At 35.4% G+C, this 144,179-nt stretch overlaps 1 protein-coding gene across 1 annotated transcript; it reads right to left on the bottom strand.

Moving 5' to 3' along the window:
* Nucleotides 1-30,459: 30,459 nt before the first annotated feature.
* On the bottom strand, nt 30,460-136,808 carry LOC149780122 (uncharacterized). Its single transcript, XM_089936892.1, has 12 exons — nt 136,548-136,808; nt 126,434-126,970; nt 124,943-125,049; nt 121,053-121,263; nt 109,104-109,321; nt 93,082-93,333; nt 87,320-87,438; nt 65,044-65,207; nt 62,586-62,713; nt 40,336-40,905; nt 36,528-37,026; nt 30,460-32,756 (listed from the first exon to the last, which is right to left on the bottom strand). The coding sequence occupies exons 1-12, from the start codon at nt 136,783-136,785 to the stop codon at nt 32,746-32,748; spliced, it is 3,054 nt and encodes a 1,017-aa protein (XP_089793018.1). The 5' UTR covers nt 136,786-136,808; the 3' UTR covers nt 30,460-32,745.
* Between the last annotated feature and the right edge of the window lie 7,371 nt (nt 136,809-144,179).

The raw sequence follows: 144,179 nt of genomic DNA, 5'->3' as shown, positions 1-144,179 counted from the left end.
GAAGATTACAAATATAAATATAAATGAACGAGGAAAACGTAAATAACATCATCAAAGCCATCGAGGATCTGAAAAATAAAAATGTAAATTTATCTTCTGATTTGGACGCAGGTAAAATCCGGTCCGAATTTGAAACGATCGTCCAAGGAAAGCTCGAATACAGGTACACACTACCATCTGAATACAAGTTCATAAAGAAAATCCAGATTGCGATGTACCAATCGCTTGCGTCTGTCAGCGATGATCAAATTGAGGATTTCGTTAAATTATCGACGCTGGTAGAAAAAGTAAGGTCGAGTTTATCAGACGAGTACGAGTCGAGAAAAATTACAAGTTCGCGCGTCAGGCAGCTAAAAAAGCTGGTTGATGAGAGTAAAATTAGAATCGAAGATTCCTGATTCTTGCCACAAAAAAAACAAAATTTTAAGAATCTTCGATTCTAATTTTTATTATTTTTTTTATTTATTTTACTGAAATTGTGCAATTTTCTTGTTTCTGACTACCATTTACCCCAACAAATTTACGAAATTATATAAATTACTCAATTTGACGGGTATTTACCCCAGCAGATTTACGAAATTATATAAATTTCTTAATTTGACGGGTATTTACCCCATCAAAAACATAAAATTACACAAATTTCTTAATTTCTCTGATTTTTATTATTTTTTTTTATTATTTACTAAATTAATTTATTTACTTAAATTGTACAATTTTCTCGTTTCTGACTACCATTTACCCCAACAAAAACATAAAATTACATAAATTGCACAATCTGACGGGTATTTACCCCAGCAGATTTACTAAATTATATAAATTGCACAATCTGACGGGTATTTACCCCATCAAAATTAAAAATTTTTACTAATTTTGACAAATTTCCTGGTTTTTATTTATTTTTTTTGGCCATTTTTTCTGCGGGGTAGAACTTGAAGAATCTTAGATTATTTCACGATCTCACCAGCAAGTTGATACTTAGTGTTTCCCCGCGTATATCAAGCAAATTTCCATTCTGGTCCGTCAGTTTGAAATTTATCTTCGATAATAATCGATTGTGGCATCGCAGATAAAACGGATTTACTGGCTCTTTTATTATCAAAAAACCCGGAGATGCGCTAGGTGAAAACGAATATAAGATAAATCCCTGCTGCACCTGCTCTGACACAGACGCATCTGCGTTGTAGCTACCTTCAACGACATCCGCGTGAAGATAAATCGCGATAACCTCCGTTATGTTAACGATACCTGGCGAGATATGCCGCCCTTGCCCGGCAGGATCATTATTATGTTTGAGAATCGATTCTGATTGTATTTTTTTAGTCCACGCGGCATGTAATTTCGGAAATAAATCATCGATGGTATCAACGACGGATTTTCTCATTTTATCAACGTCATAATCAGGAAATTTGAAATTTGGTAGCGTTTCCTCGGTTAATCCGAATACTGTCATAAATTTTTGTTTTTCTCCTGAATTTTTGATCAACTTGAATTTGCTAATAGGAAGAACATAATCGGCAATTGATATATCATCAATTATCGCCCGAATGAACATATTGTGATAATATTCAACATCATTCGCGAGTTGATTTAAAAACTTCACCTGATAGATAATTTCGCTGCATGAGCCTGATTTATTTAAGATACATTCATGAAAGAATCCCCGCAATAAATTTAAATGTATTTTATGTTCTTGATTAAAATCGTCGATGGTTCTTCTTAGCAAGATACCGTCTATGGGGGCTATTATCCTGTTAATGTTGGTAGCGTCGAAGATTTCCACGCCGGGGGGAATTTTAGGAAGAGGCAACCATGAGAGAATTTTGTTGTCCCTGAAAGTAAAAGCGAACGTTACCAGATTAAATTTGTGGTTATTCATGAGGTTGATGGCATTGTGGATCGTAATCCTGTGTCCAACATCTCCGTACCATCCTTCGTCGGTGGTAAAATCTGATTTTTTTGGCTCCGGTAGCTCTGGAGGAGCTTCTTCGTGCCAACCTGGAATAAAAATATCTGGTTTTTCTGGTTTTACCGGAGGTGCGATTTCGGGCCAACCTAGAACTGTCCTAATCGATGATTGGTAAATATCAACGACATATGGCGATTTTACTTCGATTATCGATGACAGCGTTGGTTCGTGTGCTAATATTTTTATTCCTGGCGTAGCATCGCCGGTTATATTCGATATTCTACTGGTTATTTCCTTATCGATTTGCTCAATTTCGTAGCTGCCTGTTGGTATACTAACGACGATCCAATCGGGAGTTCCATCGGGACGGTTTTTATTGGCAAAAACAAGCGAACTGTTCGATGATAATCTACCAAATGATTTCGATCTAATATTGGGCCAGCTGTTATAGACGCGTAACTGTGACAGCGCAATTTCTTTAACGCTAATTGGTGTTGGAAAATCGATACTAAATTCTGGCCTGGTTGAGCTTGCCGAAATCAGTGTTGTTATCGGCGGTGTCGTGTTTGTCACGATTTGAGCTAGTTCCGACATTATTGATATTCATTTGTTCAATCTCAGAGTAGATATTTACCATCATGGAAAATTCGAGATCGGATATAACTCCGTCGTTGAGACTCTCAGAAAGCAGCGATGATAATTTCGAATACGCCTCGTTGACCTGGGATAGTTTGCTCGTGTACAGGGACAATTTCTCATTTGTGCATGAAGATATCTTTTTTGCGATAATATTAAGAACACCAGCGATTGTCGTTGTCGATGAGATTATTATCGTTGCTACGATTGGTGCGATTGTTGTCACCGCGGATAAGATTATACCTGCGCCGGCGATAATTGCGCTTACCGCGTACACAGCAACATCGATGGCAATTAATCTGCGTTGATATTTTTTTATTTTTATCTGATATTCGTCGAGGAGCTTTTTTAACGAATCCTGCCATGAACGCGCCTGATTGTATCGGTAGTCCGATGCAGTCATTTATTAGTTAATTCTTCCAATCAATTGCAGTCTATATGGATAAATACTCGACAATCATACATTGAGGTGTTGGTTCTGTCGTGGTTCTATCTGGTGGTTCTGATGTAAATATTTCCCTGGCATTTTTCTCCATGGAAATAATAAAAAATCCAGGATAATATTCATGAATTTCATGAAATCTGGTTGTTACCTTGAATTTTATCTTGGAAATAAAATATACTCGATATATGCCAGTAAATGGCGCGACAAAAGTACTAAGATTTCCTTCGGGCGTCCATGTGAATTTTTGTGTTTGTACCACAAGTGGTATATAATAACTAATATCTTCTGTTTCTAACTCCACTGGTGTCAAAATACTCGCTAATCTCCCAAGATTCACTGATATTTTTGTGTTAATATCGCTAATTTTTGTGGTTGCGTCGAGAAGTTTCGCGTTCAAATCTCGAATTTCTCCGTCGTACACAGATGTATCGACTTTTTGACGCGCCAATTCACGCACCACGTTAATTTCATCGTTAATTTTGGCAATATCCTCGTTGATTTTTTTCGTTTTCTCGCTGAGATCATCGTATGATGTTTTATCGCTTTTCTGACTCATTACGATATTTATTTCGGTAATATCGGCGAGAATATTAGTAATATCCTCGTTGATTTTTCTTACTCTCTCGTTGAGATCATTGTGCGATGCTTGATCGGCTTTTTTCTTTGCAAGCTCGTTTGCGGTGGTGAAGATATTATCAATAGATGTTTTTATGTCCTCGTCAATTTTTTTGCTAAATTTAGTTAGGGTATCGTCGAGTTTTTTAAGATCGTTATTTAGCCTGTTAAGTCTCTTTGTCAATCTGTCCTGAAGATCGTCGTATAATGTTTTATCGGCCTTCAGAAGCAACGTTGCTGATAGCTCGTTGTCTTTTTTTTCCACATCCGCGATATTAGCCTTCAGTGGCAACTTCGCTACAATATCGGCGATATCAGCGATGGATTTTGATACCGATTCTGATAGGCGAGTAAATTGATCAATGCGATCGTTATATTCGTCCCGCTTGATTATATCAGTTATTTTCACGTTGCTTGTTTGTAATCTTCCTTCGCTGTTCTGAAAAATAGCAACTTCGCCAGGATCTACTTCTGACAACGACAGAAGATTATTAATATCCTCCCTCGTGGCGAACTTTGATAGATCGACGTCGGCTACTTCCTTCTTCCTGTAGAGGAATCTTCCGTAAATATCAACCATGATATTTATCTACGGCGTATTTAAATACGATCCTATGATACGGGTTGGATGATTTTGAAATTGCATCAAGGACGTTAATTGATTCAGGACCGCATATCGGTGGATCCATTAATGTCTGCGTCGGAAGTGTCGAATACCAAATCGGAATATTTAACTTTGAAACGTAATTGATAAATTCTTTTGGTGGCGCTAGTCCGTACGAGTCAAAATAAACAACTTCGCGAGGATTAATCGCGTAGGCGACCCAGTGTGTGCCAGGGCCAGTATTTGAATCGAGATTTATTATTCCTGTCTCGGTGGGGTTTGGTTTTTCTGGTAGTTGATCCCGCATAAATACGCCTCTGAAATTTTTTTTTTTTTTTTCTTTGCTTCGTTGAATAAATCTAAATTTGAATAGGGCGTGCTAATCTTAGGCCGGATCCGTACGGAGGGCGTCATAGATAAAGGCCGCTTCCCTTTTTTTTACCGTACCGCCCTCCCATTACTTTGTGTACTAGTTTGTCGCCTACAGCTCCGGCCGCACCTAATCCTATCGCTTTTGCAATTGCCGGAAGAGCCCCGGATAATAATCCAGGAATAGCAGCTAGGAAAGGGAAAATTCCGCCCGTTTTGACCATGTCTCTGATATCACCTATACTAAGATTCACATGAACGCCGGAATTCGCTGATTTGGCTTTGGTGAAACGTTCACGTTGACTCTTAGTTAGCGACAGTTTGTTAGGCCCACCCTGAATTTAATCGTTTTTCAGGGTTAATTTCACACCGCATCGCTTTGCTGTTGCTGTTTGGAGTTTTTTCATCTGGCCCGGCGTCAGAGTTACGCTGACGTGTTCGTATGGCATATTAATAATCGTTTAATCTAAATTTAGAAAATCTAGATTTTTGTTACATTTTCTCGACAGGAGCGTCGATGATTCTCATTCTGCCACTAATTCCTTCTAGAATCATTGTTCTATCGCTGAGAATAACCGCGATCGCTCTTGCTACTGCTCCACCTGTGTTAATTGTGGCTTTGAAATGAATATCGACAACGGATTGTTTTACCAAATCAAGATGCTCCAGGGAAAAGTAATAGATAGGATAGCGAGTATTAAAATCTAGCTGTGATATTTGCAATCCGGTGTCGATATTTTGATCACAACCCATGAAACTTAGCAAGCGATGATATGCGCGGGCCGTCGAATAGTTGGCAAAATTAATTGATATATCCTCGGATGGTTCTTGTTGCCCGTTTATCCTTAATGACACGTTTGTTGCTTCGAAATTATCGAATATCATGTGACTGTGTTCTTGATCATATCTATCTGCAGCTTGAAGAGCAACAAAGATGTGTCTAGGTGCCGAGACACCTTGTTGTGACGCAATTCGCCAAGTAAACATTCCGTTAATATTAACGTCGGTAGAGTCAGTCGTAGTTGTTAGCCAGGACGTAACAGACTTACCACCTTGATTCATGAATGACAATAATTTTTCTTCCGCAATTATCGATGGAACTATCGCTGGCATCCACAATGTAAATTTAGATAGGACCACCTTACCTTGATCACCTGCGCCCACACCTGCTTCTCGCCAGATGGCTCTGTTATTGCCTATGTCGTCTCGAACAAAAGAAATCGTGTGTTTTGCTCCGTAAATAACTTTCCTGAAATGTCTGCAAAATCCAAAAATGTGAGATAACGGAATTGCACAGGAGAAATTTCGCTCAGCGCCAATTAACATAGCTCTCCGCGTGGCAAATCCAAGGTTGTAATTTTCATTGGTGTCAATTATCATGTCTTCGACGGCAGCAGGAACAGGGGGATTAGCGCGATTATTCGGTTGTCTAACAACATACTGGCTATGATCAGCGTTATCAGAATTATCTTTGGCGAACATCATACTAGGACCGGCTGACCTGATAAAATCATCCGAGTATCTGGCCAGACCTATTATCGTCGTTGCAACATCAGTGTTGCCTGTGATTGATTCGATTTCTCTTCCGTCGATCATATAAGTGGCGCTCTTGAATAATGCCATGATGCCATTGTTGACAAATCCGATTTTAAAATCTGCTCCGCAGTTGACATTAGTATCTCTTGTAAGTGTACCAACAAATTCAATATACGCCTCAGATGGAAGAAAATATCTTGTTGTATCATGAACTTGAATTTCAACGCGATTAGGTGCATTTGGTATCACTGCGTCGTACGAGAAATACTGGAAATCACGCACGGATGTGTCTCTACCTACAGGCTCGTCCATGTCGAACACTTCGTTTGACACTTGTGCGAACATTTATTATTAAGAATATCATCTAAAACGAAGACCGCTGCCTGATATAAAACTTGTGTTCGCTACTTCCTTTGCGAAATTTGTGTTAGCAACTTCCTGTGCTAGGTCATTTATTTTTTTATTTGCTGCGTCGTTTATAGCTTTACTGACCTCGGCGGGCATTTCACTGGTGCTAGGTAATTTGACGGGTTGCTTTTTTTTTACGCATCAAATTTGATATTTTACCTTTGACAAAATCGAAGCCTTTGCTGGCCAAATTACCAATACCAGAGATGACAGTCTCGCCAATTTTTCCTATTGCTTTTGATGCAATTTGCTTAGCTGCGGGTCCGATTTTAGGGACTACTCGCGTAACAAGGCTTCCAACAATATCGCCGAATCCATTGCCGTGAATATATTTGTATACGGGCAATCGAGAGTTAACTATGCGGACCTGTCTAGATCTGCGTTGATGTTTGTGAACAATCATGTTATTTCAATTGCGTTGTTTTAATCGATGAGTTCGTCAACAAGTTCTTTGTAAATGTGGGAGTTAATAACACCGCCGCGGAATAATCGCTGGCAAATATCTGAGGCCTCGTTGATTATTTCAGAAGAATTATTTCCGGCTCGTTTTCCTCCTAATAATATTTCAAGGCGAGATACATCGTTGACGACGCTGTCAGGGCAAATGGTATATCCACTTCCTATTTTAGGTTCGTCATCGTCTTCGGGGACATATTCAGGATATTTTTCTATCCGCTCCGTCAATTTTATTTCTTTCATGAATTTTTTATAATCGGGATCGTCAAGATCAGCAATTTGTCTTTTTGAAGCAAAATATACCGCGGGAGCCCATTTATTTTTTGTTACTTTGTCTTGAAATCTTGGTTTTAGATATTTTCCCTTTCATCAAATCCGAATCTAATGATTTCAATTAATTTATCCTTGTCATCGAATTTTTCGAGAGCATCATCGGTAAAGTACAATTCTGGTTTGAAATCGAGTCCAAATGTAGGTCTCTCTGGTTTGGATTTAGTTTCTTCTACTTTTATTTTTGTAGGAGAAAATACCGAAGATGTATCAACGGATTTTGTTTTTGGTCTTACCCCTAATTCCAAAGGTTGTGGCTCCTCCGAGGATTTAGATTTTCCTCTTGCCGGGGGTTTTCTCCTATTATACAAGTATCTTCCACGTACAAGTTCCAAAAATCTAGGATAAATTGGGTCAGTCTTCTTCGCCTGGAATAAATTAAATCTAGCTCGAAATAGCATATTATACCAAGTTTCTCGATTATTAATTTTTTTTAATCCTTCCTTTGTTAAATAAGCTTGCTTATTACTGAAAGAATCTTCCACGAATGTGGCAAATATAAAAATATCATCATCACCAGCTTTTCTAAATTTTTCAAATTGTTCAAATTGTTCCATCAATGAATTCCAACCGCTATCAGTAAATTTTCTCATTATTTTATCGCGAGGACTTTCCTCTTGGACTTCTTCTTCTTCTTTTTCTTCTTCTTCATCTTCTTCTATTTGCAGTTGTTCTTGTTGCTCTTGTGCTTGTTTTTGTTCCCTTGCCTGCCGTAATTCTTCTTGAAACTTCTCCCGCCGCGCTTGTGCTCGTGCTCGTTCTTGTGCTTGTTCTTGGCGAATTTGACCAAGCTGATCTGGCACTAATCGAGTATGTTCCTCAATACCTCTCAACACAGGAAGAATTCCGCGTTTCTTGATATCCGGATCTTTTACGTCACCAAATACGACTCGCTCGGTTGTTTCGGTAACTGGCTTTAACCATTTCGACGATATCTCGGTAATTCCAAATTCTGTGTCTTCGTGTGCTCGGACCTTTTTCTTGAATAATTCTTTTGCCGGAATAAGTTTCCTTACTGCCGCTAATTGTTCTCGCACTAATCTAGCAGAATGAGGCTCTCCAACTGTGCTAGTTTTCCGACTCATATTATTTTCAAGTATATTATTTCAATGCGACGTAAAATGGACCAAAGCAGCCCAACCATGCAACAAAAAATATAACACAAAAAATTATTCCCTGATTATTTATTTTCCTGTCCTTAATGCTATATTTACTAACACACACGGCGCGACCAACCGATGCACTCGGTCTGAAATGCATGAAAATTAGCTTCCGTAGAAGGCTTTATTTCTGCTTTCTGAGGCTTCTACGGAGAAAGTTCTCGTAGGAAGGTTTATTTGGCTGGAAACGCTGGTCTGTTCAACTTCCCTGCTGCTTACTGGTCTCTTGTCTCAAGCTAGGAAACGTAGTGTCTATCAATGGCCTAATGACTTCCAACAGTGGAAATCACAATTTCATTCACAACGTTGTCAGCCCTGTCCAAAATAATGTGTTAACTGAAAAATAATGTTTGGTATTTGAAAAAAATGTTGGATGTTATATTGTTAGATTATTGTTAAAAATATTATTGTTGTTTGTTAGTGTTAAGTGATTTTGAATAAAAAAAATGTTGTGTTTTGAAAAAAATGCCTTTGTCTTTTGTTTGGCTATAGGAATCTTGATTCATGCTCTTTGACTTCTTACTATCCCTCTCATGACACTCACTGAACGTTCCGAGTCGAAAACCGTGTAGGGATGTTTTCCTTCACGTCCGCGCTTTGACTTTAAGAACCGGGGTAGTTTCCAGTCTAACCATCCATTGTCGACTCATCCTCCTACGAAGATGTGCTCCAGACTAGCTAAGCTAAACGAAGCCTACGTGAATTTGCCTAGGGTCAGACACAGTCTGATACCGAAGCCTGAAGAGATAGAGAATGTGAGAATAGTAAAAGTCACTGAAGACCTGATAGAAGAGCTCTTCGGAGAAGAAATTAACAGGGAGAAAGAAGAATGGACAGAGAAGTACAGACTTCAAAAGCAGCAGAGAGAGCAGCAACAGCAGCAACAACAACAACAACAGCAGCAGCAGCGACCTGAACCTGACAGAGGCTTTGTCGACTGTTGTATCGATACCAAAGAGTTCTTCTTCTCTTTCCGAAGAAGCAGACCTATCGTCAGAAGTCCTATCGTAAGAGCACGTCTCATTCTTAGAATATAAAAGATCGCCCTAGCTTCAACTTCATGCAAGCAAAAAAAACAGCCCATTTCAGGGCTACCCCAATCTCTAGAAAGAAATAACAATCGATTAGCCAATGTGTGTATGTGGAGTAGTGTGAACATAAACACTCACTCTTTTCTGGTGTGATTGTATATGTTTATGTGTGTGTGTGTGTGTGTGTGATTGTAAGAACTCAAGTAAGTTAGTGCGGATAGTAGATATGATAATGTTTATTTTGCTGTTTGACATGTGGGAATAGTAGATTTGGGTTTGATTTGACTGATTTGAGTATGTGGATAGTATATTATTTGTTTAATGAAATTTTTTAGAATAGTGATGGGTAGTATAAAAAAGTCAGTGAGTGTTTCTTTTAGGTCCGCGCGTTGTTTGGTCATGATCTAGGTAATATAAATTTTGTTTGAGGGGATGTTTTCCTTCACGTCCGCGCTTTAACTATAAATTGAAAATAGCTAGGCAGTCTAGCTACCCTTGTTGATTGATCAACAGTAAAATGAGTAGCAGACTTGAAAAACTGTTTGAACTCCAGATGCACCTGGAATATGCCAGATGCCTCCTGAACGAGCTGGCCGCGGAGGCCCTTGTGGAAGAAGCCAGGATAGAACAGGAGGAGGAAGAGAGAAAAATGAAAGAAGAGGAGGAAAGAAAGAGAGAGATCAGGTGTCACCCTATGATGAACCCTGTGTGCAAGGTGACACCTGAGGCAAGGACATCTCCCCAGCCTGTAGCTGCACCACAGTCACAACGTGAACAACAAGAACCAGGACAGGACCCACAGGAGGCAAGGAGGCCAGTTGTTCATCCTCGAGTGTGGAATAGAAGACAAAGAAGACAGAGGGAACAAGAAGTGTTCACTATTCCGCAAACGGAGGAGTGGGATAGTGAAGCCACTCAACCCCCGTCTGCCCTTCCAACGACTCAAGTGAATTGGACCAATGATTGGAGTAGACGTTGTATCTGTGGTGCCAGACCCGGAAGGTGCCAACATTAACTAGGTGCATCTGGAGTTGAAAAAAAAAGCCCTTTTCAGGGCTACCCAGACCTTTAGAAAAGAAATAACAATCAATTTGTCAAGGTGTGTATGATGAGTAGTGTGAATATAAACACTGACTGTTTTTTTCCTAGTGTGAGCGTAGGTATTTGTGTTTGTAAGTGATCAAGTAAGTTTGTGTGAATGGTAGATTTTGGGTTTAATTTTGCTGCTTAGCGTGTGTGGATAGTATAGTTTGGGTTTTGTAAGCGCTCAAGTACGTTTGTGATGATAATAGATTATGTGTTTGTTTATTGCTGCTTCGCGTATGTGAATAGTAGATAATATGAGATGGGAAAAGTAGGGGATGTTTTCCTTCACGTACGCGCGTTGTTTGGATATGATCTAGGTTATATAAGTTTTGTGTCTTAGGGGGATGTTTTCCTTCACGTCCGCACTTTAACTATAAGAACCCTCAGTGTTCGTTATTCGCACTATTCCACGGAATAAACAAAACGAAGATGGAAGTGTCCCAATTGTTCAACAATTTAAGGAATATTTACTTTTGGATGGTGGATGGGGAATATGGAGTTGAAAGGATTGAAAGAGATTGGAGGTTAAGAACAAGTCTGCACTACGTGAAGGAACTAAAATTAGCCAGAGAGATGATAGAGGGATTAATTGAAGAAGAAGTGAAGAGATTGAGAGGGCTGATAAATCCCCCCATGTCAGAGTGGGGACAATAAAAGAGGCTATGGAGAAGGTAACAGAAGTAAGAAGGTTTTTGGAAGAGATAGAACAACGGTCAGAGTGGCCCTTTGTCAAAAGGAGTGTTAAACAATTGAAAAAATTGGAAGAACAGATGAGAAAGGTGATAGATGAAGAAGCGCAGAAAATCAAGGACAGGTGGGCAAAAGATAGGAAAGAAGAAGAAAATAGAAAGAAAAAGGAAGAACTAGAGAAACTGAACGCTAACTGGATGAAAATCCAACAGATGTTCCGAGCCATGGGCCACCCGGACTGGATACCGGAAAATGAAAAGAGAAAGAAGAAGGGAATTTTGGCAAAGATAAGGGGATGGATAAAGAAGTTAAGGAGTTAGAAGAAGAAGAAGAAAACCAAAGGCCCTTTTCAGGGCCACTCCAATCTCTAGAAAAGAGATAGACTTTCAATTGCCTACTCCTTTTTTTATTTTTTTTTATTTAAAAAAAAATAGAGACCCTCCCTGTTTCAATTTTACATAGACCTTATACAGTCCCAGGGTTTTTTGTCCATGTTAAATTTACATAGACCCTATACAGTCCCAGGGGGTGGTTAATGTTAAATTTACATAGACCCTATACAGTCCCAGGGTTTTTGTCCATATTAATTCCCATAGACCCTATATCGTCCCAGAGGTTTTGTCCATATTAAATTTACATAGACCCTATATCGTCCCAGGGGTGTTTTTAATGCTAATTCCCATAGACCCTATATCGTCCCTATTCACTACTTCCGAGTAGCTGTGTTTTGAACTTTTTGACGTTTCTGGAGTAATGCATCTCTCTACCCTTTGGATGGTAGCATCAACTTCAGTTGGGTGGCTAGATTTGTATAGTTGTGTGTCATCAGCGTACAATTGGTGAGACACTGGATGATGAACTATGACACTTGAGAGCGAGTGAGTGTACAGAATGAAGAGAACAGGTCCAAGAACAGACTCCTGTGGAACACCACAACATAGATCAACTGGGCTGGAGTGTATTCCATTTGCAGATACAATTTGTGTCCTGTTGACCAAGTGGGACTTAAGCCACAGTAAGGCTGTATCATAAACGCCAAATACATGCTGGAGACGGTGAAGTAATATATCATGGTCTATTGTGTCAAATGATGCAGACATATCAAGGAGAGTGAGGACTGTAATCTTTCCTCTATCCAACGCAGAGAGAATGTCATTTACTACTTTTAGAAAAGTAGTTTCATTACTGTGGCAAGGGCGATATGCAGATTGTATATTACTAAAAAGACTGTTTGAATTTAGATGAGATACAAGCTGGGATAGAACAACCTTTTCTAAGATTTTTATATGAATGGGAGATTAGAAACTGGGCGGTAGTTCTTTAAATCGTTATGGTCTAGTGTTGGTTTCTTCAGCAGAGGCTTTACAATGGCAGTTTTGAAAAATGATGGGAATTCCCCTGATGAGAGAGAGGTATTAATAACATCAGTTAGTGAAGGCAATACTGGATCTAAGCACTCAAGCAGCAGTGATGTTGGAATTGGATCAAGTTCACATGACTTTGGTGCACTCTTCATCACGATTGTACGTACGAAATCCATAGAGACAGGTTCAAATGCTGCTAATGGTTGCCGCTCAAGTTCTGTATCCCAACTGTATGGTGACGATGAGTCAATTGAAATTGTGGTGTCAAGATTATCTCTAATGGTTTGTACTTTGTCATGGAAGAAATTTGCAAACATGTCCAGAAGGTCGACTGGAGAGAAGGTAGTTAGAAGTGGTGTTGATTTGTTCCTTGACATTAGCTTGTTAGTAATCTCGAAGAGCTTTTGCAGCTGGAACTTTCCATGATCTTAGTAGTATAGTGGGCTGATTTCGCTGCATGGACTATATTTGTGACATTCTTCTTGGCGACTTCATAGATTTGCTTATGAATAGTGAGTCTGGTGGAAAGCCAGAGCCTCTCAGCTTTACGGCGGTCTCTTTTAGCAGTGCGAAGCTGGTCCCTAACACTGATATACCATGGATAACACTTTTGAATTGATAATCTGCACTAGGTAGCTGGGGCATGTTTGTCAAGTAATGAAGCAGACAGTTATAGAGTTGTTCTGCGTAGAAGGTAAGAAAGTTGTTAGGTTAGCTTGGATGTCGTGCATTAGTTTGGTTCTATTTATCATAGGGAGGATTCTCTTAGTAGTACATAAAGGTGGAGGGTTAGGGACTAATACGTCAAGATGGCATATAATGCAGAGGTGATCTGATGCAAGGTTATGGGATACCAGGGAGGACCGTATAATGTTATCATCAAGTCTATGAAGAATCCAGTCTAAAATGTGACCATGTTTATGGATGGGTTGGTTAACTGACTGTTTGAGGTTGAAAACATTAATGTAATCTATGAGTTTTGATGTATTTGAGTTTCCAGGACAGTCAAAGTGAAAGTTGAAATCTCCAAGAATAATCAGGTTGCCACCTATCGAATTTCCGGAGTCCAGGAGATTCGGAAACTACTCAAAAAAGAGAGAGTCAGTCAGCTTGTTTTTTATACTAGGAGGAGGGCGGTATAGGCAGACAAAATGGACTGTCCTTTGCTCATAAATTTGCTGATACAAAATATGGTTTGGCTGAAAAACGCTCATTACAGTCTATTACTGCGGGTCTTGCACACACTTACTATACATAACTTTCACACAAAATTACGATATCTATCTTTCACATAAAATTCCAATCCGCTATTAATAATTCGCTGAGATTTGTAGGTGTGTTAGAGATTTTACAAAACAACCGATTTACACACACGCTCTGATCAGTGTTTGCCCTATGTAGTTATGTATCAAAATTTTATCTGCAAATATGTAAGAGCTCGGTAACCGTGTGGTTGAGGCGTACAGACAAGCGTTATATCAACTAGTGGAAACTACTTCATGGGTTCATGAAAAACGTGATAGACTTATTATCATGCTTTTCGCGACAGAAGTTAATATAACTGGGGGCGATGCATTGAAAAGACGTGATATACTTATACGGGTGAAATTGTAAAAAAATATTAAAAACAAAAAATGGCATCTCCGAACCTTAAAACGCTTGGGTGGGCGTAATTTATTACCAACTCTCTCGCGCTTAACGATCCAACAATTGCAAAATTGAAAATCAGCCTGGACAGCCCTTTGAATCTCTAAAATTTCGTTTCGGACTCAACGATTCAACAGGGGGTATGTTCAAGCACAATGAAAACAATATAACATTTACCCAAGATAGGAGATATCCAACGTCATTCAACCTAGTCGTCAGATACTATTTTTTTTACAGTATGGTGGCTCGTACTGTCATTTATATTTCAAAAACAATTTGTACTATACCTACCATTGTTCTAAAATTTACACGAAATCGCTACAGATTTGCTGTAATAACCAATCTAGAAAATCCTCCTTGCTAAAATCAACATTATCAGACTTTATAACCCAACGCAAATGTATTAATTCCATCAGAACATTATCTTTTATCATCAAAATTACAAAGACCAGATTTTATGATAGCATCAGTTTTAATTTTATGATAATTTCATCTTATTGTCATCATGCCAACATAACTAGAAAATCCGTCTAGCGCAGCTTTATCAAATCCTATCACCTTTCTGACTACATTTATTTTAATTCCCTTAGCTCGTTTTTGAATTTTATTATCTGCTAGTTTTAGACAGTACAATTTACTATGCAATCCAACGAACTCTACGATATGAACAAAGTTTGTCTCATCTTTAAATTTTCCTATTACTTCTTCATTATCTTCACAGTGGAGTCTGCTGCTTTTTGATAATCTGAAAGATCAAACATCTCTCTGTTATCATAAAACTCTTGATAAATATGATCAGATTTGATTTTGTACATAATCTATTCAGTATCTGAAAATAACAGCTCTGCATCAGGCCACTTAACCTTAACAAAATCGTAATGACACTGGTACATTGATATCTCAAGTACTGCCATATCAACATAAACTGACTTATTCAACTTTAGATTTGTCATTCTTCGTTGAGTGGCTACTAAATTTTCATAAACTATTTTCGTGCTGACAAAGTCGTCAGATGCTACAAGATTATTACGCCGTTCCACGTTATTGACTATCTCAATATTGTCTCTTTTTATATTTTTTATGGTCTTGCCCAAAACGCTGTTTTTTTTTATTCTTCAAATTCTGTTTTGGCAGCTGCTCATCGTGCTGTGTTTGAGTCTACATAACTTTTCGTCCACGGTGGTTGATTAAATTTTACCACACGATGAACTTTTCTTAGAACAAGTTTTTGATCACCTGCTTGCTTATGATTTTTGTAGTGTAAAATGTATCTCCATTTGTCAAACAGATTAGGAACTAATTTTTCTAGTGCTAGAACTAGAAGAACAATTTCTCTGCTCATCAGATAATAAACTGTAATCCATCAGCATCGACTTTGGGCAGAATGGGTAGTCATTATGCGCATCGTGCAGCTCAGCATGATAGTACATATCAGCTTCTGTGAAATGACTAACATCATCCGGGATAGTTTTATCAGTTTCATCAACAAATTTGTTTTTCACTAATCCAACTAAACCGGACATGCGACATAGATTCCGATAGGCCGTATCCATACAAATTATTGACATCTAGATAGGCTGTAAATCTTGATGGTTCTGTTCTATCATAGTCGGGTAGATATTTATTATTAGCCCTGGCATATTTTTTGTAATGACATTTATTCCGCCTCGGAATTCACCTTCTATAAATTTGAACATATCAGGGGTTGTTAGCAGCTCCAGTTTTATTTTAATGTGTTTCAGTAATGTATCCCAACTTAATCCGGGTGCCGAATAGTACCACGCGGGGCCTCGTCCGTAGTTATCAGCACTTACATCTCTGAAATTTTCGAATACGTCTGCGAGCAACAGTACATCTGTAATAAGGTACAGGCCATGATAATCTACCAAGTTGTTGCAGCCGAACGAATCCTATATCGATCTCGCATAGGCATAATCACCATTGCTATCACTTTCAAGATTTAACATAGAATAAACCTTCTCTTTATCAGGTAGACACGTTTCATCAAATATGCTTAAATCGTTTAGATATTCGTAGCGAAAACTTCTTTTTCGTGTCAATAAACTGAGCAGTTTCACCAAAATTTTCAATCAAATTATAAAATTGACTAAAGCCTCGCACAAGCTCGTCTAGCGATGCTGCCATAAACTGCAGACTATCAATAAATCTCAACTTGCCTAGTATCGCTGACATATTTTTCAGTGTTATTGGGGATGCACTTTATTTTATTGTTCTTATTAATTTTCAGGTGGTTGATTATATCCTTATTATAGAAGGCTTCAGCTATAATATGAGCATCATATCCCCGGAAATTATGAAATACAATAGTAAAGAAATCCGGTGCCATAAGCTTTAAGTTACATTTGTCATGTGGCAACAGAAACACATCCTCGTCTCTTGCATTAAAAGTTCAAATGTCAATTTTGTTGGGTTCGTTTGAATTTTCATTGAGATATTCAACATGCTCAAATTCTATTGTTGAGTCACCTGTAGGTATTTCCTGATCAGGTCAAGGCAATTTTTGACAGATATTATTTATCTGTTATTGTTAGATGAAAATTAGAACGGTGCAATATCTAGCTGAGTTGGTCTAGTTTTAGTTACTAATTTTCTAATAATCTCTTAACCGAACAGAGATAGCAGATTTTTTGTCGTTTTTATCAGCGTCTTAGTAGTTTCTTATTTTGGTGATATTTCTGAAATTGCTTGTTATATATCCCTGTAGCTTAGTAGACCACTTTGTGGTCCACCCTTAATTTTATCTATAATATTCTATCCAAAAGCTGAACCTACCGCAGAAGACGATACCTGGCAAAAGCTTTAGATGCATCTAACGCAATAGATGCTGTTTTTTCTTTTCTTGTTGCAATAACAGCTATATTTTCAATTATTTGAATGAATATATTTCAAAAGAAACCTCCTACAATATTTTTGTGATACATATTTCGTTGGTTCATTTTGTTATACAAAACTGTCTTATAAAATTGACTGTGGTCAGTTAACTCTGATGAGCAAAGCGCACGGACCTCAAGTGTAGATACAATTTTGTTATTGAGATTCATCTGTCAGCAAGATTGATCAATCAGTATCATCGTGATAGGAGACATTCTATTTTCAACACTAACATGATAGTAAATTTTTTGTCGTGGATTTCCTTGCATTAGCGATCCAGGTGGTACGTCAGTAGAACAACTGTAGATTGTTTGATCTTTACCACCACGTGCTGTATATGACCCGCTGGCAATGGAGCAGTTTATTAAAATCGAATTTACTTCAGTTATGTCCATGGGTGACTCGCCATCATATGAAATTGAAGCACTCTGCGGTTGTTTTCTAGAAAATTCTAACAATGGCCTGATGCTATTTGTGGTACCGAAATCAACAATAAATCTTTTTTTTCTCAAAGTGATTCTGGCACGCAGTGTGTTATAGTTTGGAATGAGCTCACAATTATCTGATGCAGATTGAACCTTAGTTGTAATTAATAACTTTATTGCATTATTTAGATCTGTAACGTTATAAGCGCCTTGCTGCATCTCGACAGAAGTCCAAATCCGGACAGCTGGCTGAATTGACTGAAATATGAAATCATCTTTCGTATTAGTTCTAACATTTTCCATAGCGTGACAAGCAGTATCTGATGCTAGTCCTATTTCATATTGTTTATCACTGTCAAATTTGATGAAATATAAATAACAAAGAAGTTTGCACTGTCCGCTATAGTCTGTGATGAGTCAAGCAGTAGTGTAGTTGATAATATTCCTATTTTCTCTGATAGATAAAACTGAACTGCTCTGAGATTGTGCTTTGCAGTTAGCGAATTAAATCACTATACAAAATATAATAATCGTCGAATGTTAAATAACCGTTTGATCTGAGATTTTCTACAATTTCAACAATTGCGTAGTCAGTTTCTGCGCTCATATTTCAGGCTTCCATTGATGCTATTAATAACTTTAATCGGTCTAATATCTCAGCGGTCGAGTTAAAGATCTTCAGACCATGATATTTTTTAAAATTTTTCTTCATCAATATGTTTAGCTAAGTTTTCTAATAACCCTGCTTTGCAATTAAATCCTTTCTATTGTTTTTTTATGGCATCAAGTACAATACTGTAAATATCATCAATAATATATTCTGTGTATATTAAAATATTTTGTCTCATTTTAATTAGTAGATTCTCTGATCTTATTAAAAGCCACTCTATTTTTTTGTATTATAATTTATTGTTTTTTTAAATGTAATTATCTATCTCATCGACAATCATTGTTGTTATGTTATTGACGCTTCATTTTTTGCGCCAAAACAATCTGCTCAAATCTACTGGATATAAAGTATTTTTCATTAATTTATTGATCGTTTCCAGAAAAACATACTTATATTCTTCCCTATCTCTAGCCTGCTCTTCAATTTTTTTTAAATACTGCAGCTTGTCGTACAGCTGGATAGCCTATTCGCCCTGAATCATTTTTTGTTGTTGTTGTTCCTTTTCAAGAGTACATCGCAGAAATGTCTGGCTGTTTGCCAAGTACAGATTGGTTACTGGTCAAAAAAGTCTAGCAGTTTCTTCTGCTGTCTACTGTAAACCTCGACTTTCCTGCTCAACCTTCTTTTGGAAAGCTGCTCTAGTTGCAACAAATTTCTTTAGAACCTCTATTTGTTTTTTGTCCATTTTCCGTTTTATTTATTTTGTTAGACAAATTTTAGATGTTTACTGTAAGACCAGTTTACTGTTAGATTAGTTTTTTGCAGTCTAAAAGCCTGTCTATTCCACATCTGAACATACGATTTTGATCTCTTGCTACCTTATCAAATAAAAAGAAACTGTGTCCACCTTCATTAGTAGGCCAACCAGATGCAGGAGGTCATGAGTTCGATCCCTAGCCGAGTCGTACCAAATACATATAAAATTGGTTCTAACAATTACCTCGCTTGGTGCTCTCCTGATGTTGTGTTAGGACTGGTCAGCCTGGTGTCAGGATAATGTGACTGGATGGGACACCATGCTACATGTCTGTGGCATGATGCACCAGTGTTAGACATCACTATAAACTGTCACACTGCAGACATCGTAGCGATAGGACTGAAAGATTGTTAAAGCTACGTTTAAAATCTAAATCATCCAAACACCTTCACCTGCACGATTACAGAGTATAATACTCTAATATGAGGCTACCTTCTGATCACTGCCATCTCACTTTTATCTGTATGGGTTCGAGTCTCAGGCTCGGCCAATGTGGGTATGTGAGAACGCTTGCCAGTAGCTTCCCCTGGGTTGGGTGGTTTCTACAGGATTTTCTGGGTTCTTCCTCCACCAATTATACCAGCCGCCATGTATCAATGTCAGAGAGCAAATAATGAAATGTGGTCACATCAGTTTCAGAGAATGAATGATGAAATGTGGTTATATCGATGTCAGATAGCTAATGAATAATAAAATGTGGTTACATCAATGTCACACAGCTAATGAATAATGAAATGTAATATCAACGTCAGATGATGAATGATGAAATGTGTTTATATAAATGTTCTTTGCATTGTTATTTTTCAAAATTCATTATATGCTAGGATAACTGTATTTTGAATTCGACCTTGTCTAAAATCAAGTTGATTTTCTACCTGATGAAATCACTGATTTTGGTTTCCTAAACAGGTTTATCTCAAACTAAGTCTATGAAATACTGGGTCTGGTTGTTATTTACTACATTTTATATTATACTTTTAGAAACAGACCTTCTAATTATAGCTAAGATTTAAAACATTTGGAACCTTCAATAATGCGATTTTCCATCAGATAAGATTTTTTTAAAATAGAAAATATTAGCTGTGACCGGAGGTCAAGTAGAGAACTATATAATCTTTTCTAAATTTATCTATTTGTGCTTTGCGATCTGAGCAGAAATCAGCTGTATTATTGTTGTCTCCGGTCTTTCATTTGGTCTGGAATTTATTCAGATTATTTAACTCAAGTTATCCTTCTCTGGAAATAAGTAAAAAATACTCAAAAATACCATTCTTGGAAATAGTGACTTGGATTTAAAGTGAAATTTCAAATAAGGATATATTCATGGATTGTATTAGTCTGAGTCAGCAAAAGACTTTTGGCAAAACAATATGGCACAAGCCACTACTGGTCCATCAACACTTCCAGCATTGGATATAGTTTGGAATACCACTAAAGTTTATGCAGAACTTCAATCATTAGGACATATGTTAGAAATTCTAAGATTATCTGGCATTTAACTTGCAATACCATAAGTTCTTTTAACGTTTTTCACTTCATACATTAGGGAAATACATTATTTTGTTTAATTTTACAAGCTTGTTGCTTCTTATTCTTTTTTCTTACTTATTTTAAGACACTGAAGCCATAATAGTTACATCAATGTCAGCTAATGCATAATGAAATGTATTTTGACAATTTAAATCATATAAATAATTTTCAAAGTATTTATAATGATAAGCAAGCCATTATCCCCAGCGCACATTTTCTGGGAGCAGTATTGGCCTGTCTCATCTAATAATCATAGAACAACAATATTGTTTTTGAAAATATTTGAGCATAAATACATTTATTTTAAGATATCAACATTTACAAGGATGGCAACAACAACAAAAATGAATGGTGTCTGAACACACATTTCTATAAAATAATGAGAAATATTGCATATGGCATAAGATCACTGGTTATGTATTATTATTATTATCATGTGCATGTAATCTTTATATATTATTTTAACAAAGAGCAATAATAATATGTGTAATATTTATACATTATTTTAACTAAGTCCAATTTTAAAAAAATTAAATTTCAAACAGTAAACAGTCATATGACAAGCACTACCACAAGCCCATACCAAGTAAACAGTTCAATGGCAAGTACTACCGCAAGCCCATACCAAGTAAACAGTTCAGTGACAAGTACATCCATGATCCCATACCAAGTAAAAAGTTCAATGACAAGTACTACCACAAGCCCCATAACAACTAAACAGTTCAGTGACAAGTACTACCACAAGCCCATGCCAAGTAAACAGTTCAATGACAAGTACTACCACATGCCCATACCAAGTAAACAGTTCAGTGACAAGTACATCCATGATCCCATACCAAGTAAACAGTTCAATGACAAGTACTATCACAAGCCCCATAACAACTAAACAGGTCAGTGACAAGTACTACCACAAGCCCATACCAAGTAAACAGTTCAGTGACAAGTACTACCGCAAGCCCATACCAAGCAAACAGTTCAATGACAAGTACTACCACAAGCCCATACCAAGTAAACAGTTCAATGACAAGTACTACCACAAGCCCATAACAATTAAACAGTTCAATGACAAGTACTACTGCAAGCCCATACCAAGTAAACAGTTCAGTGACAAGTACTACCACAAGCCCTTACCAAGTAAATGGTTCAATGACAAGTACTACCGCAAGCCCATACCAAGCAAACAGTTCAATGACAAGTACTACCACAAGCCCATACCAAGTAAACAGTTCAATGACAAGTACTACCACAAGCCCATAACAATTAAACAGTTCAATGACAAGTACTACTGCAAGCCCATACCAAGTAAACAGTTCAGTGACAAGTACTACCACAAGCCCTTACCAAGTAAACGGTTCAATGACAAGTACTATCACAAGCCCATACCTTGTTTAAAGCAAGTTTTGACAAATAAGAAATAAATATTTACATTTTAATGTATCAGCTACATTTTAATCATGCTACTTGTGTTTATCCAGGTATTGCTGACTTTTGAGTCCCTAGTCAGCATTACACAATGTATCAGATTGCTGACTTTCGAGTCCAGTCTTATGCAATGCAGTAGATTGCTGATTTTCATGTCCCAGTTAGCCTTATGCAATGTTTTAGATTGCTGACTTTTGAGTCCCAATTTAGGCTTAAAGCAAATGCTGACTTTTGAGTCCCAGTTAGCCTTATGCAAAGTATTAGATTGTGGACGTTCAAGTCCCAATTAGCCTTGTGAAATATATCAGATTGCTGACTTTTGAGTCCCAAGTTAGGCTTATGCAATGTCTTAGATTGCTGACTTTCAAGCCCCAAGTTAGCTTTATACAATGCATCAGATTGCTGACTCTAAAACAATCAGCTTCCCAAAATTGTTTTGATCCATTTCCCCAATTTTATAGTGAATTGCTTAATTATTCATAAGACTCCTCATGAGGTTTCCTTGACTCTTCTACAATTTTGTAAATCCAACATTTTTTCACCTATAAAAGAGCAAAACATTAAGAAAATTTGTCCATGAACCTTAAGGAATGAATGAACAGCTATTTTTTTATGCCCACTCAGCAGTACATTATGAATCAGTGGATGGTCTATCAGTAATACAATTAAATCATTTTATACTCCATTACAACAAACAGAAGGATTTCTACTAAGAAAACTGATGCCTATTAATGAAAAATGCCTCTCTTTGTGGTTGCCATTTGATGGTAAAGGGCAAATGTAGTGATGCAAAGAAAGAAAGTTTTTGATATTTGAATGAGGTTTTATGAAATAAATTGTCACATTCTGTATTACTGTGTGGAAATCAAACTGATAAGATACAGTACATGAATCATGTTTGACAGATTGCCCACTGAATCCGGTAAACATGGCTGGTCCAATGGTAGGATTTAAGCTTGCACCCTTATGGTTGCAAGTCCAGCAAACTAACCACAGAGAAATCAGCTCCATGGCATCTCATAATTCATTCCAAAGGTTATTTAATTTTTCATAACTTTTACTTGTTCATTTGGTATTATTACATGTAACCTCATCAGATGATCAAACCAGCAATACTAGGTATATTGTTAAGCTGTTGGTCATAAAATGGATGATCAAACCAGCAATACTAGGTATATTGTTAAGATGCTCTTTATAAAATGCAGCATCACAAGCTTTGTAGAGTCTGCTTAAAATCAGTAGGCCTACATTAAAAGTAAACATGTGTCTACTTCCTGAGAAAATGTATTGCATGGACATGTATATTTGGGTCCCAAGTACTAAACAGGATGGACCAGTAGCAGTTGCATATTGGAAAATGCTGTGTACATTTCAGTGTGCAAAAATATGCTCAGACAACAATTTAAAACTGACTGGGAGAATGAATAAATAAATCACAGCACAAGAGAATAAAATCCAATAATGTTAACATGTGTAAATACCCACCCCATGTTTAATAATCCTCTAATTAAATAACTGAAAGCTTTGGGCAGAAATCATTTTTCTTCAGCGTGGTCTATTTTTGTTCTTTTAGCCAATGACCCAAATATTAATAAGCTTCTTCCTTAACCCTTAATATCAATAGGAATTTTCCTTTACCAGAGAACAAGCCATCTACTTAAGGGCAATTGGTGGTCAAGTAGTCTACCTTTACCAACCATTGACATCTCACCTCTGCCCATGTGGTTTTGAGATTTTGGCTCTGCCAACATGGGCATGTGAGGCAGCTTCCCCTGGGTTTTTTCTGGATTCTTCCTCCACCAGATATAGTGGCTGCCATGTATAGCCTATAGCTGAAAAATGTTCTTAAACCTACAAAGCCATTCACAGAAAAATTGCTGACAGAGTGGTGAACATATCAACACACTAGATGATGCCATATGGTGGGTGTATAAAATATACTTTCACTTCAAAATACCTGGTTGTCCAGTTAAAAATCTTTATTACCATTCTAATTTTAAAATTTGATTAATCAACTTTTCTAAACATAGCACTGTATGTCTTGCAAATTTTGTGAAAGGGAAGTCCCAAGTTTAAATTTTGACAGTAAAGTTTGTGTAGACTCACTTTAAACCCTTAACAGTGTAACATAGTTGTCCAGCCGAGTTTTGACTTTGAGATACTTGGGTGAGCTGTGCTAATGTTTAGTTGTCCCAGCCTAATGGCAGTACATTTTTATAACCGTGCCATTATAATCTAATTAAATTTACATTATAACAATGTTTCTTACAATGATTTTATTAATGTTTCTATAACAATAATGATGCAAATTATAAATAATCAAAATTCATTGAAATTCAAAACTACTTCATGAGAATGTTTCTAAAATGTACAAGCAAGGTAAACGAGACATAAATTTTTAACACATTATTATAAGTAAAATATGATACTGAAACCTGCCTCAAAGTGCACCTTACCTGTTTTTATGTCATCACCTTCTACATCATATTATGTCATAATAAAATACAAGTAAAACTCTATTGCAAAGAATTTAGTTCTTGAAAAATATAACAGAAAGAAGGAAAACCAACAATTTAAGTAAAATTCAACACAAAAAAAAATATTTCCCTAAAATACAAAATGAAAATTAAAAAGACAGTATTATAAATTAAATAAATAATCTCAAATGTCCAATCACAATGTCCAAGACTACAGAATGCTCCAAATGAATGATCACAAATGTAGTGATTTACCAGTAGGCTTGAATATCCTAATGAATCATTAGGTAATCTAAAATGTCTTTAAACACATTCATAAAAATCCCATGTAATGTATTAGTCCCAAAGTAAATGTGCACTTCAGGAATTCCAATGAAGAATCTGAACATATAATTCCTCACAAAATATTTCTCATTTCCATAACACAACTGTAAGCCTAAGAGATTTTCAGAAACTGATCTTTTACCAAACTTTTTTCTATACAAATCCCCATTTGACCTATGATGCAATAGAACCTGATAAAAATAAAAAAAATTTCCAATCACAAAAATAGTTTAATTGTAAACATGGCTAGGCCTTGTACTAAAATTCTAGTAAACATTATAACAAAATTCAGGTAGGTAAAATTTCCATGGTCATAGGTGGTAATACATTCATTTGCAACTTACGAACATGACAATAATCAGGTATACAATATGAACCAAATATATATAACACTCTAAAACAGTTTTCATGGGCAACAGAGATTTCCCTTTTCTTGAGACAGATCTGACCATGAATTAATCGCATAAAGGCCCTTAAAATGCTTCTCCAAATATTGAAAACTATTGCACATCATTGCATAAACGTTATATTTCACCACCCCATTCTATGCACATTATACTTTGCACCATTATATAAATATTATATTTCACCACACTATTGTGTAAATATAATATATAACCATCCCATTGTATAACTATTATATTTCACAATGCCATTGCATTGCTTTGCTAGTTCAGAGGGATAAGCAGCTGAAACTTTATTTCCTAGAAGGAATCTGGAAAGTTGCAGACAAGTTTTATTTATTTTAGGATAGCTGAACTACAATGTTTTCTGAAGGTTTTCAAATGCCAAATGGTATTTATTTTTTCTCTGATATTTCATTCAATGTTTGAAAACAAGCAAATGAATGTAGAAAAGATCATGTTCAGGTCTTGTAAGTCTGAGATGGTTTTGGGTACACTGACACTGGTGATTTTGGACACATTGTATCTTGCACTGATGCTTTTGAACACATTGTAGTTGACACTGATATAACAAAAAAGACATTTGTTTCTAATTAAATTACTCACCTGTAGATATATATATCTCAGTCATAAATAGAGAAGAAAATTTCACCCTTCTTTCAAAGTGAGAACTGTTCAAGTAAATGTCTTCATTCGACTTTTGTTAACCCTTTATCTCATAGAGCATAGTGACAAAGTGTTGTGCGCTATAAATAGAACACCTGTTACCTAGTCAACAGCATATGCATAGGCCAGCCTGTGAACTGTTAAGCAATGTAGTGTATGTTATGTTTAACAGCAATTTTCACCATTTTACATTTTTGGTACATATCTATTATATGTGGAAAAATTTAAGAGTAAAGACCGATTGTTATACCCGTGTAATTATTTTTCACAGAAGAATTTTTTTATGTGCTTTAAAATCTTGAGAGAACTCATTCACCGTCATGTCAGTGAGGCTGCGTGACCAACCATAACTGCCATTTCCCATACTCAAAATTTTACATATTTTTCGTCTCTGTCTTCATCACTGTGTCATCTGAATTTGATAATTTATAAAAACTAATTGCTACCTGCATCAATATCAGAGCCATTACCTAAGTTATTGAATCTTTCATAGTTGTGATTCTAATCGTGAAAACTTCGTAAGTACTGAATGAACTCCTGCCTGTGAACTGTTAAGCAATGTAGTGTATGTAACGTTTAACAGCAATTTTAACCATTTTACATTTTTGGTACAAATCTATTACATGTGGAAAAATTTAAGAGTGAAGTCCGATTGTTATAGCTGTGTAATTATTTTTCATGGAAGAATTTTTTATGTGCTTTAAAATCTTGAGAGAACTCATTCACCGTCATGTCAGTGAAGCCGTGTGACCAACCGTAGCTGCCATTTCCCATGCTAGCAATTTACATGTTTTTCGTCTGCATCTACATCACTAAGTCATCTGAATTTGATAATTTATAAAAACTGATTGCTGTCTACATCAATATCAGAGACTTTACCCAAAGATGGCGCTACGAAAACCAACTCAAAATGGCTGATGTTTACAACAGGTATCAAAAGGCGCTTCCATGCGAATGGAGTAGAGGTGTCAAAAGATGCTTGCATGAGGTAAAGGGTTAACAAAATTCCAGTATGGGTAATACTAGTTAGCAGATTGAAAGGGGGAGATGTAGAGCCAATACACACTCCCAAATCAGTATAAAATGTAACATATCATAGTTTTTGTTTTAAATTTGATGGTTACAGGTAAAATGCAAGAGATACTGGGGAATTTGTCTTTTAATTCCAACTAGTTGTTCTTTCAATTGTATAATGATGCCTATTTGTGTCACACATATTAGCCCTTCCACCACAACCTAATGACCACCAAACAGACATATCAGGTGTGTGATATTCCAAGATATGCAATAGTTAACCTGACCTGGAGCAGTTTTTAGCATTATCCATCATGGCGGCCTTAAGCAAATGTTATAAATGTTGATTATTACATTGATGATAATATAGCGTGATGTATTCTTCTGTTTTGGTTTTCAGATTTTCTAATCTATATGTGATTATTGTAGTTTTAAACAAAAATGTTTTTTGTTGTATAAATGTCAGATAGCTAATGAGCAATGAAATGTGGTTACATCAATGACAGATAGCAAATGAACAATTAAATGTGGTTACATCAATGTCAGATAGCTAATGAACAATGAAATGTGGTCATATCAATGTCAGATAGCTAATGAGCAATGAAATGTGGTTACATCAATGTCAGATAGCTAATGAGCAATGAAATGTGGTTACATCAATGTCAGATAATGAACAATGAAATGTGGTTACATCAGTGTCAGATAGCTAATGAACAATGAAACATGGTTATATCAATGTCAGATAGCTAATAAACAATGAAACGTGGTTATATCAATGTCAGATAATGAACAATGAAATGTGGTTACATCAGTGTCAGATAGCTAATGAACAATGAAACGTGGTTATATCAATGTCAGATAGCTAATGAACAATGAAATGTGGTTACATCAATGTCAGATAATGAATAATTAAATGTGGTCATATCAATGTCAGATAATTAATAATGAAATGTGGTTACATCAAAGATAATGAATAATGAAATGTGGTTACATCAGTGTCAGATAATGAATAATGAAATGTGGTTACATCAGTGTCAGATAATGAATAATGAAATGTGGTTACATCAGTGTCAGATAATGAATAATGAAATGTGGTTACATCAGTGTCAGATAATGAATAATGAAATGTGGTTACATCAGTGTCAGATAATGAATAATGAAATGTGGTTACATCAGTATCAGATAATGAATAATGAAATGTGGTTACATCAGTGTCAGATAATGAATAATGAAATGTGGTTACATCAGTGTCAGATAATGAATGAAATGTGGTTACATCAAAGATAATAAATAATGAAATGTGGTTACATCAGTGTCAGATAATGAATAATGAAATGTGGTTATATCGGTGTCTGATAATGAATAATGAAATGTGGTCATATCAATGTCAGATAGCTAATAAATAATGAAATGTGTTTATATCAATGTCAGATAATGAATAATGAAATGTGGTTACATCAATGTCAGATAATGACTAATGAAATATGTTTATATCAATGTCAGATAGCTAATAAATAATGAAATTTGGTTATATTAGTGTCAGATAATGAATAATGAAATGTGGTTACATCAATGTCAGATAATAAATAATGAAATGTGGTTACATCAAAGATAATGAATAATGAAATGTGGTTATATCAGTGTTAGATAATGAATAATGAAATGTGGTTACATCAGTGTCAGATAATGAATAATGAAATGTGGTTATATCATTGTCAGATAATGAATAATGAAATGTGGTTACATCAATGTCAGATAATGAATAATGAAATGTGGTCATACCAATGTCAGATAATGAATAATGAAATGTGGTCATATCAATGTCAGATAGCTAAAAAATAATGAAATGTGTTTATATCAATGTCAGATAATGAAAAATGAAATGTGTTTAAATCAATGTCAGATGATGAATAATAAAATGTAGTTCCCTAAGTTTTTGACAATTTAAATCATACACATAATCTCTGAGAGCTATTCATAATGATGAGCAGGCCATTCTTCCACACACACACACACACTTTTTGAAGCAGTAGTAGTCTGTCCGTATCATCTTTTAATCGCAAAACGTTATGAAAACGTGAGTGTATAAATAGGTATTGTAAACTGTCATGAAATTATAAGACATGAAAATATTTTCGACAACAACATAAAATGGTGTCCATGAATACATATTGATATTTGGTTTTCATAGTAATGACAATGATATTTGGTTTTCATAGTAATGACAATGATATTTGGTTTTCTTAGTAATGACAATGATATTTGGTTTTCTTAGTAATGACGATGATATTTGGTTTTCTTAGTAATGACGATGATATTTGGTTTTCTTAGTAATGACGATGATATTTGGTTTTCTTAGTAATGACGATGATATTTGGTTTTCTTAGTAATGACGATGATATTTGGTTTTCTTAGTAATGACAATGATATTTGGTTTTCTTAGTAATGACGATGATATTTGGTTTTCTTAGTAATGACAATGATATTTGGTTTTCTTAGTAATGACGATGATATTTGGTTTTCTTAGTAATGACAATGATATTTGGTTTTCTTAGTAATGACGATGATATTTGGTTTTCTTAGTAATGACAATGATATTTGGTTTTCTTAGTAATGACGATGATATTTGGTTTTCACACCTAATATTTAACTTTTAAGAAAAAATAAATTTGATCGATTTATCAAAATACTGTTAGGAAATATTTCTTGTTTAACATATTCTTAAAGAATGTATAAAATTATCTATATATCTACAGTCAGACAGACCGACAGACAGATAGATGGAAAGACAGTGTATGAACCACTCTACCTTTGTACTTAATTGACAACAAAGTATGACACTGATCACAAAAACGTAACATCCATTAAGAAGAGTTTTCCAACTGGCTAAGCTAGCTATGTATATGTCCCTTCAGACAGCAGATTGTGAAAGAAAATCACATCACAGATTAATGCTTATACATGTATAAAGAAGAGTGTCAAAATATATTGATGATTAACAAAAATTTATAGACGAAGATCTTTCTAAAAGTTATTTTTAAATATAGTTAAGAGATTAAACAAAAGTTTATATATGCAGTTGATTTTTCTTCTGTTCCCAATGTATTTTACTGTGTATTTACAGATGTGCTTCTTTGCAAATACTTACTTTGAAAAGAGGGGGAGAAGGATACAAAACTTGCATTAATACAGCTGATAATTATATATATATATATATATATATATATATATATATATATATATATATATATATATATATATATATATGCATGCACAGGACAGCTCTTTCAAACATTAGTTTTGGCCAATCATCACTTATGTAAGAGTTAGCTCCCTTTATTCATACCCTCTACAATTCCTATACAATATACCCTCCATTGAAGAATAAAATCCTGGCATCAATATTGTGTAGCTATCTAAAATTTTGCAATAACGTTATTCAGCCTGAAAGGTTTTGCTACCTTTAAAAATTACAAATTAATCATAGCTACTTTTGGTTTTGTTAATCATTAAAATGCACTGCAATGCTAATGACATTTGTCATATTATATTATATTATATTATATTCCATTATATAAAAAACTGACACATCTCATAAATGATTGCGTATATTATTGAAAATTGATGTTACATATATTTGTACTTTAAAACTTTCTTACAGAATGCAGGAAGTTGTGACTTTACAACATTTATTTCCCAATCAAATACTTGAAAAGACCACAATTAACATTCAGCAAAAAGCAGATTTGGGCCCAACACAAATATATTTTTGATAATGTCCACTTTGCAAACATTAAGATTTTAATTAAAAGGTAATCAATAATAAAGTACATAAAATTCACCAAATAGATAGAAAATTAAAGCAAATCATCTTTCTTGAGCTGTCATTTATTGCATATGAATATTAGACCTATGCTATCTGATGCATGAGATTTCATTTATTGCATATGAATATCAGACCTATGCTATCTGATGCATGAGATTTCATTTATTCCATATGAATATTAGACCTATGCTATCTGATGCATGAGATGTCATTTATTGCATATGAATATTAGACCTATGCTATCTGATGCATGAGATTTCATTTATTGCATATGAATATTAGACCTATGCTATCTGATGCATGAGATTTCATTTATTGCATATGAATATTAGACCTATGCTATCTGATGCATGAGATTTCATTTATTGCATATGAATATTAGACCTATGCTATCTGATGCATGAGATTTCATTTATTGCATATGAATATTAGACCTATGCTATCTGATGCATGAGATTTCATTTATTGCATATGAATATTAGACCTATGCTATCTGATGCATGAGATTTCATTTATTCCATATGAATATTAGACCAATGCTATCTGATGCATGAGATTTCATCATTCAACAAAGATATCAGCCTATGTAAAAACTACATCTCAATAAGAAACAACAATTACATGTGTTATGACTCGAAGGTCATAAACTAAGTAAGGAAAAGAAGCAAAACTTAACAAATAATTTAATAAACAGTGAATCCAAAATAATCCTGAAAAAGTTCTATTAAAGTCTAGAAGAATGAAAAGTTCCAATTAATCCTCCGAACTAGAAATGTCCTGGTTTGCCAAGAATCATGACATTGTCAATGTGGCGTTGTGCAGAATGAACTTTAATCATTCATAATAGTTCCAGAATAATATTTAGTTGAATAAACACTTTGTTTCCAATGAATAATCCAAACAAATAAGTAAATATGAAAGTAGAACATAAAATACATCTGCAGCCTTGATGTTACATCAAGAACACACAAAATAAAGATGACTCCAAAATAAGAATGAATCTGATTGCTCAGGAATGAATCTGACTTCTTCTTATCTCTTTATACCTTCACGAGACTATTACGATGATATGTCACAATATAACCTATGTGACAGATCTTAACCTAATATTTCAAAATATTTATTCATGTGACCAAACTTATCCAACAGGAACTAACTTCTTTATTCTAAGATACCACCTGATCGACTTGTCCAATGGGAAAAAGGCCAACATTTTTCAACATATTTACTAATACTTCTATTATTAGTAATTTTCAACATGTAGATAAGCATCTATTTATACATCATATGCAATTTTATGTTCTCTAACACCTTAAAATAGAACCTGTGCACATACATCAAATACAGCTATACATAATCATTACAATGTACATTCATGAAATTTAAAAACAAATCTTTAGACAAAATCATGCACCAGAGTTATAAAATATAAAGATTTACATAACATATGTCTACAGCAGAAAATGCATTTGAGCATTATTTATTTTAAGGACAGAAATGAATTAAATCCGCTTGTATTGTGACAGTCTTGATCCACCCTTCCATAATGACTGTATGAAAAAGAATATTTCTGAAAATAAATTGTATCTCAGTTGATGATAAATTACACCTATACTACTGCTTCATTTTCAAAGTCTTTTAACTTAATTTGTAGGCTATCATCACGGTTGATGTGCAGTCAATTGGTGTGGCAAGCCCAGTTTCATCAATAAGATTTCAAAAAGAAAGACCTATACAGATAAGATGATTATTGTTTTCATCATCAACTAGGAAAACACCAGCACCTGAATCTCCAAAGGTACAAAATAGAATTTTGGTACAAGTGGCAGGTGATATTTCCATTAATCCATACATAATATTTGGCGATTGCTTTAGATTATCATTGGCTCATTGTAGAATTCCAGTTCTTGATGAATATCTGACCATGTCTTTTGTCAACCGAAGTAGACCTCGTGTCATTCCTGTGTCACTGACAACGTTTATAACAGTTCTTTGAATCTTTTGAGTGATAGGGTATGCCATCATTTTACCATCATCAAACTTTGGAGGCTGATCTCAGCTGAAACCTGAAATATAAATAATGGCTTTTAATATGCCAACAAATTAACAGGCATAAATAATAATTGTCCAATTCTATTTTAAATAGCATGAAATGAAAACCTGTTGAAACACCTGCTTTATCCAGAATAGGTTTGAGGCTGATTTATTTGACAGTTTCTGTCACACTTGCATGAGCAGAAAAAATGTTTCATTGTTGTAAACAATTTTAAAGTTTTGTATTAAATTTCTTTTACATAACAACTGCAATATGTATTCAGCTGAAACCTTATGATAATATTGATCTATGTATAAATTAGCTGAAATGCATCGAGTTCCTGTCCTGCCCATCTAACCTATTCCTCTCTTGACTCTATGAAAAGTCAAATACATGATTTGTACCAATGAGCATACACACACAGAAATGAGACTTTGCGTTCCATAAAAGACTTGTTTGAAAATAACTTTTATTTAGCTAAGGCTATATTATCAAAACTCAATGCCAAACAGTAACTTTTCACTTTTTCAGTCTTACTGGAAACTACAATGGAAATCCTGTGTTCATAATGAGCAATCTACCTTTTATCAGTGTATTGTCCCAGTCAAAGTGTATTGTCCCATTCACAGTGTATTGTCCCATTCACAGTGTACTGTCCCATTCTAATACAGTCACATGATAGTAAGTATTTTATCAGAAAGATGAGTTTGTATATGCCTTGTACTGCTCAAATATGTCATTTACTGATTCTGTCTTGTATTGTTTAAAAATTGCATCTATCTGGGCCTGAAAATTTAACTTTTGACTCACTGGTCAAGGGCCAGTCCAACAGCAAAGTCTGACATGTGAATATTTACTACAGTGCATTAAGATTAATGAATGACTGAAAAAATAAAAATAAATTAATACACACTCAAAATTCAAAGAACTACTTTTTTTTGCAAATTCAATCATCTAAATGGTTTATATGCCTTCACATTTTAGAATCTTCAAATCACATGATCATGCCTTCAATTGGTGGAATATCTTTTAATCTCAGTAAGTTAGATAACTAAAACTTCAAGTCTAAATTTTTTCTCCCAAAAAAGATATCAAATGCCCAATGAAAAAAATATATTCAAAACCCAGTCAGTGAAATAGATGTGGACAAAAGCAAAGTCAATTTATATATAGTAAGTAGCTATTCACTTTACAAATAGTCCAAGTTTCCTTTGACCTTTCCAATCACGTTTTAGATATTTGGACATTTTTGTTGTCAAAATATCTAAAAATGTGGGAAAGGTAAGTAAAAACTCAGACTACTTGAGAGATTGCTCAACCACAGATGAACTTTGCCTTGGATACCAGGTGCTAACTTTCTCAGAAGAAAATGGTCATGGGGAAATGGTCTCATCAGGGCAGAAAAAAGCCAGTTCTGGTCCCTCAGATATGATGAATAACTGGTTGTGCACTCAACTTTGTAAATGTTCAGGGAATCAGGGTTTTGATGATTGAGAGCAGTATGTTTATTTACTAACAATAACCTTTGTGGTGCAAGTAATATGTTCATTGCTTGTTTCACATGCAATCGGTGGGTCAATTATAAATTTGAATAAGGAATTTAAACTACTGGTGGACTATTGGTATGCTGTAAATGCTGAAAAAACCATAAACAACCTCCTGATAAACAACCTGTCATCATGTTCAATCAATGGCCATCCCTTTTTCCAAACATCATGGAAAGTCTGATTACACTGATTGTTATCATAATTTCCATCCTTTACAGACCTGGGATGTTTGAAACCATGCAGTGCAACATGCATTGTATCAAATGAATTCCCTGTGGTTGATTCTTGCCTGCCACCAGTAAATCCATACATAAACACTCTAACTCAGTGATAGCATGTAAAACATGCAAAGAGCGGAACATACACTTATTCAATATTATTGATGTTTAGCTTTATCAATGGTTGGAAAACAGAAAAACAATTGAAGAAGAACAAGTTTAGACTGGTTTTAAAGTACTGCATGCTACATTTGCAAATTTTCAGTAATATTTGTACACAACCAGTCTATCACTACCACTTGTATAAGTGCATTCTTATGACTCTATTCAGATGCTTTAAGGATTAAAAAGCAAATTTTCTGCAATGTATCAGAACAAATAAAAAATATCAAAGGTCCGATGGGCTAATGCTACTTAAATATAGTCATTCCCAGGCTAAATAAAATCAGTCCTGGACCTCGAACCACCATAATTTTCAGCCCCTGCCTGGCATGCCGTGTGCAATTGTTGCAGACAGTTAAGTCCACAACACATGAATACACACTTTTATACACACTAGCATTATCACACAACAAGCTAGTTATGGATAGTTGAAGGTGGCATTTAGTCATCATATCAAATCTGATGCATGAATAATCAACTGTTCCATCAATATCAAGGTATGAATCAGATTGACTCCAAAATGGTTGTTTAGGTCATGTGATTCATAAAGCATATGTGGCTCTATCACCTGACTGTCACATAATAAATATGCAACATTTAAGGGTCAACAAGGCATTAAATTACAAATTGGCTTTAAAATATGTAACAATAAAACTAAAATTGTTCTCAATACTTAAGCAGGTGAGAAAGAAAAGACATAACTCCTACCACACCACAACATAAACATTAAACCCATAATGATATTGTAAAAGAGTTTCACTTGAATGCAGCAACAAATGTGACTTTCAAATCTTCAAAGCAAATCATTAACATTACTGATTCAGCTGGAAAAGTGACTATTGTACTATCTTGCCATGCTTAAGCAGGCTAGACAAAAATGACTTCCTAAAGAATATTAAATGGAAAAGTATTATCAAGCTTTATTCCTTTTCATAAAGACTGACACAACGTTCCAACAGTCTTCATCTCAAGAGAGTGAGAGTGTGTAGGTGTGTGTGTTTAGGATTTTTAACGTAGCTTTAACAATTTTTCACTCATATCGCTACAATGTCTGCAGTGTGATATTTATAGTGATGCCTAGCACAGGGGCATCATGCTGCATACATGGGAATAATTCTGATCTGAATGTCATTGTTGCACAATGTGTGCACAAATGGCAGAATGCCCAGACCAGAATGAAGAGTTGGGGTGATTTGGTATTGCCATGTTTGAGGTAAGGCACCACCAATGACCTGTCTGACAAGATGAGCACTAGGGGTGAAATGAGACACCTGTGCCAAGTATCATACTGGTTACTGATACACAGCCAAGAATACAGTATATTACACATATACAACAAGATGGTCTTTCCATCTTTGTAAGGTCTGTCAGTGGTAGATGGTGCCCTGTTATATGTATTGACATACTCATATTTCCAGCATGCAGATTACAGACAGACATAGTATGCCATTCTCCTCAATGAAAATATAACAAAACTACTTTCAGACTACCTGTTAATTTTCAGTGATTTAAATGCATGGAAATTTCAATTCATACGAGTGACCTAGCTTTTTCCATACAGATAAACGTGCTATAAAATTAAAAACTTTTTCAAAGGAAGTGGTGGTAACATAACTGGAAATGACTTAGCTATTCGAGCCATATATCAAATGAGGTGATGGCGTGACATCATATGTCAATGCAACTAAAAGCCCAATAACTCTACTGAAATTATTTGTTTTATTACAAGTATAGCATTGTTCTCTCCAGGAATTGAAAATTAAATGTCGAAATTTAGAAATTAGAGTGAAACTGCACTTATAACTATGCATAAAATGCTAAATTGTCCATGTGACAAGTATTAAAATGATTATAAATAATACAATATTTACTCACCTTGAGGTTCCAGCTCCATTAGCAACTTGGGCCACCAGGTTTCTCTCCTCTTGGAATCTCGCGCATCAACATAGTCCAGTACACTCAGGTATCCAGGAACTTCACAGTCCTCCAGTAATACTGGGACAACACAATTTCTACTTTCATTAAAACCCTGAAGCATGGCCATTTGAATTTCATGTAAAACAAAATTGCTCTGAAATGCTTCCCTGGTCATAACTACAACAGTTTTGTAGGCACTTCTGATGTTATTGTCAACAAATGTCAATAATGGTGTTCCTGGAGTGTTGTCTCGATCATACTCACAGCAAAGAAATCCATCTTTTTCCAGGTCTTCTACAGTTTTCTTTACCCACTGTAAGTCTGAGCTAGAGAAACTGAAAAAGGCATGGTATTTCTTTCCTGGTGGCAAAGCTCTTCCAGGTAGTGATGTTTGGTATTCAAGTGTAGTCAGATCTGATACCCTTGGACATATTTTCTCAGCTGAATCCATCCATTGCTATAATGAAAATTAAAACTAATATTAACATTGGTTCATTTCATTAAAAATATCATTTTGATTCATACTGCTTCCAAAATGTAAAACAATTATGCAGCAACATCCTGGGACTGACCAGTTAATTTCCAGGACATGGGTCTTCGATATGTTTTTTCTCTTCTGGTCCCCAAATAGCTTCAAAATATTAATCTTGATCTAATTAATAGAAAGTGTTAATTACATCAAGTGTGTTGGATGAAATCAAAGCAAACTGTGGTGAAAAATTCTGGATCTAAAGAAAACCCGAGTTGAGCTGCTCAAAACTGCACAGTTAGTACCTTAAGTTAATCAAGGATGGTTCTTCAAAAATGCAGTTTTTATTCTGTACGACATGACTGCATTATGGACAAAAATTTATTACCTGTTACGATGTTTACAAAATATATTATTCATTCAAAGTTATGGTTTAGTAAATTCCATATTAATTAGTGATCATGAACATAATATCCATAACACAAAGTCCCCAGATGTGATAGATAAAATCTCAGTAAATAGTTATATGGAATGTACTATCTATAATAAAAATCCCTGGATGTGATTGAGTAAAATCTTATATTAAAGAGTGATATGTAATGGAATGTCCATAACACAAAGTCCCCAGATGTGAGTGAGTAAAATCTTATATTAAAGGGTGATATATAATGGAATATCCATAACACAAAGTCCCCAGATGTGACTGAGTAAAATCTTATATTAAATAGTTATATGGAATGTACTATCTATAATAAAAATCCCTGGATGTGATTGAGTAAAATCTTATATTAAAGAGTGATATGTAATGGAATGTCCACAAAAACAAAGTCCCCAGATGTGATTGAGTAAAATCTTATATTAAAGAGTGATATGTAATGGAATATCCATAACACAAAGTCCCCAGATGTGACTTAGTAAAATCTTATATTAAAGAGTGATATGTAATGGAATATCCATAACACAAAGTCCCCAGATGTGATTGAGAAAAATCTTATATTAAATAATGTTGTTACCTTGGAATGGGGTATCCATAAACTCCCGATGTGACTGATTAAAATCTCACATTAAATAATGATATGCAATGAAATATCCATGATAAAAATCCACAGATGTGATTGAGTAAATCTTATTTAATAGAAAAATGGAATGGTGTATCCATATGAAATGTCTCCAGATATGATTGAGTAAAATCCTATGTTTAATTAGTGATTTGGAAAGGAATATCCGTAACAAAAATCCCCAGATGTGATTCAGTAAAATCTCATATTAAATAGTGGCATAAAATGGAATATCCATAGGAAAAGTCCCCAGATATTGAATAGTGATATGGAATGAAATGTCTATAACAAACGTCCCCCAAACAGCCTGATATCACTTGCCTGACATAGAATAAAAAGGTTAAACAACAAGGTGTTTGATTATTATTTTCCATAGTCCGGTACAACAGATTTCTCTTTTAAAGTTAGACTTTGTGTTTAGACAAAATCTTAAACGAAAAGCATAATGTTGAAAAATAACTTCATGTTAATGTTGACTTTAGTTATTTAGTAAAATCAAGAACCAACAACTTCCTGGTAATGTAGCCTTTTGTCGTTCAGTGCAAACAAAGGACTCCGCTTTCTGTTATGTAAACATTTGCTGTTTACTGCAAACCAAAGACCCAACAATGTCCTGTTAATGTAACCTTTTCTTGTTTAGTACAAAACAAGTAATGGGGCATACAAGGACATAATAACTTTAGGTTAATTTAACCTTTTGCTGCTTAGTGCAAACCAAAGACCAAACAGCTTTCTGTTAATGTTAACTTTTGCTTTTGAGTGCAAATCAAAGACCCAACAACTTTCTGTTAAATGTAACTTTCAGTTGTTAGATCACCCCAGTATATACTTGCCAACCCTAACAAGACTTTCTAAGTAAAATAGTTGCTTTTTATGCAAGCTGAACCTGTTTCATTAAGATGTACCAAAATATCATGCTCCGCTATTATCAAGCTGGAAAACATGCATTGAAAAGTCCAAATGTGCGATTCAGGACTGAAGCAACTTAACTAAAAAGTTCGTAAAGTTTACTTAATCACCTAAAGTACAGTTGCACAAAATGCAGTTTAAAGCACTATGGAGCTCAATGGCTTCCTGATCTCTCTCAACTTGACATAATCTTAAAAAATTAAATCTGTTCATTTTTCCCACTATGTGACATACTCAAAAAACAATGATGTCCACCACAAGTAATTGTTCCTTTCCCTTTTTCGCCCAAGAATCTAAATATTCCATTTCAATCGTCTGTACTATTAAAACTTTTTAAGAGGTGTACTGTTTCTTTCTTCCTGACCTGTCTCTGTTGGATGCCATTTGCAAAAGAGGAAAAAATATGCAATGTTTTAATCACAAAATTTGTGCAGTTTAAGACATCTGAGTTACTATGATAAAGTTACACTGACTAATTCCATTGACTCGAATATGAAACTCCGATCCAAATTAAACATGGACATGCTATTATCCGAATATTACTGCAAACGTATATCTGTAATTTGTCCTTTTATTGTGTAAGTCTGTGTTTGAGCATCATTTCCATAAGACTTATGGCAAACCATAAGGGTTGGAAGGTCTGCCAATATCCAATAACATTGCAGACAAAAAAAGTGCCAGTAAAAATGCTCAGCTCTATGGATTACAAGTAACTTAACTAACACCCGGCAAGAAAAAATTAAATTACAGTGTCCATTAAAGAAACTAAGGAAAAAATCTTAAACCAATTAAAATGCATAACTGATAGATTATCATACACCATTCTCTGTTCTTTAAATTTCATCTGCTGCACATCATTAGTAGCTGTAAGCAGCCGCTTTATCAAGGAAAATATCATTCTAGAAGTTAATATAATCCCTATATATTAATTTCAGCACTAAATTTTATATATTCAATGAAGTAAAACTCAATTTTTTCATGAACAATATTCAGTCCACAAAATTCATGAAACATTATTCATGACAAAATTTCTGCACATGTAACCAAAAGGAGTTGCAGTCATTCTTACTCTAAGAACAATCATATATGTATCTCTACATGTTTTAAGTACATAAATCTGTATTATGTATGCATCTGGAGTATATAAAATTTAATGAAATTCAAATGCTTATTCTGTATGCATCCATAGTAAATAACATTTAGTTTAGCATAAAAGATGTGCTTCATGCAAGCATAACACAGTTCAAATCTATTGACAGAATTCTTATAGCTAACACATTTCCGTACTGAATGAACAAAAACTCCAAATAATGTATTTGCTTTTACTCACCTTTTCATGAAACCAGAACTTTAGTACATCATGGGACCTAATCACATGACTGTTGTCATGGAAATGGCAGGGAACTTCTGCATTGCCCTGAAAGTCGGTAACAGGAATGAGGCACTCTACACTGAATCCATCTGAATTCGGGCATTGTATAGACAGTTCAAATTGCAGACTCTGTCCAAGGTATCCAATCACATTGGAGAGAGTCATGGTTATGAACTCTCGAACTTTGATACATAGTTTGGAAGATGGGGTCTTCTCTGTGGTCCCTATTCTTGTGACTCGTGCAAATATGATATATCCCTTGAAAAACACTGTCAATCTGTGGTAACTATCAATGTCAAAAACACAACAACCACAGAAGATAAGATTTTCAGACTTCTTCTTGGCAATGGGCCAATGAGACACACAGGAAGCAAGAAGGCGATGGAAGATGGGAGGTGGTAGAAACTTTCCAACGAAGATGTAACAGAGGACTGAAGAGCTCTCCATATCCACATGTGGCACAGGGGAGATAACCTCTCTTGGTGTTGTTTCCTTCAACATGCATGGTGCAAGGAAGTAATTCTCAACCTTAAAAAAAAATAGAAGTCACTTTAACAGACTGGCTCAGTTCTGAATAAAAAGAATTTCAAGGAATCCAAAATAGGAACATTTCTGCTGTACAAGTGCTGAATTTTTGGAACCATCTCTGGTATTCTTGGATTACAATACTGATACGACCATTCATTCAGGATGTGTAGCAATGACAAGATTTTCAGTACTACTTTGATTTAGGACCAACTGGATAAGATAAAAGTATTTTGGTGAAAACCCCATGTCAATGTGTTCAATGGATGTCATGCTGATACCATTTTCCTTTAGGACTAACTGGACATATTGGAAGTCAGAGTGGTACCATTTTTCTTTAGGACTAATTAGACATACAGGATGTCATGTTGATAACATTTTCCTTTAGGACTAACTGGACATATCAGACGTCAGGTTTGTACCATTATTCTTTAGGACTAACTGGACATATCAGATGTCAGGTTTGTACCATTATTCTTTAGGACTAACTGGACATATCAGACGTCAGGTTTGTACCGTTATTCTTTAGGACTAACTGGACATATCAGACGTCAGCTTTGTACCGTTATTCTTTAGGACTAACTGGACATATCAGACGTCAGGTTTGTACCATTATTCTTTAGGACTAACTGGACATATCAGATGTCAGGTTTGTACCATTATTCTTTAGGACTAACTGGACATATCAGACGTCAGGTTTGTACCAGATGTCAGGACTAACTAGACATTAGAGAACGCCATAAGTAATGACAAGAATTTCATTATGGCAGACACAATGGATAGCAGAAAAGCAAATTTAATTATTTCTCATAAAGGTGATGTGATTTAACACGTGTTGCAATGAAGTTTTTCATAATTCTTATAATGTGCAATAATCTGATGAAAATTAAAAATGGTAAATATGATTATACTACATTATGTCTGTTACCTTTTTGTGGCTGTTTTTATTGTGCAGTCTCATTAAGACCACTATTTTAAAAGACCACAGTCTAAGAAAATGTTGTTTTGTGGGGAGTAATAAAAACAATTATAATTATGTAACAGTGACCTATCACAACTGCTTATCTTTCCTTTTCCCACAAAGGAAAAACCAACATATATGCTAGAAGTACTATCATCATCTTCTGGAAATAATCTTTCCTTTTCCCACAAAGGGAAAACCAACATATATGCTAGAAGTACCATCATCCTATTCTGGAAATAATCTTTCCTTTTCCCACAAAGGAAAAACCAACATATATGCTAGAAGTACCATCATCCTATTCTGAAATAATCAGAACATGTGCACTGATCCAGTCTGACTTGTCGAGCAGCAGAGAGGGTGAACAGACCACTTAAGGGAGTGGTCACCCTTGTGTTTTACCCAAAAAAATAGTGACCACTCATAGAGGTCAATTACCACGTCTACGATTATTGTTTGTCCCAAACAGAATTGTAGACGAGCCCTCTCTGCTGCTATCAGTCTTGGGAATCATCATCTGAATCATGGGAATCTTCATCTGTTTCATCTTCATCTATTTCATCTTTATTTGTTCTATGTTTCAAGTAATATTCAAGTTCTGATGGTGGTTTTTCTATTTTTGGATTTATGTTCTTTCTTTTTCTGTAATAGTTCATCAAACTTCTGTATCGATCTCCACCGCAATTTTTGCAAATCTGATATAATCCTCTAACGCCGTTGTTACATCCAACACATCTTCGTGGACCAGCATGAGGGTTTTTCTTTATAAGATAATTATGTTTCTTGCAATATTCTCCACGGCATTTTTTGTTGCATTTATCTGTTGTTCCTTGACGCAGCCACGCACAGTTGTTCATTATATTAATGATATCTATTTAATTCAATTTAATTTTATCATCACCCCTGTTACCCAAATATTTTATCAATACCCACACGATATCTTGTTCTTGGATCATGTAAATTTATTGTTATAAATCCATGTGGGGTAGCTTGCGCTCGTGAGAAGAAATTTTTGAATTTAATTATATCCATGTCACCACCACACCAAGTTTGATGAATATTTCGCAACGTGTGTGTATCTACGCCATTAAACACAACTAAAATGTTGCAGTTGTCTCTGATCACCTTCGGAATTTGTGTATATCGTTGAGTAACATAGATCATGTCTGTATTTTTATGTCTCCCTCGGGAAAATATTCTGGCTGGATTTGATTGTTTATCTAGCATCACATCGTCGTATACAACTAAATTATTGATAAATCCGTCTATGGAATCTACGGATGGTGCTTCATCAATATCGGTTATAAACTCTATAACATCATTATCCTCATCCAGTAATCGTGCGTTTTCATTGAAATCTTTAAGTACATCATAACATCGTTGATCATCAACGGATGGTGCTACTAAATATAATTTATCCCATTTCAACCATCTCATTATCATATTAAATAATAACTGCGTCTTACCCGATCCAGATGGTCCCATGATAATCATTCTGATGGAGTTTGGTAGCGCAGGATGATGCTTAACTGGCTCTCGTTGCCGAGTTGCCGAGAAATCAATTATATCCATATATATTATAACATGAATTTATATTGTTTACGCTGTAGAGTTAAAACTCCAACTGTTGATTTAGCTACGGTTACAACAAAAAACAAAAAAATAGCATACGGTGGAAAATGTTCTATATGCGGTAGAAAGAAATTTTCGTTTTTACCCAATAAGCGCGGTGGTGATATTGCTAATTTGATGTCAAAGTTTCCAGGTGCTCCATGGGCTAAATACAGTGGGGAAAAACATCTACCAGGATATAATTATTGCGGTCCTGGTACTCGACTCGATATCAGGCTCGATGATCAAGATCAACCAAAACCAGGCGAGGAACCAGTAAACGCTATTGATCGAGCTTGTCATGCTCATGATGTAGCTTATAAAAGTCAAAATCTACAACATAGGCATATTGCAGATGTAAAATTAATTCATTCATTAAATTCTATAAAAAATAAAAACATCAGAGAATCATTAGCTAAATGGTTAGTAAGATCCTCGATGAAAGGTAAATTAGCGATTGGGGCTGGTAATTAATAATGGAATCAATTTATTATTCACCGAGAGGATACTGGAGAGGCAAAGCAGCAATTGGTAAACTCGCTGATGCAGCGGCGGTTAAACATTCTACTGCTAAAACGTGGTTGTCCAGGCAGGCAATATGGCAAATTTATCTACCACGTCCTAAACAAATTCAGCACGCGTATTTCGATGTCAGTGTTCCTAATGAAGTTCATCAAGCTGATATTCTGTTTTTACCGCATGATACTGTGCGTGGAAAAACGTACAAGTACGCGTTAACCGTAGTTGATGTTGCAAGTAGATATAAAGAAGCAGAGCCGCTATCAGCGAAAACATCATCTGAAGTAGCCGATGCGTTTGAACGAATTTATCAACGAGGACTCGGACCACAAGGTGGTCTACGATGGCCACAGCTACTACAGGTTGATCCTGGCAAGGAATTTCTTGGTCCAGTATCATCGCTGATGAAACAACATAATACCAAAATACGACGAGGGCATACTGCAATTCACCGTGATCAGGCAATTGTTGAGCGATTTAATCGAACACTCGCTGAGCGGTTATTTGGATATCAATACGCGAGGGAATTTATTCAGAATAAAAGATCTCGCGAATGGGTTGCAAGATTACCAAACGTGATAGCTGCATTAAATAATGAGATCACACGAACAACCAACATGAAACCCATTAGCGCGGTCACAAAAATAAATATACCAACACAACGAAAAGATGTTGGAAAACAAAAAATATTAGGTGATGTCACAGTCAGATATTTATATGAGCCTGGTGAACTTGAAGGTGATAAACGAAGAGCGACTGATCCTATTTGGAGTGTTACCACACACAAAATATCTACCGTGACAAGATCCACTGGGAGAAACGCAGGTGTTTCCAGACCTGCAATCTACAGATTAGATTCGGCCGCTCCTCAACGTGGATTTACACGTGAACAACTACAAATAATTCCCGCGGATACACAACTACCACCAAAATCACTCCGGTGATTTCGATCACTTAACTAGCGCCTCTACGTCGATTACACTCAAGACAGGTTAACATGGTATTTTCTCGTGTATGACCGCGACTATTATCTTTTCTATCTACGGTAAATTGTCTTGAATCATTACTCGAATATCGCCATAACATTATACAATTACAACTGGTGCAATGATTGTTCTGCTGCTGTTTTAACTCAATAATAAATTCAACATCAAGATCAAAGTCACGTTTATTTTTTTTATCAGATTGTTTGTATCCGATTAATTTTTTTCTTATTATATCATCATCGATGATGTTAAATTTATCAACGATTTCAGGAATTATGATTCTACGTAATTGAGATATATTTCTGACCCTCGATACCGCTAAATAAACTAAATTTGACCACTCGATGCGATCGTCTACAATCCAAACTCGTGTATCAGAAATAGTTAATCCCTGAGACGAGTGGATTGTCATAGCGTATCCCAACACCCATGGAGATTTGTCAGCGTGTAGTGCATCTTCGACCACACTGATATCAACGGCGACAATATCATTTAATACGAGATTCTGTTTCCTTGACTCTGTCTGTCCTGGAATATCAACATTAATATTCTGTTTTCGTGTATCTGATGGTCCATAACACAACGGTACGGGTAGTTCTGAATATTTTTCTTTATGTAGTTGAAATAACTGCTGTTGTAAAGCGTCTCTGATTATTTTTCTACTTGCTACGATCAAATCGGTGGGTCTCCATGAGTTCAAAAAATCACTCATTGAGGTCTCTGAGATCACTCCACGTATTATTTCACACTGAATTTTGTTTGATTGTAATCTGATTAATTTTTTAAACTCCTTCAAATTTGCATCAAGAGCTCTATGATCATCATCTATTTCTTCGTAATAATCAACGAAATTTTTTAACCAATCATGTGGAGATGGTCCAACAAAAGGCGGAGGTTGACCATGATCGCCACACATTATTATAGCGGTATTTTTCGTCAACAACCAATCAAGAAACATTTTTAATGTATCCAATGAGACCATACATATCTCATCCCAAATAATTATTTTAGGTATATATTTTTCTCCCATCCGTTCAGGAGTCCATGTATCTCCGCGCCACCGAAAGAAACTATGATACGTACACGATTGTACTTGCCGCTGTTTCATCTCACGTGCGAGTCTATGTGTGGGTGTCAGCACGATTATATCTGAATTTCTAAAAACATTAATCGTTCGAGTTGTTTTGCCGCATCCACCAGGTCCATTGAGATATACTGTCTTATATCTAGTTATTGGATCACTCAACGATGGTGCTTTCGATATTTCTGATATTTTATTACCCTCACGATAAAAATCTCTCACTGGAACATCTGCTGATTCTACATAATTGTGTAATAGTTCCTTTTTTATTCTCCACGAACCCCATCGTTCATCATTACTTGTAAATTTCATAACAGGTTCTAAATATTTACTTGAAATATAAAATGAGTCTGTTGCGACTCTGACTGCGGTCTCAGGAAATCTATTAATCATCGATAATAAATTTATAGAAACATAAGCCAACATGGAAGATCTTAGATGAGTATATTGCGGGGATACGTCATTTATGTAACTAACGATCGTACCTAATTTTGTTCCGTCGGATAAATAAACACTCTCTCGATTTACAAATGTATTTTTCGCCGTTGTATCAGCGATTATAAAATCGTACTCGGCATCATCCAGAATTAATCGTGCGTGATGTCTTTTATAATCATATGCACCACCTTGAGTAAATTTACCTATAATTTTTCTACCGAGATCTTTTGCGGTTTTGAGTTTATTAGGAATATCATCCTTAAACTCGCTAATAACTTCAGAATCTGACATGGGCAACCAAACTTTGGTCTGTGCATGATATGATATAATTGCCTCACTGACCACCAACGATGTCAGTATCATACAATCTAGCATATATCGCAACAAAACTATAGGTGCCCAACGTTTTTCACAAAAATGTCTACCAAACCAAACATAACAAATCTTGTGAAGATTTTCGTTAAACTCGAACGACTCAATACAGGCGAATCCGGTCAGATCAAAATCAGGTAATGGTCCATTAATTGCCACTCGCGTCATCTCGTTTGTAGGGTGACCAAATCTTTCAAAGTACACAGAACAATCTCCGTATCCCAGAAAACTTCCTGGATAACATGCAACCATATCAACCGAAATAACATCATTGTAATTATATTTGGTATTCCATAATCCGCCATGTCCATATTCGACGCAACTTGCGCGTACGTCCTCGAGTAAATCAAATCGTGTTGGTTTCCATGAATTTCTCTCTCTGGCGAAATGAGCCACAACAGATGGAACTGTAAAACAATTAGTTAGTAATTTGTCAGTATTTTCCGCGTGCTTGCACTGTAAAAACGTCGCAAGATTTTTCATCTCGTCATGGAGGGATTCTGTTCGATATATTTCACCGTTCGGTTTGACAAACTGATCAAATTCACCCTCCTCACTACTTTTAAATAACCATACCGATACAGGATCGGTTTTACTTATTTCGTTGATAAAATCAAACATATCTGCCCCCATATCTGTGGGATAAAATCTAACAGTTCGATCACGTGGAAATATTGTTACCGCGTTAGTCCATGCGTGCGCGTTATGATCGATAATATTTATTGGAGCTCCCTTCGATTTATATTTCGACTGGTACAGTACTTCTCCCGTTATTGTCGCTACGGTTATTGGAAATTTTAATATTTTTCCTAACTCAGCAACATCTTTTATTGTAGCACCGGTATCCTTAACCGAATCAGCCCACGAGTTTATTTTTTCACGCCTTAAATCAGTTAATCCATTTCCACGCATCGCGTTTGTAAAGTGTTCTATTACTCGCTCGGCTACACAATTTAACCTTGAAAATTTCATCGGCGCTAGTTTATCAACGTTGGGTTTTTTATTTATCTCATAGATTCCATAAATAACCGCCGTTACAGGATATGCTCGCTCATAATACGGTTTGTCAATACCCGTCAGTAGACCCGGTCTGGAATTTTTACTTAATATGATAGTTTTATTATTGCCAAGGACAGGATCATATTTGTCACGGATAATCCAACTACCTGTTTCTGTTAATACAATAAATTTTACTCTGAAGAAATATTTTTGATTGCCCTCGTATTCAGCGATGTAGTTAATGATAGTTGCAGCTCGCTTGTCGTTCATTGTGGCGTCCGTGACAGCGTCCTTGACTCCGTCAGGGCGTATAATCTTGAACGTTGACCATGTATGAGATGCACCATCCGTGTAAAATTCTTTCTTAGCGTCGTGAATTTTCGAGATCAAACTTTTATTTTTCGGATCAACCAGATCTCGTACTGGCAAGTCAGAAGATAATCTGTCAAGGTTGAATTTATATTTAACAGGCCTAGTTTGGGATAATCTCTCAAACTCGTTCATATAATTAAAACAAATATTTAAATAAAGAAAATTATATATATATACAATGTCTCAATGTAGATGGTTGATGATCGGCTCAGTAAATCGATGCAACAAATCCTGTAGAAAGGAATTTTGTTGGATGCACTCACAAAACATACGACGAGGAAGTCTAGGACCAATACCATGTCTACGGTGTGGTATTGGAGTGCGAGGAAAAACAGAATTATGTGGGAAGTGCGGCGGGAAACGGTTCAGAGAACTTAAAAGATATTATGACAAAAAAAATAATAGCGGTGAAAACGCTATAAAATCCGTGAGGGATTATATATCAAGATTTCAGACAAACAATGATTTAAACGTATAATATTATTATAATGGAGCAAAATATATTTGTCCCACATCCTGTCATAACAAACTATGAATCAAATATTAATGGTATCATCAGACACTGCAAGTTGAAGAGACCAGTTGGTTGTATTAATAATGTTGGTTATCTTAGATTTACAGTTGGAAAGAAACATTATCTATGTCATAGATTTATGTATGAATGTCATAATGGGATGATCAATGACGGTCTTGTTATTGATCATATTGACGGGGACATTCAAAATAACTCCCTACACAACCTTCGAGTTGTCACTCGAAGCGTGAACTCTGCATGTGGTAATACAGGAAGATGTAAGACAATCGGAAAGAGGGCGGTAATTTCCACAAACATAGAAACTGGCAAAGTAATTATATTTCAGTCTATGAACGCGGCTGCGACATATTTTGATATTGACTCGCGTGTGGTAAAATACGTCGCAGATAATATAACCAGATCTGCTTTCTCGAAAAAATATAAACAGAAAATCATCTTTCAGTATCAATAACTATCATCACCACATTATTAACTATCATCACCACATTGAATTAATTTTTTTAATTTATGTCACAGTACGTCCTCCATACACTACTGAATTTTTGATTATATAAGGGGAGATTACTTTGTAATATATAGTTTCTTCGTAGATTTTTGATTTTTTATGATCTTAATTAGTCAGTTTAACTAATTACATCGTAATTAATTACATCGTAGAAGTATTATTTATGTTTTTTAAATATTTCCCCATCATACAACATTACGAGAGATCATGATAATGTTATTGATCCGTAGGAAGCTGTGTGTAGAACAGAAACTGTTGTCATGGTAATCGACCTGCAGGTGTGTGTTCATGCCACTGTTATTATTGATTCTCAGTCTGCTTAGGAAAAATGCTGTTATAAATAAAGAAACTGTTGTTATTGATTCTCAGTCTGCTTAGGAAAAACGCTGTTATAAATACAGAAACTGCTATTATTCAGAAACTGTTATTATTCAGAAACTGTTATAAATACAGAAACTGTTATTATTCAGAAACCGCTGTTATAAATACAGAAACTGTTATTATTCAGAAACTGATATTATTCAGAAACCGCTGTTATAAATACAGAAACTGTTATTATTCAGAAACTGTTATAAATACAGAAACTGTTATTATTCAGAAACTGTTGTTTTATAAATATTGGTTCCTCAGCTATATAGCTTAACTATATATTAACTTCCAAAACATATGTTCGTAACAAGGTTTGATAGCTCAATCAGTATGGTATTGGACTGTGACGCTCGCGGTCCAGGATCAAACCCCCATGGCTGACAATTTGTCGGTGGTGTACGCATAATTGCGATTTTTATAATAGTGGGGGGAACCGCAAAAACCCCCCCGCTCAGCAAAATTCCCAACCACAATACTGACTTGTGGTTGATACATATTTTCGTATCACCCACTGGATTAATTATTATGGGTGGGTTTTTGCTGAGCGTACATGTTTGTACTGTCCTTCATTCATTGTATATATCCATTTCATTGTATATATCCATCATTGTATGTATCCATTTCTTTAGTTAGTTATATGTTTGTACTTCATTCATAATCTGAGCTTGCTAATACACTCGATAGGGGCTCTTCATTCATTGTATATAACCATTTCATTGTATATATGTTATGTGTATATCCTCTAAACTTGGTAGACTGCGGTGGCAAGCTACGAGTTTAATGAGGACTGTGCTGTCCTTGTGCCATCCTTAGTTAGTTATATGTTTGTACTTCATTCATAATCTGAGCTCGCTAATACACTCGATAGGGGCTCTTCATTCATAATCTGAGCTCGCTAATACACTCGATAGGAGCTCTTCATTCATTGTATATGTTGTGCTGTCCTTGAAACATCCCGACGAACTCGCTAATACACTCGATAGGTGTTCTAGGGATATTTTTTTTTATTTTAAAGATTTATATATTATATAATGAACCATGAAAATATCAATGATGTAATTGTTGCTATTAAAAAATTGAAAAAAGATGGAATTAATATATCTGATGAACTTAATCCTGAAAAAATAGTTTCTGACTTTGAGATTTTACAAGAACGTAAAACCCAGGGGACACACACACTATCATCTGAATACAGGCTCATGAAACGGATTCAATCGGCAATGTTTCAGTCGCTAGCTACCATAGAAGATGATCATGTGAAGGAGTTCATTCCTCTCTCTGCCGCCATAGAAAGAATTAAGTCGTTATTATCCCACGAGTATGAGGCAAAGAAAACAATTAGTACCCGTATAAGACTATTAAGAAAAATTATGTTAGAAAGTAACCTCGTTACTGGTGAAACGATCCAAAGTAACTTCGTTACTGGTGAAACGATCCAGAGTAACTTCATTACTGGTGAAACGATCCAGAGTAACACCGTCCAAAGTAGTAATTTTGAAGATGACTGAGATCTTTGATCAGAAATATTATTCTGAATTTGATGGGTTAGTAATTTGTTTTTTTTTTACTGAAATTTAACAAAATTGTACAAATTTCTTAATTTTGACTACCATTTACCCCATCAAAAACATAAAATTGTACAAATTTCTTAATTTTGACTACCATTTACCCCATCAAAGCATAAAATTGTACAAATTTCTTAATTTTGACTACCATTTACCCCATCAAAAACATAAAATTGTACAAATTTCTTAATTTTACAAATTATTTATTTCTGAATTATTATTTTATTTCTGAATTATTATTTATTTATAACTCTGATGGGTGAGTTGGTAAACCCTCCATTACATAAAGATCTACGATAAAAGTCTTACGACAAAAGTCTTACGACTTTACATACAGATTTATTACAAGTTCTTCTTCACGTATGTCAATTAAGCGATTAAGGTGGTCTGTGAGTTTAAAATTGATTCGTGTTAACATATTATTGTGACACCGTAAATACACAGGATTAGTTGGTTCTTGCACGATTAAACTTCCAGGGGGAACTTGTGGTGTGAACGTGTACAGGATGTATCCTTGTTGAGCTTGATTTGATCTTCCGAGATCTATTTGATAGCTGCCATCGATTACGTCACAAACCAGATTGACCGCGACCGTCGGTGTTATATTAACGATCCCCGGAGATACGTGTCTTCCGCCGCCATGTGGATCATTATCATATCTAAGAACAGTTGCTGGTGGAATTAATTTTCTCCATGCATGGAGTATTTTAGGAAAAAACTCATCAATGACATCACTGACAGATTTTCTTAACTCGGTTACACTATACCCGGGAAATTTAAAATTTGGTACATCGGCTTTTGTTAATTTATATTTTTCTAACCATCTATATAAATTAGATCCTTCACCAAATTCTAAACTAAGCATCGCCTGAACTATTCGGTTATTAATATATTCCATATCTGATATAAGCTGATTTAATATTTCCACACGCGTGATGATTTTTTCACGCGATGACGCTGATATGTCAAAAATATGTTCGTTAAAATATTGATTTAGTTGATCTAGTTGTTTTTTACATTCTTGATTGATTTCCTGAAAATATTTAATAATATCACTCCGATGAAAACCACTAGCAGTTCTTTCCTCGGGAGTGTTTTTAAAAGCCCATGCCTCATCACTATCAAAAAGTAGAAAAAAGCTAAACATCGATTTACTTTTTACATTACGTAGTCTCCCCTCGTATGATGGATTAATTTCATGATATGATTGCCTGTCCGTGACATAATCAGACTTTTTCGGTTCTGGTGGTATCGGTGTTATCGGTGGTGATATTTCAGGCCATCCTAGCACGGATCTTATCGTGGATTGATAAATATCAACGGCATAATCAGGCGAGTTTATTTCAATCGTCGAGGACAGGGTGGGTTCATGAACATTAATTGATATTTTTGATTCTTTTCCTGTTATTGATTTTATTCTACGCGCAAATTCCTCACTGATCTCTTCAATCTTGTAACTGCCGGTTGGTATTCCAACAACAACCCAGTCAGGTGTTCCATCGGGTTTGTTCTTGTTAGCAAATACGAGCGAATTATTTGCTGGTGTACCATTAAATGATTTTGATCTGATATTTGGCCAGCTGTAATATACTCGTAATTGTGCTAGTGCTATTTCTTTTACTGGAATTGCAGTAGGAAAATTAACACTAAATTCAGGATTAATTGAACTTACCAAGATCATCGTTATCTTTGGCGGAGTTGTGTTGGTCACGATCTGCTAGAGTAATTCTGTCATTATTGATACTTGTATCTTTAATACCGATACCTTCGTCGTATATTTTGGTTATCATTGAAAATTCGAAATCAGATATAATTCCATCACTGAGACTCGCTGATAACAACGAGGATAATTTCGAATACGCTACCGTCGCTGTATGTAATTTTATTGTGTAATCGGATAATTTTTCGTTCGTGCAAGTACATATTTTTTTTGTGATGATATTAAGCACACCTGCAATAGTTGTTGCTGCTGAAATACAAATAGTTACAGCTACTGGTGCCATCGTTGTCAACGCTGATAATATTACACCGGTTCCAGCAACAACAGCGGATACTGAATAAACAATCACATCAACGATAACCAATCGTCGTCGATATTTTTTTACTTTTACTGTATATTGATCAACTTGATCTTTTAACGATGCCTGCCATTCACGCGCTTGATTGTATCTGTATTGTGCACCGTCCATATATATTTTTATACAGTAACCAATTGAGGTGTTTCAGCTACAAATTCCAAACACCACCAGAAGGATGTTGCGGTTAATTTCTTATCAGCTGCTTCCAGAATAAATATTTCCTCGGCTCCGATATTTAATATAACAGATACAACCCCGGAAAACCTGTCAGTGGAATGACGCCATGGAAACGTTGTAAATATTTCAAATTTTGCAGCACTAAACACAGACAGCCTGTACACGCCAGTGACTGTTGCGGTATATTTGATGGTATTACTTTGTTTTGACCATGTTGCAAATCCCGATGATACCGTGAATACGATGTTTGTGATATGCCCGGGAGTTATTCCAGCTGGAATTTTAATCAAATTGGTTTTACTGACAATCTCAGGAATTCCCGCTACGATGTCTAGCTGTGTTTGTTTGATCGTGTCTAGGTTACTTTTGATATCAACGAGTTTCATGTCAATGACGGAAGGAGTTCCAAAGAACTTATTTATGGCATCATCGGTTTTTTGAAAATTTCTTCGAAGCCTTGTAAACGCGCCCGTGTGAACATCATATTCGGCCCGCAACGTGGATAGTTTTCCATCCACGTCGTCGACGTATAGTTTGTTTGCGACGTCGTTGTCAGATTTTGGAGCTGTTACAGCTACTATTTTGTTCCCGTTCATGCTAAGTTCACCTGTCATTGTGTCACCGGTGTTTCTCACGCGATTAGCAACACTTTTTGCAATTTCATCTCTGACGGTTTTAAGTGACATACTTGAATCTCTGATTCTACCACCGTCAGTAAACACGGGAATATTATCCGTAACTGCACCAAGTACTCGCCGGACTATATCATTCCATTTGATATTGCTGGTTTTTAGTTTACCATATCGATCTTGAAAAATAACAACTTCATCTGGGTCAACTCCAGCCAGGTTCATGATATCAGCGAGGTCATCCTTAGTTGCATACTTTGACAGATCAACGTCGGATTTTATTTTCTTACTAGTAGAAGATCTTCCGTAGATGTCAACCATTATAATAAGATCCGTTGTTTAAAACGCCTTACGCGCAACAAATGGGTTGCTTGTATAATCGTGCACGACTTTATGTGGTGGCCTGGATGATTTTGATATAGCGTCGAGTACATTAATTACTTCACGGCCGCATATTGGCGGATCTGTCATTGTTTGTGTGGGTAGCGTTGAATACCAAACTTTATAACCAGAGGTTGTTGCGTGGAGTGGTGCAACATACTTGATAAATTCAACAGGTGGAGATAACCCGTACGAATCAAAATAAACAATTCCACGCGGGTCAACCGCGTATGATACCCAATGAGTACCGGGTCCGGAACGTTTGTCAAGATTAATAATACCTGTTTCTAGTTTGTTTGGTTGTTTCGGTAATTGATCTCGCATAAAAACACCTCTAAAGGCGGATATTTTTAATTTTTTAGCAGCATCAAGTAAATCAAAATTTGATGCTGGAACGTCTAACGAAGTGACCCTGGAAGCCTTAGGCCTCTCCCCCAACGAGATCCTGGCAATCTTAAGCCGCGCCCCTTTTTTTTGTATCCTTGCCCTTTTGCTTTCTTTAGTGCCATTCCAGCGGCTGTTCCAACAGCACCTAACGTGGCCGCTTTTGCTACGGCTGGAGCAGCTGCAGCTATTAATGCCGGAATGGCCGCAAGTAGTGGAAATATACCACCGGTAACCATGTCTTTGATGGCACTCGGGGAGAGATGGAATTGAACTCCAGTTTTTGATTCTAGGGCTTTATTGAAATGTTTAATCTGATTATTTGTCAACGATAATTTGTTTGGACCACCACTAATCTGATCTCGTTTTAGTGATATTTTAGTTCCGCATTTGTTGGCGGTTTTTGATTGAAGCTTTTTTACCTGACCTGGGGTCAGAGTAACATTAACATGACCATACGGCATTTTTATATAAATAATATTTTCCTAAATAACACGATTAAATATTTTCCACCGGTGCATCAACGACCCTCATTCGACCACTACCACCTTCAAGTAACATGGCTTTGTCGCTAAGTATGACCGCGATCGCTCTGTAAAAGGCACCAGCACCTGGCAGGGCAGTAACATGAGCTCGAAAGTGTATATCAACAACAGATTGTTTGGATAAATCAAGATGTTCTAGTGAAAAATAATAAATCGGATATAGACCTGTAAAATCTAGTTGTGATATTTGCAAACCGGTATCTATATTTTGATCACGTCCCATGAATGACATTAAACGATGATATGCGCGCGCTACATGATTTTGATCAAAATTTAGTTGTATATTTTCTGTTGGTTCTTGATGTCCATTTATACGTAAGGAAACTTCATTAACTCCAAGGTTATCAAATATCATATGTGAACATTCTTGATCATTTATCTGGTCAATATTTTGCAGTGCAATAAAAATATGTCATGGTGCAGAAACACCCTGTTGTGATGCTATATGCCATGTAAATAAACCATTAATATTGCTTTGAGCAGCATCTGTGGTTACTGTTAACCATGATAGCAATGATTTACCGCCTTGATCCATAAAAGATAGTAATTTTTGTTCCTCAGTAATAGATGGAGTTATTACTGGCATCCACAATGAAAGTTTTGATATATTTACTTTACCATCAGCAACACCAGCACCTCGCCAGATTGCATCATTATCATCACCTTTTCTTACAAGCACAATTGTGTGTTTAGCTCCAAAGATGACTTTTCTAACATTTCTGCAAAATCCAAAGATGTGAGATAATGGAATTGCACACGAAAAATTTCTATTATCTCCCGACAGCGCTGCTCGGCGTGTTGCAAATCCCAGGTTGTAAGTCGCACTAACACTTTTTATAATATCAAAAGCAGCACCCGGTCTGTCTTCGTGTTCAAAATCAACCGGTTGTGGATTAACTGAAGTAACTTGAGGTGTCTGTAACTTAATATACTGAACATGATCAGCGTTGTCAGTAATATCCTTGGCAAACATCATTGTTGGACCAGCTGATCTTGTAAAGTCGTCAGAATATCTCGCCAGACCAATTATTGTTGTAGCAACGTCGACATCATTCTGAATTGATTCAATATTTATTCCATCAATCATGTATGTGGCGCCACTAAATAATGCCATGATCCCGTTGTTGACAAAACCAACACGCAAATTAGCAGCATATGGCGTATTAGCTACAACATTCGTTACAAGTCTACCTTCTACTTCAATAAACGCTTCAGCGGGCAAGAAATATCTACTTGTATCATGAACCTGTAATTCGATTCTCCCCCGCTGATTTGGTAGTCTTGCGTCATAAGAATAAAATTGATAATCACGTACCGACTCGTACTTAAGGACAGGTGCCTCCATATGAAATGCTGGGTCTGATTCGCGCCTGAACATTTTTATTATAGTTACCATTTTTCCAAATGATGATCATCGTCGACGAAGACCGCTTCCTGCTATTAAATTTGCTGTTATATTTTTTTCTGCTTCTTCAGATATCGCCGCTAGTTTTTGATTTGCAGCCTGATTTATTATTTTACTTACGTCTGCGGGCATCACCTCAGTACTTGGTAATTTTACTAGTGGTTGTTGTTTTCGTCGCAATAATCGTGCTAATCTTTCTTTGATCGCCGAGAACGCCTTACCAGCAACATTGACAATTGCACCAGGAGCTTTATCACGAACAATATCAATAGCCTTCATCGATAATTGTTTTGCAACAGGTGCTACTTTTGGAGCTATCCTCGTGAATAATCCCCGAATGACATCACCAAGTCCATTTCCGTAAATAACACTATAGATTGGTAATCAGGAGTTTACCGCTCTAACCTGTGTGGGTTTACGATGATTATCATGCACAATCATCTTATTTTATTTACCATTTATCTAACAACTAGTCATCAACGAGCTCATCAATAAGTTCTTGGTAAACGCCAATATCCATGATGCCACCTTGAAATAGTCGCCGACAAATATCAGCTGCTTCATTGGTTATTTCTGGTGAATTATTTCCGGCACGTTTTCCTCCTATGAGAACTTCTAACCGTGACACGTCATTGATGATATTATCAGGACATAAACCAGATCCTGTTTTAGGTTCATCTTGAGGTGTTTTAAATACTGGTGGTTGCATTACCGGAGTAAGTACTTCAGTGGTGGCCGGGGGTGAGTCACCTTCTCGAAATCCATGTGGTGAATCTGTCGGTGAAAATGTTGTTTCCGGTGCAGAAATTTTACATAACGGTGAAGGAATTTTCTTCGAGGGGGGTGATTTTTTAAGTGACTCTTTAGTCCTTTTAATTTCCGACCTCAACTTTTGCTGCGGCGAAGAAGATTGCTGTTGTTCTATTTGTTGCAGAGGTGGAGGAAGCTGATACTGGGAGGACTCTCCTTGTTTTGGTTGTTCCCGTCTCCCTCTAAGTTTATTTACTTCTTCATTAAATCTTTTAAATTCTTGACCTCTAGCTTGTTTTTTATTGTAATATACGCGATATATCCATTTAATGAAATCATCATCAGTTGTTTTTCCATAAAAGGGTTTTAAAAAATTAGATTTATTAGATATATTTTTTGATATCATCTCAGGTAATTTCTCTCTTTCAGTTTTTCTAATTTCCTCAACAACTCCTTCGTTAAATCTTGCAATTAATTTTAAGCTCTCTCCTGCTGGTTTGGATTTAGATGCAAGTTTTTCTCTCACATCGGCGACTTCAGTAAGAAGTTCTTCAATGCCTTCAAGTATTTCCTCACCAACAGGTGGAGGTTGAGCTGCAGCTATGTCAGTTGGAAGGTCTCGTAAAATCCTCTTTGCCTGTTTAGTTCTTCTTGCTATTTTTTCTGATACCGGAAGAAGATCTTCTTTGATGACAGTTGCAACTTTCTCAGTAGCTGCAGTGACGGGTTTAAACAGTTTTTTAGTGTCTTCTTCATACTCAACTTTTGCTTCTTGCTGCGCTTGTAGATTTTTTCTAAATGAGTCTTTGACAGGAAGAAATTTTTTAATTGCTTCTAATCGTTCTCGAGCTGTTCTTGCAGTATGAGATTCTGGATGTATCATTTTTATTATAACATAATAATTTAATTAATATCAGCAGAGGAGGAGCAGCAGAGAGGGGTGATGATAAAATTAAATTTAATTAAACAGATATCATTAATATAATGAACAACTGTGCGTGGCTGCGTCAAGGAACAACAGATAAATGCAACAAAAAATGCCGTGGAGAATATTGCAAGAAACATAATTATCTTATAAAGAAAAACCCTCATGCTGGTCCACGAAGATGTGTTGGATGTAACAACGGCGTTAGAGGATTATATCAGATTTGCAAAAATTGCGGTGGAGATCGATACAGAAGTTTGATGAACTATTACAGAAAAAGAAAGAACATAAATCCAAAAATAGAAAAACCACCATCAGAACTTGAATATTACTTGAAACATAGAACAAATAAAGATGAAATAGATGAAGATGAAACAGATGAAGATTCCCATGATTCAGATGATGATTCCCAAGACTGATAGCAGCAGAGAGGGCTCGTCTACAATTCTGTTTGGGACAAACAATAATCGTAGACGTGGTAATTGACCTCTATGAGTGGTCACTATTTTTTTTGGTAAAACACAAGGGTGACCACTCCCTTAAGTGGTCTGTTCACCCTCTCTGCTGCTTGTCGTCATTGGCCCATCAACTTATAAAAATTAATTTCCACCCTCCCTGAAATCTACCTTTTAATATCAGTAATATATTACATACACTATTGTTTAGCTGAACTGGTCTATATATTACAGTTGGACTGTAAGAGAGTAAAAAATTAAAAAAAATATGTTGTAGCAAATCCACTCAACTGCTGTTGTAACCAGCAATCGGAGTACTGTTTGTGCAACTTAGTTTTACCTGGACCCCCCAAATCTACTTTTTAATATCAGTAATATACTACATGCCACTAACTTCATGCCTTTTATTCTCAAGAATGAGAGGTCTCTCTCAGTATCAGTTGGTGGATACTGAAACAAGATGAGATTTGATAAGAGAAAATCTTTTCCTACCTTTCCATCTCCCTTGGCAACTGCTAAGTAACTTAAGTACTCTAAACGTGCAATGGAGTTTATCTTGTTCATAGGTTCATCCCTAGCAAAGATGCAGCTGAAACTGTGGATCTTTATTAGGGATGGAATTAAGTACTGATGGAGGCAAGTTTCTGCAAAGAAACCTGGCTGACACAACCAGTGAAATAGAATCCTAATTAAAATTGAACCGTAACAACCCTCATCTATTTCTCAAACCACCTAAATGCAGGAAGAAGATTTAATCTTGGCACCAACAAGTGAGACACCAGGCTCTGAATCTCTAAGTACTTACTTAATAAGGTCTGTCAATGGAAGTTCTGTACCAATGGACTGACCTTTGGAGACATTATGACTGTTTGAATGGTGGCCCTACAACCTTTGATTGTGAAGATTAAACAAGATATCACCTTGAAAGTGAATAGAAACTGAGCTACTGAAGCAAGTGAGAAGGATCTATGATTAATATGTTCCTTGTTTACTAATCACAAAAGATTCTCTATTTTGCATCAGCGGCAACCTTTGCTTGAAACCTTCACCTGACAGACACATATGACAAGCATGAAGATGGAGACTGCGAGAATGTGTTGTAAAGACAAAATGAGGTAATACCATGTGTTCGTTGATTAAAAGGTTTGAGAGATTGCTGAACTAGATGTTGTTTTCAGGCAACAAAAGTTACATAATGATTATCTGAGCTGTGGATTTCCTGACCTTGTGAAGTACTTCTGTGGAACCAACCTGGTGGGACGGAATGCATAAGCAAACAGTCAGTACAACTTCAGCCATCCACAGCCCATGCTTTTTGGTTTGGAACATGGAGTATGTAAACTGAAGATTTTTGTAGAGTTCATTTCAAACAAGTGAACAAAAGGATTCTCTCACAAACTGAACAGGGTCCCTGAAACTATCCTGAAACTACCTTTCTGCTAAGACTACCTTGCCTATACTTGACAAAATGTCTTCATTTCCATTTTCTTTCCTGAAATATCATAAAAGCAGAGAATAATCCCATTCAACTCTGTTCAGCACAGAAGATTCAAGACTTCCATGTAGAGAGAAGGATGATGACTACCTCTGAAGACAACAATGCAATGACACTTTACATGAATTTATGCCTCTGTCATGTCAAAGAACACAGTCGAATTAGATTATGTGTGATAGTCCTGGAGAAGAACTCCTTCTGACTCTAATTTAGTCCCTCCACTCTGTGAATCTGATGTGTCAATGTACTGACATGAATATGAATGGGATTTCATCCCAGTAGAATCTTTTCTTGATTCTACCACCACTTGAGGTGGCAATAAAAGTTTACTGTAGAGAAATTCAATCAGACAAATAATCCGTGTGTGTTTTCCAGACTGCCAACAGATGAAATTTAAGAGAACATAAATGGAGTCAGCCTAGTGATACCAGATCTGGAATTTAAAGTTCCCTGAAAATGATAAAGGCACACTGACAAGTAAGCTTTGGCATATAAATTCCTCAACAAATTCCAGAATTTTGTGTATCATTTTGGGGGAACATGAACCCAAACACAAAATGTAATAAAATTAATTCCTATGTACATGAATGTCTGTGAAGGAATGAGATCTGATTTCTCTAGTTTTGGAATAAGTCCTAAGTCATAAACTGTGGGTATCCCTAGGGATGAACATCACAATAAATAGCACACCCACCAATTCAAGCAGATTTTGTACACAAAATGCATGTGGTGCAAGTGTCCCACAAAATGCATGTGATACAAGTGTCCCACTGCGCGTTTTTCGCATCCTCATACCTACCCACAGTTGTGTTATCTGTAAAGAAATTTCTGAAAGAATTATTTTTTGATGACAGTAACATTGTACAATAACAAGGGCTGTGTAGTCCATACTATTTATTGAAAAATAAAATAATCTAAGAGTTTACTCATATTTTTTACTAAACATGTTAACTGAGGAACATCATCCATGAACTATATTAAGAGATTAATTAGATCTTCATAATGCACAAAGCATTAAATAGTACAATTGAGACTAATATGCGAGCCCCTTACAAATGTAAATACTAAAATAACAACACACAAACTAAACATATAAATTTGAAATAATTATCGAACCCACTCTGAGTGGGGAGGATAGGTAGTTTGTCGTGTGTAAAACACGACTTTCAAAATTAACTTTTAGATAATTAAGGATGGGAGGAGAGTCTTGTACTGATGACGAAACAGGAATATCATGTCCTGATATATGATAACCATGTTTTCCACATCTGGCAGTGCCATCAAGAAAAGAATGAGGATGCAACGTTTTGCATGAACATAAGTCAGACTGGGTCGATGTATGGGTTCTAATAAATTCTAGAACAGGAAGATGGTACATGTAGCATGGCCCCAAATTTTTCCACTGTGGAGAGAGTAAAGCTAAACAACAGTGATAGGTACTGCATTATTGATATTAAATATCAGATCTGTAATACACAGATCAACTTTGTTATACAGGATAATGCCCTCTAACAAGTCTTCTGCTACATGTTTCTGTCAGAAGGGGTTGTCACTCTGGATTAATTTGTTGGCTGAGGAATATATTCATGCTGGACTGTTTTATTGGCAGAAGAAGTATAGTCACTCAGGACTGTTTTCTTGGCAGTCAAAGGACTCACCACTCAAGACAGCTTTATTGGCATGAGGGTAATCACTCAGGACAGGTTTATTGGCAATAAATGTAGTCATTCAGAACAGTTTAGTTGGCAGAAGGGGTATAGTCACACAGGGCAATTTTGTTATCAGTGAAAAGGCCTTGCCACTCACGAGTTTTACTGGCATTAGAGTAGTCAATCAGGACAGTTTTGCTTGCACAAAAGGTAGCCATTCAAGAAAAGTTTCTTGGTATAAAATGCTGCCACTCAGGACAGTTTAGCTGGCAGAAAATGTTGTCACTCAGAACATTTTTGTTGGCATTAGGGTAGTCACTCTGGACAGTTGTGCAAGTAGAAAAGGCTGTCACTCAGAATAGTTCTATTAGCAGATGGGACAGTTTTAAAGTAACAATGTAACAGGAACAGTAATTGTTTGTAATGCAATGCTCTGAAAATAAAAGGCAAATTAAAGGAGAAGAAAAGATCAAATTCTGACTTTAGTGTCAACTAACCTTGATTTCAGACCCATCCTCGCTGTAACATCTTGGCTTGGCAATGATGTTTAAATGCTCCATGAGTAACAAAATGTGTTCCTTGTTGTCATGGAGATTGGGTTTATGTTCTTTGGTCCAGATAGCATCTTAAAATAAAATAATAATTATTAAGTTTTCACATAGATGAAGTTTGCAAGATAATTCTGAGGAAAATACAATTCAAAAACATATACAACTGCAATAAAATGTGTCTGTTATTGTTATGAACAAAATTATGTAAGACTTTTAAAAAACAATTCTTACTATCAGATATTATTTTCATCATTGAAAACAAATATTTACTAATTCTTAAAAACCAAATACATTATAGTTTACAAATTTGATTCAGGCACTGTTCCCTCTTGGAAGGCTTAACAGTAAATTCAAACTAATGTGATAACCAATAACTAAGTTTCTTGTTATACATTCATTAAAGTTTGTCCACAGAGGTGCTCAATACATAGTACAACAATATGATTTGAATAATCTAATTTTGATATTCTAAACAACTTTAGGTAGTGAAGTGTACAATATGGGCCATAATGGCCTACAAGTGACATAAAGGAGTAGTGCTCATTAAGATGCATGCAACATCCCATCATCATGGCCTACAAATGAAATGAAGGAGTAGTGCTCATCAAGATGCATGCAACATCTCATCATCATGGCCTACAAGTGAAATGAAGATGTACTCATCAAGATGCATGCAACATCCCATCATCATGGCCTACAAGTGAAATGAAGGAATAGTGCTCATCAAGATGCATGCAACATCTCATCATCATGGCCTACAAGTGACATAAAGGAGTAGTGCTCATTAAGATGCATGCAACATCCCATCATCATGGCCTACAAATGAAATGAAGGAGTAGCGCTCATCAAGATGCATGCAACATCTCATCATCATGGCCTACAAGTGAAATGAAGATGTACTCATCAAGATGCATGCAACATCCCATCATCATGGCCTACAAGTGAAATGAAGGAATAGTGCTCATCAAGATGCATGCAACATCTCATCATCATGGCCTACAAGTGACATAAAGGAGTAGTGCTCATTAAGATGCATGCAACATCCCATCATCATGGCCTACAAATGAAATGAAGGAGTAGTGCTCATCAAGATGCATGCAACATCTCATCATCATGGCCTACAAGTGAAATGAAGATGTACTCATCAAGAAGCATGCAACATCCCATCATCATGGCCTACAAGTGAAATGAAGGAATAGTGCTCATCAAGATGCATGCAACATCTCATCATCATGGCCTACAAGTGAAATGAAGGAATAGTGCTCATCAAAATGCATGCAGCATTCCATCATGATGGCCTACAAGTGAAATGAAGATGTACTCATCAAGATGCATGCAACATCCCATCATCATGGCCTACAAGTGAAATGAAGGAATAGTGCTTATCAAGATGCATGCGACATCTCATCATCATGGCCTACAAGTGAAATGAAGATGTAGTACTCATCAAGATGCATGCAGCATTCCATCATGATGGCCTACAAGTGAAATAAAGGAATTTGCACTCATCAAGATGCATGTAGCATCACATCACTATGTTTAAGGATTCCAGATAGGACAATAAGATCCAAAATAAATGACAGTATCTTCAGGATCAAAATGGTCTGTGTTGTTTCCGAACCTTAGTCTGCAACTTCATTAGGAGTTGTCATTTAAAAGGCTAAATGCCCAATAGTCTTCAGTCTGTGTTCAAACTGTTTGGTATTTAGGCAAGAAAACAGTATTCAACCTTATTCATGAAATTTCCAGGTATGCTCAAGTGTGAAATGCTTGTAATGCCTTTATCTGACAATGTCATTGGCACCACCTACATGAGTATTGTATTCAAACTTATCCATCATTGCTGAGAACCATACTGTAAATTAGTTTGCTTTATTTGTATTCCCTTGTAAATGTTTAGTTCTAAAACAGCCCTGCATTCTTGTCACTGATTAAAAGCAACACTTTGGAAGCAGCTGAAAGTAAGTTGCTTCTCTACAAGTTTCATTTGTTAAGGAAGTCATCCCTTATATAATATAGAAACTTTCAGATGAAGTTTGATCAAATGGTCCATAACTTTTTACATGAACTACAAATACATGAAACACTGATGAATAGAAAATAGACTGAAGATGGACAGAAATGCTCCAAGTTGAACACTTGCCAAACTATAATTCTGCACAGCCTTAAGCCAAGTCCAATGAAACTGTGGTAGATAACATCACAAGAGGCATTTACATAATAGGTTAAAACATACAATTATGGAGGGATGGGATCACAGTTTCCAAACTTTCTTTTCAAAGCATGAGGAGGAATATTAAATCAGAAAATACCCAATTTGCATGTACTTAAATCAACATAAAAATGTAAAGAGGAAGTCATATTCTGAAAATTATGTATTATAAAAAATACGAAATTTACAAACCAATCAGTTTTGGAGAAAGTTTTCCACTCTTCTTAAACTCGAGCCACTTGTCAGCTACAGCTGGGGCACTTCTCAGGACAAACATCCCAGCAGTGATGAGGGACTTGAGGGCATCAATCATCCACTGTGGGTCCAACACAATCTTATCTTGCAATACTTCTATGCTGTTGATGATAGACAAAAAGTATACATGACACCAAGTTCCGAACTTTTTAAACTCTCATTTTTCTTTTATGTTTAATGAAACAGTAAATGGTTACTTAGTTTGCCACTAGCTACTGCTGGAGGTAAAATGAAAATAGACATGGTGACTTTCTTAAAGAAAAACATACTGTTTGTGAAAAAATGATTTTATTTAATATAAAATGTTCAGAAAATGTAATATTTACCAAAGTTTTGCTTCTTAACACTTATTAGGAATGGTTTCTTGCTTTCTTTTCTGCAATCAATAATTTTCCAGCTACACCATATGATGCCATAACTGTAAACTTCTTTACCAGTAAAAGCAATAACAGTCCAAATTGTGATGTTGTTTATAGTCTATAAAGGTCATGAGACAGGTTTCTTTTGTCTGTAGATTGTAATATGTTTTGAGATAATTTGGATGTGCAGCCAAACCTGTCAATAGTAGCTACCCATGATGTTGTCTATTTAGGTTATGAGATATATCAATAATAGTCCCCACTGTGATGTTGATTGGTCTATTCAGGTTATCGGACAAATTGTTAGTAATCTTCCCCCACTGTGATGTTGCTTAGTCTATTCAGGTTATGAGACAAGTTACCTGCTGACTGAGTATTACTTTTTGTCTTGTGAGATAATTTGGATGCTCAGTCAAACCTATCAATAGTGTACACCGATCCAAAATAGCAAATCTGGCTTGTATATCAGGTGATCTCTGCACACAGCTTCACCTCAAAAAAGTTGTTTAAACAAATACCATATACAAATTATTATTATTATTATTATTATTATCAAGATTCTTTTGTGTACAATAATACAATAATGTATGCATGTTCTCTCCCAAATGTATGTTCCACACAAGATTACTGTTCACTTTAACCATCCATTGAATTGGGATTAACCCCAACTTAAAATAATAACTTTGTGTTCACGATGAGATAACACTAATTTCACTACTGCCTGGCAGGTTTTGACTTGGAAAATTATATTCTTTTTTTTTCATTTCACACTCTAGTCCAGTATTTACTTACATAATTTAAAACTGCAGAATGTGAATCAGTGCATTTTCTATTAATATGTGAACTGATCTCATTCATCATAATCATTCATATTTTGATGATGTTGATAACGATTAATGATGGCTCACAAAGTTTTACACAATTTAGACAGCCGGAAATGAAAAGACTATCTGCTAATACTCTTCATAATATTTCTCAGCCGCCAAAATACTCCGGTCAGGAATATATTCTTGTCAAAGTTGATGAAGCCATCACCAAAAGTGTAAATAAGTATCACTTATCATCTCAATGGCATGTTACACCCAGTGTGTGGTACCATTATCTCAATGGCATGTTACACCAAGTGTATGGTACTCTCACCTCAAACAATGGTATGTTATACCCAGTGTGTGGTAGACTCATCTCCAACAATGGCATCTTACAACCAGGGTGTTTTACTCTCATCTCTAACAATGGCATGTTACACCCAGTGTGTGGTACCATTATCTCAATGGCGTGGTACTCTCATCTCAAACAAGGGGTCCAATACAATATTATCTTGCAATACTTCTATGCTGTTGATGACAGAAAAAAGACAAATGTCACAAGGATCCAAACTGTTTCAACTCTAATTTTTCTTTCTTTTATTCAATATAAAATGTTTAGAAGATGTAATATTTACTGAAGTTTTGCTTCTTAACACATTAACCCCTGGTGCCATGTTTCCACGGCAGGAGGTAGTAGCCTACTGCCAAGCTCCATAGCATCAAGGTCATGTACGATACATTAAAGTGGGTGGTATTATAGAAAGGTAGATGGATGAAGCTCTACAGTGATACCAAATAATCTGGACATTCTAGTGTCACTACCAAATACAGTGGGGAAAACCTAATTTTTTTGGACCCACCCAAAATTCGCACGTGGTCAGAATCCGATTTTGTGTCTGGATTTTAGACTTTTTGGCCTCAGATCTAAGGCAGACCAGTCTCAACTGCACACAGACAGGTGAACCTTTGCAAAAGGTAGGATAAGATGGGCATTTGGAATAAAGAGTGGTCTTGATATGAAAATGATAAGTCCGTTAAGTAAAAAAAAAAAAAAAAAAAAAAAAAAGGAACTCCAACTTTTACCTTTCTTCTCATGCGTGAGTGAAATAGCCAATGAAAAACAATGTTTCTAACACAACTAGGCATTGGTTAATGGGAATTCTCTTGAAATTCGATGTATTAGGATATATTCAGAAGTAGCCCCCAAATGTTTTTCCTACTCGCATTTCAGGCAAAAACAACAAAAACCTCCAGGGATTAATGAGTTAACACTCTTGCAAGGAATGGTTTCTAGCTTTCATTTCTACAATCAATGATGCAGAGTATGATGCAATGTCTGTAAAATTCTTCAAAAGTAAAAGCAACAATAGTCCCCACTGTCATGTTGTTGCCAAGTCTATAAAGGTTATGAGACAAGTTGTCTTTTGTTGTAGATTATATTAGGTTTTAAGATAATCTGGATGTACAGTCAAACTTGACAATAGTGACCACTGATGAAAAATGGTAAAACTGTCCTTTGTAAAGCTCTGACCTCTGCACACAGCTTAAACTTGAAAGTTGTTTAAACAAATTATATACCATATACAAATTATTATTATTTTATAAAAATTGTTTTATGTGCACTATTCGATAATAAAATAATGTATACATAGAGGATGTATTCTTAAAAATTTATGTTCCACACAAGATTACTGAATCCTGCACACTTTAATCCAACCAGTGAATTGGATTAACCCCAACTTAAAATAATAACTTTGTTTTTGTTCACTAATTTCACTACTGCCTGGCAGGTTTTGAATTGGAGAATTATATTATTTTGTTTTCATTTCACACACCAGTCCATTATTTACTTGCATAATTTGAAATTGTAGATGTAAATCAGTGCATTTTTTTCTAATATGTGAACTGATCTAATTCATTATGATCATTCATATTTTGATGATGTTGATAACGATAATGATGGCTCACTAAGTTTTACACAATCTAGACCGTCTGAAAATAAAAAAGACAGTATCTGATAAATTACTTTTCATTATGTTTATCAGCAGTCAAAAGATTCGTGTTTGGAATATATTCCTGTCAATGTTGATAAAACCATCAACAAGAGTGTAAATAAGTATCACTTATATCTTGATGACATGTTACACCCAGTGTGTGGTACCATTATCTCAATGGCATGTTACACCCAGTGTATGGTTCACTAATCTCAAACAATGGCATGTAACAACCAGTGTGTGTTACTCCCATCTTAAACAATAGCATTTTGCACCCAGGGTGTGGTACTCCCATATCTAACAATGGAATCTTGCACCCAATGTGTGGAACCATCATCTCAATTACGCGTTACACTCAGTATGTGGTACTCTCATCTCAAACAATAGCATCTTACACCCAGGGAGTTGGTCTATTATCTCTTTTAATGTCATGTTACACCCCGTGTGTGGTACTCTCATCTAAAACAATGGCATGTTACACCCAATGTGTTGTTGTTGTAGGGTTTAACGCCATTTTTCAGCACACGATAGGCTAAACATGGCAGCCAGTATTAACGATGGAGGAAGAACCTGGGAAAACCCCGGAAAGAACCACCGACCCACGAGAAGATACTGGCAAGCTTTCTCACATACCCACATTGGCAGACTCTGAGACTCGAACCCACGCAGACAGAGGTGAGATGGCAGTGATCCGTAACAGAGAGCACTTTAGACCACTCGGCCACTTGGGGCTTCTACACCCAATGTGTAGTACCCTCATCTCAAACAATAGCATGCTACACCCAGTGTGTGGTACCCTCATCTCAAACAATAGCATGTTACACCCATTGTGTGGTACCCTCATCTGAAGCAATGGCATGTTACACCTTGTGTGCTGTACTCTCATCTCAAACAATGGCATGTTACACATGGTGTGTAGTACTCTCATCTCAAACAATGGCATGTTACACATGGTGTGTGGTACTCATCTTGAACAGTGGAAATTAAAACCCATTGTGTGGTACTCTCATCTCAAGCAATGACATGTTACACCCAATGTGTAGTACCCTCATCTCAAACAATGGCATGTTACACCCAGTGTGTGGTACCCTCATCACAAACAAAGGCATGTTACACCCAGTGTGGTACCCTCATCTCAAAGAATGGCATGTTACACCCAGTGTGTGGTACCCTCATCTCAAAGAATGGCATGTTACACCCAGAGTGTGGTACCCTCATCTCAAACAATGACATGTTACACCCAATGTGTAGTACCCTCATCTCAAACTATGACATATTACACCTAGTGTGTGGTACCCTCATCTCAAAGAATGGCATGTTACACCCAGTGTGTGGTACCCTCATCTCAAACAATGGCATGTTACACCCAGTGTCTAGTACCCTCATCTCAAACTATGGCATATTTCACCCAGTGTGTGGTACCCTCATCTCAAACAAAGGCATGTTACACCCAGTGTGGTACCCTCATCTCAAAGAATGGCATGTTACACCCAGTGTGTGGTACCCTCATCTCAAAGAATGGCATGTTACACCCAGTGTGTGGTACCCTCACTCAAAGAATGGCATGTTACACCCAGTGTGTGGTACCCTCATCTCAAACAATGGCATGTTACACCCAGTGTGTGGTACCCTCATCTCAAACAATGACATGTTACACCCAATGTCTAGTACCCTCATCTCAAACTATGGCATATTTCACCTAGTGTGTGGTACCCTCATCTCAAACAATGGCATGTTACACCCAGTGTGTGGTACCCTCATCTCAAACAATGGCATGTTACACCCAGTGTGTGGTACCCTCATCTCGAACAATGGCATGTTACACCCAGTACTGTCATCTCAAACAACAGCACTGAAGCAGCATTACGTACTAATTAATGAAATTGTACCATCTAAAGTTTCTTTGATATATTTGGTTAATGCCTTTGTCATATTTGGTTAACGCCTTTCTTTGGCATATTTAGTTAATGCCTTTGTCATATTCTGAACCTAGAAACACAAAATATTTGTACACGAGGCTTTGTCAATGAGTACTGGATCCACAATTAAGATTTTGTGATATTTGCAGACAGAGCCTTACATATGGTTATTTGTTCCACAATTAAAATTTCATCTGTGATATTTGCAAATAGGACCTGAAATACTGTTACAGGATCCATTGTTAAGGTTTTATCAGTGATATTTGCAGACAGGGTCTTAAATATAGATACTACTTACATGACTATGATTTATCTCTAACTTTGGTTTTGCTAGATTGAAACTCATCGTTTTTATTGCTATACAAATTAACACATGATGTGTTATGGTTGTACTGTTTATGAAAGACAAAAGAAAACCGACAGAAATGTTTAATATTTAGACTACCATTCTATATACTTGTATCTGAATGGATCAGATTTTACTGGGTCAGGTTTCTCTACTGCCATCTTGTCTAGTTTCCCCATCCCCTTCTCTCACCACTATTTTTGTCAACCATAGAAGTTTTTTTAAAATTATTTAATTGCTGCTGGGGGAGTGGGAATCCTGACCTGGCAAGATCAAATTTGTATCTTAAAATCCTGCCAGGCTAGGTAAGTTCCCCAGTTTTCTGTTATGACTCTATGGTGTTCAACAAAGTAACAGAAAGAAAGCAAAACCAGTAAGTTCTGTATAATTCAACAAATAATTTATTTCCCAGGAATACAATGTGAAAATTGAAAAGGAACTTACAGTTTGTGAATTAAATCCCAAACAGTCCTACAAGTATTATTACAAGTCCACAAGTACTGAGTATTCTGAATGAACATCAGTGGTGTTCTGAATTAATTCTGATACTGAATGTGCTGATGTGCCAATAGTCTGGAATCTAGTTGATATGCTAGCTTTCTTGATGTATCACAATAATATAAACCAAAATGTTCCTGAATGAATTCACAAAATTCCAAAATAGTAGTTTAGTCAGATTTCACTAGACTGATGTTAAAATATGGAATGAGTAATTATGTTGATCACAACCTTTATATAATAAACTAAGACACAATTACTGAGCCAGGATGAAGATCAAAAGTTCATTTCTAGAACAATCTAAGTTGTCAACAATATCAGGACTATTACTAAAACTAAAATAAAGAACATGGCGAACAGCAAGTACACAAGAATTCCTGAGGGGAGTACCAATCCTGAATTCAAAGTCAAGTAAACATGTTTACCCATATATAATAATAATAATAATAATGAGGACTTTGTATAGCGCCCAATCTTTAGAAGCTCTAAGCACTTTACATTAGACAACACCTATAACATAAAAAACATATAATGATATGATTACAAAAAACAAACACCATGAAATTAGAAAACAAAAAACATGCTGAAAATATTTAAGGTTTGAAACATGTCAGCATCAGCATTGCTGTGAGGGAGTGTCAAACATGCAATGACCACTCGAGTCAAATTATCAAATCATGGTTTTCCTGAAGGAAGATGACAGTTTCCCACATCTGCCCACAGCTGGCTCATGTATGTTGTTGCATTGTCAAATCTTGTTTTTGGAAAACGACCATGTTGGGGGATTGGAGTCCAAAATCATGTTTTCTGTGCAACACATAGTGTTATGTCATGCACATTTTACTTACAAATAATAATAATCTTAATATATAAACTAAAAATAAAGACAAGTGTTAGCTATGCAATATGTTGTTTACAAAAGAAATAAAACAGCTGTGAACAGCCAGTTATATCTCTACCCTAAATTATTGACCAAGGTCAAATACACAATATGGACATATATAACACTGACTAGAGAAAAATCCAGCTGGGTCCAGGTGACCAGACTGTGTAACCATCCATCTCTAATCAATGCTATCATTATACTACTCGAATAACACAATACAACCACAGTATCATAGCAGTGTGTATTGACTGTATCAATATAATAATGACCCTACACTCATGACACAATACACCTATCAACAGTGTGTATTTAGTGTATCAATACTGAAATGAAACTACAACTGTGCAACAATCATCAGTGCCTACGCCCCTACCCTATCGAGTCTAGCAGAAGCCATCGAGCAGTTCTATACCGACCTCAGCTTTGTACTTAGCTCAGTTCCAGCTGATGACAAGATCATACTAATGGGGGACTTCAACGCCCGTGTTGGCTGTGATTATGGTCGATGGAAAGGTGTGCTTGGCAAACATGGTGTCGGCAGAATGAACAACAATGGCCTGCTCCTACTCAGCAAATGCGCAGAATTTAACCTCCTAATCACAAACTCAATGTTCAGAATGGCGAACAAACACAAGAACACCTGGATGCACCCCAGATCTAGCCAATGGCACTTAATCGACTATGTAATAGTCCGCCAGCGTGATGCCAAGGATGTCCTCATCACCAAGGCCATGCGAGGAGCAGAATGCTGGACAGACCACAGACCTGCCCGAACTACCCTACAGCTGCACATTGCCCCTCATCACCTAAGACGTCCTAAACTTGTGCACACAGCTTTCAACATTGTCAAACTCCAGCAGCCTTCCACCAAGCTCAATTTCCAGAAGAGAATAGATGACAAGCTGTCAACAAATGGACCGATATGTGGAAATGCCTCCGAAAAATGGAACAAGCTCAGGGACACGATAAGAGAAACATCTATGGTGACCCTGGGCCCAAAGAAGCAAATCCATCAAGACTGGTTCGACGAGAACAACGATGCCATTGAAGATCTGCTTGCCAGAAAGAACAAAGCATTCATGGACTGGCAGAATGACACAAACTCCATCAACAAAAAAGACTGCTTCAAATTCTATCAAGCTGAGGCTCAGAGGGAAATCCACAAGATGCATGACCATTGGTGGGAAAAGAAAGCTGGTGAAGTGCAAAGCTATGCTGACACTAACAACTCCAAAGAGTTCTATAATGCCATCCGGTCAATCTTCAGCCATGCAAAGTCCAGCTCTGCACCCTTGCTCGCTGCAGATGGCATTACACTAATAAAGGACAAGAATGGCCTTAAGGAAAGATGGAAAGAACACTTTAGTCAGCTCCTAAACATGCCCTCATTGGTCAGCCAATCTGTTCTTGGCCAAATACCTCAGCAGCCAATGCACGACCAACTGGATATTCCACCAACGATGGAGGAGTTGAGGAGGGCCATTAAACAAATTAACTGTGGCAGGGCACCTGGAAAGGATGGTATCCCAGCGGAGTTGTACAAGGCTCTCAGTGAACAGACTCTGAAGGCATTCCACGATGTGCTAATCAGCATCTGGATGGAAGAAGAGATGCCAAATGACCTCAGGGACGCATCAATCATGACCGTCTATAAAAATAAAGGCACACGTGTGGACTGCAGTAACTACAGAGGCATCTCCCTGCTGTCCATAGCTGGCAAAATACTTGCTCGCATCATCCTCAACAGGCTTATTGCGGCAGTGTCGGAAAATAACCTCCCTGAGTCTCAGTTTGGTTTTCGCCCAGACCGCAGCACCATTGACATGATCTTTGCAGTGAGACAAGTCCAAGAGAAGTGCCTTGAGCAGAACATGAATCTGTATGCAGTCTTCATGGACCTGACAAAGGCTTTTGATACAGTCAACAGAGATGCACTGTGGGTAGTACTCAAGAAACTTGGTTGTCCTCAGAAGTTTACCAACCTCATTTGGCTCCTCCACGTTGACATGACTGGAGAGATTCTCTCAGACGGTGAACCCTCCGAGAAATTCCCAATATCTAATGGTGTCAAACAGGACTGTGTACTTGCTCCGATACTCTTCAACCTCTTCTCACAGGTACTGTTCCATGCCATCCGTGACCTTGACATTGGCATCTACATTAGGTATCGCCTGGATGGATCAGTGTTTGATCTCCGTCGCCTAGCTGCAAAAACAAAGACGCTAGAAAGACTCATCATTGAAGCACTCTTTGCAGATGACTGTGCCCTCATGGCCCATGAAGAGACTCACCTACAGGCAATCATGGACAGATTCTCTGAAGCCTCCAACTTATTTGGACTCATAATCAGCCTAGGAAAGACAGAAGTCCTCTTCCAGCCCGCCCCAACCACTGTCCCCTCACAACCCTGTATCACCATTGGCGACACGCAGGTGAAGAATGTGGACAGTTTCAAATACCTTGGCAGCACAATATCTAGTGACGGCTCCCTGGACAAAGAAATCACTGCGAGGATCCAAAAAGCCAGTGAAGCACTCGGACGACTTTGAACCAAGGTTTTGCAGCACAAGGACATACGCCTGTCAACAAAGATGAAAGTGTACAATGCAGTTGTCCTCACGTCTCTCTTGTATGGCTGTGAAACGTGGACACTCTACCAAAGACATGTCAGTCAGCTGGAACAATTCCACCAGCGCTCCCAGAGATCCATTATGTGGATCAAGTGGCAGGACTGAATCACCAACCAGGAAGTCCTTGACAGAGCCAACACAACAAGCATCAAAACCAAACTAATCCAGGCCCAGCTTCGTTGGACTGGCCATGTCATCCACATGGATCAAAGCAGAATCCCAAAGCAGTTGTTCTATGGTAAGCTAGCCCAGGGAAACCGAAACCAAGGCCGCCCTCATAAGAGGTACAAAGACAACCTCAAGATGAACATCAAATGGACAGACCTCCAACCCCGCCAGCTCAAGCTCACTGCCTTAGACAGAAGCCATTGGCGAGCGCTGACCAGAAAAGCCTGTTCCACCTTTGAGGATGTCCGCCACCAGCGTCTTGCTGCAACTCAGGAGAGACGTCACAGAACTGTATCACAAATACCACCAACCACCGGTGTCCCATGCCCCACCTGCAACCGCCTGTGTGCATCGGAATTTGGACTCAGAAGCCACATGCACGTCCACCGTTGAATGAGATCGCACAACTTGTCTTCCTCGACTCGAGAGACTACCATTATACTAAAATGAAACTATAACTGTGTGTACTGACTGTTTATACACTATCATGATCTTAAACTACTGATACAATACACCTGTCATCACTGTGTATTGCTTTTGTATATACTATCATGATATTACACTACTGATACAATGCACATATCATCATTGTGTATTGGCTGTGTATATACTGTCATATTACACTACTGATGCAATGCACATATCATCATTGTGTATTGACTGTGTATATACTGTCATATTACACTACTGATGCAATGCACATATCATCATTGTGTATTGACTGTGTATATACTATCATGATATTACACTACTGAGACAATGCACATATCATCATTGTGTATTGACTGTGTATATACTATCATGATATTATACTATTGATACAATACACCTATCAACACTGTGTATTGACTGTGTATATACTATCATGATACTATATTACTGATACAATACATATATCATCACACAATACACCTATCAACACACCATGCCTTTATTAATACAATACACCCATCTTCAATGTGTATTGACAGTGCAAATACTATCATGATACTACACTACTGATACAATACACATATTGTCACAGTGTATTGGTTGACTGCCTAGGATATCCTTGGGAAAGACACTGAGCTCCCATTCCCCAACAATATAAAACCAATAATGTGTTAAAAGTATAATTGAAACCAAAAAAAACAAACTCTAATGATTACATACATACATACATACATCACACTATAAACTCTTAGCAAATAATATGCCTACACTTTTTAGTATTCCCAGCAAAAATCCAGTTTATGCCTTATTCTTCACTTTTTATACTGTAAGGAAATGATGTTGCTGTTGTTGTTATTGTAGGTTTAATGCCATTTTCATCACATGACAGGCTATATATGAAAACCCAAGGAAGAACCACTGGTCCATGGGAAGCTACCAGCACAGTTTCTCACACTGGCTGAGACCAAGACTCAAACCCATGTAGACAGAGGTTAGATGGCAGTGATTATAAAGGTGAGTGCTTTAGCCCACCTGGCCATCAGGGCCCTCAATTTTAGTAATATTGTTATCCAGGGGTGAAATGACAAACATGGGCCACATATCAATACGATTCACGATACAAAGCCTGTGATACAATACATATCGATACACAAAATAACTTGATGGTTTTTCCATCTTTGGAAGGTAGGTGGGGCCCTTTCATGTATATTGACATTCTGATCCTATTTCGAGTCAACGTTTCCTCTAAGCTGCGAGCACGCATGGCCATGCAGCTGCTGAGACATCCCCGTGCATAGCAATCAACGAAGATCCAAAAAGTCTGCCCAAGTCACCATAATGCTTGCACAATGCAGCACGCATAGCATGCACATCTACCATTCGCTTAGAAGGAATGATGTTTTCAGTATGCAGACTATAGATAAAGATATAGTTATCATATTGTTACATGCAATTCTCAATGATGAGAAGATAACAATACTTTCAAAGAGACTACCTGTTGGTTGCAGTGAGTTTTATCCAATGTTTTATGCCATTTAATGGTGGCTTCATTTAACTCCCTTTGTTTTGTACAACATGAATGATTTGAAAACATCATATTACCAATTCTGTGACTCAGTTACACTTGGAAGACATTACTATGTTATCTTCACAACAGCGGAAATAATGCAAATTTCTCGAGCAAAGAAAATCTCATCTAGAACAAATTCGGGCATGGGAATAAGGTTAAATACCAACAAAATCTATCACATTTTACTTGATGCAAAAGACTGTTGTAGCCATAGGTACTTGTATTTGTTAGTGAAGAATTTTAAATAGCAGTCCTAAAAGAAAACATTTTACAAACATATCTAAAGAAGAATTAAATTCTTTACGTAGCTTATCGCAAGATGAAAGCATTATTATTAAAAAAGCGGATAAGTCTAGCACCATAGTAATAATGAATAAGGAGGATTATATTAAAGAAGTAGAAAGACAATTAAATGATGAAGAATATTACACAAAACTTTCCTATAATCCTTCTGAAGAAACGAAAGAAAAAATAAGCCAATGTATTAATCAAATCTCTGTACACAATTGTTCCATATATGATGAACTAGACATCTTCCCAAATAAAATACGCACACCTCAGTTTTATATTTTACCAAAAATACATAAAGCGGTTGATAAGTCACTACCTTTAGGATATCCAGGTAGACCCATTATTTCTACATACAACTCAGTTACAAATAATATATCGCAATATATTGATCACATTTTACAACCACTAATGAAATCACTACCTTCATACGTCAAAGATATTTTTGATTTCATTACCAAATTGAAATCTTTACCGAAACTAACTGAAAATTCATTCCTTGTTACACTTGATGTGGTTTCACTCTACACAAATATACCACACAATGATGGTATCGAAGCGTGTAAATATTATCTTGAAGATAACGAATTTACATATAAACTATCAAAAGAACACATTTGTGATTTGATAAAACTTGTGCTCGAAAATAACTTTTTTCAATTTGGTAATACAAACTATCTCCAAAAAATGGGAACAGCAATGGGTAGTCCTATGGCACCTGCTTATGCATCTTTATTTATGGGAAAATTAGAAAATGATTTTCTAAATAAATGCCTCTTAAAACCGGATGTATGGTTAAGGTTTTTAGACGATATTTTTATGATTTGGAGTTATTCATTAGAAGACCTTTATTACTTTATAGACAATTTAAACAAATTACATCCAACAATAAAATTTACATTCAATGTCTCTAAAACTAAAGTTTCATTCTTGGACGCTGATGTCATGAAAAATGAAAATAATGAAATTACTACCATGGTTCATGTTAAAAACACGAATATTCATCAATATGTTGAATATTCTTCATGCCATCCTAAATCATGTAAAAATGGGATACCATATAGTCAAGCAAAAAGATACAGAAGAGTTATTTCGGATGATGCTGTTTTTAAATCATCTTTGACAGAGCTAGGTCAGCATTTTTTAAATAGAAATTACCCTACTGACATCATTAATACTGCTTTCCAAAAGGTATCTTCTCTTACACAGCTTGAATCTTTACAATATAAAATCAAAAATAGAAATGAAGATATCATTCCTTTTGTTATTGAATATAATCCAAGTTTGCCTAATATAGGTAAGATTATCAATAAATATTGGGATTTATTAAACTTATCATGTAAAGCAAGTGTTAAATCGCTACATGAAAGAAAACCCACACTAGCTTATAAAAGGACTAAAAATCTTAAAGATTTCCTAACTAATTCCAAATTAGAAAAACCATCATATAAAATAGGATCATCAACTAAATGTAATAGACCTAGATGTTCACACTGTTCATTTATTAATGAAAATACTTCTTTCAATAGTAATAATACGAAAGAAACTTTTAATATGCGTTGTGACATTAATTGTGCAACATCAAATGTTATTTATTTGATAACATGCAAAAAATGTGGCATCCAATATGTTGGACAAACCAGTCAACAAATGTCTTAACGTATGAACCAACATAGATCAGATATAAAAAATTATATCGATCAATCATTTTCATCTCATGTTGCCGCACATTTTAAAAAAAATTCCCATACATTACAAGATTTCACCTTCCAACCTATTGTTAAAGCTGATTCTGAAATGGAACGTCTACTAAAGGAAACCTATTGGATTCACCGTCTTAATACGGTATATCCAAAAGGTCTAAATTCAAAAACACTATATGACATTTAGTAATTTTTTTTCTTTCTAAATTATGTCCCCTGTTTACAATTAGATATGAATATTTCATATTATTTTACTTTGCAGAAAATCTTAATTGGTAAAAGTATAATCTAATAACATAAAAATAAGTTTACTAATTCTTTAAAAATGAAATTGAATTTGTGATTAATTTTGAATATAATATGATTAATTATTTATAAAATACTTGATAGTAAGCGTAATGCACACCATATTTTTATTATATTTTTATTATATAAATTGAGTTCTGATAACCACTTTAACAGCTATAAAGATTATATTAGTATATATGTTATATATATTTATCTTTGTATTTATTTATTTATTTAATTTTTTGGTTTTTAATTTGTTTTCTTTACTTCTAATAAGCCTGTATAATACATAATACAAATATTACTAAAACTGTTTCTCTATTTGTTAATAAATTGTATATATAGTTGTCAGTAGAGATATATGTATCTTTAAGATCCAGTTTTATATATATTTTTATGTATTAAGATATCATTAATCTTTGCTGTATGTGCACATCTCCATGTAAATTATTCGTTAAAGTATTAGATAATTACGTTAAAAATGTAAGCTATGATGTCATCTTGTTTATGTCATTGTTTATTTCATTGATCACTTAGAAACAACATATTTAATGACGTAAGCAATGATTTTGAATTCAGTCTGATGAAGCATTAAAGAGAAACTGGTCACACATTCTACGTGTTGGTGTTGTTTATTTTATAACTTAGTGAAGAAGGAAAACAACTGACCACACCCAGTCCTATTCTACAATTTTTTAACTTGCACAAGGTGATAAACTTGAGCAGTTTGAAATCTGTCCCATAGCTCATTCTATGCTAATTTCATTTATTGCATCAGCCCCTTCATTCACTGCTTAAATATCTCTGCATAAAAATAAAAATTCCATATTTGTTCCCATGTACAATTTAAGGAGTGACGGACAGATTTTATCTAAAAAGAGACCTTCCTCTTTATCAAAGATATAAGGAGGATGAGGAAGAAATGGTCATAGGTCAATATATGTCTCTTTCTTCCTGCTCCACTTTGACAGATGTCACCTCCAGTTGTATAAACATTAATCTGTTAATTACCTCTGAGCATACTCTGCTTCTTTTCTTTATAACCATATTGTTCTGTGATTCTTTCTGAAGGGGCATATACATAGCTAGCTTTGTCAGCTTGAACATGTTGGGAAACTGATCTTTGTGACTGTACAATTTTCCAGAGCTCACAGATATTATCTTTTGGATACATCTGCTCCTAAAAAGGATTTTTCACTAACATAAACTTCCTTTTTTAAAATCAGTAGTTCACTGACTACTATGCCAAATTTCTTATCTGTTCTACAATGCTGTATATGAGTATTTAGTCCATCAATGCTTGTGCATACAGAGGTGCTGAAATTAATATCTTTACTTCTTAATTTCATTTTTTTTTCCCTTATTTTATTCAATGTATCTTAACCCTGATATGGATACATGTATATGGTTTTGTAGCATATGATCCGCAGGGCATAATTCATTAATTAAAAAAAATGAAAATTGTATTATACTTTTAAACTGTCTGTATTTTAATTAGGCTCAGTATTCTGCCCTTTGTACATTTAATTTTGAAATACCACTGAAAGGGTTATGCCGTCTATTTTTGTCCATTCAGCATGTACATCTGACTTGTATTTAACACCATTTCAAAATCACTTACTGTTATATCCATTAACATCTTCCCAGCTCCAATAATCTGATATACTTCATAACTTTAAAAATTATTGTCATCATCACTATCATTAGCAAGTATTTGCCAAACGAAGTCATAATGAACCTCGCTGGGAAGCAGACATTTTGGGTTTACTAGGTAGCCCTTATTTTAAACATGCATTTGTAAAACTTTCTTCATGAATGGTTTCAAACTATGTCATATTGCTTATTCCTGGGCACATTGTGCTAATCAAATTTAGTTTCACAACCATTCGTGTCATGCTTGAGGAACCCAGATGTGGAACAGTTGCTATCCGAAAAACATGTTGGGACAAGAATGGTTAAATAAAAAGTGTATACTTCACCTAGCACATTTTCATATTTGGGACTTTCAACGAATTTGCGGGAGTACCCGCATTTCTCTGTTCTCGAAGCATGCAAATTTGAACCAAATTTCACACGATTCGCGCAATGATACACCCTGACAGCATCTCCACATAAGTACTTAACATATCTAATGACTTTTCCATAAAGACTCTGTTGCTCTGCCAGTACTTCATGTTTGTCATGCAGAGAATAAGCTAAGTTGATTTCCGATTGGTGGTTAATGTTGAATCTGGACCAGAACAAGCAATTACCACAAATGCGAATTCAATGTAACATATTCCACTATGCAACCAACTGGTAGCGTAGCTTTCAAATTGCCTAAAGTAGTCAAGATACAATTCAAAGTAGAAATTTTTGTTTGGAGGTGGTTATTAAATGAGTGAAGTATTTCATTACATGTGGAACATTTCTGGAATGTATGTTGAACATACTTCTGGATTACAATAATTAGCACAGAATGGGGATGGGGGCGCCAGATTACGAACCATGTCATTTTGTGTTAGGCCGAGACTATTCGTATAGCTGCCGTGTGGCCGCTTTTGAAAAGACTATTCGCAAAGCTGCCATATACCTGAATTCTGAAAGACTAATCGCATGGCCGCCTGTTGTATAAATAATTTACTTAAAGCTGTTCTTATGTCTGCTGTATACCTGATCGTCCGTTTTTCTTTTAAAATGATTGTAGGTAAAATGTACACTGTTACACTCTCACTGATTTATCTTCTGCAGTAACACAACTAGCAGGTCTATTACCATTAGATCCATAATCTCTTGTAGAAAATTACTCACAATGACTTGCCAAAAATTGTTTGAGTTTGTTTTCATTCATCTATGTATCTGAACCAGTTAATGCACAATCGTTACTTTATGGTTACTCTTTGGTACTGACTTCTACTGTAATCATTACACAAAATAATGAACACAATAAAGTATAAGTAATGATTGTGCGGCAAATGGTACAGGCCATCAACCGTACATCATAAAGTCCTGTACAAATGGCCTTCAATTTATTACTCAAAAGTAACTGACCATGGGGTGCTTGAGATTTTCTTTTGAACAAGAATAATATTTTTTGCTTCAACAAAATCAATAGGTACCCAATATAATCGATATAATGTTTTAATTTTTCTAATCAAAGCAAGAATGTCTTTCAAGCTGGGGGGGGGTGTGCACAGATTTTTTTCCTTTTCTTTTTCTTCTAAGTCTGTATCTTAACTTCTGGCGGCAACCTGACTTGATTCAAAAGATTGTGGTTTGTTTGATTAAACTGGTCCCCTGTCATATTCATGTATGTATATATATATATATATATATATATATATATATATATATATATATGTAGGGAACCAGGCTAGCAATCCGCTTTGAATTGGAATATTTCAGACTCGTCACTAGTGCATTTACTTACTGCCATGTGGATAGTCTTTTCTGTTCTGGTCTCATGGCAAACATGCAAATACTTTTTTCAAAAGTAGCCACATGGCAGCCATGCAAATAGACACTTGCTTTGCGTTAACTTGTAGATGGCAAATGGGTATTCTCAAATAGCCTTTTTCGTTTTTACTAAGAAACATGAGCGCCTGTGACTGCAAATGCTGTTTTAGATGGATTATAAGTTTACAGAATAACAAATCAACTAATAAAAATTAATGACTGCTGAAGACTAAAATAACTTAAACATGGTAAGTATCGTTTTGTATCGATTCTCCGTCTCTTGTATCGATATGCGTATAGCTTCAGCAAAAGTACTGATGCATCAATATATCAATGAATTATTTCACCCCTATTATTATCACATGTTTATGTCTAATAACATTATTATTGCTAATTTCTATAATGCATACAACACAGAAATAATTTACAATAACTAAACTGTAAACTACTTCCCCCTTGTTTCAGTTATGCTTCTCTTTTCAGCAAAGGCATGACTAGTCAATTAAGCCTGTATGTGCTGAATTTACCTTAGTAAAAAATAAAACTTCACTGGTATGTGGTTTGTACTGAAGATATGAAAACATTGTTGTTGTTGTGGGTTTAATGCCATTTTACAGCACATAATAGGCTATACATGGTGGCCAGAATACCTTGTGGAGGAAGAACCTGGGAAAACCCCAGGAAACACCACAAACCCATGGGAAGCAACTGGCAAGCCTTCTCACTTACCATATTGGCCGAGCCTGAGACTTGAACCTATACAAAGATTTGTGTCATGGTAGCGATTGGTAAAGATGAGCACTTTCGACCTTTTGGGGCATTCTACAGACATGAACTTCTGAGAGTGACAGTTGCAAGGTGAAGTTGTTTGCATTTGCAACATGCAAAGTGGACAGAATGTTGGCATACCTCAATGTTACTTTCATGTACTGTGGCAGAAAATTATTTGGATAATGTACTTATGGAAACTGTACATGAGCTAAGCACACATATAACCAAAATAACTATTCCCATGTGCTCAAAAATCAGCCTGAATTGGCCTAAACTATACTATCTTTAGCAGTTATTAAAACAGGAAAAAAACATTTGCCCGATTAGAAAATATCAGCCTCTGAAAGTGCAATGAATATATAACAAGATATAAAAAAAGTTATTGGCTCCGTTCTTTTTTTACAATTTACCTCGGAAGTCTAGGAAGACAAAATGACCAAACAGAACTAGCAATATTTTTATAGGTACACTTCCAAAGACCAAGCTGTATACTCTATAACCCAAATGAATCATGTACAAAAATAAAGGGAATTAAAAGTTCTTTAAACAATACTTAGGATATACAAGTTTTTTTTTTCAAATAGCATGCATATCCAGTGAGGAAAACCTGGGAATTTTTTTCCTTCAAAATCTAACCCTATGCAGAATACGAAACTGTAGGGCACCATCTTATGGCCACCCAGAACAATATACTAAAATTTTTTTTTGTTTTAGTAAATTATATTTCTCCTATGCATGTAATACTTACCTGATCACATTATATTAGAGCAACTTTCATTGATACCTTTGAATCCAGCCCACCCATTAATGCTGCGCCAGTTCTATATTGATAAAGGGAAGCAACTCTTACAGGTTAACTCCCCTTGCTGCCTGCCAGCTGGCTACCACTATATCCAGTTTAAACAAGTGTTTTACGTGCACATGATACCTTAAAGGATGCTCACACTGTGCAGAAAGGTGGGATGGCTTATTTGTAATATGATCAGATAAGGAGAAAATGTGCTTTCTCTGGCAATTACAACCTCATCACATTATCTTAGGAGAATAAGTGAGAGGAGGAAGAAATGCTGAGCATCTCACTGCTACCTGTGTCACTCAGGAGGAAGAAATGCTGAGCATCTCACTGCTACCTATCACTCAGGAGGAGGAAATGCTGAGCATCTCACTGCTACCTATGTTACTCAGGAGGAGAAAATGCTGAGTATCTCACTGCTATCTATGTCACTCAGGAGGACCATGACTACATTATCAACAGAAGAAATTATCGTACATGTTAGTTAGCTCAGTGGAAGACCTTAGTTTATACAGGTATGGGATTCTGCAATTGATTATGGTCTCACTCTATAAAAAAAATTCAAGGTGAATCCAGTGAAAGAGGTCAATGTTGCCTGGTTCAGAGCTTATGCTGTCATGAATGAGGAGTGTTTACTGTCTGTGTTGCTACCACTGACCTGATAAAGATACGTTGTGAGGCCCTGTATAGCAAACAATAGCTGCAGAATGTGGCCTGGGCATGCCATCCAACTGACTACACTATGTCCCAAATGAACACAATACATCTGAATGCAAGGATCATGGGAACTGCATGTATTTCGTGAGCCGACATTTTCATAAGGCATACCTGTTTCTATAAGAGGTCACTGTATGCAACACCATTTAACCAAGTGGCTAGCACTTATCTCATCTCTTGCTTTCTGGTTAAAGTTCATATAACCTGCCCCTCTTTTTGCATCCTACACTCTGTTAAACCTCTGTTGAAATAAAAATCCTTAAAAGACGTCTCCTCTAGTTGAATAACCATTAATATGTTGATGGTTTCTGAGGTTAATCTGTACTTATCTGTATAATAATATTGTTATGGGCTGAGAATACCGTGTTCAGTCTTCTATCTGCATGGGCATATGCATAGCAAGCTTAGACAGCTTGAATAAGTTGGGAAACTGTACTTAATACTTGCCACATACAATTTTCCTTAGCTACTAGGTACTGTCTCATGGATATCACTATTCCAAATAAAGCTTTGTCATTAACAAGAGCTTTGTCAAAGTTTTTATTCTAATTGCCTTGGCACTAAATAACCTACTTGTGTTGCTGTGCCATAAAGCATCAAACCAAATCTGCCAAAATTTCTCTTTCTTGAATCAGTGCTTTGCTGACTACTACAGAATAGCCGCCAGGATTTGCTCGCCAAAAGAGGGGAAGTAAAATAAAGGAGGTGAAGGAAGAGACAGCCAAAGTTCAATAGGTACACCTAGCACTTCAATTTTTTCTTCCTACTCCACTCTGCTGATACCAAAATCTTTTAAAGATGTCACTAAGTTATATAAGCATTAATCTGCTGATTGTTTATAAGTTTAACATGTGCCTTATCCATCTATGAACATTGTTATGTGACGCAATTTTCCTTTCACAGTCTGCTGTCTGAAGGGGCATATACTTAGCTAACTTAGCCAGTTGGGAAACTGTTTTTTTTATGGTTGTAATGTACAATTTTCCTTTCACAGTCTGCTGTCTGAAGGGGCATATACATAGCTAACTTAGCCCATTGGGAAGCTGTTCTTTATGTTTGTAATGTATAATTTTCCTATCACAGTCTGCTGTCTGAAGGGGCATATACATAGCTAACAGCCCATTGGGAAACTGTTCTTTATGGTTGTAATGTACAATTTTCCTATCACAGTCTGCTGTCTGAAGGGGCATATACATAGCTAACTTAGATATTCACTAATTGTATAAAAACAATTTGTATACCCCACCTAAACCCAGCATAATATCACAGGAACTGACCACATGCACTAAGAACCAAATCATAATCCACCGCTCTCTGCTATGCAGTACGTGCACTGTATTATAATCACAAAGTTAACTTAATATTTCCAAATTTTTATTAAATTAGATTGAAATGTTGTGCTTTTGTTACCTTTTCTCTCAGCAAAATAACATTAATCTAATCTCTACTGGATTTTCTTATGTCTATCTGATGAGTGGAATAGCTGCTGGAAGTTTTCATATTTCGAAAGGTGTTGCAAGAATTAAATTCCTTGCATCCATCGTTTGCGCTAATCTTACTTCTAATTGTTGTTCTATTTAACATAAACAAACTTTTAAAGTTGATTATCACACAATTATTAAAAATGATATCTCTATAAATTTAAAATGAAGATAATATCTGGCTGTGTGAAAAAGAGGTGATATAGCCCACCCACTGTGATATCTCGCATATGTATAACCCATGAGATATATATGCATGAAAACATGGGTAAATCATCAATGAAATATAATTATTTTGCCTACATGTCACACTAGAAATCTGGCTAAACTGATATTGTTCACCCACTGAGATACCTCAAATATGGGTGTGCAGGGTATGTACACTCCTGTATAACCATTGGGATATATGCATAAAAACATGGGTAAATCATCAATGAAACTACTAAATATAATTATTTTGCCTACATGTCACACTAGAAATCTGGCTAAACTGATATTGTTCACCCACTGAGATACCTCAAATATGGGTGTGCAGGGTATGTACACTCCTGTATAACCATTGGGATATATGCATAAAAACATGGGTAAATCATCAATGAAACTACTAAATATAATTATTTTGCCTACATGTCACACTAGAAATCTGGCTAAACTGATATTGTTCACCCACTGAGATACCTCAAATATGGGTGTGCAGGGTATGTACACTCCTGTATAACCATTGGGATATATGCATAAAAACATGGGTAAATCATCAATGAAACTACTAAATATAATTATTTTGCCTACATGTCACACTAGAAATCTGGCTAAACTGATATTGTTCACCCACTGAGATACCTCAAATATGGGTATGCAGGGTATGTACACTCCTGTATAACCATTGGGATATATGCATAAAAACATGGGTAAATTAATGAAACTGCTAATTACATTTATCTTGCCTGTATGTCACACTAGAAATCTGGCTATACTATGTTCTACATAAATCTAATTACCTGTAATTGTATATTATGCTCTACATAAAATTAATTACCTGCAATTATAATCTTCATTCTCACTTGAAGAATGATCTGCATTTAACTCATGGTAAGAAATAATAACAAAGGCAATTCAATTCCAATCTCACCTGAAGTAAAGGATTGTGCCAATGTTATGCTCAAATCGAAGAAAAAAATCCAGTTCCTCTGTGGCTATTGGTACAGCTCCTTCCTGGTTCAAGTCTTCCAATAAGCTACGAGTGATCACCTGTAGTTTGAAGAAATAAAAAAATACTATTAGTGATTTGTTTTCTTTGTTGAATTCACAGAGGCTTTTTTCTTTTTTGAATTTTACTTTCATGATCTGCATTTGTGACTATGAGAAAGAAGAGTCCCTAGAAGGGATTGATGCTCTAATTGGCAAAAAGAATTTCCAGAAATTTAAGAAAAAAATATTTTTTTCTGTCAACTGCTGAGTGTTGAAATCATATCTTGTATTCTTGAGCAATAAATGATTTCAAATTAGCTGCTGTGGTGCATATATTGGATTCAAATTGGCACCATTTTCGTTTGGGAAACAATTGACATCATCAGAAGTTTTTTGGTGAAAACCCCAGGTCATAATGATCATCTGTTCAGGAAGAGTAACGACAAAAGATTTTTTTTAAAAAAACGTTACCATGGCAGCCATATTCGATGTACAACTTGCACCATTTTCAATCAGGACAAACTAGATATCATAAATTGATGAAAACCATATGATATTACAGATATATATTTGAAAGTAGAGATAACAATATTTTCAAGACAGCCAACACAGTGAAAACAGTGGCAGCCATACTGGAAATCCAATGTCAGAAAGAAGTCAAATGATGGATGACAGACAACATACTATCCCATACGCTTTTTTGGTCTATGACCAGTAAATATACACGTGGTACTACCAACTCATTAATTTATTTGATAGGAACTCCATGTAAATTTACTGACAAAACAAACAATAAAAAGTATGACATTTAATGCATGTGGAAAAACATGACTTTTGAGTTAGAAAAGCAGTCTCTATATAAGTCAACTACCTCAAAAGTGTTTCCATAAATCCTCTACTATTTTGGTACAACTACTGGTACAAACAGCATGCATGTGTACTCTTTGAGTACTACCATTGTAACAGAATGCAAGTGTACTCTTTTGATATAAACACAGTATGGATGTGCAGTCTTTTGGTACACACAAGGCATACTTGTGTACTCTACTGGATACATGTGTACTCTATTGGTACAAACACAGCATGTATGTGTACTTTATTGATCCTACCCCAGCATGGATGTGATTTCTATTGGCACTAACACAGTATATGTAGCAAGATAACCGGGTTGGGGGTCTAATTATAAAGAAGACTAATGATGGTAACAAAAATACAAAAATGTTTATTTATGAATGATTCAATGGAAAAAATTATGTTAAATTCATGCGTATACAAGATCCAAATGTTGGACAATTAACACAATATGCACGAACCTGATAATGTAATGCACTGTAAAAATAGTTCAGTGAAATATGATATGCTTTGCTGAAATAGTAAAATGCTGCATTTCACTCAAATAGTGAAATGTATGAAATATGATATGCTTTACTCAAATAGTAAAATGCCGTGTTTCACTCAAATAGTGAAATACACAAGTTTTTCATTCAAATAATGAAATGCAAAACATCTTCTCAGCCCCAATGCTATATCAGGAGGTTGAGTAGCCACCACTGATGGTCTGCCTAAAGATCTGTACAATCATTTGTTTTCTGCAAACCTGTTGGTCCAGAAGCCCTGGTTCATCACCAATAAACAACCTTTCTCTTCTTCCATCCAATCTTCTCTCCAACAGCAGCACATCGGGTATAACAGAACCCAAATTAACTCATGGCTAAACGACACCTACAATCCGGTGCATATATGGAGATACAGCATGTCACTTCGTAACTGTCCCAGCACAACACTTGGCTAACCAGTCAATCAACCATAAGAAAATCACTGGTCAGTCAACCCACCAGTCAATCAGTGGTTAAACATTCCGCCAGTAAATCAACCAATCAATCCAACCAGTCAATCAGCTCTACAGCTGGAGGTCGTCTGTGTGCTTGAGGAATATTGGTTTTTCCATTGCAAGCACTTTGCTCATGCAGCATAGGATGAACCAAACTCACTGTTTGGAAATAATATGTGATATACATAAATCACCCTAGGGTAATGCTGTACAACAAAAATGATACCCAAGTACAAGTATTTATTCTAAATAAAATTATAGATGTATACAATTCTTTGACAGTATGCATGTGTGCTCTCTGATGTAAACTGTGTGGTTGACCTTGGTTAGTAATTCAGGACAGTTTTTGGTTGTTGTTGTTGTAATGAAAATATAATATAGCTAATAATTGTTTATGACTTTAGTTTATATATTACGGTAATCAGGTATAATATATCCAAGTTCTAGATATAGCCTTGATTCTGACCTTAGAATTTTCTAGAAACAAATTCTGTTTACAGTTTGATGGAAATTTCCATTAAGGTGACCCTCATCCTGGTTCTGAAACTGTGTCAATTTTTTATATAGATAATGTTTACTTCAGAATTAGTTATTCCATAACTTAACATCAGTCTGAGGGGAATCAAGTTGTGTTCAGTTGAGAGGATTTATTTATTTAAATATCTCATTGGAATTACAAAGTGCTCTTTGACTCTAGCACTAAATTACTATTTTAGAAATTATTGTGAATTCATTCAAGGATATTTTGGATTATATTATTGTAATACATCAAGACTGTTAGCACCTCAGCACTATTCCAGGCTACTGGCACATCAGCATATTCAAGTTTTAAATTCATATGAAATGAAACTGGAATTCATTTGGAATACTCTATATTTTTGGGCTTCTGATAGAACTTTGAGACTATTTGGGAATTTAACTCAAAATACTATAAGTTCTATTTAAGTTTTCACTTTGTATTCTAGGGAAATAAATTATTTGTTCCATTTGACAAATCCTGTTTGTTTTCACTCTTTTCTGTTACTTAGTTTAAGACTATATAGTCATAAAAACTCTATTCGTAGAAACACAGCATGCATGTGTACAACATTGGTACAAACACAGCATGCATGTGTACAACATTGGTACAAACACAGCATGCATGTGTACAACATTGGTACAAACACAGCATGCATGTGTACTCTAATGGTACTACAACAGTGTAAATTTGTATTCTATTGGTAATACTACAGCATGCATTTGTATTATATTGGTATTAACATGTCCACATCAGATGCGGAAGGATGCAGATTTGAACTCGGCCAAGTCATACCAAAGACTTATAATAATGGTATTAGCACCTGCCTCACTCTGTGCTCATTATAAAGAGTTTGATGTCAGGACTGGTTACCCTGGTGACAAGATAATATGAATGGGTGGGACATGATGCTACATGTCTGCAGCATGATGACCCAGTGCTAGACATCACTATAAACTGTTATACTGCAGACATCATAAAGATATGACTGAAAATTGTTAAAGCTACATTAAAAATCCAAAACAAACATACATAAGTAAATATAAGATTACGATCAAGACTTTTTGTTGAAAATAACCATAATGAATTTCAAACATCCACAAACCAGAGTGCGTTTAGAACCAATTTCAAAACCTGAACTTGACAAATATTAATCTGGCATAACTTTTATTAAAATCCTGTAAAATACATATTTTTGAAGAAAATGCCTTAACTGTGTTGATCCTGATGGACTCCAGCTGCACAAAACAAATAAGTGGACACTGAATAATGTGTAAAGTAAAAATGTGTTTAGAGTTTCTACATAATCTGGAGCATATGATGCATGGTGCAATATAAAATCAAGTTGGGATTGCTGTATTAATAACTGATAGGTATTAATTGAAATCTTATCATGTTAAGAATCCATGAAACGTATTTCAAATAAAGAGTGGACTTCTCTGTATACTAAATCTATCACAAAATACTGGCTACCATGCTACTTATTTCAAATAAAGAGTGGACTTCTCTGTATACTAAATCTATCACAAAATACTGGCTACCATGCTACTTATTTCAAATAAAGAGTGGACTTCTCTGTATACTAAATCTATCACAAAATACTGGCTACCATGCTACTTATTTCAAATAAACAGTGGACTTCTCTGTATACTAAATCTATCACAAAATACTGGCTACCATGCTACTTATTTCAAATAAACAGTGGACTTCTCTGTATACTAAATCTATCACAAAATACTGGCTACCATGCTACTTATTTCAAATAAAGAGTGGACTTCTCTGTATACTAAATCTATCACAAAATACTGGCTACCATGCTACTTATTTCAAATAAACAGTGGACTTCTCTGTATACTAAATCTATCACAAAATACTGGCTACCATGCTACTTATTTCAAATAAAGAGTGGACTTCTCTGTATACTAAATCTATCACAAAATACTGGCTACCATGCTACTTATTTCAAATAACGAGTGGACTTCTCTGTATACTAAATCTATCACAAAATACTGGCTACCATGCTACTTATTTCAAATAAAGAGTGGACTTCTCTGTATACTAAATCTATCACAAAATACTGGCTACCATGCTACTTATTTCAAATAAAGAGTGGACTTCTCTGTATACTAAATCTATCACAAAATACTGGGTTGTATGAACCTTATTTCAAATAAAGATTGGATTTCTCTACGTTGTTAAGAATCTGCAGTTTTAACTAAATAAAACAAAAGAGTGAAACCAACAGGTTCTGTAGCATTCAATAATTTATATATTTCCTTAGAATACAGAGTGAAATTTGGAAAGGCCATAAATATTGACAATTAAAATCGAAATAGTCCTAACAGTTCTATAACAAGTCCAAATTTATAGAATTCCAATTGAACTGCAGTGGTATTCCAAATAAATTCCAATACTGAATGTGTTGATGTGCCTGTAGTCTCTGGTGTGCTAATCTGCCTATGACCTGAAATGTGGCAATGTGTTAACAATCTTTTGATGTCCAGAAATAATATAAACCAAAATGTCCTTGACTAATTTCACTATAATTCCAAATTAATGAATTAGTCCAAGAAGTATTAATCAGCACTTTGTAATTCAGTGAATAATTTACAAAACTAAATCCACCCAAACAAAAAATGAGTGGCCCAGAGTGGCCAAGTGGTCTAAAGCGCTCACATTTCCAGATCACTGCCATCTCACCTCTGTCTGCGTGGGTTCAAGTCTTAGGCTTGGCTAATGTGGGTACATGAGAAAGCTTGCCAGTAGCTTCTTGTGGGTCGGTGGGTCTACCCGGGGTTTTCCAGGGTTCTTCCTCCACCAGTTACACTGGCTGCCATATATAGCCTCTCTTGTGCTGAAAAATGGCGTTAAACCCTACAACAACAACAACAACAAAAACCTGAACACAGCAAAAATAAATACTGATTGCACTTCAGATGTTAAGATAAGCAATTTCTCAAGCAAACAAGACTGACATAAAAACCTAAGACACAATAATAAAGCCAGAATGTAGGTCTGATAACTTTCTAAAACATTCAAAGTTGTCAACAAGTTCAGGAATTTCGAAGTGAAAAATTAATATCCTACACTCAGAAATAAACATATTTACCTCTGTCAATAATGATCCAAATATTTAATCTACAATCGTATAAAATTATTAGCTATGTACTGTGTTGTTTACAAAATAAATATCACAGGTCAGGTAGACCATGAACTTGATTTTGGGCTAAGGTCAATTACAAAATATATAACATAATAATTATGGAGAAAATCTACTAGTGGTGATAATATTCCTCCAAATCCAAAAATGAAACTTTTGTCATAGATGTATTAAACTGTGTGTGTTAATGTGTACCTTCACTCCAGCAGCCTTAAGCCTCATCAGCTCCTGTTCCAGAAGAATCCACCGCGTGGGGATGTCCTCACCCCAGTATGACTGCTTAGATGCCACATCTACAATTTTCCTCTTCAAATCCTCCAATCTGCTGTCTACAAGAGTGTTGTCAATGGCAAAGTCCTCATCAACCAAATGAAACCTGGTAGGCTTGTCACTTAGATAAGTGCGGATCTCACTGAAATACTTCTCACAGATCTCATGACGGTAGATCTAAAAATAGGGAAAAGATTGGCATATAGCGAGGAATGGCAAATAAACCTACCTGATAAATGATAACAATATTCGAAGAATTCATCAGAATTTTCAACCATTGCTTACATTAATTGATTTTGGTTTGATGAGAAATGAGGGAAGCAGTATCTGTTATTGTATTCTTCAACATAATTTCAAACTTCTCATTACAAAACATCATTAACTAACCTATATTAATGACACTTGATTAAACCCGAAACACACATTTGTAAGAAAATGTAAATTGGCTGTCAGTGTGTATTAACTAACCTAGTCCATTTCATGAATGACCATTGATTCAACTTGACATCATTTACAAGCCTAGTGATGTATTGATGACCCTTGATTCCACTTCACATCATTAATTACCTTAGTTCTATATAATCCAAGTTTCCTCTGGCCCATGGGAAGGGTCTGAGGAAACTAGGACTAAGTCCTATATTGGTGACCCTTGATTCCACTTGACATAATTTACCCTAGTCCTATATTAATGACCTGTGATTATAAATGTCATGATCATTTACTAAACTAGCCCTAAACTGATGACCCATGATTACAAGACATCATTTACTACTAGTCCTAAATTGATGGCCCATGATTACAAACATTATTAACTACCCTAGACCTAAAATGATGACCACTGATTACAAGACATCATTAACTACTAGTCCTATAATGATGACCCATGATTACAAGACATCATTAACTACTAGTCCTATAATGATGACCCATAATTACAAACATCATTAACTATCCTAGACCTAAAATGACCACTGATTACAAGACATCATTAACTACCTTAGTCCTATAATGATGACCCATGATTACAAGACATCATTAACTAGTCCTATAATGATGACCCATGATTACAAAACATCATTAACTACTATTCCTATAATGATGACCCATGATTACAAGACATTAACTACTAGTCCTAAATTGATGACCCATGATTACAAGACATCATTAACTACTAGTCCTATAATGATGACCCATGATTACAAGACATCATTAACTACTAGTCCTATAATGATGACCAATAATTACAAACATCATTAACTACCCTAGACCTAAAATGACCACTGATTACAAGACATCATTAACTACCCTAGTCCTATAATGATGACCCATGATTACAAGACATCATTAACTAGTCCTATAATGATGACCCATGATTACAATACATCATTAACTACTAGTCCTATAATGATGACCCATGATTACAAGACATTAACTACTAGTCCTATAATGATGACCCATGATTACAAGACATCATTAACTACTAGTCCTATAATGATGACCCATGATTACAAGACATTATTAACTACTAGTCCTATAATGATGACCCATGATTACAAGACATTAACTACTAGTCCTATAATGATGACCCATGATTACAAGACATCATTAACTACTAGTCCTATAATGATGACCCATGATTACAAGACATTAACTACTAGTCCTATAATGATGACCCATGATTACAAGACATCATTTACTACCCTAGTCCTAAAATGATGACCCATGATTACAAGACATCATTAACTACTAGTCCTATAATGATGACCCATGATTACAAACATCATTAGCTACCCTAGACCTAAAATGATGACCACTGATTACAAAATATCATTAAATACCCAAGTCCTATATTAATGACCCTTGATTACAAAACATAATTAAAAACCCTAGTCCTACTCCTATACTGGTGAACCTTACTGCATAATGACTTTCATGACAAATCTGATTAAGATACACAAACAAAACATAAGTCTGTGTACACATAACTATCACTTACACAGCTGAGAGAATGAATCTAGAAAAAAATATATAGCATTAGTAATGACTTTATTTACAAACATACTAAACGTAAGTCTGTGTACACATAACTATCACTTACACAGCTGAGAGAATGAATGAATCTAGAAAAAAATATATAGCATTAGTAACGACTTTATTAACAAACATGCTAAACGTAAGTCTGTGTACACATAACTATCACTTACACAGCTAAGAGAATGAATCTAGAAAAAATATATAGCAAGTAATGACTTTATTTACAGGATTAAAGTAGATATCCAATTATACCTAGACTCCAGAGTTGTATCTAATAGTGAATCTGCTATTTGTAAACATGTCCCCTACATTCCTTGACTGTGACATAAAGTCAATTGAAATTTTGAACAGTATGGTTCAAATTTTGTTTATAATATATATGATAATATACCATTCTTTGAACTAATCCAATATATTGTTATCAAGGTTTCACCAAAAAAGTAATATTAGAGCAAACTTTAAATTTCAGAATGAGGCTATATGCTAAAAATAAGTTATTGCTTTTGTGTTCACTTCTTAAGTTCATATCCGTCATTTCAACATAATGATTTGACCATCAATTATCAATTTTTCAAAATTGTGAATTATTGATATTTAGAAAAAAATACCTGACAACTGCAGTTCTAAACAGCACAAAACATATGCATATGTAGTTCTAGAATAATCTTCTATTTTTAGAAACAAGGAAAAACCATAAGTCACATGACACGGCAAATTCTGATCAACTCCATAGTGCTAATATACTAACCCCACCCCAGGTTTCAAAGATCTGCTAGATCCTTTGTTTTTAATCAGTAGCAATTTAAACACTGCTCCCAAGAACACATTTCAAGTGTCTTCTGCAATGATAATGGTGGGTTTTGCGATTCTGAATATTCAACAACCCTATCTTTGCATAGAAAATTCACAGAAGGATAAAACTAAGCTAGCATCATACCTTGGCATTGATAATGGATACAGAAAAATAATAAATGTTATTGGTCCCTGAATAACTCAACAACAACAATGACTATAGTATGTAGATTAAAAATATAGTGAAGTATATACAACACATTAGCAAAATTTTCAGTTTCAGTTTCATGACTTTGCTTAACAGAAAAAGTGACGGGTTTAGAATGCATCTGGTTCAATATTTACAGAATACATACCATATATTAAAATATATAATATAGAATATAATCATACAGGTAATTTTAAACAATCCATTTAGTACAGCTTCAAAAAGACACTAGACTTGTTTGTTCAGTAAAAAAAGATATAACTTTGGCAGAAGGAATAATGTAATTTGGTCAGTAAATCAACATGATTTCTATCTGTCACAGATGCAATTGACACATAGGATAAGGCATTTTCATTTAAATAGTTTGAGGCAAACAAAATAATGTATCCACTCATTATTTGGCTTTATTTGATAAAGCTATTGTCTGTGATTATTTCAAGAGTCACGTATCATTATTATGTCCTATTTATTTAAGCTTTACTTCACACAATTTCCAATAACTTTTACCTATGCAAGCCTGTTGACTGTAAAATATATTGTTTGGTACAGTATTTAAGATTTAATTACATGTTTGTTCAAGGATGTCCAATTATGCGCTTCTTATAAGTCTAAATCTTTTCCATGACGCAATCAGCTAACAGAAGTAGTGACACAATTACAAACTGAATGCATTTTAAATGGCTACTATATTAGTCAAATTGGGTCCAAACATTTTTCAGCTGTCATAATTTCAGAGATGGACTTAACCTTTTACGAGTCTATACTCTTAAAATAAGTAACAGAAAAGAGTGAAGACTACAAGCTTTGCAAAATTTAACAAATTATTTATTTCCCTAAAATACAAAGCAAAAAATGAGAAAAAAAGAACTTAAGGTAGGGCGAATAAAATTCAAAAATAATCAAAGAATTAAAGACACAAGTCCTAGTAATAAAAAGTCCTGAAGAAAATGCAGTTCAAGTCCCAAAGAGATTCAAAATTGAAGGTGATAACGTGTCTGTTATGGCCTGTGAAGTGCTGATGTGTCAACAGTATCTTGGTGAATCACAGAAATATTATTCCAGGTTTGAATTAAGTATAAATTTCAAAAGAATGTCTTTATCCAAGAATTTTGTCAGAGCACTTCTCTATTTCCAGAGAAAATAATCACTTAAATTCAATACTTTGAAGAAAATAAAATTCAGCCCAAACTGGTCACAACATAATACAACTTAAATTGCTAGATGTTAAAGCATGACTGGTAAAATCCTCACAGTCACAAGATAATATAGTTCTCTTCTTGACCTCAGGTCACATTAGCATTTTCTAAAAACAACCATTACCTAATGGAAATTAACCTTTTAGAATGATCTAATGAGCCTCGTTTATTTAAAACATAATAGCCTAAAAAATTCACTCAGAAATCTCTAAAACCCTGACCCAAATCAACATATTTACTCCTTGTTTACCTGAATAATAATTCAGTTAATAAGCTCATACAAATAGATAATAATGAAGCTATTATTAGTTGTTTACATAAATGAAATTTAAAAAAATAAAAAAAGTCAATCAGGTCAAGCAGAAATGAACTCAATTTTGGACATGGTCAAGTCCAGCAAACAATGTTTCATTACAATAACATGTAATGAAATACAAAAATTTAAAACTAACAGAAAAACATTTAAATTAAATATACATAACAAACCCAGTATCAATGGCTGTCTCCTATTAAAGTATTCTTCCTTGTATGAAATATCTTGATTGAAAGGTTATGTATTGCTGTTCATTCCACGATACAGTAATGACGATATTCTCATAATAAAATTTTCAATAATTCCCTAAAATCAGAACATCAATATGCAAGAATAATCATATGATAACTACATGATTGTGTACAGTTTTATTCTTAATCCACAAAATGACTGTGCAAAGAAAGATGAATTTACCAAGTTCTTTGTTCCTTTCTTTATGTCTGAGTAGTGTGATTCAGTCATTTATCTTTGGGAATATTTCATGGTTTATGAAGACATTTTCTAACAGCAGTATTGTACACATATTTTGTAATAACCCATAAGAGTTTATCTCTTTGGCACCCTGAACTAAAAAAATGACACAAACACAAAGAATTAAATACAAATTTCTAACCCTAAACCTAAGCTCATACCATATTTGTCTCTAATGCCCTCCTATTTCTAGCCTCCCTCCCCAAGTGTCCATACCACTAATTTGATATCTTATCATTTAATATATAATGCATCAATGAGTGGAAACTTGTTTGTTCTTAAGTTTAAAAGGACATCTTAAAAATTGAGAGCAAAAGTGTTTCCTTTGACTAAAAATACTTATACTAGTATATTCTTTGTTTCAAAAATTCCCCCTTTGACACTTTGTATAAGATGCCTCTCTTACCTACTCTTAATAAATCTGAGTTTTACATAATTGTATTTTTAATTTTTATATGTCTTCCAATGTCAATTTTAAATAAGCCAGCTTTAAAGAGATTCTTACTATATATATATATATATATATATATATATATATATATATATATATATATATATATAAATGACTATCCAATCTTAAAATGCAAATATGTATTTCAGCAAATTCAAAGTTCAATTTTATCTTTTGACAATAGTTTTTTCCCACAAATCAAAGGAGTACATAATTATTTTCTGATTTTGTTCTCTGACATACAAAGATTAAAACTATGGGCTTCCAAACTTCAGAAACTGATTTCTTATGATATTTTTTTCACCTTCTACAATATTATTAATAATTCACAGTTCAGTCTTATTGCCAAAAGGAAGCTTATATTTACCACTTTGATCTATACCCAAGACATATTTATTTGATCTTATAACACAAATTACTTTAAATGTGCCAAGTTATACACTTTGTGCTCTGTTAACCACTAGTATTGATGAACTTAATGGGTTGTACTACTTCCCATCATCTTGAGTACACATGCATTTACAGGGTTTATACATATAATTTATTTTACAAGGCAACAAACTTGTCAAATACTGCATATTCAGTGGTCATTGTCGTACATTCCTTGTCTCTGGATCCAAGTAATGAAGTACATTAGTACATGCATATGTATCAATGTCAATACATAAAACTGATTATGCTACTTTTATCTTCATACACTGTATGAATTGTCTGTCATTCTTCAGCTCTCCATCAGCTTCTTTAGAATCTGAACAAAGGCATTCATACTGGGGAGATATAGCATTAAATCAGCTTTCTTTCAATTTCTTTTCAATCTGAACAAAGGCATTCATACTGGGGAGATATAGCATAAAATCAGCTTAATATCTTAACATTTTCACTGCATTGTTTATTGTTGCTATAGTAACCAAACTACATGATATAATTTTTAACAAATTAATTGTTTGACCAAAATCACTTTTTATATATCTGAAATGTTTAAGACCTTGTGGGTACATTCAAGAAAAATATAAGCACACACTATACTGCCTATCTTTACTGACTTGAATTGTACAGTCTTAACACTTCATTGAAAACAAAGCACATGTTGTGCCTATATTAGATGGAACATGGACAATCTAAGCCAAAGAATTAGAAAATCTCAATTTTCTCAATAATAAATTGACAAAATTCAAACCTGATTTGGCAAGAACATAGTAGGCTGAATACAAATGAATAAAAAAATATGTAATTTTGCAAGGATTTATACACATTTGTAATTGGATTTAGTTGCCATAGCATTTCATCACCTGCATGCTGAAATAAAACATACCCACTATCCAGTGTCCATGACAGATTTCTCACTATAAAGGAAATTATTATTGTACAAGAAGTAAGTTCAAATGGGATGCCAAATTATTGAATTATTGGATAAATCCTGTGCAAATCTGGCAGTAAAACATCCAGACTCATGAGCAGTAAATGGTTACAATTATGCATTGGCTTGTCATCATTACTTTCTTCTTAATGATTTATTGTTATCTGCATTCATCATAAAATGTATATAAGTTGAATTTTCTGTCACAGATGACATATGCTACCAATGTAACCGTTTAAATAGTTTGAGGGAAATAAAATAATTTATCAACTCATTATTTGGCTTTATTTATTTAGTTATTGCTTATGATTACTGCAAGATACATGCATCATTATTATATCCTATTTATTAAATCATTTACTTCACAAAATTTACAAGAATTTCTAACTATGCAAGCATGTCAACAGCAAAATATGCTTTGTACAATATTTCAGATTTAATTAAAACTTGCATAAGGATGTCCAATTATGCATTTTTTATCTTTTTTCAATGATGTGATAAGCCAACAAAAGTGGTGTCACAATTACAAGCTGAATTAATTTTATATGGCTATTATATTAGTCAAATATGGGCTTAACATTTCTTGACTGACAAAATTTCAGAGACATACTTAACCAAGTATCAATGACTGTCTCCCATTAGATATTCTTCCTCTTAATGTTCATCTTCATTGAAAATTATTTAGTGATCTTTATTCCATGTTTTGGTAAGGATGATATTCTCATAATAAAATCTTCAATAATTCCCAAAAATTAAAACAAATTTATGCCAAAATAATCATATGATAACAACATGTGTTCATTCCCTTTTTAATTCACAAAATGACTGTGCAAAGAAAGATGAATTTACCAAGTTCTTTGTTCCTTTCTTAATGTCTGAGTAGTGTGATTCGGTCATTGATCTTTGGGACCATTTCATGGTTTATAAAGACCCTTTTTATAATTAATTTCATATGCAGCAGTTCATGTTTTTAATAATCCTTAACATTTTATATCTTTGGCACACAGTACTCAACAAAAGATTCACCAACCTCCCATTTCTAGCATCCCTCCCAAGTGTTCAGATCACTAAAACCCCTAATTAAAACTGCTATATTCTATTAATCACATATGTTATTGTTTTATTTATTATAGAATACTTCAATCAGTGGAAGCTTGTTTGTTGTTTATTTTTAACGAACACCCTAAACATAGTCACCAAAGTATTGGTATATAATCAGTTTTATTTCAAGTGGCCTTGAACTTGAACAAAGACATTCATACTGGGGTGATATGGTATATTATCAGCTCTAATATCTTAACATTTTCACTGCATTTTTTCTTGTCACCATAGTAACCAAGCCACTCCCACTTTTCTCAACCATAAATTGAAACAAATTCAACTTGATTTTCAAGAGCATAGTAAGCTGAATATAAATGAATAATTAATAAATATGTAATTTTGTAATGATTTGTACACATTCTATGCCAGATTTAGTTACCATAGCAACCAACCATTTCAGGCCATGTAAACTGAATTATTATTGCTTAGGAAGTAAGTAAATGGGATACCATGTTATGGAATTAATGGATAAATCCTGTGCTAATCACACCATTAAACATCCAGACTCATGTAAATAGATAAATCCTGTGCTAATCAGGCTGTTAAACATCCAGACTCAAGTAAATAGATAAATCCTGTGCTAATCACACCATTAAACATCAGACTCATGTAAATAGATAAATCCTGTGCTAATCACACCATTAAACATCCAGACTCATGTAAATAGATAAATCCTGTGCTAATCACACCATTAAACATCCAGACTCATGTATATAGATAAATCCTGTGCTAATCAGGCCACTAAACATCCAGACTCATGTAAATAGATAAATCCTGTGCTAATCAGGCTGTTAAGCATCCAGACTCAAGTAAATAGATAAATCCTGTGCTAATCAGGCTGTTAAGCATCCAGACTCATGTAAATAGATAAATCCTGTGCTAATCAGGCTGTTAAGCATCCGGACTCAAGTAAATAGATAAATCCTGTGCTAATCAGGCTGTTAAGCATCCAGACTCATGTAAATAGATAAATCCTCTGCTAATCAGGCTGTTAAGCATCCAGACTCATGTAAATAGATAAATCCTGTGCTAATCAGGCTGTTAAGCATCCAGACTCATGTAAATAGATAAATCCTGTGCTAATCAGGCTGTTAAGCATCCATACTCAAGTAAATAGATAAATCCTGTGCTAATCAGGCTGTTAAACATCCAGACTCAAGTAAATAGATAAATCCTCTGCTAATCAGGCTGTTAAACATCCAGACTCAAGCAAATAGATAAATCCTCTGCTAATCAGGCTGTTAAACATCCAGACTGATGTATATAGATAAATCCAGTGCTAGTCAGGAAGTTAAACATCCAGAATGATGTAAATAGATAAATCCTGTGCTAGTCAGGCTGTTAAACATCCAGACTGATGTAAATAGATAAATCCTGTGCTAGTCAGGCTGTTAAACATCCAGGCTCAAGTAAATAGACAAATCCTGTGCTAATCAGGCTGTTAAACATCCAGACTGATGTATATTGATAAATCCTGTGCTAGCCAGGCTGTTAAACATCCAGACTGATGTAAATAGATAAATCCTGTGCTAATCAGGAAGTTAAACATCCAGACTGATGTATATAGATAAAACCTGTGCTAATCAGGCTGTTAAACATCCAGACTCATGCATATAGATAAATCCTGTGCTAGTCAGGCTGTTAAACATACAGACTAATGTAAATAGATCAATCCTGAGCTAGTCAGGCTGTTAAACATCGAGACTCATGTATATAGATAAATCCTGTGCTAGTCAGGCTGCTAAATATCCAGACTAATGTAAATAGATCAATCCTGAGCTAGTCAGGCTGTTAAACATCCAGACTGATGTAAATAGATAAATCCTGTGCTAGTGAGGCTGTTAAACATCCAGACTGATGTAAATAGATAAATCCTGTGCTACTCAGGCTGTTAAACATCCAGACTGATGTAAATAGATAAATCCTGTGCTAGTCAGGCTGTTAAACATCCAGACTGATGTAAATAGATCATTCCTAAGCTAGTCAGGCTGTTAAACATCCAGACTCATGTATATAGATAAATCCTGTGCTAGTCAGAATGTTAAACATCCAGACTGATATAAATAGATAAATCCTGTGCTAGCCAGGCCATTAAACATCCAGACTCATGTATATAGATAAATCCTGTACTAATCAGGAAGTTAAACATCCAGACTCATGTATATAGATAAATCCTGTGCTAATCAGGAAGTAAAACATCCAGACTGATGTATATAGATAAATCCTGTGCTAGTCAGGCTGTTAAACATCCAGACTCATGTATATAGATAAATCCTGTGCTAGTCAGAATGTTAAACCCAGACTGATATAAATAGATAAATCCTGTGCTAGCCAGGCCGTTAAACATCCAGACTGATTTATATAGATAAATCCTGTGCAAATCAGGAAGTTAACATCCAGACTGATGTATATAGATAAATCCTGTACTAATCAGGAAGTTAAACATCCAGACTGATGTATATAGATAAATCCTGTGCTAGTCAGGCTGTTAAACATCCAGACTGATGTAAATAGATAAATCCTGTGCCAGTCAGGCTGTTAAACATCCAGTCTGATGTAAATAGATAAATCCTGAGCTAGTCAGAATGTTAAACTTCCAGACTGATGTAAATAGATAAATCCTGTGCTAGTCAGGCTGTTGAACATCCAGAATGATGTATATAGATAAATCCTGTGCTAGTCAGGCCATTAAACATCCAGACTCATGTATATAGATAATCCTGTGCTAGTCAGGCTGTTAAACATCCAGACTGATGTATATAGATAAATCCTGTGCTAGCCAGGACATTAAACATCCAGACTGATGTAAATAGATAAATCCTGTGCTAGTCAGGCTGTTAGACATCCAGACTCATGAATATTGATAATCCTGTGCTAGTCAGGCTGTTAAACATCCAGACTGATGTAAATAGATAAATCCTGTGCTAATCAGGCTGTTAAACATCCAGACTCATGTATATAGATAAATCCTGTGCTAGTCAGGCTGTTAAATATCCAGACTGATGTAAATAGATAAATCCTGTGCTAGTCAGGCTGTTAAACATCCAGACTGATGTAATTAGATAAATCCTGTGCTAGTCAGACTGTTAGACATCCAGACTCATGTATATAGATAATCCTGTGCTAGTGAGGCTGTTAAACATCTAGACTCATGTAAAGAGATAAATCCTGTGCTAGTCAGGCTGTTAAACATCCAGACTCATGTATATAGATAAATCCTGTGCTAGTGAGGCTGTTAAACATCCAGACTGATGTAAATAGATAAATCCTGTGCTAATCAGGAAGTTAAATATCCAGACTGATGTATATAGATAAATCTTGTGCTAGTCAGGCTGTTAAACATCCAGACTCATGTAAATAGATAAATCCTGTGCTAATCAGGCTGTTAAACATCTAGACTGATGTAAATAGATAAACGCATGTATTTGATTTACTTTAAATTTTAAGTTTCTTTTGGTTCATCATCACTACTTTGTTCTGTAATAATTTACAACAGGCAATGTACAAAGAATGAATCAGTTCATGTATCTTGATAAAAGAGGCCCATGTTGGCCTGACATCACTCAACTGTTTGCAATGTTAAAAGAAGCATATGATGGCCAGACATCAGTCAGCCATTTGCAATGATATGACAAGCGTATATTGGCTTGACATTATTCACCTGCTTCCAGTAATGTATGAGGCCCATGATGGCCTGGCATCACTCACCTGCTTGCAAAGATTATTATTAGACCATTTCACTAAGCTGTTTTAGATAAGGGGAAAAAACCAATGTAATCTCCCAAGGTTTTATGATGTTGATTTAATCTATTTTACAAAAATTGTCACAAACATTTGCTCCAAAAATACAAGTTCAACACTTAACAGTAGATAAATCCTGATAACCAGCATGACTGGTACTAATTACTACATTAATACAACTAACCAATTACAGTTTGCTTCATGTATCACAGGTTACTGGCTAAGGAATTATCTATCCAAATACATTTTAGTTAATGCATTCCAGGAAACTAGTTAAGGAATTCATACCATTTCAGCCCTAGTAGCAAAAGGAACCATTGCTATGGATGCTGGAATAAAAAACAGGCAGAGAGGTAAAAGCCATATTGCACATTTTTTTCTCATATTTAACCAACAGAAATGAAATTGACATCTGACAATTTTAGCAGCTTACATATTTGGAATTAGAATGTTTCATAGAAGTGGGTTTTATAGAAGTGAAGCCAGAAATTCAAAGATGCAGCATGGAATAGAAGTGTGTAGCAAACTGAGGGATGGACAGAATTACAGACAGATAAAAAATGTGTAGCAAACTGACAGATAGATGGACAGATAGAACAGATAAAACTGTGTAGCAAACTGATGGATAGATAGACTGACAGATGGATAAAAATGTATAGCAAACTGAGGGATAGAGAGAATGACAGACATATAAAAAATGTGTAGCAAACTGATAGATAGACTGACAGACAGATAAAAATATGTAGCAAACTGATGGATAGATAAGGAGACAGACAGATAAAACTAGCAAACTGATGGATAGATAGACTGACAGATGAATAAAACGTGTAGCAAGCTGAGGGATAGACAGAATGACAGAAAGATAAAAGAATGTGTAGCAAACTGATAGAAAGACTGACAGACAGATACAATTGTGTAGCAAACTGATGGATAGATTGACAGATAAAAATGTGTAGCAAACTGATCGATAGATAAACAGATACAACTGTGTAGCAAACTGATGGATATATAAACTGACAGATGGATAAAAATGTGTAGCAAACTGATGGATAGATAGACAGACAGATAAAAATGTGTAGCAAACTGATGGATAGATAGACAGACATAAAAATGTGTAGCAAACTGATGGATAGATAGACTGACCGATGAAGTAAAAATGTGTAGCAAACTGATGGATAAAAGTGTGTAGCAACCTGATGGATAGATAGACAGATAAAAATGTGTAGCAAACTGATGGATAGATAGACTGACAGATAAAACTGTGTAGCAAACTGATGGATAGATAGACTGACAGATAAAACTGTGTAGCAAACTGATGGATAGATAAACTGACGGATACAAATGTGTAGCAAACTGATGGATAGATACACAGACAGATAAAAATGTGTAGCAAACTGATGGATAGATAGACAGACATAAAAATGCGCAGCAAACTGATGGATAGATAGACTGACCGATGAAGTAAAAATGTGTAGCAAACTGATGGATAAAAGTGTGTAGCAACCTGATGGATAGATAGACAGACAGATAAAAATGTGTAGCAAACTGATGGATAGATAGACTGACAGATAAAACTGTGTAGCAAACTGATGGATAGATACACAGACATAAAAATGTGTAGCAAACTGATGGATAGATAGACAGACAGATAAAAATGTGTAGCAAACTGATGGATAGATAGAGAGACAGATAAAAATGTGTAGCAAACTGAAGGATAGATAAACTGACAGATGGATACAAATGTGCAGCAAACTGATGGATAGATAGACTGACAGAGGGATACAAATGTGTAGCAAACTGATGGATAGATAGATAGACAGATGGATAAAAATGTGTAGCAAACTGATGGATAGATAGACAGACAGATGGATAAACAATGTTTAGCAAACTGATGGATTGAAAAAATGAGAGACAACTAAAAATTGTGATACAAACTGATAGAGTGACTCATGAACAAGTTCATTCAAGAACCACCCAATCAACAACCATGTGACTGTTTTTTTCTGTTTTATTTTTTAAATGATATAACTTTGTTGACAATGACTACTGACAACTTGACTGGAATATTTTAATGATAACACATGACTGTTAGCTAGATTGGCACCATCTAAGAATGAAATTAAACTGCTGCCAACAAAACTGGAAGTGTTTAAAGTATAAAGACAAGACTGCTCACAACTACACTTGCATCTTTGAATGATAAGACATGACTGCTTACAAAATGACTAGACATGACTGCTGACAACTTGACTAGAATATTTTAATGATAATACATGACTGCTGACGTGATGAACATTTTCATGATAAGACATGAGTGCTGAAAACTAGACTGGAATAATTTAATTATAAGACATGACTGCTAACAATGTGACTAGAATGTTTTAATGATAATATATAACTGCTGACAACTAGACTGGAATATTTTAATGACAATACTTGACAGCTAACAACTTGACTAGAATATTTTAATGATAAGACATAACTGCTGACAACCAACTTGACTAGAATATTTTAATGATAAGACATAACTGTTGACAACCAACTTGACTAGAATATTTTAATGATAACACATGACTGTTGACAACCAGGCTGGAATATTTTAATAAGACATGACTTTTAACAACTTGACTAGAATATTTTAATGATAAGACATGACTGCTGACAACTTGACTTGAATATTTTAATAAGACATGACTGCTGACAACTTGACTGCAATATTACAATGATTAGACATGACTGTTGACAACTTGACTGGAATATTTTAATGACAAGACATGATTGCTGACAACTTGACTGGAAAATTTTAATGATAACACATGACTGCTGACAACTGTGCTGGAATATTTTAATAAGACATGACTTCTAACAACGTGACTAGAATATTTTAATGATAAGACATGACTGCTGACAACTTGACTGGAATATTTTCATGATAAGACATGACTGCTGACAACTGGGCTGGGATATTTTAATAAAACATGACTTCTAACAACCTGACTAGAATATTTTAATGATAAGACATGACTGCTGACAACTTGACTAGAATATTTTAATGATAAGACATGACTGCTGACAACTTGATGTTGAATATTTTAATAAGACATGACTACTGACAACTTGACTGGAATATTACAATGATTAGACATGACTATTGACAACTTGACTGGAATATTTTAATGATAAGACATGACTGCTGACAACCTGACGTTGAATATTTTAATAAGACATGACTGCTGATAACTTGACTGGAATATTATAATGATTAGACATGATACAACTTAACTGGAATATTATAATGATTAGACATGATACAACTTAACTGGAATATTATAATGATAATACATGACTGCTGACAACTTGACTGGAATATTTTAATGATAAGACATGACTGCTGACATGACTGGGATATTATAATGATTAGACATGACTACTGACAACTTGACTGGCATATTATAATGATAAGACATGACTGCTGACAACTTGACTGAGATATTATAATGATTACACATGACTGCTGACAACTTGACTGGAACCTTTTAATGATACAACTGTTGACAACTAGTGTGACAGCGTTTTGAGATAAAACATGGCTGTTGACAGAAAGACAGGAATTTTTTTAATGAAAAGCCATAGCTGTTGACACCTAGACTGTCATGTTTTAATGATAAAATATGATAGTTGTGAACTAGACTAAAATCTTTTGATGTGTGTGTTCTTTGGATTTTTAACATAGCTTTAACAATCTAACAATTTTTCTGTTATATCACTATGATATATGCAGTGTGGCAGTGTATAGTGATGTCAAACACTGGGGCATCATGCTACAGACATGTAGCATGATGTCCCACCCAGTCACATTATCCTGACCCCAGGCCGACCAGTCATTACACTAACCTCTTACTGGTGACCACTAACCAATGCAGCTGCTAGTAGCATTTTTCTAAGTCTTTGGTACGACTCAGCTGGGGTTAAACCCATGAGTGGTCAAATATATAATGTCTGTTGATGAGACCGGTATCATGGAAAGAAAATTAAAAAGACAATTCTGTCTGCCAATGAAATACAAATGTCAGATTATTTTAACTACCATTATCAATTGACTTAACTTATTGACTCCAAACTGGACAAGCAATTTTAAATGATCTTTTATGACAACAGATTAATACTATTGTACTTTTTAGTACCTGCTGCAGTTCATGACAATTGATAAAATGCATAGAAGCAAAACTGCATCTTTTCCACCATACTTTTAGTGCTGAAAAAAATCATGTTCTAAATCATACCTCTAGTGCATCTGCATCCACAATATTTTCTCCAGCAGATTCCACCGCTGATGAAACAGCCAGTAACTTCTCTGTATCCACAACCTCCATCTTGTCACCAACTGGATTCGCAGTTGATGAAGCAGCCATTGCATCTGTTCCTACTTTCTTCTTCCTTGGCCATAGTTTAAATTTCCTCTTTTTCTTGAGCTGATCTTCAGCAGGGAGGGCATGGACACCTGTAAAAGTTGTTGCCTACACTGAATATCATTAGATTTTATAATTCAAACTGATCTGAACCGTGTGCATAGATTGTATCAAAGGTAATGGAAATATGATTATACTGTATTGGCTTTCATCACTATAACTCAGATTAATTTGTACTGTGTGCATATATTTTATCAAGGGAAATGGAAAAATCTAGATGATTTTACTGTATTGGCTTTCATCATTATAACTCAAATTAATTTGTACTGTGTGCATATATTTTATCAAGGGAAATGGACAAATCTAGATGATTTTATTGTACTGGCTTTACTTATTTCTCTGTGCTGGTAATGATTCTACTGTATTGGCTTTCATCACTATAACTCAGATTAATTTGTACTGTGTACATATATTTTATCAAGGGAAATGGAAAAATCTAGATGATTTTACTGTATTGGCTTTCATCATTATAACTCAAATTAATTTGTACTGTGTGCATATATTTTATCAATGGGTAATGGACAAATCTAAATGACTTTACTGTATTGGCTTTACTTATTTATCTGTACTGTATTGGCTTTACTTATTTCTCTGTACTGTATTGGCTTTCCTTATTTCTCTGTACTGTATTGGCTTTACTTATTTCTCTGTACTGTCTTGGCTTTCCTTATTTCTCTGTACTGTATTGGCTTTACTTATTTCTCTGTATTGTATTGGCTTTCCTTATTTCTCTGTACTGTATTGGCTTTCCTTATTTCTCTGTATTGTATTGGCTTTACTTATTTCTCTGTACTGTATTGGCTTTCCTTATTTCTCTGTACTGTATTGGCTTTACTTATTTCTCTGTGCTGGTAATGATTTTACTGTATTGGCTTTACTTATTTCTCTGTGCTGGTAATGATTTTACTGTATTGGCTTTACTTATTTCTCTGTACTGGTAATGATTTTACTGTATTGGCTTTACTTGTTTCTCTGTGCTGGTAATGACTTTACATAGCTGTATTGGCTTTACTTATTTCTCTGTGCTGGTAATGTCATGGAAGGTTGAGAATAATTAAATTTGTTCCCTTGTGACTTTCTGGAATACAAGAATCTGGCCATGGGCAACATGAAGAGCCTACCACCAAGCTTTTGCAAAATTAGTATTCCTTGTGTTGTATATATCAATATATATCCACATACCAAGTCACACAGTTCTGTGGCCAACTGTAGGCATCAAGGTGTATCCACATACCAAGTCACATGACTGTGGTCAACTGCAGACATCAATGTATATCCACATACCAAGTCACATGGCTCTGTAGCCAGCTGTAGAAATATGGTGTATTCACATACCAAATCATATGACACTGTTGCCAACTGTAGACATCAAGGTGTACTCACATACCAAGTTACATGGCAATGTTGCTAAATGTAGACATCGAGGTGTATCCACATTAGTAACAAGTAACATGGCTCTGTTGCCAACATGAGAAATTAACCACATTAATAAGTATAACAAACATCTGAGTACAATCAATCACTATCCATTTCACACTTGTTACATACATTAGTCATGCACATAGGCATTACAGACCCAAACTAGTTAATAATGCGTACATGTAATCAGAGTATGCACACACTAACAGTTACTATCAGTGTTCACTAGTCAAAGTTGAACTCTTACATAACAGTCACACTGATATAAACTTGTAAAAAAAATGTAGCTGGAGGAAATGGATTGGCCATGTGATATTAAGATTTAAATTTCATCCATTTAATATATCCTTGGTGAAAAGCAGACATGCTAGAAGGCCCTGTGATTTATTTTGGGATATTATTTCATATAATGGCCCCACCATATTGAAAATTATTTTTAAATAATTTTTCTTTGGTCTTGGAATTAAAAAGTGTCTGGCTGCCACTGATCTAGGGATCAAGGTGCTTCTGGTTTCTATGCATTTTAAATTATTGGGGAGGAGTTAAGCTCTATGCATCATTTTCACAGGTGAAGTGGTTCTTGAAAAGGTATGATGTTTAAAGCATTCATTTTCTCTATAATGTTTCCAGGTTGCCCAGTATTACTGTAGCTTTTCAGCTCAAAAATGTTCTTAATATTAACACCAAAAGTATTTTACACATGACAATAATCAAAATTGGGCTGAAACGTAGCTCATGTAAACAGTGGTGGTATTGTTTTGGAATATGGTGGTATTGTTTTGGAATATAATATTTTATTTTTTTAACAGTAATTAATAGGAGTTTATTTTCTATGTCATGAGACTTATATGATCTTGACTAAAGGAAATTACTGTCAACAAGAATACCAAGAATTCTGTCCTTGGAAACCACTTTCAGTTTTTAATTATTATAGAAAAAGCCCAAGTAATCTGTCTTTAATTTTGCTCATTTTCTCCCGTGTTTTAATTAATGAAACCTTTGTTTGATCTGTATTTACAAACATGCCATAAAACTTCTGTTGAGTGGATGACATGTAGAAAAACACTTCTGCCACACAAACTTTACATTCACATGGAAACTACCATAATTTCCAGAAGTGACAGCCAATGAAAAATGAGAATACATTGGAGACCTTTTTGAGGAGTATTCTTAAAACTATTTCAACCATTAGTGAAACATACACATCCTGTCAAACCCTGCCCTGGCTTTCAAAAAACATCTCAACTTTGCATATAGCCTGTCTAACCCCAGCCCTGCTTTCACAATTCATCTCAACTTCATTTATATATTACAGTTTTGATTGTTCAGAATTTGTGTCAACAGTACTATATAAAAGTCATAAATGTCTGAATAAGATTTTTAAATTACTACAAGCATCATTGTATATTTTTTTAAAGCCTTAATAACAAACAAAAAGAAGACCCAACCTGGATATGCATTTATCAAACCAAGTAAAATATTTAGAAAATATAATTTTTATATGATTGGTAATGAGGTATTAAAAAAACATGACATTGTATTTTTTGTCAACTGACGTTACTGAACAACTTTAAAATTTTCAATGTTTCAAACAACAAATGAAATCTTGAGTTTGTCCCAAAATGTTATTCCTCACAATGGAGCCTTGACACCAGTATCCAGTATGTTAAAGTCCACTCCGCTTGTTAAGTCCTGACACCAGTATCCAGAACATTAATGTCCACTCCTCTTGTTAAGTCCTGACACCAGTATCCAGTATATTAAAGTCCACTCCTCCTGTTAAGCCTTGACACCAGTATCCATTATTTTAAAGCCCACTCCTCATGTTAAGCCTTGACACCAGTATCCAGAATATTAAAGTCCACTCCTCCTGTTAAGCCTTGACACTAGTATCCATTATTTTAAAGTCCACTCCTCCTGTTAAGCCTTGACACCAGTATCCAGAATATTAAAGTCCACTCCTCCTGTTAAGCCTTGACACTAGTATCCATTATTTTAAAGTCCACTCCTCTTGTTAAGCCTTGATGCCAGTAACCAGAATTTTAAAGCCTATTACCATCTTTCTGCCTTGACATCAGTATCCAGTATTTTAAGTCCATTCCTATCTATCAGCAATGGCACCAGTATCCAGTATTTGAAAGTCTATTCCTATCAAAGAATTTCAGCCTTGACACCAGTATCCAATATTTCCATTCATTCAGCCTTGACACCGGCAGTATCCAGAATTTGAGTGTGCAAGTGTTTTAGATATTTAACGTAGCTTTAACAATTTTTCAGTCATATCGTGACAATTTATAGTGATCTCTAGCATTGGGGCATCATGCCACGGACATGTAGCATGATGTCCCACCCAGTCACATTATCCTGACACCAGGCCAACCAGTCCTAACACTAAACTCTTAATGCTGAGCACCAAGCAAGGCAGCTGTTAGTACCATTTTTGTAAGCCTTTGGTATGACTCAGCCGGGGTTCAAACCCACGAACTCCCGCATCCAGTATTTGAAAGTCCACTCCTATCATTCGACCTTGGCACCATTCTCAAGTAATTGCAAGTCCTTTCCTATCATTCAGCCTTGGCACCAGTGTCCAGTATTTGTGGGTCCATTTCTATTGTTCAGCCTTGACACTGGTATTCAGTATTTTAAAACCCATTCTATTCTTTCAGCCATGACATATGCAGCCTATAGGAGAGGATATTTCTTTTGCAAAGGTTTTAAAACACCAGAATGGACTTCACCCAAGAAATGTTACAAACTTTATTAGCAAAATTAAAATTTTACACAAGCAACTTTAAAAGTGAAATCACTCTCTTTGATTTTAATGCTTTTCTTGTCATGTTTTAAATGTGCTAGTTTATATATGTAATATCAAAGGCTTATGAAAAAATATGTGCCCTTAGTCATGCATACTTTACATCCAAGCATACTTTACATTCAAGCATACAATGCATCCATGCATACTTTACATCCAAGCATACTTTACATTCAAGATTACTTTATATCCATCCATACTTTATACATCCAAGCATAATATGCATCCAAGCATATAATGCATCCATGCATACTTTACATCCAAGCATACTTTACATCCAAGCATACTTTACATTCAAGATTACTTTATATCCATCCATACTTTATACATCCAAGCATACTTTACATCCAAGCATATAAATTTTATAATGCATCCATGCATACTTTACATCCAAGCATACTTTACATTCAAGATTACTTTATATCCATCCATACTTTATACATCCAAGCACACTTTACATCCAAGCATACAATGCATCCATGCATACTTTACATCCAAGCATACTTTACATTCAAGATTACTTTATATCCATCCATACTTTATACATCCAAGCACACTTTACATCCAAGGATATAATGCATCCATGCATACTTTACATCCAAGCATACTTTGCATTCAAGATTACTTTATATCCATCCATACTTTATACATCCAAGCACACTTTACATCCAAGGATATAATGCATCCATGCATACTTTACATCCAAGCATACTTTACATTCAAGATTACTTTATATCCATCCATACTTTATACATCCAAGCACACTTTATATCCAAGCATATAATGCATCCATGCATACTTTACATCCAAGCATACTTTACATTCAAGATTACTTTATATCCATCCATACTTTATACATCGAAGCACACTTTACATCCAAGGATATAATGCATCCAAGCATACTTTGCATCCAAGCATACTTTACATCCACATAGCTGCCAACCTTCCAGGCTCACAATTAGTGAAAATAGGGAAAAAAGTCGTGAATTTGGACATGAATTCGTGAAAAATACCATGACAATAACTCCATCCACTCTGATACTCCGACCATCAATACTACACTATATCAAGTTCGCAAAATAAAAATAAAACGCTACATATATGCAGAAATATTTATTTATCAAGACATGATACTGTGGCAGACTTGAACTTCCTCAACTGCTTGATCGTAAATTTGTTTTCTAAACAGTTCCGACTTCTTGCCTGCTGGTTGATCTTGGGGACTAAAATTGCTGAGAAATTTTCTGATGCTAAGGAGGCCTAAAGTCTGTCTTATTTTTCCTCACTAAAGAAAATACTCTTTCGGTGTCACTGTTGCTGTGAGGAATGCACAGGAGCTGCAGCATTTTTGGTTCTTCCACAGGAAAATTTGGAAGCGATTTTTGAGTCCGGGAACATATGTCAGAACAAATGTTTAGCATGGTCTCCAGCTGATAAAGGTAGATTGTGTTCGACACAAGAAAACTCTCTAATAATGCTTCAGCGTTGGTAGCCTGTGGGTCTTCCACCAATGGTTTAAAATATTCCAGAGCTGAAATCTGCAAATTCTTAATTTTCCCAACTTCTACATGTTTTTTTGCTACTGACATTCTTCCTCACATCGTCTCTGCGATGGCACACTGAGTGCAAAACGCATGAATGAATATCAATGTTTAATGGCAGAATGCACGGCCAATTTTTGATATATTCCAAATTAAACTTCACTTTTTGAGTAATACATTTCTTTTTCCTTGGTGGTGAAGACATTTTCAAAATCTTACATGCGATGCTGAACGGTAACTTGATTCAGTGTTTTGACGCATGCGCGGAGCAAATTTCCAGTAAGGCCCCAGTTTCTCTCAAAAGCATTTGTAAAACTACTTTTATACATATAGATTAAAATAGGCTAAAATGCTTGCGACCAGGCCAACTGTACTAATGGGCTGTAGATCTCTAATATCGTGACCAGCAGTACCGGACCGTTTCGGCAACTGCGAATATCATGACTACCACTTAATGGGAAATCGGTTATTTTATTAAAGATTTAAAATAATTGAGGATCGGAAAATTCGTGAATTTTTGTCTTACAGCGTGAATCCGTGAGTTGCTGAAAAAGTCGTGAAATTCACACCAAATTCATGAGGGTTGGCAGCTATGCATCCATGCATACTTTTTGCATCCATACATACTAAATTTCAATGTGATGAATGGGAAGCCGAGCATTATAAACCCTCCCATTAATAATGTTCCCCTCCATTTATATGACCACTATATTTCTCAATAAAAATACATTGAAAAATTATATTTTAAAGTATAAATATGATACCTACCGCTACTGAAAGTTAATTGAGTTTATAAAATGGATAGCTGTCATAAAACCTATAATTTTCAGTAACAATTTTTGAAGGGTAAGTTTTTCATGCGCTATGTAACAAGCAAGAAGACACGGTCAAGTTAGGAACTATCCCTTGCCAAAATAATGTCCAAAGTGGCTGGTAGGTTGTCCATAGAAGTGATCTTGAAGCAATGACTGACAATACATCATACATAAAACATCTACCAAGAAAGCTGCTGTCAGTGATGAGTCAGATTACCTTGAACTTGAGATAGCTTCAACCAGTTTTGTGTGTTGTCATTATAAACATTGCACATTAAAACAAAAGCAGAAAATGTGAACCATGCAAAACATTGATATGGGAATCAGACTTAGATGTATAGCAAAAGAATTAAAGATACCAAAATCAACTGTGAACACATAAATGAAAAATGTCTTCTCTGCCAATCCTAACTTAATGAGCATTGCTTGTGAATGGACATCTATTTCATATGGATGAGTTACAGCTAACAAGATAGCTCAATGGATGTTCACTATCTGCTCTTTATGGTGAGTCAGATTATCTTGAACTTCTGACTTTCCCACCTAGTTTTGCAGATTGTTGAGCATAAACTTTATTCGTTAATGCAAAAGAAGGATGCATTTAACCATTCAAAACTTCTGGGAATTAGACCTGGATGTACAGCAAACAATAATTCAATATTCAAAAACTTTTTCTATGCAGATCTTAACTTGAACAAACTTTTGCATAAGGTTAGAGTGGACACCCATTCATATAGATGAGATAAAGTTGGCAAGATAGCTCAGTGGGTGCTCACAAAGCATGACTTACAAATTCCAGCCATTGTCGATTTATGATGATGTAAAGAGAGTATAGAAATGTTGTGTCAAATACCTTGAGCTGGGTGATCTTCACACATTAGGTGGATTCTTCATGCAATGTTTTACTGATAGGGATAAAGTACAACATGATATCTACTGAACTCTTCCTGACATCGTAGTACCTCCATTATCACACACATATTTGATTCCCATGCTTGGGTATGATATCATTGTGCTTTCACTATCAGACACATATTTGATACCCATGCTGGGATATGATATCACTGTGCTTTCACTATCATACACATATTTGATTCCCATGCTGGGATATGATATCATTGTGCTTTCACTATCAGACACATATTTGATACCCATGCTGGGATATGATATCACTGTGCTTTCACTAGCATACACATATTTGATTCCCATGCTGGGATATGATATCACTGTGCTTTCACTATCATACACATATTTGATTCCCATGCTGGGATATGATAGTGACTGTGCTTTCACTATCATACACATAGTTGATTCCCATGCTGGGATATGATATCATTGTGCTTTCACTATCATACACATAGTTGATTCCCATGCTGGGATATGATATCGGTGTGCTTTCACTATCATACACATATTTGATTCCCATGCTGGGATAGGATATCACTGTGCTTTCACCATGATACACATATTTGATTCCCATGCTGGGATATGATAGTGACTGTGCTTTCACTATCATACACATATTTGATTCCCATGCTGGGATATGATATCACTGTGCTTTCACTATCAAACACATAGTCGATTCCCATGCTGGGATATGATATCACTGTGCTTTCACTATCATGCACATATTTGATTCCCATGCTGGGATATGATAGTGACTGTGCTTTCACTATCATACACATATTTGATTCCCATGCTTGGATATGATATCATTGTGCTTTCACTATCATACACATAGTTGATTCCCATGCTGGGATATGATATCACTGTGCTTTAACTATAATACACATATTTGATTCCCATGTTGGGATATAATATCATTGTTCTTTCGCTATTATGCACATATTGGATTCTCATCTTGGGAATTTTTCATGACAACTGACACATGATGTGAACTTTGTCTTTGTTAAACAACTAGCAAAACACACTGAGACTTGTACTTGAAAACAATCTAGCAGATCAACTTTAAGACAGTTCCTCTCCTGGAGTAAACACAGCTTTTCCTTTTCAGAAAATAGTTTTATATATTGGATGCAGCAATGGCTGTGTTAAAGAGATCTTTAATTGTTTTCATTTCACTCTAATTTAGCTTTAAAATGGCCTTAATAGAGTGCTAGCAGCTTGAACTTCTGTACATGCTATCAAGTGTCATGCATATACTGTGTTGAACATGCTGGGTAGTGTAATACATATACTCTGATGTGCATGCTGGCTTGTGTCATGCATATAATGTGTTACACATTATGGCTAGTGTAATGCTTATACTGTGCTGTACATGGTGGCTAGTGACATGCATATACTGTGCTGTACATGCTGGTTAGTGTCATGCATATACTGTGTTATACATGCTGGCTAGTGTCATGCATATACTGTGCTGACATGCTGGCTAGTGTCATGCATATACTGTGTTACACATGCTGGCTAGTGTCTGCATATACTGTGCTGTACATGCTGGCTAGTGTAATGCATATACTGTGCTGTACATGCTGGCTAGTGTCATGCATATACTCTGATGTGCATGCTGGCTAGTGTCATGCACATACTGTGTTACACATGCTGGCTAGTCTCATGCATATACTGTGATGTATATGCTGGCTAGTGTCATGCATATACTCTGATGTGCATGCTGGCTAGTGTAATGCATATACTGTGTTACACATGCTGGTTTATGTCATGCATATACTGTGTTACACATGCTGGCTAGTGTCATGCATATACTGTGCTGACATGCTGGCTAGTGTCATGCATATACTGTGTTACACATGCTGGCTAGTATCTGCATATACTGTGCTGTACATGCTGGCTAGTGCAATGCATATACTGTGCTGTACATGCTGGCTAGTGTCATGCATATACTCTGATGTGCATGTTGGCTAGTGTCATGTATATGCTGTGCTGTACATGCTGGCTAGTGTAATGCATATACTGTGCTGTACATGCTGGCTAGTGTCATGCATATACTCTGATGTGCATGCTGGCTAGTGTCATGCACGTACTGTGTTGCACATGCTGGCTAGTTTCATGCATATACTGTGTTACATATGCTGACTAGTCTCATGCATATACTGTGATGTACATGCTGGCTAGTGTCATGCATATACTCTGATGTGCATGCTGGCTAGTGTAATGCATATACTGTGTTACACGTGCTGGTTTATGTCATGCATATACTGTGTTACACATGCTGGCTAGTGTCATGCATATACTGTGCTGACATGCTGGCTAGTGTCATGCATATACTGTGTTACACATGCTGGCTAGTGTCTGCATATACTGTGATGTACATGCTGGCTAGTGTAATGCATATACTGTGCTGTACATGCTGGCTAGTGTCATGCATATACTCTGATGTGCATGGTGGCTAGTGTCATGCATATACTGTGCTGTACGTGCTGGCTAGTGTAATGCATATACTGTGTTACACATGCTGGCTTGTGTCATGCATATAATGTGCTGTACATGCTGGCTAGTGTCATGCATATACTGTGTTACAAATGCTGGCTAGTGTCTGCATATACTGTGATGTGCATGCTGGCTAGTGTCATGCATATACTGTGCTACACGTGGCTAGTGTCATTCATATATTGCAGTACATGTGGCTAGTGTCATGCATATACTGTGCTGTACATACTGGCTAGTATCATTCACATATTGTGCTACAAATGTTGGCTAGTGTCATTCATATATTTTGCTACATGTGGCTAGTGTCATGCTTATACTGTGCTGTACATACTGGCTAGTGTCATTCACATATTATGCTACAAATGTTGGCTAGTGTCATGCATATATTTATGAGGTCCAAATGTGTCATGAGACATGCTTGGTTAAATCATGATTTTGTCAGTTCTAGTAAAAATACACTGGCTGGATTTCTAGCCTGTGCCAGTTCGAGATATTGTTTGCAATAACTCACCCCCCCCCATTATGACCCTCACTACGAATTTTACACAAGACATGAATTTGTCAGTTCCAGTGAAAAATAGACTGGCTGAATTTCCAACCTGTGCCAGTTTGGGAAACTGTTCGCATTAACTCTCCGTTCTGACCATCTATACAAAATGAAAGATACAAGAAACTTTACTGGGTATTTGACTTAAATTGGTAGTCTGGGTAATCTCTACCTAGATCCAAAAGGTTATTTTTATCGAGTCCTGACTGCTGTCATTGGAGTTCCATCCAATTGCTGATAGACATATTCGCTTCATTCTTTCATGATTAACCAGACTGTCACATTCATCTCCTGCTCCTGCATGTAGCAAGAAGCAAGGAGGCAGAAACCACAGTGGTACAGTATTTAGCATGCTGGATTGATGACCAAAAGGATTTGATTATTTTCCATTGCCTAACCAGTCTACAAAACTTGTATTCAATAGCTTTACTAAACAGAAGAATGCAATCCAAGGAACTGTGCTACTCTATAGTGTCAAATCCATCTTAAAGATCATCTGTATTAACTGATCACCTGACTTAAACAGACATTTAAAACTGTCCTTTAAGCAGACTTATATTGTTGAAATTAACCTCCAATGATTAACCTTAGGGAGCCACTGTGGCTCAGTGGTTAGTGTGCCCGACTCAGGATCAAAAGTGTGTAGGTTTGAATGCTACTACTGAACCAGATCGAGTCAACTATCCAGGTGTGTTCTTGGGCATGGCACTTTGCTAACATTGCCTAGCACTAAATGACCTACCCATGTTTCTATGCTGTAAAGCAATAAAACCAAACAATGTAATAATTTACCACCTGTCTTAATGGTTACTTGCATTAAAAGATTACTTATCTTGAAAGAGCATTTTTAGCAGTCCTTTAAACAGAACTATTTACACCTGTATTATGTGATTAACTGCTTTAAACATTCCCTTTTTAGAGGTCATTAAAGTGTAGAAATTACACCTGTATTAAGTGATCACCTGCTGTCCACAGTCATATTTTGGTGGTTTCATAAACAAACTAATTAACCTCTTTAACCAACTGCCTGTTTTAAGACATCAAATTTATCTCACTTTTAAGGTGGTTCTTTAAACCAAGCTAGACTAAAATGACAAAAGTTACCTAACCACAGAACAGTATGAGATCAGACAAATCTTACCTAACCAGAAAATTATGAGATCAGAAAAAAAAGATGCATTCATCTTGCTGCAAACACATAATTCATGCATCCCCGTGACCTACCTGTCATGCTAGAGACTGGGGTTGCCCCTACTGTCCTTTCTGTTTTCCCTGGCCTAAAAAAATTCTTCATAGACCTAAGGACAATCAATGCCCTGGTTGGTTCTTTGTTGGTGGCAGCAGCAGGTGTTGATGTTGTGGGCAGTGTGAACTCGTTTGTTTCAGATGGCATAGTCTGTGCCTCCAGCTCTGTTCTTGTTGCTGGCAACTGTTTCTAGTACAAGAGATTAAACAAGATTTATTGAACTCCCTTGCAAAAATTACACCTCTTCCATGATAAATAGAGATTGTTAGGGAGAGTTAAACATTAATACCTTGAGAAAGAGGAAAGGGCAGTGGTATTATCAACTTATATTAATACACGAGGATTGTAATCTCTACTGTCCAACACTTATATTCAATTGGGGTAGCAATGTTCATCTAGCAGAAGACTGTGACAACTAACTAAAGTCCCTAATAGGGACTGATGATTTACAAGCTCAGAAGAATTTCCAACAATCCATAATAAGTCTCTTTCTTTGAACTGCTGAATTCTAAACTATTCCTAATATTCAGAAGTAAGAACAAAATTTTCCAAATGGATGCCACTGCACCCATATTGATCATCACCATTTTCATTTAAAACTAACTAGGTATCAAAGGAAGTCTTGGTGAAAACCATTATGTCAATATAACAATCCATTTAAGTGAAGTAGTGATAAGAATTTAAGATAACTGCCATGATGGCCGCATATGATATCAGATCACATAGAATTTCAATTATGATGAACAAAATACCATAAGCATTCTTCAGGGGAAAATGCCATGATGACATGACTTTCGATTTAAGAGAAGCAGCAATACAAATCTGTTAATGATGTATGTAATGTTGACAGGACTTTCCATCAATGAGTAGAAATTACAAATATAAGACTAGTATCATTAATTTTTTATTAAGGACCAACCAAACATCATAATATGTCTTTCTGTGAAAACTCCATACTGATATGAATTAACATTACTTCAGGAAGTGTAGCATTCAGAAGATTTTCAAGATCACCATTGTTGCAGTCATACTGAATGGATACCCAGGTATCACCATTTTCATTCTAGACCATCAAAATCCTGGCATGAACATCAATGAAAAGTTTCATGACAATCCTCCAAGTAATATACGAAAAGTATGAACATAAAACTTGTGCCAATGGATGGATGGACAACAGATGATGGACAACTGACCATCCTATACCCATTCTGTCCATGACCAATCAATCTAATAAAGACAACAACTGCATATAAAAGGTAAGCTGCAAGACTGAAATAGATTCAACTAAATGAGTAAATATTTACACCTTAGTTTTGAGGTAAATTATCTAGGCTCACATTCTATCATCTTGTATCCATCAATGTGGTACGCTTTGCTGCTGGCTTTAACAAAGTGAAAACAATATGAGAAGTTCGATCTTTATCACCAGCTGCTTCTTTCATAACTCACTTTAAATGCCATTGAGTGCAAATATCACACATGAATCTGATAGCAAGCACTGACTGAATAAATAAGAGTCTCGATGACCTGTACCTTTGGTCAAAGTATGTGCTTTTCAAATAAACTTATAGTGCAAAAACCATTGACATCTTTCTTTAGAGCCCTAAATCTTTTGTTATCTTAACTGCCCTAAATGCAAGCCATCTACAAAGCTTAATCAAGGAGTTTAATCAAGAGCAAAAGTTATTCTTAAAAAAATCCATCCTATTCCATTGACTTTAAAGCTAGAAATATAATCTTTTTTTCCAGTCAGTGCCCTTCACCTTTCAACCCTGAAGTCGACAGACTTTTTCATTAGGCATGTGAAAGCCATCCACAAAGTCTGGACTATGGCAATTAATGTCATTGTTCAGAAACTATTTCTTTCCTTTCAGTCAATATGACCTTGACCTAAATCCTTGAAATCTGAAATCGATCAGCTCCTTTCCAATACTGAATACAAGAAATCCAAATAGTTTCAGAATAGATAGTTCCTACCTGTCAATCAAACTGGACACATTGACCAATCAAAAGTAGGCATCACTTTCACTGCATTGTTAGGCATTGCTGTCCACCACATTTGCTCACAAACTTAAGACCACGCTCGATTCCTTTCTTATTAAACGGCAGAAATTTTTTAAAGATTACACAGAAAATCATGGAAAATTTATCAGAAAATGGTTTGGCATTGTCCATTGGGCATGCAGAGTCTTGTTATTATGAAAGAATTCAAGAAAAATGTTCCCAAGCCAAATGCCAGCATGGAAAAATGTCTATGTTGGAAGTGGTACATTATTTATAATCATATTTCATATATAAATACACAAAACTGTTTTTAAATAATATTATTTTTTGTGCTTGTGAAAATGTTGAATACAATTTTATGCTAAGTATATGCTTATGTTCGAACTGTATATCATATTTTAATCATAATTTTACATGCAAGAAAGAAAACGTGTGCATATGTGTTGTTAATTTTTTTCATTTTTTTACCTTGGTTTAAAAGAAAACTTAAATTGAAATATTGGAATCCTGCATCATGCTTCAACTGTGCTGATTTTATTAAAATTTTCAAAATTGAGCATTTACTTGTAACTGAGGTCAGCTTGACAAAACACCACCTTATATTTTAAAACCTGGATTTTTACATCAGTTATTTCAAAATGTTAAATTGAATTACTTTGAATACAATTTTTATTATGGAAGGTATGTAACAAATAATTTAACTTTATAAAGACGTGAAACTGTAATAAAATATTTATTTCATCTTTATAGGCTTGAGACGGTAAATAAACTATTTCCTGCCATTTATTTAAATGTTGGTCGTGCTGACTCGAATAAAATAGATCTCTTGCAAATTACTGATTTTACAACACCTGCAAAATGTTATGGCATCAATGAAGTAACATTAAACAAGTCACATTAATCTGTGAACAAAGCTAAAACTGGATGCAAATATATGCCCTGTCAATGTGCCTGCAGAGGCTTATTTCGATGTGCCATTATTATTTCCTTCTTTTTTTTTTAAGAGATTATGATATATGATCATTTCAGATGGATCTGATACAATTTAAATTTACTGGTTTATCAATGATACCCTTATGAAATATTTGACCCATCCAACTGATTATACACGTTCATTGAGCATAAAGGACAGAAAATATTCCCTTCAATCACTCAAGGAAATCTGTATAATTTTTCTTTATTTATTGTAATTTTAATATTTGTTTTCCTAAATTATTAATTCTAGATTTAAAAAGTACTTGTTTTATTCTTATATGACAATTATATATGTACAACATAAATATCACAGGTGCAAATAAATAACAAAAGCTTTATTTTTAGAAACATTTTTAAAAATGAAGCCATACTAGAAATTTTGATAATAATAAGTATGCTTACCTTTACAAGAACAGAAAGATTTTGTTATTTTGTCCTCTTTGAGCAAAATATCTTCTTTAAGTTTGTCAGGATGTTCATTCTTCTTCACAGATTGCAAGCAAGGTGATGCAATTTTGACCAGATTTTTGCCATAAAAAATCCTAATTTCCTTGTGTGTAGTAGATCAAGCTCTTCTTTAAGGCATGATCTGATAGAATTTGTCAATTAGGTTGGAAGGTGTCAGAAATATTGTCGAGAATATTGTCCACTGAATTTGTAGCTGATGCTACCGGATCAGCTATTTTCATGTTAGCTTGTGAGCCGCAACAACAGCAACTAATTGGGCAGATCTTATCGTTTGATATCGGAACTATCTATTGCTGATTGTGGAGTTACTGCATATAAACCAACAGACAGACAGGTGAACATCATAAAATAATTCTGCCCTATGGTGGGCATATAAAAGAAGGAAAATACAAACACCCTGACATTGGGCCTGCTGCTATACCTGTTTAATTTTATCCACATGTGTTCCCACCAAAATTACAGGGGGTATTCTGGCTTCATCAGGTGGAGCACAGGTATGTATGGAATTTAACCAAACGTCAGTCAGTTCTGAAAATAAATCACAAATTACCAAACTGTTTTTTCATGTTTTAGGACTACAATACAAATCAAATAGGTGACTTTTTAACACAACATATCCCCAAAATGAATGCAGGTATGTTGCTGTCTTGCAACAAAAAGCTCATAATGGCCTAGAAATAAAGCCTGCCTCTGAGCTTCAATGAGGGCATTTATTTAGCTAGATAAGAGTATTTTGAGCCAACCCTGAACTTCAATTTACTTATTTAGCTAGATAAAGATAAGAGTATTTTGAGCCAACCCTGAACTTCAATTTACTTATTTAGCTAGATAAAGATAAGAGTATTTTGAGCCAACCCTGAACTTCAATTTACTTATTTAGCTAGATAAAGATAAGAGTACTTTCAGCCAACCCTGAACTTCAATTTACTTATTTAGCTAGATAAAGATAAGAGTATTTTGAGCCAACCCTGAACTTCAATTTACTTATTTAGCTAGATAAAGATAAGAGTACTCTGAGCCAACCCTGAACTTCAATTTACTTATTTAGCTAGATAAAGATAAGAGTATTTTGAGCCAACCCTGAACTTCAATTTACTTATTTAGCTAGATAAAGATAAGAGTACTTTCAGCCAACCCTGAACTTCAATTTACTTATTTAGCTAGATAAAGATAAGAGTATTTTGAGCCAACCCTGAACTTCAATTTACTTATTTAGCTAGATAAAGATAAGAGTACTCTGAGCCAACCCTGAACTTCAATTTACTTATTTAGCTAGAAAAAGATAAAAGTATTTTGAGCCAACCCGGAACTTCAATTTACTTATTTAGCTAGAAAAGGATAAGAGTATTTTGAGCCAACCCTGAACTTCAACTTACTTATTTAGCTAGAAAAGGATAAGAGTATTTTGAGCCAACCCTAACTTCAATTTACTTATTTAGCTAGATAAAGATAAGAGTATTTTGAGCCAACCCTGAACTTCAATTTACTTATTTAGCTAGAAAAGGATAAGAGTATTTTGAGCCAACCCTGAACTTCAACTTACTTATTTAGCTAGATAAAGATAAGAGCACTTTGAGCCAACCCTGAACTTCAATTTACTTATTTAGCTAGATAAAGATAAAAGTATTTTGAGCCAACCCGGAACTTCAATTTACTTATTTAGCTAGATAAAGATAACAGCATTTTGAGCCAACCCTGAACTTCAATTTATTTATTTAGCTACATAAAGATAAGAGTTTTACTTATTTAGCTAGATAAAAATAAGAGTATTTTGACCCTACTCCTGAACTTCAATTTATTTATTTCAGATGCTGTTCTTGATCTTTTAAAGCCATGCTTGGACTGGATTTACTGTAAAACACTACTAAGAATAACAAGTTTACAGCTGTATTATGTAGCTGTTCTGACTTACCATGTACTCTGCACTTTGTTATCCCTTCACTATCAAAATAACACTCATCATCAACTAGATCAGTAACCTGCCCACTGACATCTGAAACCAAGAGATATATGGCTCGTCTTGTTAGGAATGTTTGGTGTGTTGTATAAAACGTATACTGGCCAGCAAAGTCCCAAACTGACAATGGTGAGGTCCTGCCTGTATCTTGTTTTAATTTATCACCATTTTCTTGTAGTAACTTTATCATTTCCCTCATTGGATCCATCTTAACTTGTCTTTTGTCTGCTACCTGTGCATAACTGTCTGGAGTTAAATCCCCTTGTACATCATTTGCATTGCTGTCAGAAGTTAAAACATCCCCTCTTCCCCCTTCAGGAGGGCTCATAACTTGTTTTTCATCTGTATTAATAACACTTGCATTGCTATCAGAAGTTCCATCCCCCTGAGGGGGGATCACAACCTTTTCCCCATCATCAACCCTGTCCCTCGCTGTCTGTTTCTCAATTAAGACCTTGGCAAGGCGCTGGAGTCGATAATCCTGTTCTAAATCTGAAAACAACGGTAACAGTGAATAAGACACATTCTGCTTTGCATAAGCAATCAATCAAGCTAGAAATTATACGTACATTACCTTAAAATTTCATAAAGTACATCAATACTTGTAATAATGCACACTTTCCCAGGATAATTAAACATTTTGATTATGACTGAGCTATTCGGACATAATCCTATCTTTAAATGTCTTAATTATGCATTTTCAGAATGCAATTCTCATCAAGAGTTGTTCAGAATGGTTCTCATCTTAAAAGATGCATTCTAAAGCTATGTATATTTAATAATATGATTCCCACTAATAGAACATGTTGAAAATTATACTCTCCAAGTAATTAATGTGTCTTGAGTCTAAATGCAAACTTAAAAGCAACTGTTTACCTTTTACAATCAAAAACCCATACTAGGACATCTCACTAAGTCTATTTTGTTCAATCTGTGGTGATGCGTTGATTAACACTAGAATGTCATTATGACATTGTATAGAATTGTAAGTTCTCTACCACTTTTTATTACGCTGATATTACTGACTGTTCAATTTAAGAATCACACAGTAATAGATTCAATTATGGGCAGTCACACAACATAAATTGCATTGGCTAAACTGAGGGCATAGTGACAGATTCAATTCTGGACTGATTTCTGTACCAAGATGTTAAGCCAAAAGCATGTTCTACCAACCCAATGCGTCAAAACTTTCTGAACACTATTAGTCCATGTCTGAACAGCTCCAACAAGAACTGCTAACTCTTGCATGCAAACTATCCACCACAGAATTTGCTCATATACTGAGTTATTCTCCCAATGTGCAGTAATGGCCAACAATGTTATTAAACAATAGACCCAAGTGGACATAATAAAACTGACTTATTATTTGACATATATCATCTTGTGAGTCCAATTTCACACACAAGTTTAAAGTGTAGAGGGGAAAGAAAAGCTTGAAACACATAGTTGGTATATAGGCTAATAAAGTTAATGTCATTCATCTTGTTTATATAACCATCCTTGTCCCCTGGATTTCCACATGCCCCTGGGGAATAGGTACTGTTTAAAAAATTAAAATCTTTTCATAGCCCCAGCTTAAAGTACCAGTTATATAATGCTACTTGGCATTAGAGAAGAACTTAATCTGTGTAGTGACTATTAATTCTAAGTTCTATCCTTCACCTAGCAACGATGTCATATTTCATTGTAGCTCTAAGCTATGATTTGATCATATACCTAACAATGGAGCAAATAAAACCTTTGTAAAAGAACTACCTAAGTCAGTTATGTTTCTCAGGAAGTTTGGCTAATCATATAGTTATTAAGACTATATGATGCAAATTATATTAGTATGTTTATGCTAACCATAATTTGTCTACCGTGACAGATAATATGAGATTCTGGCAGTAATTCATTTTCCAAATATCATGCTTGCTATGGCATAATTGGATATTCTGTGATATATTATTCAATGTGCACCATATTTACTACAATCTGTTTATGTTCCAAATATGGCAGCAATATCCTAATAAGGCACATGAAAAAAGGCTGAAAACATAATTAGTTATCAGCTGAATTAATATGGTTGTCTACTTCATAAAAGTACACAATAAGTAAATGTGACCATCTTGATGGAACTGTAAAGTTATTAGACAAACATGGAAATGAATGAACTTTCATGGCTCCATCTCAAAGGGAATTACAATATGAGTGCTAAATACAATACAAAAATTGATCATTTAGATTGTAAATAATTAAGATGCATGTGTGCATCATGGTTCTTCCATCTGTATCTCAACCTTCTTTAATTCAACTTGTGACCAATAGTGACCTTTGACCATGATCATGAAACTAGGATTTCAAATGTGAAATGCAAGACAGCTTCCAACAAAAATATATTGGTATGACATGTTTCATCCATTTGTTTCTTAATAACTCTTTAAGTTACAGCTCTAGCATTCAGCATGTTTACAGCAGTCGAGTTTCTGATGTAAGTGGGGGTGTGAGTTAGACTTTGATATATATTGAGCAGGTTTTCATAATGAATATGCAATAACAGACGTCAGTTAAAGCAATTAATTATTCTGTTGTAAACACCTGCATCCTATAAGTAATAGTCATCCTGTATTTTGTGTTGCGACTGTAATCAGTGGTTGTTTTAAAATTCACACGTGGTTCTTCAGTATTCACAATACCAATGATATAAAAGAAATGGAACCAGTCTAGAAATTGGTGGAACAATATGGATTTGGCTTTTGAAGATTGGTTAATAATGAATGTAAAATTTTAATTAAAAAATCTTTTGCAATCTTATCCTAGTTGTAACTGGATCAAATGCAGACACTATTTTATTGATGCAATTTCAGTCCTTTTCCAGAAACATTGCTGAAATTATCATCCAACTCTTTGCTGAAGAATTGAAAACGTTTCAAACTGATACTGATCCAGAACCTAATGTGTCTCATCTGTTTTTCTCTGTGTATATGTGACTTGGATTTTTAACTCAGCTTTAGCAATTTCTTAGTCATATCGCTATGATGTCTGCAGTGTGGCAGTTTATAGTGATGTCAAGCACTGGGGCACCATGCCGCAGACATGTGGCACCATGTCCAACCCACTCACACTGTCCTGACACCAGTCTGACCAGTCCTAACAATAACCTGTTAATGCTGAGTGCCTAGCTGCTAGTACCATTTTTAAAATAAGTCTTTGATATGGCTTGGCAGAGGGGTTCAAACCTGCAACCTCCCACATATGAGGCAGACACTAGACTAACCACTCAGGCCACCGGAGCAGTCTAGTTTTCTCTACATTAAATTAGTTCACAATGCCATCATATAAACAGAATATTCTTATTTTGCATGAAAAAGTATCATTTATTCAGCTCAGCTATTGTGGGGTAAGTTCCAGAGTTCTTGCTGAAAGATCAGATGTTGGAAAGACTCAAAACAATCAACATCAAAACAAATGAGGAGAATATCCAGCAGCAGTAGGGAAAAAAGTAAATGGAAATAGAATGATTCTAAATTCCAACTGATGTTTGTACCTAGATTTATATGATAATTTTTAGTGGTTTTGCTGTGTGAACATGATACTGATGTAAACAAGATTGGATAAATACATCACACTTAGGAATTAATAACTATTAATGAATATTCACTTGAAATAAATCCATTCTTATGACAAGAATAGCCCTCTGTAGATGCTGGTTTTCCTGTGAGGTGATTTCCCTAGAAATATGTTGGTGGTGTAATGTATAAGGTGTGTAAGTGAAGGCCACACAGGGTAATGGGTAACCATTACTCTTACATGATCAGGGACCACACAGAAGCATAAATTATATGCTCAAAGTGAATACTGCTTTTCTTCAATGACAGCAATTATTTCTTCACGGGTCAGTGGAATGTTATCGCGTCTTCGTGGTGCTGCCAAATAATGAATTTCATCGATGCAACGAACTCTATGAAGAGCTTGTTTAGTTGCTTCGACGGATCCAAGTTCTTCCGAGAACACAAATAAATGACGAAATCTATCATCGATGATACTGACACCAGCTTCTAGTGTGTGGTTAGTAATAACAACATCAATGTCATTGTACGCGATGCTGGTGTTAGCAAAATCAATCTTTTTTTGTGCCGGATCAGTGTCAGCGTGATAATACTGCACACGATATCATTGATGCTGTAACTGTCGTGCAAGACTCTCAACTGAGTAGTTTTTGTTCGATTTGTTATGAGTGAAAATTGCAACGCGATTTCCCTGCTGGAGGATCTTCACAAGATCAGCATAATTGTCTTTGTTTGAATTTGACACGATAAATTTTATATCAGCATCGATTCGATAATCATTCACGATGAACTTCATGTTGGATCGTTTAAGGATATCCCTGAATAGCATTAAATCGTCATCGTCGGCATCAGCATCTAGAACAATTACACGACCGGATGATTTAATGAGCGACGAAAACTTGTTCCATTTTGCATGATTATGACTTGACGAGAAGATCTGACGTCGGATTCCGTGCCACTCGTCAACGATGATCACGTCAAGAATGCCCCGCACACATCGTAGCGATTCAACTTGTACAATTACTTTTTTGTTATCATCGAACACAACATCACCAACGATGTCATTGTACGACATTAATCCGTGATCGGATTTAATCTTCTCAGTGAGGGTTTTTCTAAAGGATACATATAACACAGATTGTTCTGGTTTGATAGATTTTAACGCTGCTTCGGATTTACCAGCTCCACATGGAGAACCATCGATGTAGTCTCCGTCGATTTTACAACCCGATCCTGATTTATGTGCTGGAGGTTCCGTATAAACATGATCAGGATTTCTGCTTACAAAATGACCAGGATAATTGCTACGACGGTATTTCGACGCCATCAAATATTTTATATAATCGATGTCTCGCTGTTGCTGTGTTAATTTATCAATGAGAGCAGCTATCGCGGCATTCGTTGAAGTACCAGATAAATAATCGATGATCTGATCGTTTATGTTCTTGCGTGGTATCGTTATCTTTTTCGTGATGATCTGAAACAACCGATCATGAACACATCTGAATGCACCACAACGAAACAATCGATACATTTTGATTCGATATAACCATGAATCTCGTTATATCCGTGACGGTGTTGACATATTGCAATAATGACCTGGTCGCCTCGATATCGTGATCATATCACCGCGAACCTCTTTGATGCTTATTAATCGATCCTGTTGACGCGTTAACGCGACTGATATTTCAGATAGTTCATCTTCGGTAAGATTGTCATTGATGATATTTGTTGATTCCTCCTCGACTTGTTCAATCTCGATAGGTTGAATCGACGTCGGACAAACAAGTAATTCAGATGCAGAAATGTTATCGTGTGATATTAGTGTTTTACAGTGCGTTACTTTTCCTGGCTTGTATGATCGCGTATTAGTTAATTTTATTCCGTGAAGACCAGCTTGATGATCTAGCTTCCATGCAGGATTGTCATTGCTGGTCTTCTTGATTAATTCCCGTTGTTGTTGTAACGATACAGGCGTTAATTTGACAAGTACATGATAACCGCATGTTGTTTCGAATAAATAAACTTGTCCTCACTGACAATCGAGTAATCTAACAAAATAATCAATAATCTCATTGTGAGTGCTTTTTTCTTCTGTTTGTTTGTAAGATCCTTGCTTGTCAAATTTATTCTCATGATCAATCTGATATTTGTAAAATGAATCAATATCGAATACTGGATAACGCAATCTGAATTTAGGCATGATTTCATTAACTGACGATTGTCCGATGAATTTATCAGCAACGCATTCAAAATCATCATCAGATGCAAATACGTAAAATCTATCAAAGTGTTGGATTATTATTCCATGAAGATAATAATTATCGTGTGAAGTACTTTGCAACGCTTGTAACGCATCACTTTTACTATATACAGCAACGGAATCTTTTAACGTATCAATGTCAAATATTGAGTAATAATCATGCAGAATACAATAATTAGATCCTGCTAGAGACCGTAGGTCTTCTTGAGTGTTATATTCGAATAAATGTTCACTGCTAAAAAACGGATCATTCTCGTCACATACAACCAGAATAGTTTGTTGCGTTATCGATCTTCTTTCTGGACAAAAATCATCAACAAGGCTACACATGACATCGCAAATATGTGGTGGTGGGTTGATTTTGTATATCATATATCATAATACAGTTAAAATATATGTTTAATTAAAAAACTGAATATGTCTGAAATATATAATATGCCATTCCAAATTGGTCAGAACAATTGCAAATGGCTTCCCGAAGGATCAGTTGAATATTGTAATAAAACATGTCGCGGCGAATACTGCGGATATCACAACCAGAGTGTCAAATGAGGATCAACCGGCCCTAAACCCTGCTTGAGTTGCAAGAGAGGTTTACGAGGCAATTCTGAGATATGTAACTGCTGCGTTGGAAACTTATATCGATCACTGCTGGTATACTAGAGAAAAAGAAAACCAAAACATTTCACATCGAAAGAAAAATCACCAACTGCGGAAGAATTTCTTGAGATGCATAAAAACAAATGCATCAACGAGTAACAGTTTTCCCAATCAGTTTGACAAATAAATGTTCCCATCGACAGATGATGGTGAAATGTTCCATTGACCGATGATGGCAGAAGTGTAGGTAGTTCTTAATAATATAATTTTACCTACACTTCTGCCAATATCAGATCGACGAAATAAATGTTTTATCAACTGCTGCATTGGTAGAATGTCGCATTAATAAACTGAGGTCAAAATAACACCAAAGATATTTTTTTACACACAATCATTTTGTTGCTGATTTCATTTGATGTTGTTAGATTAACAGAATAACTATCCTCGGCATGGATCTCAGCGACTCGGCGACGAGAACCTGTCAAACATCATCCTGCGTTGCCAAATTCGATCAGAAGGACCATCTGGATCGGGTAAGACGCAATTGTTACTTAATCTTGTGATGAGATGGCTAAAATGGGATAGGTTATATTTGGTAGCCCCGTCTGTAGATGATCAACGATGTTATGATGTGCTTAAAGATTTTAATGAAAACGCATGATTACTGGATAAAGATAATGATGTTATCGAGTTTATAACAGATATTGATGAATCACTATCAGTAGATTCCATAGACAGATTTATTAATAATTTAGTTGTATACGATGATGTGATGCTGGACAAACAATCAAATCCAGCTAGGATTTTTTTCCTGTGGTAGACATAAAAACACTGATGTGATATATGTTACTCAGCGATACACACAAATACCAAAAGTGATCAGAGACAACTGTAATATTTTAGTTGTGTTTAATGGCGTAGACACACACACGTTGCGCAATATTCATCAAACTTGGTGTAGCGGAGATATGGATAAAAATTTCTTTTCACGAGCGCAAGCTACTCCACACGATACATTTACATGATCCTAGAACAAGATATCATGTGGGTCTCAATAAAATATTTGGATGAATAGCAGCAGGGGAGGCGCGACCTCAATTAAGACGTTAACCGCGTAAACAATGTGCATAATAAACTAGAAAAAATAACCAACGACAATAAAGTAATATTAATTAGAAAAATTCCGGAGAGATTTTCTCAGTAAAGTGTCAACGCTTTTTTAAAATTTTGTTGACACTTTTCTTTTTTTCGATCATTTGTAGGAAGGCTTATTTTTGACATTTGGACGTTCCTACAAAAAGGTGGGTTCGCCTTCCCTGCTGCTAAGGTTACAAGCAAATAATTAAGCTGGAATGGAAAAGAATGGAGAGAGAAAGCAGTCATACAACACATTTATTTACACTGTCTAGATGGGTTAGAAAACCAATAACCAAGCTAACAAAATGCGATGATGTACATGTGTGGAATCAATAGTACATGCAATAGTAAAAGCTGGGACTAATTATGTTACCTATTTACAAGTGCATCTACACAAGGACTTCATGAGGTCAAAGAATGATAGAAAAATATAAATGTTACACAAGGACTTCAAGAGGTCAAAGAATGATAGAAAAATATAAATGCTACACAAGGACTTCGAGAGGTCAAAGAATGATAGAAGCATATAAATGCTACAACAGAGGTAAAAGAATGAGGGAAAAATATAAATGCTACACAAGGACTTCAAGAGATGAAAGAAAAATATAAATGCTACACAAGGACTTCAAGAGATCAAAGAATGATAGAAAAGTATAAATGCTACACAAAAATGCAAGGATTTGTGCACGAGTAATCATTCACAGAAAATTATGAAATCAGAGATAAAATAAAAAGTTGGCATGCAAGTTCTTAAATTGTATTAACTGAATAATATAAGTAACACAAAACTACCTTTAGGTCTGCTATTTACGAATGTCAGAAACAAGCCAATTCACCACATTTTATTAACATTAGACATTATGAAATATATGTCCAGAACTGTAGTATTTCAACACATGCTTACAACATTATGTTGTAAATCATGTACACATATTTCTTTAGATCACATTAAACTAAATCAACATGATTAATGCACATATATGAGCAATAATGATATTTACACACTTCACATGTAAAGTATACAACCTTTCACTTTTGTATTTGGAGGTAGAATTTACTTCTTACATTTTGCAGAGCCTTCTTTGAACCCTTTTAAAATTATGTCATGCCAGGGTTAGCTTCTTTCTCTATTTTCCTTCAAATTCTGTTAAGCTTTGAGGGCTGGAAATGTTTTCACAAAAGACCCCTCCCCATCCTTCTACCCAAGTTAAAAGGCTGGTGCCTTAGTTGATAAGGCAATTGTGTCAAAATATGCTCTAGTACCACCCAAAAATTAATGATTAAATTTAGTGCCGTTTATAGAGCTGGAAATGTGAATTTTTTTTTTGAAAACAATGTACAAACTGAATGCATGTAATCATCCTCATCCCTTCACTATGAAGATCCATCCCTTACTGTAACTTAAATTCATCAACCATTCCCCTCCTAGCATTTATTTTGAACATTTATTCTGCATCTTTTTTCTCGCTGTATAATACTATGAAAATAAATGCAACAGTATGGGAAACTGTACATTATACAACCTCTACATCAAATATTTTTCTCTGTAGATAACTGGATTTTGTTCAATAAAAGCATTTGTCTTCTTTCACTGTGACACTGACCTTTGACCCCATAAAGTGGATACTTCCTTACCATAAGTGCAAGCTATCCACAGTTTGGCAAATGTAGATGAAGACAACAAAAGTTAATGTACAGAAACCAAATTAGTAACAGATGAATAGTCGGAGAGAAAAAAAAACAACATTTTTCATGCTTTCTAATGATTGTTGTATACAAACTGAAATGTGCTCTGTTGCAAGATCTTTTCTCTCAGATTTTGTCAAATTACCAGATGTTTGTAGGTTGATCATTTGAATGGCACTTTTAACCAAATTATTTGCTATAAAATGCTGAGGTCATGTGGGCTAACTGACTTTACTAAAAAAAAACAGACAGTCCATCTGGGCAGAGAAATTTATTTTAAAAGGTTCATCTATATTTAAGTAATGGTAACCACATTACACAGCAGGGGAAGATCTGTATTGCCTTCAAAAAACTTAGGAGACTATTATGCCTGAATGCAACCTGCCAATTTTGTAATTGGTTTAGTGTTTTTTATTTTTATTTTTAAAAAATTGAAAATAGCAATCTTTAATGGAGGACACGTGGATAGCAACACCACAAATTCACTTAGCCTTATTAAAACAGAAAAAACACTCAAATGTTCATTTGACCTTGACACCCTACTTTTATATTGGTAGGTAACCAAATAAACATAAAATTGTTAAGCCTAAGGGACTTCACTGATGGGAAAGGGCTGGGATTTTTCTCAACTAGGCTATTTTTTTTTCTTTCTTGAATGACACCCCGTGTTCAGAACATAAAACGGTCAGTCCCTAATGGATGCATTATACATCCTTTCCACAAACAATGAGGCACTTGAGAGAATAAAGTATTTTCAGATGAAGCAAATTATTAAATTCCACCATGTTTGTGTGTTGGGGATGGGGTATCATTCTACTAAAGGATCACTTACTTTTCTCTTGTGCTGTCCACTCTCCAGATACCAAGGAAACTTTACTGCATTCAATGTGAACATCTATCCCTTCAGTGCTTTTTCTCTCAGATATATTTACGTCCTTCCCCAAAAGGCGCTTGGTTAACGTTGTTTTTCCCACCCCATACTGGCCTACAATCATTACCCTAATGTTGTAAACCTTTTCCTTTCCACCTCTAAGAGCCTCCTTGTACATATCAAGGGATCTTGTATCCATTTTCAGAACCTCTGCTGGAATTACTGGATCTGAATTCAAACGAGGCAGTGTAAATAAAGACAGTATATGAATTCAAATATGTGATATCTCAGAGAACTTAGATTATGAGATTTGCACAAATTTGATCAGAAGATATTATTTTAATTATGACATATTTATCTAACCAGATTTTTGCAAGTGAAAGGAAAACAAAATTAACAATAAAGCAAGCAATTTCAGCAGATTTATATTGAAATACGGTCAGGCTGCATATTGTACAACCAAATTCACTCATAATTCATAAGCATAATAAAATCATAAAGGATTTACCATCGTGTGTGTTGTGGGATGGTGGAATCATTCAAGCTCTCAAAACTCTCTTGAAATAAATATTATTGATCCAATTTACAGACAAACTTGCCCATGTATTAGATCTGTTATATTAATCGAAAAATCCTAAATTATCTCATTTTAAAAGAAAAAATATCACAGATCAAAAGAAAATCCTAAACCCGCCCCCCACTCGATCCAACTCTTTTACACCCTCCAGGATAGAATAGTAGCAGGCAGTGCCAATTGTCTTTTTAAAAAACTAAAAAGTAAATTGTGGGCCAGAGTAGGTGAGAATAACGATCATGATTCCTCTTTCAACATGAGAAAGAATTAAACAACAACAATACTACTAATAATAATAATAATAATAATAATAATAAAACAGTGCTATGCAGCTACTTTGAGTATCTCAGATAGTGTGTATCATTTTGAGATGATCCCTGACATAGTGAATGTTTGTTACACTTTCAAATTTTTTGTACAACATTGCACAAGAATGTAAAGTAAAAACCAGTACATAAAGAATCAAAGGTAACCATCCAACTATTAGAGTAAGTTTGTCATCTCCAACCATATGCATTACTCTATGAATGTAGCTGATCTGAAGCATGGAGCTCATGTGCTTGTGTTCCAGTAATGAGGTTATCTTTATATGGCAATGTTATTTTGAATTGGACGAGCAATTGCAATGCTTACTTAACATGTACCAGTGTTATATATGAACACAGGCTGTAAAGATTTAAACTTTAAAAAACATGAGGGAGGAAACATCAAAAAATTTGAAAAGGAAATTTAATCTCGTCTATGATGTCGTTACTATAGCCACCCGTCAACAAAGTTGGGGTACTAATAATGGTACAAATTTCATCTATTAAATCTTTATGTGCAAATATGAAAATCTGGCCTTTACCATACAAGCATGGTTACATTATCCATGTTCATAATCACCTGGCAGACCATAGTTTCCCTGACTCAGATTTAACATGTAAAAATTGTTTTATTTAAATATAAATACAAATTTATTGATGTAAGGACCTCTTTGAACCACCTTTTGATCGAGAAAGGACTAATTTTTATTCATGAACTCGTCAATTCCTAACACATGCCTGTACATAGTAAATGTAAAACAGTATATGTATGTAATGTACAGTTACTAGCTTCAATTACCTCTTCATTTCTTCAACACCAACCTCGACAAAAAAAGACACTAAGTTCTACGGTCAGGGATAGTCCTGGGCTTCGCCATGTCGCAAATTGCGATATTTTTCCTTATTGGCGACAAAAATATCACATCTGGCGATTTTTTTTGGCGACAGACTTAATTATTTAATTTGTACATACAATCATGGATTTGGACTGGATAAATTAAAAGGGAGAACGAAAGGAAGCCACAAACTTGACTAAGCAGTGCATTGGAATCAATCTGTTACACAAATGATCCTTTGTTCTTATTGACAACCCCATCTTTAAAGTGCATTGTTACATCATAATCTGCTTATGATGACATCTGGGCTGAGTACTGTATGCTGTGATACAGTCAATCATGCTACCGAACCTTACCTACAACTGACCGACTTCTGAAGACGCAAATAGAACAGATACAATTAATTGAATGGCTAATCCTTCTGTTGTTTTTTTTTTTTTTTTACAAATACCAATACAATAGTTTTGCTGAACCTTCATAGAAAACTGATAACCTTTGAAGTACCGACTACTGTGTATAAATACAAAGCAAATGGAAAAAATCTCAATCACAATTATATCTGTCGCCAGTGCAACATTATCATGAGCAAACGAAGTTAGACGTTGCGTGTTCATCATCTCATCCTAAGTTAAAAAAATTAACAGCGTTTGGATTTAGTGCAAATTCATCAGACAATACAGTCACTGAACCCGATGATAAACCTTGCAGTCCAACATCATCTACATGGTAGTGCTTCAAGTGCAACACCACATTACGATGAACGGGGCAAAAATTCCCGAAAATTTCTAGACAGTTGGAAACTTGGGCGTCCATGGCAGAGATATGACAAAAAGTTTAAACAGATGTTCTCTGATGTATGTATCAAGGCAAAGTTCGTCAATTCATTTACAACTGGCTGTGATATTTTGAAGAAGGAGTGTGTCACCAAACTTGAAACCAGGCGGGGCAAGTAATATTTGTGCATTTTACTCATTTATCTTTTCCTTTTGCTATCAATCCCGTATTACGGCTGCAGAGACTTAAACTCTGCAACAAGAAATAGCAAAAAAAAAAAAAAAAGTTTTGCATAATTAAAAATAACTATTTATTTCTCAAAATACAGGATTGAAAAAATCCCTAAATTGGGTGTGAATTTATGCTTATGTATACGGTCCAATATTTTGTGTTGATTCGTGTAAGTTTCATTCGTGGGAATGGAGATCCTATTTTGCTTGTCGAGAAAATTTATACAGCATTCAGTGATCATTCTTGGGATTTAGGAAGCAATTCACTACAAGCTTTGTGAAGCTAGCCATAAGGGGTGGGGAGTAATTTAATTACGGAATGCATGCAATCGACGGTCGCATTATACGTCACTTATCTTACATTGCAATATACGATCATAGGGTTTTATTATTATTAAAATGTCAACTAAATTTGATAATGCATTTTTTTTCAGGTAATGACAGTCATACATGTGCACAAATGGTGATGCGGGACGCCAACACCATGGAAGCAGCGAAGATCACTGCCATCAGTAAAAGCAAACTACTGGTGTCACCTGTCAGCACTGTAGACTGTGAACGTGGATTCAGTAAGATGAAGCTCATCAAAACTGACATCAGAAATAAACTCTGCATCTCATCTCTCGAGAATTTAATGAGAATCAGCATGTACAGATGTGAAAAATTAGACTTTGAAACTGCATTCAACAAGTGGGCAGTCCTGAAATCGCGACGGATCTTCATGTAACACTGTAACATTTTGTTAATGCTTGTTGTAATTAAGTATTAACTAACCCATCTTTTGTAATTTTCATTGCCTGTTACATTAATAGACTAAATTAACACTTGGAAAAATGTACACTACTTGTTCTGGCGACACTTTTTGAAAATTGGCGACAAAATATTGAGGTTGGCGATTTTTTGGGCGACAGCTTTTTAAAAGCCAGGACCATCCCTAGTACCTTTAAAAACAAATCAGGCATAGTGGCCCCTATGGGCAGTGTCCATTGACTTCCCCTCCCTTAATAAACCCCAGGAAAATTGGGGGCAAGAGTGGTTGGGGGTAAATAATATAATCCCATTCTCAGAAGTAAAAACAATCAAATAATGATACAGGAAATTAAGCTCACTGTCCCATACAATTAATTAACAATAACAACTTGATATTTAATAATAATAATATAACATATATACATACATGCATTAATTTATCTCAAAATATATACATACATACATGCATGCATGCATACATACATACATATACATACATACATGCATGCGAAGATGCAGTGTACACACGTACACACATTTGTATTCATATAAAACATGTGAAGATAATTATTTAAAAGCTTAGGAGCTTATTTATCTTCAATTAAAACTATAGACAGACAGACATACGAACTTAAATGTTCAATGTAAAATAGATCTCATGTGAGTTGCATCAGTATGAACATATACATGTATTATCTAACTACCTTCAAAGAGACGATATGCATCAAAATAATCTCTGGGAAGCAGATTGTTCAGTCTGGAAGCTCAGCATATAATGCAACTTGCAAAATTTCATGGCTGCGTTAGGGCCTGAAGTCCGTTAATCCCGTATATATATATATATATATATATATATATATATATATATATATATATATATATATATATATATATATATATATATATATTGAAAAGTAACCAATAATTTAAAATATAAATATACAGTACCTGTTTGTTAAGACAAGATTCAAATATTCATGTTATGGCACGGATTACAAAATCGAAATTATTCACTCAAGCAGGGATAGACTAGTGATTATATAAACTGTGGATCATTATGCATAAGAAAATTGCGATACATATATATGTTTGTGTGATTTGGATTTATGGTTTTAACAATTTTTCAGTCAAAGATTGCGATATGTGTAATCATACATTAAGTTGATGATATATCTACTTTTGTGAGATCGCAAAGTATAAAACTGCAGAACATATAGCATTACGAGCTATACACATCTTTAATTTTTTTCATCTTGCCCACAGCATGATGCCCAAGACTAATAAGAGCTTCTTTCTGGCATCAGACAAGTAGATTATGAAAGCCCTAAAATGAACAAAACAAGGGTCTATTGTTTGGCATCAAGTTGAGGACTTGTTCTGGTAAATGATAACGAGACTAACTATGAAAATTGTACAAGATGGGGGAGGGGTGCACAGATTCAAAGTAGTTTTTTATTCCTATTTTTGAATATCTGTCATCATGAATATTCAATTGTTTACAATACATAAAATATTGCATTGCAACAGTTTCAGATGACAACATATCAGGTTCATGGTTCCTCCTCCCTAAAAACTAATAGGACCAAAGCAACACAGATATGTCCATATTTGACATCAGATCAGCACCATTTTTGTTTATGACAAACAAGACATCACAAGAAGTTTTTCCGTGAAGACCCGATGGCAAAATTACTTTCTATTAAGGACCATACTAAACATTAGATCTCCACCATTTTAATTTAGGACTAAGACATTACAAAATGTCTGTTGGTGAGAACCTCATATTGGTGCAACTATCCACTGACATATTGCTAGGATAAATTCAGGGTAGGAACCTTTTTCAAAATATCTCAGCCCTACCGACCCGAAAATCATCTGTTAGTCCCTTAGCTGCGAGGACAATCGTGGATGTAAAGCAAATGTAATGTGAGTTCTTTCATAACATGATCAACTGCATATACAACACTAACACCATACTCAAATGCCATACTCAAATGATGTTCACTTCAAGTTTCAACTCAAAAGCATTTTGTACTTTACATTACTCATAAAATGCACGATACTGGTCAGGCGTTATAAAATGAATGGGACCTTTTGCATATCACTATGACTCACTAAAACTTGAAAAATCCATGTCACAATGTCATATCAGGAATGCAAAATTTGAAATCTCCGTGCCATAGTGTCTTATGAAGAATGCTAAGTTTTATGCATCATATTTCTCCAGCACCACACTTGTTTGGTCGACCCTTGTATCTTTAAATATCGGGTTCAGTATAATCTTTTCTATCTTTACTGCTATCGCTTAACCGGCTTGAAGCAGCTGTTCCGATTTTTAGGGCCTTTTTCATGACATTTGTGCTTGTTGCCTTTCATCTACATTACTGTGTTCATTATGTACTGGCTGTTAAATATTTGTTTCTTCATCTCCATGTTTTGGAAATGAGAACAATTAGACTTTTTCTCAGCTGTCTTGCTCCACTGTTTTTGAACAAACCGCCATCACGTGATACTTGCCAGTCAACCCATTTATGCTATGATGGAGCGTCATTAATTGCTTTAAATGATCACTCCTTGACTCTCCACACTACATTGTGCTCTAGACTAAACGAACTGGGACTGCATTCATCATTACCAAAATGTAAACAGAAGCGAAAAAAGAAACGTTGTTTCAAAGCTGGCCGGCATAGAACAGGAAGAAGAATCCCAGTTATCTCCCTTATTTCAGCTCAACAATTTAAACAAAATTCGACCGTTAATTTAGATAACCTAATTCAAATCCCTATTAATTTGTCAACCTTTGTGTCAACTATCCAGGAGATACCTCTGCGCATTGCATTATTCAATGCCCAGTCAGTAGGACCACTGGAAAAGCGCACAGAAATAGTTAATTTTATCAACGACCAGAATATTTACGTCTTTTTCCTGACAGAAACATGGCTAAAAACATCAGGTGATGAGCCCAAGTGTGCGGATCTAACACCAACTGGTTACTCCATCAAGTCGTTCCCCGTAATTCTCGCGGAGGTGGAATTGCTGTCATCACAAAGAACTCCATGATAAAACATCTTAAACACACCATAACATTCAATTTCGACCACACATTGTTTTAACTAGTCCAAACCACACTCACACTGGAGCAAAGGTCAGTCCATTTTTTCTGCCTATACCGCCCTCCTCCTAGTAGAAAAAACAAGTTGGCTGACTGTCTCTTTTTGGAGCAGTTTCCGAATCTCCTGGACTATGGAAATTCGATAGGTGGCAACCTGATTATTCTTGGAGATTTCAACTTTCACTTTGACTGTCCTGGAAACCCAAATACATCAAAACTCCATTAATGTTTTCAACCTCAAACAGTCAGTTAATCAACCCACCCATAAACATGGTCACATTTTTGACTGGATTCTTTACAGACCTGATGATAACATTCTACGGTCCTCCCTGGTATCCCATGACCTTACATCAGATCACCTCTGCATTATATGCCATCTGACGTATCAGTCCCTAACCCTCCACCTTTATCTGCTACTAAGAGAAACCTCCATATGATAAATAGAACCAAACTAATGTACGACATCCAAGCTAACCTAACAACTTGCTTACCTCCTACAGCAGAACAACTTGATAACTGCTTGCGTTCATTGCTTGACAAACATGCACCAGCTACCAAGTGCAGAGTATCAATTCAAAAGTGTTCCCCATGGTATAGCAGTGTTAGGGAACAGCTTCGCACTGCTAAAAGAGACCGCCATAAAGCTGAGAGGCTTTGGCTTTCCACAAGACTCACTATTCATAAGCAACTCTATGAAGCCTCTAAGAAGAATGTCACAAATATAAGTCCATGCAGCGAAATCAGCCCACTACACTACTAAGATCATGGAAAGTTTCAGCTGCAAAGAGCTCTTCGAGATTACTAACAAGCTAATGTCAAGGAACAAATCTACACATCTTCCAACTACCTTCTCTCCAGTCGACCTTCTGGACATGTTTGCAAATTACTTCCGTGACAAAGTACAAACCATTAGAGATAATCTTGACACCACAATTTCAATTGACTCGTCGTCACCATACAGTTGGGATACAGAATTTGAGCGGCAACCATTAGCAGCATTTGAACCTGTCTC

The sequence above is a fragment of the Sinohyriopsis cumingii genome, chromosome 16, assembly GCF_028554795.1.
Source record: "Sinohyriopsis cumingii isolate HCF-2022 chromosome 16, ASM2855479v2, whole genome shotgun sequence".
Lineage (NCBI taxonomy): Eukaryota > Metazoa > Mollusca > Bivalvia > Unionida > Unionidae > Sinohyriopsis > Sinohyriopsis cumingii.
This window is presented reverse-complemented; position numbering and strand designations above follow the sequence as displayed.

Coding starts and splice junctions, on each gene's coding strand:
- LOC149780122 (XM_089936892.1), bottom strand. CDS start 136,785: ATGGATACAAGATCCCTTGATATGTACAAGGAGGCTCTTAGAGGTGGA. Junction 125,050..126,433: donor AACAAAGTGCAGAGTACATG/GTAAGTCAGAAC, acceptor ATTTATTTTCAG/AACTGACTGACGTTTGGTTA. Junction 62,714..65,043: donor ACTTTCTCCAAAACTGATTG/GTTTGTAAATTT, acceptor TTTTATTTTAAG/ATGCTATCTGGACCAAAGAA.